At 28.7% G+C, this 121,896-nt stretch overlaps 1 long non-coding RNA gene across 1 annotated transcript; it reads left to right on the forward strand.

The window, feature by feature from the left end:
• Nucleotides 1-19,738: 19,738 nt before the first annotated feature.
• LOC114128683 (uncharacterized) lies at nt 19,739-121,575 on the forward strand. Its single transcript, XR_007604431.1, has 10 exons — nt 19,739-20,497; nt 50,837-50,896; nt 62,991-63,066; nt 69,980-70,048; nt 76,101-76,239; nt 94,325-94,508; nt 111,970-112,213; nt 114,513-115,377; nt 115,434-115,539; nt 120,088-121,575. It is a non-coding gene; the product is annotated as an uncharacterized LOC114128683 (long non-coding RNA).
• Nucleotides 121,576-121,896: the final 321 nt, after the last annotated feature.

The raw sequence follows: 121,896 nt of genomic DNA on the forward strand, positions 1-121,896 counted from the left end.
AATTTATAATAACGTTTAATTGATGACTAGAATTCTTTTTCTTTAAGTATGTGTGTAATTGTATTATCCATAATGATCTTACTGGCCGACTTAGTATTTGTTTATAGGTCTTGTAGTTTGTACCTTACAGAAGCGTTATTCTTTATTATTATTATTATTTCAATTAGGTGCTTATTAAAGCAACCTACTTTTATTTTTTTTATATTATTTTATACTAGTAGTTTTTTATCTAAAATATTGTTCAAATTATCAGGTTATACTCGTAAAATTACACATAAAACCTTATTCCGTTAAAAATAATACATACCGTATATTTAATAATATGTGTAGGAAGTTAATTTGATCCAGATGTAAATTATGAAAACGATTTATTACTGAAGTGTTAATTTTTATCTCCTCTCTTTGACTAAACCGTCCATTACACCGTTCCATTCAGCTCATAGAAATATAAAGAATATAAACATAAATTAGTAATATTTGCATTTAGCGGTCTTTTCCTTTTCATCTATAACTGTATAGTGTGTATAAATAATAAATATCTTTTATCGATATAAAAGCTTATATTTTTTTCGATATTTGCTCTTATCATTTTAATTCACTGTCTTTTTATATATTATTATAAAGACTACCTTTAAAGTATATTATTTAAACATTACAATTTACAAATTGATAATTTAAATATTACCAAACAATTTATGTTAATTTGTTAAATTGTACATATCGCAATACAATCGTTAATAGAATTATTTTTACAAGCTTTGAGTGCCCAATTTAGATTTTTATATAATAGTGTAAATATTTGAGTAAAATATATTTAAATTTATTTGTTGATAATTTTAGAAATATTCTAGTTTCAAATTCAAATGTTTGTTCACCGTCATGGTTTAAATTCATGTACCTACTAAAAAATTTACATTAGATTTTAGTCATATGTATTTTACCAACAAAAAAGCTGATATAAGTTCACAATGGTTGGACTATGTAAATAACTAAATTATGTACTCGTTAAAATGACTTCATTTTAACTTCTATGCAAATACGAGTTTACAAACATTTCTTAAGCATATTATTAGAATTTAATATGATTGAAATTATACACTAGGTATTTATATTACACGTTATTAAATACATTTGTATTTTTGTCGGATTTAATGATTTTTTTTTATTAATGAAACAATAAAATTATTATGTAACGTAATTATTATAAGCATTGTATATTAAGAGTATAATGACTAATTATCTGCAGTCAAGTAAAATATATTTATTGGTCTTATATGTAATATTTAATCTCTATTTTGATAGATCACGTGAATTTCGTATTCTGTCCAACATCTGATAATTTTGTTCACTCAATATTAATACACATATTTTACAAATTTATTTTAATACATTATACAGTTTGATCCTTTTATAAAATTTGAACACCCATTATTTTAAAATTTAAGAATTTTTAAATATTTTTCTTATTGTCATCGTTTTTTAAATTTGGAGTACGTTAATGTATAAAATAATGAATATTATTCTTTAAAAAAATCAGTTTATAATTAAATAATTGATTTTTATTCGCAATTTTGGTAAGTATTTCGAATAATTATTTGTTAAGATATTTTCCTTTTTGTTTTAATACATTTAAAATGTTCATTTAAATTTTATATCTATAGAGTTATTACTATTACTAATATTTTAGATAAATTAATTACACACGATTTGATTTTCAGTCCCTATTATAGGTACTATGAAAAAAATTAGAAATAATAATAATACCACTGCAGATGTTCCTTTATGTTTCAGCAAGCACTTAATAAGTTTAACATAGTAATAATATATGCTATTCATGTTATAATACTTATTTATTTATCAAATGGTACTTTTGCATAGTATACCTATTATGCGGGTTACATTGTTCAAAATTAAATAGATGATATATTTTATATTAAATATGCATTTTTCACTTCAATAAATTGTTACAAAAATATTTTCTATCATTGTCATACTGGGTTTAGATATAATTTTTTTATTACTAAATTTCAATTGCAAGTACGATAAGTATATATTAGCAATCTGAAGCTAATACAAAATTTTCTATTCATACTTTCGTTAATAGCAGGTATGTATATTAATATATAATTATGAATTTCATTCAATAATTATACTTTTTGAGCATCGAGTTTTTATTTGCCGAGAAAAGGTTTCGTATAGAGTCGATAAAAATTAGCAATTCTCATAAAATATATGATGATGATAATATTGATGGGCCCACCCATCACGAAATTCCGAGAAACCACCTCTGCAATAGAAACAAACTATTGTCTTAATAAAATCGAAATTATCATATTAACAATCAGCATGAAGTCTATATGGAGGTGGGATTGTAAACTTTTGAAAATAATCTAATGCGCGTGCGCTTAAATATTCGTATACATGAAGAAATCCGTAGGACTTAAATGTTTCATCGCTCAGTATAATTATTATTACATTATAATGTATAAACTGTCATATGGCTTATGAATATATCAAACTTAAATTTAAGTTGATCATAAATCGTAGAAAGCAAATGTCAGAGAAAATATATTGAAGGTGTGTTCAAACTTCATATATTTTATTCGTTCTAATTACGATATGATATTTAACTGAATCATAATTATTGTACTCAGTGAAAGATGCAGACATACGTCATATACATAATAATATATTAAAACTGCTGTACCAACCTATGTGGCATCTTATAATCGAAAATATTAAAATGTGGATTTTATATCGAGCACAGATTTATTTGTATAGGTATTAGGTATACATCATGATTAATTTGGACACTAATACTTTTTATGTTGATTCGTAAAATATATTTCGTAATCGATATGAAATTCATATTTATATAAATATAAGAATTTACGTGTTATAGGTTTCATATAATTTATATAGACAAATCTATTTATACAAATACGATCTGAGAAGTTTATATAGTTATGTTCGTTATAATTTATAAAGCATGCGGTGTGTATTTAATCCGTTGATGACCCGTTCTTTGAAAAGTTTAATAAAAATTCTAACCTTGGTCTCGTATAGTGTTTAATCAAACACTTTCATAGACCAGTTTTCGAGCTCAATTATGTTTTTTTTAAATTCAAAGAGACAAAAGTAATCTTGACCAGTTTAAAAATAAACAGGTAATTAAGTAGCCTAAAAAGATTTACGATTACTGTTGACGCCTCCCACTATATTTTTCACAATGCGCCAAGAAAATTTAAAATGTGACCCGTTCACAACATGTCCGTGCCTCGATGCCCACTCTATAAAATATACTCAAACTATTCATGGTTAATTAAAAATAACAAATTTCGTTTTGTGTGGTACCTACACAACATAATAAACTTCCATGATTTTTCGTTTTTTTATTATTAAAATAAAGCCCATAGTTGTCATCCACTATTATATAACTACTAGGTAGATTGAATTTTATTAACCTATACAGTAAATTATCATAACGACATAATGTCACGAAGTGAAAAAATAATAACTACAAATCACGTCGTTTGGATCGTTCAATTAAAATAATAATTAAGGCATAAAATATGTTCACGTTTTAAAAATTGTATGTGTATAATATATATATATATATACCACGCTTTTAGTGATTTTTATATTTTATGACAAAAATTTAATCAAATGGCTTTCTTTTTTTTTTGTATGATGTTATTGTAATTACTAATTAGCCTTGGTAGACAAATCCACACACTTCACCAGTTTTTTTTTTTTAAATAAGACGTTTTTAAATTTAGTAAAACGTAACTATGTTAAATTATTTATATGTATACGTACAATCGTTAAAATATTTAGTTGATTAATTTTTTATTCAAATCTAAATTGATTTATTATTATTTAATTAGAAGAGATTAAATATTGATAAAAATAATACAAGAAAAAAAATGAAATAAAGTGTTTCGTTTCATTTTATTGAACATTTTTTTTCAACAAAATATTGTACAATAATTAAAATGTATTGCTAAACGTGTATCGTAACATGTGTTGTCCGTTGTTGCCCACTTTAGTTTTGAGTTTTTGACCCGCACAACAAATCGTTCCCTAAAATACAAATAATACAAAGGATTGACTACGAACACTTAAATGTAGATAGATGTTATATTCGTTTTATTACATTTGTATAGGCTACAGATCATATCTCTAAAACTTATTTCATACGATTGCGTTAATCGTTTTATTCAGATTTAATGATAATATACTCAAGTACTCTATTAACATATTGTGTGTATAACATGTCTAATGTCGTAAAAATGCAATAAAAATCGAAATAGACAAATCCTTTAAAAGTCGATAAAAATGAATTTTACTTGAACTTCAAACTACAACATAAATAACTTACTAATATCCATAGATAAGCATTTCTCTTAACATACCTATTATAACAGTCCATTAATAAAAAATATTCAAACATAATATAACGGGATAATATTATAACAGGTACATTAAAAAAATTCATCCGGCTCATGGGACGTTTAAATTTTTTTTCTAAGATTTATTTCAAAATATAGTTAAACCGTGTCTACTGTAAAATCATACTTCCTGTTCATTTCTCATCTTCTGCTACACATTTTCTTGTGACGGTCACTGGCCGGCAATATTCTCTGATCTTTTTTCAACCAAATATTACGTTTTCTAATTATTCTTTTTTCCTTTATGTCCGTTATGAAATAATTGGTTTGTGCATACAAATAATAGTAATTATATATACCTAACATTATAGCTGTTAAGCCTTTGTGCCAAATATGTTTTAGCTAATAAATTGTATTTACTTACAAAATAATAAACGTTGTGGAGATTATGCCAGGGGCATCAACTAGTGGATAGTTTTACAAATTTGAAAAATGTTCTTAACTGGTCTACTAAAAATAACTCGGTGATCGTGCTGCTCTGGCATAATGATACTTATAGAAAAATGATGTTACATGGTTAGCGTGTATATAGATTGTTTAAATTAAATATAGGTTCTTTATTTTCAATTTTACGAATTTAATTGCATTTATTTTTTGTGCATAGACTATAAGAGGTTAATTTCGATTTTAAGTTTGTATACTTACATCAATATTTTGTAACCTTTGTTTACAATTTAAAAAAACTTATTTACAATTTAAAAATAATCCAACCTTTATTAGGTGAAAATTGTGAACAGTGGAAAATACATTTTCTGGAGCCTTATCAATTGCATCTTTAACAAAACCCATATAATTAATTATTATATGATTGTTTAAATGGTTTAAAGTAATCTGAAATTTTGATTTTCGCCATATCTATCTGTATACTAACATCAATGACGTAAGTTAAGGAGGTAACAATTTCCAGAAATTATGTATCTAGTAATATTTCTTAGTTAATAACGATTATTTTGTCATTTTCCAGCTATTAATGATAAAAAAGTTAATTGAATTTAATTATTGAATTAAAACAGGTTTTCGTTGTAAATTTACTTTATATCTTTAATTACTATCAATAACATATTTTCAGGTTCTATAATACTTGTATTTATCGTAAACAATGTATTAAGTAATATAGATTATAGTTTATGTATATAATATAGACCGCATGGACAACTTATATATTATTATAATATTTGTAGATACGCTCACACGAGTATTAACATATTGACATATTGCATATAATACAGCGTATTTAAGTACCTCTATATAGTCAACTTATTTTTTGTGACCGTGTACAGTGACATTTTAAATTTCTAACCTATTTTAAATATTTTGTTGAATAAAATATCAACATTGTTTTTCATACACCAGTACCTAGTAGACATTGAGGTAACTTCCTACACATAGTTATAAATGTATTATAAATTTATAATATATATATATATTGTTATCACGTCTGTTTGCAACAACGAGATTGAAATGTGTTTACGTACTATATATATAATGTATAGTAGATAATAATATATTATACATTATGTGGTGGTGTAAGTTTTAATTTTAAAAAGTTTCAATCGTTTTCACCTTAGCTGACAGTAGTGTCAATAACACTATCGTGCCGTCATGTACCTATACACATAATATACTTACCTACAGAAAGTTATACCATGTAGGTAGCGGGCATATTACATACTTAAAGTATGCTATTGCTCAGAATTAAACTAGGATAACGACAACACATGTAAGGATACATATATATATATATATATATATACTACTGAATGCGCTACATTTTGTCGGCGAACTTTGTACGTTTTAAAGACTACACGATAAACGATGGATATCTGATCAATGGTATTCGCCAACAAAAGAGAGCGCGTTTATAATATTGTTTGACGGCGTATTAGTGTATGCATCGCCACAAGTACTTATCTACAACATACACAATATATATACACGCAATATTATAACAGTGCAGTGTGCTAAGTGAACTCGACTTTATGGTGGAGGGGGGAGGTAGGTATTATCGGCGTTTACGATTTTTCGTCCGCAAAAAAGGTTCGAACTAACGATTTCTAAACAAAGTCTGTGCGAGCGTATACATACATATTATACTACGTATACACGCAGAGTACCTACACACGCGTCGCACACAATGTACCGTATCTGACTAAATTTACATTCATATTAAATTATACACGACCACCGATGCAATATTTGAACTTTGGTTGTCAACATATTATGAAAAAGATAAATATTATACCGCTGCTGATGCGACCGTCCAGCCATATAATAATAATAATAATTCAAGTAATTGGAACTGACATTCAGTGTATAGTATAGGTACATAGGGTTAGGTTAATATAATTAAAGGTATTTCTATATTATTATATTTAATGAGACGAATTGTCCGACGCGGTTTTCATTACAGTGATCCTGTGACGTTAAGAATAATTTTACTCCAGAAGGATTTTATAACAACTTTTACGATTTCGAATTAATAATTTTAATAATATTATAATATAATATTATATATTATAGTGCGGTACAGATGGTTTTATAATCTGATTGCGCAACAATAATCGTTTCCTTATAATATGTTAGTTCATTAAAAGTTATCGCAAATCAATTATCTCTCTCTCAATCGTTTTACGCGTGTCTCATCGACATCCTGCGATCGATCGCCACAGCCGCCGACGCCGCCGCCATCGTGGCGATAACAATTTCACGTTGTTCGACACCTAATTTCTATATTACGGAACGGGCAGGTGGCACCTGGGAATTGCAATTTATAGATGTGTATACCTACTCTGCTCGATAACCGTTCCTACTACAGCTTGTACATGCGGTGTTTTTGCAGGCAACACAAATCAATTAGGTATATACGTGTGCATTAATAATAATTTGGTCACACTATATAACAAAGTTGTCTTATCGGTCTAAGGTCTAATGACCCTGCAGTCGTTCTTTGTGTGATGAAAGTCGTTAAAATTATGTATGTAAATTATTATTGTTGTATATTATTTAAAACGAGAAAAGAAACTTATCTCTAGCGAGAGATAACGCCGCTGCGGACAAAGAGAGTTCGACAAAACACACCGTTAAGTTCGTTGAAATAACCATACTCGTGTGTATACACACCAGCATATCGTACCAATATAATATACAAGTTAAATATTATACAGGAATCGGATACATAATTATTTTATTTTTTTTTTTTTAGATACAATGCTTATTATTTTAAAAAACCAATTATTTTTTTTTTTCTATAAAATGCCGTTTATAATTTATAATTATCACGTTAGATGTTTTTTTTTTTTTTTTTTGAGAATTCTTTGGTGTTTGTTAATTAACATTTAGCTGCTCGTACTCGTATAGGATCGCAATAATATATAATTTAGAATTCGAGTATAATGCATTGCTACTACTGCAATCTACATGGGTACATGAGTAGGGTAAATTTTTTTCTTTAAAAATTCATTTTTGATTGCACAAATTGTTGGAAAATGATATCATTGCGAATATAAGCCAAAAAATAACGCATATTTGATTTTGTTACATATGAGCATTTATGTACAATATTGTAGGTAGGTACCTACATAATATATTAATACTATTTTACACAATCTACATGACATAAGTAATACGATTATTTCGTCCAATTATTTGGTCACACGAGTCAAAAAGGGTTTGTGCGAGTTCAAAAAGTTTATATCTTCGTAGTTATATAATAATAATATGGGTGCTACAATATACCTATACTATTATAATATTATTATTATTATAACGCTGTCATAGACACAAAACCTAATCTCTTCGTAAACGAAACTGTCGCTGCCAACGCATTACTCGCATAATAATAATTATTATAAAGTCATATTCACATTGCAGGTTTGGTGCGGGGGTGGATGCTTCAGTGGAAGGGTGGACGGATATTCATACAGTACGATGCACACAGCGGGGGCGTCAGGAAACAATTGTGATGACGAGGTTGACACTCGAACTTGAGTGGGCGTATACTGCGTGGCGCGCGTGTTACAATAGTATAATATTGTTATTATATTTATATATGCACAAAAATAATACCCAAACAATATTAGCTATATCATACGTGTTTTTAAATTTAGCAATACAATAAGAATAAGCACATCAAATTATACGATATTTGTTGGATTTAGTTAAATAATTTTCACCACACAATACAATTATTACTTAAATATGATTCACCAAGTATATTGTCAACTACATTATTTTCTTTTAATTATGGAGTTGTTTAAATTCTAATTTTCACATTTTTAAGTATTCTTATACTTATAATGATCATATTTTAGCTATATATTTAACACTTTGATTTGTATATAACTTAAGGAATATCTTGTAGTAATAATATAATTTCTTTTTTATAAATGAGATTTAACCATTTATTTTTGTACACAACTAAATAGTATATGATTTTTAAAAATTTGATATATCTAATTCAAAATTCGAATAATCAGTTTCTGAAAATATGATACTTGTACATTTTTATAAATTATAAATCGTTAATAAATTAATATTAATTAGTTACGAGTATTAATATAATTTAAAAAATATCATAGTCCTTATACTTTCCACAGCTATTATTGTGGTGTTATTATACTTAGTACATAAAATTAAATAAGTCAAAATAATAATCGTCCAAATTTCGATTAAGATCAAAGTATTTAGAAATAATATAGTCCTTATAAAAGTATATATTTTAAAAATTAAAAATCAAAACTTAAATAAACACATAATTAAAAAAATATATACAGATGAGTATGCTTGGTGATTCACCTTGCTATATATTGTCGAGGTTGCAAAAAACAGTTTTTTTCGTTTACATGGTTTAAATTATAACCAGCTTTTTTTTAATAATCTTTTTTCACTACAGGACAAGTATTATCAGCTTATAACAACTTCTTACTTTTTTCTTAGTTTAAATCTTACAAACTTACTTACAATTAGTTACAAGTTACTTAGAATAAAATACTTTGTTCTTCTTTTTGAATCCTAGATAAAACGTTTAAAACATTTTGCAACCCTAGTTATAATAATCATTCAATATTTTGTTTTTGTTTTTACATCCTATTTAGTAATATGTTTCTAACCAGATATTACTAAATAAATATGTAGGTATATCAATTGGAAACGACGCAGTGCGCCTGAAGATCGTATAATATACTCGTAATAAAGAATATACGTATATTTACAAAGGTAGCTGCTCTTAATAATTAAATAAAAATATCAAATAATTGGTTGCCTCACCAATAAATTGTAGGGAGATTTTCCTACACCACAAGACATAGGTGTACGGTGCACTAAATATAGTTCACCAAATAGTTTTAAGTTTTTATACATGTGGTATATTCATAATATACATATAAGTTCTCATATGAAACAAAAATATATTAAGATTTTCATAAAACAATCTACGAATAAAATCATTAAAAATAATAATATATATTATAGACTGCAGCGGCTGGTTAATCGATTGTTATTAGTCCTAATTGGTCCGATTCCAGTGGAGTAAGGAAATTTGTCTGTATAGTAATATTTAAATACTTTTTAATTTTTGTATCTTGGAATACTTACATAATTTACCCTTTTAATTCCGCGTTTAGAAACTTACATAATATTTGTTTAATAATATAGTACACAATAAATATTCTTTATTGTCTGTGGCAGATGACTATTAATTTGTGTATATTAATAAAATATATCATATTAGACGTGATGTTTTCTCGTTCATTATAATATGCATCGATAATCTCGAGTATATAGTTGAGTATTACATTAGCCTGTTATATATATGACCCGCGTCGGAGTACAAGCTGTATAGGTACGATGTGTATACAGATGGACGAACTCTCTTATGACTCGTATCCGTTTCGCGAATTTAACAGTTTAAGATGTAATATACGTCCGATAAACGTGACCTGAAGGCCAACGCTGTCGCCGTGTCACCCCGCGTGGAATGTATACACGTTTGCTTCAACAGGTCGCGCTAATATTGCGTTTCTCGCGCGCACATTAATGTATTTAATAATAATAATATATATGTATAGGTAGGTATATATTATAATGTAGAATATATTATTACACATACACAAACACTCAGACTGATGTATAAATATGCACCAATGCTGCTGCTGCTGCTGCTGTTGGCCATCGATCGCGTGCCAATACGATTCGTGTTGGATGTCGACGATAATCGCACGCAAACGTTCTAATGTTTTAATACATCATGGTTTAATGTGTGTGTAAGTGGAGGAGAGAGGAATCGAAATTGACGTATCTAAATTATAACAATATTATATTATGTGGTTAAGAGGGGAGGGCAATACTGGCACTCCCTCCTCTTCCTTGAGACTTTTTCAATTCCATTTAACATGTAGGTATTAAAAAATAATAATTTGTGACAATTATTTTTAGCAGTAAATATTATAAAAGTTTTAAAATATGTCGTGATAAAGTACATATAAGTATATAAGTACGTTTGTGCAGTCTTTAGTAAGATAACAAATACAGTTTTTCTTGAATATCATATTTTGTTTGTATTGTGTACTGAATTCGTCCTACCTATATCCTTCTTGATGTTTTGTCAAAACCGCTATTGGCGTTTCGTCTGTCTTAGTGTCTGACGATCGGATTTTCAGTAAAGTCATTTTGCGTGTATGGATATACGAAAAAATAAGGACAAAACCGATAACTTTGTGAAGGTGCTACCCATATATTCTCTGGCTATTATAATAATATGTACATTGTACACAAATACGTATAGGAATCAGGTCTCGTGGCACACGTGTATTTACTCGTATATTGGCGTGTATTATAATATGTACGTGCGCGTAAATATTAATTTTGTGTACATACAACATACACACACATATACACAAACGCAGACGCAACCTTATTATATTATTATATTATACGGTCGCCGAACGGATTGGACCCGAAGGCATAACGCGCCTTACGACCTCCACCGCAATACAGGTGTGTCTGTGGCACGTCCGAAGAGTCGATCATTCGTTTACGTTCACGGGGTAGGTATAATATTATAAAGCCGCGGTGTAAACGTACGACGTTTAAAGACGCGTAGAGTATTATATGTAATGCGCTGCCGCTGCTGTTGGCCATCCATCGCGTGCTAATATGGTTCGATTTGTGTACGCATCGCGTCCGCGCGTGTAATTACACGACAACCAGTAACGCGTATTATTATTATATTATGTTATTATATACCTACTCATAATATAATATAATACGCGACTGGTTTCCAATTACGTTCTGCCCCTTTTCTACTCTGCTCATTCGTGTCTGATTTTTTTTCCATCGCAATAATAGGTGTTTAACATCGTATAGTTTGTAAGGATGCTGTATAGCGATGAGTGCGTGTGCGCTCGCAGCAGATCAGCCGCCGTCTCGCTGCCGTGTATAGTTATAGGTACCGCGAACGCAACAGGAAGTTACCGAGAATTTCAGTCCCCGTGTAAGGTTTGCCGGACACATGCCGGACGGAATCACAAGCGTCGGTGACTATAATACTCCTTCTAAAACTTCCTCTCTCCTCTAACCTAGCCCCTCTTCCCCTTATCACCTATATCGTGACGAGTTCGTCTTTATTTCCGTCTTTCTTTTAACGACCTCCTGAGCTGTCATACCAAGTATATATATACATACATATACCATCGTGTGTGCTATATGCCATATACACCGCAACCGTGTGCCCGTGTAACTACTTGCAAAAATAAGACGCTATATACGTGTACACTGACCGACGAGTATATATGTATCACACATTATATTGACATATAACATATATATAACTTTTATTATACCGCGGCAGATGTTACTGCAACAGTAGCTATTATACTACCTATGTGCCTCTGCCAACGTTATTATATAGAATCGTCTTCATTCCCGAGAAAGAGATGTGCAGAGAGTGAGAGAGCGGAAACCTCATTTGATAAATCACGCGTACCTATATACCCGGCGAATCGGTCGAAAAATGTTCGTTATTATAAGTATTAAATATGTCAGATTTGAGAGTGTATGATACATATAGGCACAACGTTTTTATTTGTTGAGTTCTTAGAAAAATATTCTGTTTCGAATCAGAATATAAAAACCTTACAGTTATTCAAAAAAGGGAAAACTTTAAAAAAATTATAGCGATGAAAATAGTAAATAAACCGCAAATGTTTTGCGATCAAATATAATAATAATAATAACAATAATAATTGCGATTTCTACGCGTGTCTATAATACAATATAACGTCAACAATGTACGTACATATTTTATAACTCACGTCGTATACAATATAATACTGTGTATTTGTATTATGTTGGTATATCGCTGGTGTATATATATATATATATACTTGTATAATGACGCGTACTTACTACGCTCTTGTCGCCCCGAGGAAGTGTACTTAGAAATTAGATTATTTACTAGAACGTGGCTTGTTTCCACAACAAATTGCATCCAACTTGAAAGCTACATAATACAGAAACGTCAGCACCACCACAACGCCGCTCGGAGGCGAATTCTTACATCGGTACCCACGCGCCACCATCGTTCGTTCCGGTATCGTTTTAAGACTAGGTACGTTTATTATATATGATATAGAATTTACTCGATTTAGCGTTACACGTGGTTTGAGTGGATTTTATTGGAAGCTTGTTGCCCTTTCCTTATTGTCCGGTATATAGATATCATTCCAATATCGTTATATTAAAGTGATAACATTTATAAATATACGTTTAAAGGGAGTTCATTGCCATGGTGAAAAATTTTTTGGGGTATATTTAAATAGTAGGTACTTCATTTCTATAATAATATACCACTAAATAATTATAAACAAAATATCTAAAAATATATATACAAATCTTGTGTATTTTGTTTTTAAAAAATATTTTAATTAAACATTCATTTTAAAGATTAAAAATAAATACATTTTCATCGACAATTAATTTATTGAGTTTCCATTCTACGAGTAAATAAATTTCGACCATTATTTTACAGTACTGGATTCCAATTGTTGAAATAGCATTGAAACGTTTTGTTTCAATATCGTATTTATTTCGACCCTATATAGTGAGTAACATATGACACGGAATTTATATATTATATTATGTGAATACGACCCAAGCTCGGGGTGCGATAAATCAGCAGGTCCATAATATATAGTTTGTATATAAGTCATTATGTATATTACTATATGAGTATGTTGTATGTATTGTATTTCGGAAGTAAGCGAAATCAGGCTCTTCGAACTCAGTGTCGTACGTTTTTGAAAATTCGCCAAAATATAAAATAATAAAATCCGCTGCGCATTCAATATTTGTGTTTCTGCCTGATATTATGATGTTATTATTTATTTACGGACTTTGTTACTGTGATGCACGTCGCACATGTCATACTCTGCAATAGTCTCGTCACCATTCGTACGCGACAATGTTGTGCACACGGAGACTTTTCATGGTGCGGTTATTTTAAATTTTAGCGGCTATCGTGCGAATAACATGTCTACCTGTCCATGTAGATCAATTCTGCTAGTCGGTGATACCTGTTTTTCACAATATTTTATTCATTAAACTAACAAAACGATCACAATCGAATGATTTATAATACAGTGATACTGATGTATAATAAAATTCTATTGTTAAGGTATCAAATACTATCAATATAATTATATCCGTTATTTTATGATAAAATTATACAATGACCGTTAAGCGTTATTGAATCATAAAAGATGTTTTAATTCATAATTATAACACGTTTGATTTTGTGTAAAAATTATATTGTTGTAGCATAAATGTCTGAGTTTTTATGTTCTGAGAGGGGCATAAATGTTTTACTGGTTTTTAATGATATTTTTTTATTTTATCATCACTTTTTGGTGCAGTGAAAATGCTTTGATTTTCATATTTGGTTGTGGTTTATGGTGGAAAATTGTATCTAGTTTTACTAAATTTATCGCTTTTCAAAATAATTAAGTAAAACAAGAATTTTTACGTAAAACTGGTTTTTAAAAAGAATCGATTTTACTTTTAAATTCATAAACAACTGTATATAGTTCAAAACTTGAATTTTTCAACGTATATATTTTATACTAAAATTTTCTAAACTTGATATGTTTTTCAAAATATTTTGACTTGAAAATGTAATATTATATTATATTCCATATAAGTTAATCTTCACTCATAGATTTATATTAAGTTATCTACTTAATGATAAGGTACTCGTTATCTAGTAGATAGTTAGTAGAGTGTTCCATGGTTTATTTTTCATTCTAAACGAAGGGATGAATGTATTAATTTTACAATGATGTTTTTTTTGCGTGTAATCACTTTTCGGGGTTGTATAAAAATGCTTCAATTTTTATTTTTATTGTTGTTTTTTATTGTAAATTAAATTAGTTATTACTTTAAGGGTTATAAAGTAAATATTTTCCAGTACTTTTATTAATATTCGGAAGGAAAAAAAATAAGGAAAAACGTGCACTTTATGCTTAACCAGTTTTCGACATTATTCTTTTCTCTTTATTTTTTGTTATATAGTGGAACTTCAATAAGTCAAAATTCAAGGGAAATGCAATTTTTTCGATTTACCAAGGTTTTTGAAAAAAATCGACTTAAAAAGTTTTTAAAATATATTATATACGTGTTATAATTTTTAATTATTGTATAGAACATACATGACATTGTAATTACATTAAAATGTTTATTGCTATTGTTATCATATCACTAAAAAATATAATAAAAAATGTATATAATGTTGTAACTTAACTATAGATAATTTGTTATTTTACTTTTTTATAAAGTCTGATAGCATATGCTATTATCAATAATATTTTCTACTACAATTAAAGCATTGCACACTTTATCGTCCATATAACTTGATTGTACGATGAATGTTCTTAGTTTCGTCTGCATTGACTAGATCACAGGTTTAGGTAATCCTTCCAATAACTCAGTCAAATTTATTTTCCATTTATTTACAACGTTATCAATGATAGCTGCACTTTCATTACATACTTTTTCAAAAACAATATTGTGCCGTATTTTAAAATTGTCAAGTCACCCGTTACTGCAGTCTTTAAATTGTTCGTGGCCTAATGATTTTGTAAAAATTTTTTGTTGATTTTAAGTCTTCAGAATATTTTTTCTTTATATTTATTTAGATGTAACTGTAAGGTGCACCATTTTTCTGTAGTAAAGTTTCTCTGTTATGTTTGTTTGCTCTAAAATACTGTCTTTCTAGCATAGCATCGTGTTTTCAACAATGGTGTAGGTATACATGCAAATAACTTAAAGCCTAAAAGGCCTTTTTTTTCAAAATAAACATAAAAGATAAATGTAAGTTTATATATCTTATTAATAGTGTATTTTATAAGTCAGTTATAACAGTTAAATTTTACTTTACGAGCTTTTAAATTCACAAAGTTGTCAATAATCTGCGTGATGTCTATAAGTTCTGCTTTTCTTTTTATTATTTTTTTTTAATTTTAACACGAATAGGGCCCTAATTTACCCTCGTTCCCTGCATTCCCGTATTTATGCTACTGGTTTTCTAGGTTCTTATAATTCTTTTTCCATAATTTCTAATTTGTTGATACTTTTCCTCAATGTGTCTCTGTCACTTTTATTATACTTACTGTTAAACACCAGGTGATTGTATGTATCTACGCCCGTACTTACCACATCGATAATTACCCTAACTTAGGCACTTATTCCAACTATATTTTCTTTGGTCATTAGTTATCTATTTTGTAGGTACATTATACCTTATATTTGTCTAGTTGAGATTTTTTTAAATTATGCTTTGAAAACCTTCGTTTAGTGGAGTTTATACTTGGTACTGTGCACACATCTGGGTCATTTTAAACTTATAAATAGTATCATTATAGTATCCAAATGAATATTCAATTTAAAAATATTTTTTTTTATATATATTTAAGTAGGTGTATTAAAATTATAAGCAAATTTCACAAAATTATAATATTAGAGGTAGTTTTGTGGTTTAGATGTAAATGTAAAATTCATTTTTCTTTACAACACAAACAAAAGTAAGCTAACACCATACCTATGCTGATGGTTTATGAAGGATTTTGGATGATTAGTTATTGCATGAATCACGTCCGTCACCAACACCAACGTAGTGTAAACTTGTATTGAATACGGTGATATTGTGTTCTTCACCCATATCACCTGCACCGGTGAGTGATGATAATTGACTGTTGATGTACTTAGAATTTTTTTGTACTTCATTTATTAGTTTATTACATTAGAATAACAACTATCAAACCATTTATGTGATTCAATGTTTATCCGCGCAGTGGAGAAAATATAAAAAACTTTTTTATGAATCTGAAAAATAATATTTTGATATAATCTTTTACTACAAAAACATTATTTCATAAAATGTCTTAAAAATAAAAGACCATCTTTCATTGTATAAACATCCATGTAACGTATAACATATAAATCCTTAAAACGTACATGATAGAAACTGTGTCGAAGGATTTGACAAGATTTGATAGATTTTAAAATTGAAATAATTGAATCTATCGGGATACTTATCTTATACAATACTATGATTGATACCATTATGTTTCCTTACTGTTATACGATTAGCGTGAGTAAATGCGATATATACGTATACCTATTGCGTGCGTTGGCTTTTGACATTCGCCATAGGGTCATGCCCATATTATTATACATTTATTTAATTATTATATTTATCAAACTGCAGCTGAGTAGGTTACGACTTATGATAAAGGATTTCGGTGGCACTATGCAGTAAATTATATTTATTATTTTTTTTAATACATATTTTCGAAACACAGAATTTGTGGATCGCTACACTACTGAATATTGGACAATTGTGACAAGAGAAAAATATATAGAGATTGAAAAAAACAATGTTGCCTGCGATTACCAAGCCTTCAAGTTACCACCACTATAAAATATACTTTCTACGAGCACGCCCATTGCACCTATACATACATGTTTAGCGGAAGCATAGGAAATATTATTATAAACAAACACCGTTTCACTACACCACTTTTTGACACTCATCTCTATGGTCTTTAGTTTTAGTCATCAAATTTATATTTTTGATCATTTTTTCATTTCAACACGTAGTAAACAACGGTCACAATATTTTTAAAAAGCGGGGCAGTGGCACGTTATAATAAGTAGATAAAAAAAAAAACTATGATAATATTATGATAACTATTGATAAGTAATGTCCTAAAAATTAAAAAGGTATACCGTAAACACACATTACATGTAAGCATATTTTTTTTTTAAAAATGAAGGATTTTAATAATAAAAAAATAAAAATAATAAACGGTTTTGAATAGTTCAATAATGTCGCACAGTTAGGATCGTAGAAGTTGGGTGTATGTCGTAATATCATCACTAAGTAGGAACTGTACATTGAATTCAATGATAAATACATTTAACATTAATATTGAGAGAAGACAGTAAATTTTTTTTAGTAGGTAACCAAAGTTAAATTATTCATAATATAAATATAAAAAAGTTTAGTTTTAATAAATATATGTCATTTCTTTTGATTACTTTTAAAAATGGTTAGAATCTTCAATTCTATAATAAGTATATCTATATTTCTACAAAAAATCTTCATCAAAACTGAAAAAATAAAAAACATACATCATTGTAAAATCAGTACATTATTGCCCCTTTGAAATCTAAAAAATATTATAGTTTTTTTTTATTTCAGTAAATAATTTGTATGGTAACTAAAAAGGAAAACGAAAACGGAAGCTATTGAAATTGAAGCATTTGCATAATAAATATTTATATTTTATTAATAAAAACATTATAAAGAAAAAAATCTGAGGATATTGGTGAACAGAAGGTCAAACCTCATTTAGTTGATTCACAATAAAATATCAAGAATTTTATCTCACATAAATTTTTGGTATTTATAGAGGTGACATAAATTTTATGCCCGAAGGAGTGTACAAATTCCGAATCCAACCTTTTGAACATTATATTCTGTTCGGATATACATTATCGATTATTTAATATATTATTATATCTATTACCTACATGTGAAATACCATCACATTACACGCCTAAAAACAACGTAATTATTAATTATAATATCATAATATTTTTTCAATGTGCTTATAAATCTTTCGATAAAAAAAGTTGTAAAAAGTAATACTTATATAACACTATTATACTAATATAATGATTTATAATAGTGTATAATATTATTAATAATAAAAATTACGAAATTAATGTTTACTATTTCAGTAAAATACTAGTACACCCTAGAAAGTTAACTTAAAGTATTATTCATGGCGTGAACTAAAAATAATATCTAAAAAGGGGTGCAATATGATTGCGCCCCATGAAATATAAGTGTTGGTCCTTTTAACAATTATTGTTATTCCTAATTGTACAGGCTTAAGATTAACAACAAAAGTAAATTGCTGAATACGTTGAAATTTGTTTCATATTATGACATATATAGGTATTAGTATACGCAACACGCTATTTAAAAAAAATAATATATAGAAAACTATAATATATTCGTACGTTTATGTACGTACTTATATGAATTGTACAGTTTATATATTATTATAACTTATATGATATCGGTTTTTAAAATTGTATATTATTATCTTTATTTTAAACGTATTAGGAAAACATAAATGTATAGCTTTCCATGTATTAATATTTTTTAATAGTTCAATGGAAAAGTAATTAAAAGAACCTAAAAACCTATACTTCACGGGGCGCAATTTTTTTACGATTTTTTCATGTAAAAAGTGAAAATATACGTAATCGTGTTACAACCTATCAATCTAATGTACCATGATCGATCTACATTATATCCTATTAAAATTACCCGACGCCATGCCACCAGATTCGAGAGTATTGTTAAAAATTACAATTCCATAAAATATTATTATATTTTTATTTAAGTATGATAACTATAAATTACACTAAACGATCAATGGAGAATTTAGTATTTACATAATATTGAGTTATGAGAGTAAAATATAAAAAAAAACGTCAAAACGCCAAGTAAATAAATGTTCAAAGTAACATTATGTACATGCGCATATTAGGATTGGGTTACATGTTAATGGACAACTGCGATGATAGAGGTATTAAGTGATAATTTTATTATTTTTTTATTACATTACGGGACGAGCCCATCTCAATACAATATTATAAACATATACAATAGATAAAAAATATTTAAATAAATAGAGTTGATAATTCGTAAATACATGTGATTGGCATGGATACATGAAAGGGTGGGACTTATGGTTAATTTGTGTTGGTAATTTGGGATAGAGTTTAGTATATCATTAATAAGATGTCTAAGAAAAATTAGCTTCAAGTTTTCTAATGACTAGAGTATTGAAAACTAGTCGGTGTATAACTGATAGTCATGTTGGCTGAGTGATTAATATTTTTTTGATCTGAGAGTTCGTCGCCTAATCCCAGTGAAGTTCTAAACGCTGACCGCGGTATGAGCTCGGCCTACGCGATCGCGTCTGTTTATATTGTTTATTATCGCAACACAAGAGATGTTTTTCGTTGGTCAATGTTGGGAAGACTGCTCTTGCTGTCATTCATTTTCTTAGAATTTCATTCGATTAAAAATATTACGTGCTGCCGTCCGTGCTTAATTTTATAAACCATAATAAAATATAGTGTAGTGCGATGACAGTGAAAATAGATTTAACCGACCATTTTTGCGTCCGCTAACTATACCGTGTTTTCGTCGTTTCGTTTTCTAACTTTTCTTCGGTGAAATCTATAGTCTGACGTCAGTTTATGGCAATAATGGTTAGCACACAAAAGTATGCTCTGTGCAACTCTGTTTTTAGCCTGCGATCGCTGGTCGGTATATTTTTTGATAAAACAGTTGTTTTCTTCGCTGTTTGATCGAACCGTTTTCGAACAAATAACGTATATCATCATCACCTCCGGATTGAAAAAAAGCGCTGTCCGTTTTCAGAAGATTACATGCTGCCACACTAGTCAAGGTAAAACTCATAATATTACCACTTAAATTATTCATAGATTTCTTGTAGACATTTAGACACTCCTCTAGTCCTCTACGAGTATAGTTATTAAGACTATTTATTGTATTTACATTGGTACATTGTAATATGTACTGTATTTATTGTAGGTTTGTGAAATCCAAGTAAAACCTTGGTAAATTGTCGCATAACATAGGTAAACGTTGTTTTTTCGAATAACGTATAATTATAGAACATAATTATCTATTATTGTGCCTTATATTGTAATAGTCGTTTCGGTTTTTATATATACTCAGATGTATCTATAATACCTAAAGGTTTGTAAAATCCAAGTAATACTTGAAGTACCTTGGTAAAACAGTCTCGTCGTATATTTGTGTATATATGTATAAATGTTAAATCTATCAACCATACATTATTGTATTATAATCAATTTAATTATGATTTAGAGGGAGGGGGTGGAAAAAAGCGTTTTCGCTGCACTGGATACCAAATTGTTTAATAAATAATACAGTATAAAAATACCTGAGTTTAATATTTATATTAGATCAAATTGAATGCTAAAGGAGAGATAATACCAAATTCAATAATAATAAAATATTAAAAAAATGTATATAAGTTGTATAATAACATAGTCGATAGACCGAAAATACGAGTTTTTGGACGTATATTCATATTATATAATATATAATAAATGCGCGCTCTCAAATTTTTAATTACGTGGACTGTTATGAATTATAACATCACTCTTCTACAGTTCTATATATAATATGTGTGACGATAACAAAAAGAAAAAAAGCATGGTTTTATTATAATATTGATTTCACCCTTGGGAAACTTAATGAGCAAACAACGCCCAAAAACTAAAAAAAAATAATAATATGTTCGTGGTAATTTATTTGTACAGGGGTGTATAATGATGACATTTTAGTGGACCCATTATTTTGTTAGCACGAATATAATATAAAAATAACTATATTTCATAAGGTCGATTTACATAATAATAATATATGTATGTAATATATACATCACGAATACAAATTAATTTTTAAATATTATCTTATAATATTTCTAGTGCAGTATTTAGGTACTATTAATTTACGCTTGAAACATTTATTTTTATATGAATAATGACGATTTTAAATGACACCGTGCGTACAAATATTTGTATGCCTTTTTCATCAATTCACCTGAATAATTCTAAAGTAGTATAATATTTGCACATTGGATATTTGTGCCTATTTTTGTAGGTTATAAATTATAACCAATAAGGCTCTAGGTTTTGTAAATATCTATTATACCTAATAAGTAATAACTTATACACATTTAAATATTTTAATACTCATATGTACAATAAACTAGAAGGGTGAAATAAACAGTTTTTTTTTTTAAGATAATGGTATATAAGTTTAATGAATTGTCCGGTTTTGTGTAAAGTGGTAGACATATACCGTTCTGTTTAGAGTAAAATATTATAAAATCATATTATACAATGCATGTAGCTTCCTTGTACGATTGCTGTAAGCAATATATTACAACAATAGTGTCAAATTATTAAGACAAAAGTAAGTACGGTATACTGTATTAGTGTATTTGGTCTGTAGTAAAAAACAAACTTTTTACGATTGATGATCGGCCGCTGGTAATATTTCCGCTAATCGACATTAATTTTATATTTTGTATTATTATGTTATTACTTATTACTTACTAATGATTTTTCTATCATAAAGTATAAGTGCCAGTGAATTTTCATAACATCGACTTTTAACAAACCACTGGATTATTATTTATTGAAGTTGATATTTTATTACTAACGTGCGTATAGAAACGAATAATAATATAACATACAAATATTAATATATTATTATAGAGACTTATGTATAATATATAAATGATTTAGACGGAAGTAAGCGTTTTAACTATACCTAATACCTATACATTAAACATTTTCTATAAACCGTAACCTACGTCCTGACGAATTTAACTCGTTTCCACCAAAATTGTACTTTTTTTTCATCAATACCCATTTTCTTCAAAAGTTTGAAACCTTTCCTTTTTCACAAATACTCGTTTTAATCAATTGAGATTTTATACACATTTATACTATAACGACTTCTATACTATTAAAATATGTAATAGGTACAGTAAGTTTATATTTTAAAATACTATACAATATTTAAATATTGCGTAATATTATAATAAAATAATTTTTATTGTAATAAAGGTATGTATAACTATACGTCTGTACTCATATCAACATCGTAATTTAGTCTAATAAGTATCTATTAACTAATTTATACATGCAGGTATTATAAAATTAACACTGTGTAATTTATTATACTCGTAGTTATATTTTAATAAAATGTATTAAAAAATGCCTATATTATGCTAAAATAAAAAGATAAACTAATTAGAAAACTACATACATATGTTAATTTGCTAAAAATATTTAATGTTGCATTTATTAATGTTATGTTTAAAAAAAAAAACTATTTTTTATTCTAAATTTTTATCTTTTGTATTGTGTTGTATTTGACCAAGATACGACTTCGGGATCGTAAAAGATTCTTTATTATTGTTTAATTATTTTTATTTAAATGTATTATACCTACACTGCTTTGTAATACTATATACTTAATCGTATTTTCTGTAGACTTCTGTATAAATAGTTATTAATTCAAATAAAATAGGTATATTTAATCACATCATATATTTTATCAGCGATGAAGCATTAAATTTTTTATAAATATTTTATAATATAATATACTTATATATATATCTATCTTATAGGTTATGATACTATGAGTATATCATAACTTTATCCACAAAGAGAAAATATATTTTTTAATGTTACATTATGCAATTTAAGATTGCTTTTAATTTATTTATAAATGGGATCTAAAAAAATAAAAAAAATAAGTTACCGTGAATATTATGCTAAAACCACGTCAATAATAGATTAAATACGCAACGTAGGTAAATTATTTATTTGTTTTTATGTTTTTTAATTGCCCTTAAAATAAATAATAAAGTTTTTGATTTTTGAATAACATAATTTATAAATGAAATAATGAAATGATTTAATAGTTTTTAGTTGTAGATATGTTTTATAAGTTACTTGCGTTTTAATTATTGATACACTATCATTTTTAAAAATGTATAAAGCCTAATGTAATGATTTTCGTAATAATAAGAGCAATATTGTCCAAAATATTGAATATCGACTATAAAAAAAATATGAATAATATTTATAAATGTTAGTTCTCTATTCATGTAACTCATTGGCTGGATCGTATTTAATATTGAACGACTGTAACTGAATCCAAAGTTCATATATACGTAATTATTCGATTATAATAATTATTTTATACATTACATTCATCTTCGAAACGTTTTTGATTTTAAACACATCTCCGTTAAACGTATTATTATTACTATCATCATCGAAAAATGAGAGTAAACCTATATAATATATAATATAATATTGTAATATACATATTATAATATTAGATACGAAGAAGAACTCTATAATTAACAACGGAAAAGTGGTAATTATGCTTAATTAAAATCCACGTACGTTAATACTTAGTTCGTTTTCGTTTCTTCCGGATCCGTCGACGGCTTGACACGCAAGTCGAAACTTCCCTTCCATCTCTATATTATAGTCTAGATCACATCAGTCTCGCCCTACTACTGTTTGTTCATATTCTTCATTCGATGGTTATTTTCAAACGTAAATGATTTGTCTCTGTTAAACTATTATCAAGTTCATTGGGAAAATCGAAATAACATCTCAAAAATTATATATTAATATTATATATAAATTGTCATAAGCATTTACTAATTACAATTGGTATTAGTGTAGGTCTTAAAACACATCCAATCTTTGCATATTCATTTAATCAATCTCTCCCAATTTGTTTCTTAGTTTTTCACACCAGATTTGCTTACAATTTCAGCGATGATATTATATTTGAAAACCAAAATCAAAAATAAATAGCAAATGTTTAATTATTAAAATATTAACTTTATTGATCATCTAACATTCTAACATAATTTTATATATGTAATGCTATTAAACAACATATAACTTTATTACAATACATTTTATTTTTATTTTGATAATCAACTGCACTTACGCATATTTAAGTTAAAATGTCGTATGACAATAATTATTGCAATACAATACACTGTATAATGTGTTGCAATCCATAGGCGGAGATTGGGGGGTGCTTGGGGGGGCTTAGCCCCCCCAAAAATATCGAAAGCCCCCCCAAAATTATCAAACATTTTTCATAGTATATAATATTAAAAAAGGTACTTATTTTACAACGATTGACAAAATCTTGAAACTTTACAAAATAATATTTTTTTCCCGAAATGTTGTCAAAATAAATGTCAATATAATAATTATTATACCATAAAAATACTAAAATTTGAAGAAAGTCAACTTTTTATTGATCATTATCAAGTAAATCTTCAGTTTTTATTTATAGTATAGTATTATATTATAAATTAATAATTTTTAAAGTGCATAATATTATAGCCTATAGGTATAGTTAGTAATTCATATTTAGTAGTTTTGTAATTTAGTGATTTAGTAGTTGATGCGTACTGAAGAGTGAAGGTATGATAGATAATAGAGTGGGGGTGTGGGGCGAAGCCCCCACGTCTTACTTTGCAAAGCAACATTTAAGCCCCCCCTCAAATTTGATCAAATCTCCGCCTATGAAATTATTCAAAGTCAATGTTATGTGACGATACTGTGGCGATACAAATTTTTGTTTTTCAAAATGATAGCCCTACTTTTATATTGTTAATTATTTATTGGATATTCTTATTATTTTGAAAATTATTATGTACTTAATTCAATATGGAAACTAGTAGGTTCTTAGTTTTTTAAATTAGGGTGGATGGGCAATGTGCATGCTTGGTGTTTAAATCATCATGTAGGTATCTAGTATAAATATTGATTATTATAGTTAAATACGCGTTTTTGTTACAGTCCTTTGGCCGTTTGTCGGCAGATCACACATTGTACCGGTAAAGCATATATATTGTAAATTATTTACATTTTCAATTTTTTACATTCATTTCTCATTAAAATATAAAATATGTCCTATATTTTAGTATTATCTATTTTATTTTCAAATATATTAACTTTTAAAATTAAATTATATTTTCGCTTGGTTTTATAAATACATTTTGCAATTGCGGGTTGGATTTAATTTACTTCTTCACGAAAATAAATTTTATATAAAACGATGGTGAAAACATTTTTCAATGATTTTGACCAATCAAATACACCGGGAAATGTTGGTATATATAGCTACTAAATATATTAAACAAGGATTACACCGACCGACGATTGTCGGAGATTTATACTCGAACGATAATAATTACTATTATCGTCAGGCGGCGGCGGTCGATCCAGTTTTCATCAGCCCTCGAGCTAAATGACGATTCTTCTGCCGGCCGGTCGCAGACTCGCAGCACGCGCGTTTCGTCTTTTGCATTGAACTAAGTAATTTAAGTACGTATATGTGGGTTTGTTTATGTATATATATATATATGTATATGTGTGCACACGTATGCGTGAGCTAAGACGACCGCTGCCGTTTCGCGGCATTTTATTGCGTACGGTAAAACCGGTAATCGACGCCGTGCGGCCTTCTGCCGGCTAGCTCATACGTACGTCTTGAAAATTCGCTCGGCCCCCGCGGAGGAATGCTACGCCGTGTCGACTTATAATAATAATAATAATAGTACGACGATGATGACGATGATGACGAGGCCTACTTTCCCGTTGTATTTAAGACAACGTCAGTTTTCGATAATCGTGTATACTTATACTATTCTGACGTGCCAATAGCCGATGTTATTTTTTTTAACGAATAACGTATTTTATAATATATAGGTAGGTACTGTGTTAACGATCGTCGATAATACGTTTTCGTGTGTATAAATTAGACTTATATATCAACTGTTGGAAGTTAACATGAGGTTGAGGTATTATATTTCGTCACTATCTACTTAAGTACTCGCGACTAAAAATCTTAGGTTTGTTAGACACTATTATCGCACTTTGTTATTTTTAAAGCTAGTAATAAATATTGGATACACTAGGTATATGATGTCCTAAGTTTATTGAGATGTTGAATGACAACAATGATTATATCATAGCTAATAAAAAATAATAGCAATAAGTATAATAACTTGTTAATTAATATCATAAATAGTTAAATATCCTAGAGCGTTATTCATAATCAATTTGTGCTGCAGATGTTTGTTGACGTATTTCATTTATACCGTGAACATTGACGTAAAGATTTCATGTTAATATTAAATATATTTAAATGCAAACGATTATTTAGTATTTAGTATGTCTAATTGCGGTATGACGTTTAGTCATAAATCCGATCATCGCAATTAATGCATTTTTTGCATACACTGGACAGGACTATTACATTTTTCCATTTAATTATTCATTCCCCACTCTCTTTCAGTGAAACCTATATACTGCTCAGAAAATCTTAAAATGTATAATGATGTAATTTATCAAGAAGATTTGAATGGGACTGGTTTCAATTATATATTTGATACTTTTAGTTACACCAACCTACAACGATATAGCATAATATACTATAGTGGGAAAAATATTACTTTGCATTCTATTTAAAATGTTTATACGTAACCATAGTAACTATAATTACCGATAATGTAAACTTGGTGTCAGTTATAATAATTAAAACCATTTCCTAATTTCTAATAATAATATTAATCTTGAACTCAATTTTCTATGTATTCAGAGACGTACGTAGATATAAATTTCTAATGTGACAATATTTCAGTTTGATATTTATTATCCGTTTATTACCAGCATTTCATCAATTATTATAAAAATAATACAATTGGAAATGAGAAAATTAAAAGATTAGACTGATTCTAGATCAATTAAATCATTTTTATATAGATTATTATTCTAATTACACCGTGGTTTATTACTGGATGTATACTATTTAAAATAATAAGTAGGTAGTAAATTAGACAATAATACCCAGAAAATGCTCGATGTTTTAGAGGGGAAGAAGGGGGAGCGTGTTTAACGTCGAAAGGATTATTTTATTATATATTATGTATAGGTATTAATAATCTGTCTGCATAAAAAATACTAAATGGAATGGTTGTTTTTTAAATTATATTAATTATCAACAATTGATCAAGAATACTATAATAGTATAAACTGTTTATAATAATATAATCTTTGTATGTATTTATTTTACTATTATTTTTATTTTGCAACCTTAGTTGGAAAATTAAATTTTATAATAATTGATCATCCAAAATGAACTCTATCACTAACTAGATATTTCACATTTCTCGTCTTAAATGTTATATATAATTTTTGGAAGAAAAATTTATCCAAATACTCATAATTGAATTAAAAATTATTACAATACATCAAATTGGTATTTTCATTTTTTCCAATAAGCAAACCCCTTTTTAATCCATTCTATTGTGAATAATTTATTTTATAATGAATATTAAAATATTACTATTTAAATATCTTAAATTTAATGCTAATTAAAAAATAGAATAATATTATCACGCAAGACAGTAGGTACTCAATTAATATGTTTATAGTTAATTCAAAAAGATGTGTGAATGCAAACAAAATAATTGAAAAACATATATATATTTTAACGCACAAATTACTTTATTTGTATTTGTTTTACTAATTGAACCATTTACATTAACCCTAAAACTTTATTACTTAAATAGTATGATTAGGATACTTCTTCACGCGACTAAAGAAATTAAGAGAGTAATTTGTTATGATTTTAAATGAATGGATGATTTTTTATTTATTGAACTCATTTGTACGTATATACCAAAATTATAAAATGACTGTTATCTGTTTCTTTAGTATTTTTAAATTATTGCCAATAATGTGTTCTTATGATTAATAAGAAAATATTTTCTATATCACTGTCCTTTTTGTGTTTTAATAATTGGAAATTGGAATTTTGTGTTTATAAATCGAATGTCTAAATTTTTTTTAATCAAATACATTTTATGGAAATTCAATGAAATTATTTTGTCTAAAATTTAAATAAATTAATAAAAAATACCCAAAACAAAAATTGTGTTGACCTCTGAAAGACAGCATATATTACTATTTACTGGTTTAATTCAGTTTTTAATACTTAGACGTCTGCTCACTTTTTTATAGATAGTGATTATCATTTAATCTGCTATATTAAATGCCAATTTTACTGTACAATTGTATTGTAAATAATGTACTAAATACTAATATAAATAAATATATATATATATATATATATATATAATAGCAATTTATATAAGCTTTATATTTTTAACGTTTAAAAATATTTAATAAAATAATGCAAGAAGCCATCATTAATTATTATTGTTTTATTTATTAAGCGTCTAAGTACATTGAACATTTACTAACCGGTGGTCTTAGGAGAAAATTAAAAACCCATCTAAGATTTTATTTGCCAGATATGAGTAGTAGCCTCTAGCTATTCTGACAATGATTTTGTCTACTTTCAGACCGTTATACTATACAAAATGTTATTGTTTTATTTTGGGAAATTTATAAGCTATTGTACAGCCGGCGAAGGTAGTAGCAGCGGCTGTGGGACAGGTGACACAGTCTAGGGTAAACAGCGGGAGATCAGAAAAGAAAAATGACCGCTGTCTCGTGATCGTAATCAAACAAGCAGCGGTGCTTACATGATAATCGATGATCATTTTTCTGCCTCGGGTTATCCGAGCTACGTAAGGGATGCAACAATAATTTACATTTATTTGTAAAAATTATAATGCCGAACCATCTGACGATTATATTTTCTTATTGTTTTTAAACACTGAATATAGGGGATCAATAGATAATTTTTTAATACATGACAAGCGTGTTTGACTTGTACTTAATGAGTGTGTTTATTACTTAGAACGTTCTTCAACATTATAAATATAACTTATTTTTTTTAAACTTATTACATGCACATTTTCAATGGATTATTTTTAATATAAATTATTTTTCAAATATTTTTTATAAGTTATTATATGACTTAAAAAACTAAATTTTTTTCCTAAGTTAAGTGGCTAAAATGTCTATAACATTTCAATAGTATATTTATAATTACATGCCTAAGTCCATTATAAAACTAAAATAAGTGTTAAACTTAAAATAATAAAATACTATTTAGCTTATTACAATATTTATTTTTCATTTTTTTTAAGTAATCCTTCACCATAAAATGTCTATAATAATGATTACACGATATAAATATTACAAAGATAAATTATTCTCGTGTACAAATAGAATGCAAGAGTTAAACTATTTCATTTTAAATATTTTCTTTTACTGTAATTGTTTTAATAATTAGTATATTATATACTCGGAAGTTTAAATATTCAAGGGTAGTTTCATTTAGGGTAAGTGCACTTCCTCCGGCAGAATATGTCAAATTAATATTTTAATAATAATATACACAACCGGATTACTGATGGATGAGAGTATTTTGTATAGTAGAAAAATAACAATTATCTAATACAGTAGTTGAGAGAAATGTTAAACGTTAGATGATTAATTTTACATAGGTATAAGTTAAAGTAATGAATAAATTAAATAATCGTTTTACAAGAATTCATGAAATGTGTTGATAAACGTAAATATAAAAATCAGGTATTTTTTACTGGTTATAAATCATTAATATAACAAATTTTAGACTGTTTAAAGTTCCAATATTTTAAAGCCGCTTCTGGGACGGCTATCCGTTAAAAAGTTGTTGATCAAAGGGTGGCTTGTGTAAATGACGACGTTGTTGTCGGATCACACATGATTATGTAGCAGCAATGGTGTAAGAAAATAATCCCATGGACGTATGGAAATGCGTATAAGTGTCGAGTTTGGGAATTTGATTTTGCAACGTACGTTATGCTTTTTTTTAATAGTATTTATCTTCAACAAGCACATAATGCACGGGTTCAACATGGGGTTATACCGGTGCAACAGAGTCGTTAGGAACGGATATAACGACCTAAAGACACCGTGAGAATCATAAAAGGCTCGTCCCACCGAGGGAATCTTTTTGCCACCACATTGTCCGGTAACGGAATATTGAAAGGGAAATAAAATAATAGTAATAATAACGCGCAAAGGGGAGAGAACCCTTTTTTCTCGTATCGCTTCTCGGGCACACCGTTTTTCAAAAACCTATTTTATAATAACGTTTGGTTTTCACACAGTTAAATATTAAAATAATTTATAATAAGTATATTATATACTAGCATCTATTTCTATTAACTTGTATTACATAAATATTTGGTCAGTGCGCTGCCACGGTATCTGTGTATGCGTGGTGTACATTATGTGCGTGTGTGTATGTCTGCATGTACCAATGTATGTGTGTAGTAGATGTCGCTTTGCCAGGAAACATTCAAGATTGTAATCAAAATATATACTATATGCGTGTACCTACACACTCGGGCGCACGCGTGTAAACGAACATGAAATATATACGACGACGGCGGCGGTGGTGGACTTGCTCCAGATGATGAAACAAGAACTGCTCTGAAATATTATTATTACCTTAGAGATACTTTTCTGTGTATGTGTGTGTGATTAGACACCCGGAAGGCTGGGGACCGGGCGGGAAACCAGTTTTATTTGTGTGATGTTTGATTGCGAAATTTTCTCCGGACGTGCTCCACATTATATCGTGTATATACACACACACACATAATATACATACATATATATATATATATATGTATATACACGTGTATTACCAAGAGAAAGAAAGAGTGAGATAGATAACCCTGGAAAACGCCTATACCTATATGGATGCCCACGAAAAAATCCTTATACGCGCCGTTGATCATTATACGCATATTCAGTATTCTATGTACAATATACACACATACATGCATGCATACACACATAATATATTTATTCATACAATACTCATACTTATAAATATAATATGTATTATATTTGCATTATGCATGCGCGTAATCGTTGCTTATTTAATGACTGCGGTCTAAACTATAACATTATAACATACCTATACATTTTATACGTAAGAAAATACATAAAAATATAAATTAATATTATTGTTATAGGTATCATACTGTACACACTCGGCATACACTGTTTTTTGTACGTACACGTAGTGGGTGGAGATATTTGATTTCATTTTAAAATGTGACAAATGTAGTACTTGATGTAATTTCTTTGTATAGGTGTATACCAAATGAAAAAAAATAAAATTAAAAACTCGCCAAGGACCGTTTGTCCGATTTCTTAACGAGTAAATTATTACGACAGACTGCTAATGCCAGTCAACAGGAACATTGAAATGTTAAAACACTTGGCAAGTCGCGCAACGGGTTTTATGTTCGTTTTATTTATTTATCCCGATTTTTTTCACGTGTTTTTTTCTATTCGTGATTTTTGAAAATCTCCACTTGAAATGCTATTGTAATCGATTTTTGTCCCGTTAGCCCTTCGTTAAACAAGTTTTTGATTTCTTGTATTATTATTAGGTAGGTACTATTGTGTATAATATATATATAAAATGGCCACATACTTGCGTATAATGTATACACAATCGCAGATATTTGATTCTTAAAACAACACTATATATGTATGTATTATGTATCAATTGTAAAAAAATAAGAGTTTTATAAAACAAATTACGGTTTACTTATGGAGCGTGCACCTTTTTTTTTATACATAAATAAGACGTCACGAACATTTCAAAATTGTTTATAAACAAACACTTATAGTACAGTCCCAACCGTCTTGACATTTGAAAACGATCAAAACTTTTTTTTTCGTGAGGGGCCGATAAGTATAACAGCAGCAGAGAATGTAAGTAGGCACTCTCAGAATTAATGGTCTCTTTTAAATGTTTATACCTGCCTTTCCATTAGTCCATTGACAATTTGTAGTTAATAATAACAATTAATGATTAATGCCGTAAAGTAGGTTTTATCTTTCACTTAAAATTTCCATTTCCGCAATAATTATTGGCTACTAGAATCTTACAAAATAAAACCATTAACTCCGAAAAGTAGTCTATTTGAATTTGGAATTACCATAATTGTTGACATTTGTTAATCGCTTTCAAACTAAGAAATATAATAATAAAAAAATAATAATTATATTATCACATTATTAGTCTGGATAATAAAAACTACAATCATTAAATACCTACGCTCGACATATACAATTTCATTTAAAAGCCTATGTACTTTAAAATGCATCGAAAATTAATAAATTCTGTGGCACGGATAAACGAACAGTGACCGTGAAACTATGATTTTTTGTTAGTATTATTGAATATCTGAAACAACATTATAACATTTAGTTGTATAAATGTAAAATTATGTACATGCGCATGTTTGAGTACTTAACTCAACTGCATTTTATTTAAAGTATAACATGATTTAAATGCATATACAGAAGTTTATTAGATATTTGCATGTGCTAATAAGTGTTTGAACGGTTTATAGTGATTCAAATCATTAAAAATATTAGTAATTTCCATTTACCCATGTCACGTATATTTTATTGCACCAAATAAATATATTATAAAGTCTATGCAGAATGCCCTAACCTAAGGATTGCACTTCTTTAATAAATTAATGATCAAACCGTAAATAATCATAAAATAATTGTGTACAGCATATTAGATACTTAGATACTATAAATGTAGTAATTAATAATTATGTCTAATTGCTAAATGAACCCTTGAAGTAAAGTACCAACATATAGTAGGTACATGTTATAATAAAATATACATGTGTTTATTTCAGAATTTATATTACCTAACAATAAACATAAACAAGAGCTATAAAATATCAATATTTTAAACACGACAGGAGGTTTTTTGACATGACATAACTAAGAACCTAACTGTTAACAGCACTCATTAAAATTTTATAGTGAAAAAATTAGCATGGGAAATACTTAGTAAGCTTAAGACTACTCAAGTCTTTTCCCGGATTTTTAATTAATGAAGTATTATAAGTAATAAAATCAATCTATTTTTTCTGCCTTACTACATTAATATTAATTTTGGTTAATAATTTCAAAGTAAATATTTTCTGGAGTATTGTATACAGCTATGCAAGAATTATCTTATTTTTATGCTATTGTCCTGCAAAACTCATTAAACTGTAGCTTGCATATAGATAATTTATTTTTTTCTATAAATACATGGCCATTAACACAATTAAATTATTATTATTATTCACTATATTTCTAAAAAATACCCTTCTTTTTATTATTTTATACGCTTTGTTTTACCAAATATAATTCCTACTTCGTTTCATATAAAAGTTTATCTATAAAATATAAATGTTTAGGTGTGAAAATATATTATAATTAAAAAACAAAAATATTAAGCCACTCGTGTTGTCACGCATAAACTCATATTAGTATACACTATACGCACATAGACATGCCATGTCTCATAATGTTATATTATTCTCTTCTGACTTCTTCAATAATATTTGCTTTAAAATTAATTTGTTTTAGTTTATAATTTATAATTATTGTAATAGTTAAAAATAAGGGTTCAGTATATTATAAAATTAAATAGGAAACATCTGATGTCTGATTTTTATTATTATTATAAATTTCTAATATTATAATATTTATATTGTGTGAATCATGTTTTGTTTATTTTTAAATAAATTAAAAGTTATTATTTATTTAAAATACATTATTATTTGTTTTTTAACATAAAAAACAATAATAATAATGGTACATATTAATATTATGTCGTTTAATATAATAAATTGTATTGCTATGTATATATAATTTAATTGAAAACATTAATTAATTAAAAAAAATTACCTAGTAAATTAACCTATTAAATAATAGTATATAAATATATACTATTTTATACAAATATAACTATATAAAAATATCTATGTGAAAATATAGGTTTAAAATTAATAGAATAATATATAATATTATGTATGAATTTCAATTTTGACGTAATATTAAACATTGATAAATGTACAAATTAGAGTAGGTACGGAATTTTAAATATGGCTTGCATACATATACCTATAAAATACTAATTAGACTTACATTAGTCTGGTGTATACGATGAACACAACATATATCTTTATTAATTTGAACATTAGTGTCATAATGATTTTTTCTAGCATAATTCATAACAAATAATGATTTTTAAACTATTTCAATAGACTATAAAAAGGGTGGCGCAGCTAGTTGTATCCCGCGGTAAAAAAAATACACACGAATTGAGGCCCAAATTTTAATAATTAAACATTTTGATGTACGCAATTATGTAGATTAGGTTATTTTTCTCATTATACATGGTTTTCATTTCATTAGCTATTAGAAAAAAGTATAACACAATGAAAATTAGAATTGAAATCCTAATAAGTAATAATTTAGCCTTAGTATATTATTCTATTTATTTATTTTTGGATAGTATTTTAAAGTAATTTAAAATTTAAATATTATGAAATGTGAATAAAAAGATAATTATTGCAATAGGTATGCGATATTTAGAACTTTTGACTTACATTATTTGACTATTAATTTTTTAAACTACTTCAAATATAAATAGTTTTTTTTACAACAAAACATCAGTATAAACAGTTATTTATATTTTTATATGTTATCTTATTAATAGTCTTACAGAAAAAAACCACTATACTTTTGTTTTATTGTTGTCCCTATATCATACTTTTTATTCACAAATGTAAATGTATTATTTATTTTAAAAATAAAGAACTGCTATTGCAGGACCCAAAATGTGGCAAGATAGAATAAGAAATAGATTATTTTTTAAATTTTATTAATAAGGGTTCATGACGTAATTAAATTGATTAAGACAAATATTTTTACGTGAAATAATTAATTATATTTTAAATTGTAATGATAAGTTCAAAAATACTCAGGCGATATTATATTTATGGAGAGCTTTACAATCTAAAGTTGCATAAAATACATACATCAAATTCATCAATTATCATAGACATGTATTTAATCGGTTGTTATGTTTTATATACAAAATATACAATATTCTTTTTCAATCAATTTTCTGTCGATTTGCTTTGGTGTTAAAATCATAAAATTGTATCTCGTGAAATGTTGTCAATGATCGAGAATCGTGCGAAATTAATTAAATGCAAAACAGTGAGGCACAACCAAGCACGAATATTCGTGGTCAACGCTCGGGGTAGTGGATGTATATGTATATTTTAACAATAATACGTTTTGCGGTAATAAAAACTGGTTTACACCACACGGTGGCGGCGGTGGTAGAATTATGCCCGAAGATTTTTGAAATCAGTTTTTCTGAACTGACCGCAAGTGGGCGTAAGACATAGTTAGTTTTCTCATGAGTTTCATTCATAAAAATATGAAACAAAATCACGTACCACACGAAACCCCATTCACAGAATGGAAAAATATATGTATAATGTATAGTGTAATATATAGAGTAATTCCTTTAATATCTATGAACACGTACGTGGTATATACAACATATTATACATATTTTATAATGCACGCGACTATTACAAATGTGCGGAGATGGAAACGTGTTGTATAACGTTGTTTTGATACCACGATGATTATAATAATATTGTTATTATATACGCCTCCGACTTACCACTAGAACGTCGTTGGCGCATTTCAATATTTTCATTTCTATTTTTTTCTTCGACCAAATGGGTATTAAAGGTTTGAATCATTTCACAACGGTAAAAACGTTTCGTAACAACAATAATATATAGTTTAGAACGATGGATCAAAATAATTCTACATTTTTATTTTTCTCTTACCCATTATAATAATATATTACAATATTTTATATTACCAATGTAATTTATAAGTAGTATAGCAAACAACTAAATTCACTTGTGATTATTTCATATAATATACGTGACGGATTAATTATATATTTTATTTTTTTACTCGAACCTAGTTCTATATAATATACATACCTACGGATCTCGACAGATTAAAAAAAAAAGACATCATGATTCGTACGATGTTAGGACAGCTTTGTGTATATACTGTACACAATAATATATCAGACGTTAGTGCACTGTTACATTACACACAAACCTGAAGGGGCAACGTACACAACTGTTTTTACTCGATATCGTCTTGTTTATGTGTGTGTATGATACTATGATGGTTAAAAAAATTTGTAAAGCCGTCAGATTCGACTTTATGTATTATATTATATACTCTTGACAATCAGACAAACAATACGATCCGAATGATTTGAACATTTCGCGCTAGAAAACCGTTCTGCATCAAAGCCGAAATCGGTCTCGTGTGAACATACATACAATAATAATAATATAATATATCTATAGTGGGTGGCTGAATACGCGCGTGTGTATGTGTATATGTGTGTGAAAACGTCCCAGATATGTGTGTAATGCAATAACAATTTCGGTATGTTTTCCAATATACGTATATCATGTGAATCTTTTTCGGTATGTGAGGAAAATATTAAAAGAAAAAAATACCACAACACAACGCGAGAAGTAAATAATAAAAGGAGAAGAAAAAAATTACGTTCCAATATAGATACACATTATGGTCGAATGTGTGTGTGTGTGAACTGTATATATGACGTGAAGGTAAACGTATACCGAACAAAATTGTAAAAAAATCAACCGCATACAAATAACAATGCCGTAGTCTTGCTGTGTGTGAGTGTGTTTGTATATATACATTACAGCGGGGGAGCGAAAACACGCGATTATAATGTTGTTAAAAGTCCATATAATCTATACATATATGATATATATATATATACTGATAATATTATAATGTAATATACCTAATAATAATATCGTATAGTATTGTGTCGTGTGACGAACCCGCGTAACCTTGCATTCTTCTTATAGGTATCGGATCGACTAAATTCACGCTGAACAACGCGCGCGCGTTTCGCGGACTTATACAACTCAGGTGCAGCGCACTCGCTATATAGACTAGGTAGTAGATATACATATATTATAATAATATTAGTATTGTTGTAATCGTAGTTAGTAGGTAGTGATATAATACGTGTTGATCCCAGTAGTTTTATCCGGGGAATAACGACAATATTATTATCATTGTCTTTTGCCTTGTACTATAATAGTATAATATACTATATTTTATATTTATCAGTTATCACTGTATATATATACATAATACAGCATACACTTATTTAGGCGTATTTAATTATATAGGATTGTGTATGGGTAATATAACATATTTTGTGTAGACTAACTCGCGTCTTGGAAAAACAGTTCTTGTGGATGACTGACATAACGAAAACAAAATTATATTATTGCATTCTACACTGAATAAAAAAATCTCAATCCCGACAAAGAACGTACGACGTTTATATTATTATTTTATTACTAGCTATATTGTTATCATGATTCGCATACAACATAACTATCGTCTATCGGGGATTAAACCATAAATACTTGTATAAGATTTTCACGCTACGTGCTGAATACTTACGTTATTACTTATTATTATTATAATAATATTATTTCGCTCTATGTGTATACCTACAGTACAAATTGTTATATTCGATTGATGACATTCGAGGACTATTATTTTAATTTAATTTATGTTTCATAAGAAATAATTGGCAATATTAGTATGTTTAAAATATACGTGAATATATTATGGTTTTACAATAAAATTGTTAGAATGTAATACCTATTATGACTATTAGCCATTAGGTATGTTATAAATATATATATATATAGTATATTATATTATATGAACGTATTCATTGGTATCGTAGGACGATGTCCAAATAATAAAACTCAAAATATCTTTATGTTTAGTTAATACTATTATTGATCTATTGAGCAATGTTGTGTTTTTAAACTTACCTGGTCATATGGGTTTAAATACAATATTATTATACAATGGGATCGTAAGCTTCTCAATGGTATTTGTTAATTTAAATAATGATGAAAAATTAATATTAATATTATATCAAATTTGGTAAAGTCTTATATTGTTTTACTTATTTTTGCGTATAGACATATTATTTATAGTTGTGATTGTTTAAACCGTGTTCTTTAATTTGACTGCGATTGGTGTATAGTCGAGAATCGTATTATGAGAGTGCAGTGTTTTGGAATTAAATAATTTGAACGACATTGTTAAATGATTTGAATAATGTATGTGTAATTAAGCGTAGAAAATAACACCTTTATTCTACTGTATAACATTGTTTATACAAAAGATACGTAGCGATCAAAAACTGATAATTTAGTTAGGTATTAATATATTTTATAGTACATTACTAAGCTATAAAATGCGTTTATTATAACACGCATATACATGTATTTGATTATACGTGTAAACTGAATAATATTATACTTAATAAAATTCTATATAGTATTACTGTGTATTGAAAACAAATTATAACATTTGCTTTTTTTTTTAATTTTATCAAAAAGGAACGATTCGTTCTAATAATCCATTATAAAATAACATTTGTTTGTTTCATACATTTCACAATTATATCGCGTATATACCTATAATACTCATAATATAAAACAGAAATACATAACCGAGAATAGATAATAAAATAATTTAAATACTATTCAGAGTCAAGACCTTGTATTATTTTACTGAAATAGCATAACTATAAATTCAATATTTTTTATATTCATTAATTAAATAATTCAACTCAAATGCTTTATAGTTTGTTTAGTTATCTTATACAATTTATTTTTCTAATGAAACATTTATTTACAATAAAATCTTGTTGAAAAATACAAATTAAAAGTATAATACACTTTAATCTTACCATAAAAAACAAAGTAAACAAGTTGGTATTTATTTATCAGCTCATCGACTATTTTCATCTTACCACGGGTAACAAACTGCTAGACAATTGATCGGGCGTTTTGATATGTTTTATCACATTATTTACAATTTGACATAAAAAGTGTATATTTGGTCATTTTCTATGGGCGCATTATTCTCGTAGTTCTTTATTATTACAAACTATTCCTGTTATTAGGAAAACCTGTTTTTTTTATACAAACGTATTATATACAAAGTCCTAGATATAACCGACGAAGAAGACTTGTTTTTTTTTCAAATAGTAGTATAAATTAATTTATTTTATTTTTCCATTATAAATCATTTTGTTTTATCAACTCCTACTGAAGTGAACAAAAAATGGTACCACAAGTTGGCACCCTCGTAATCATTAATATTAACAGTGAGTTTACATAATTGGAATACTTATTAGGTATTTTGCCATAATTCTCGTTAACAGTGTATTTAATGGTATACAGCCGTATTAACATAAGAAATATTAAATTATGTGTGTATGTCTTACAATATGTTATTTTTTATTTTTTGTAACTAATCACTTTTTGATAAAAATGTGTTTACTGAACATTTCATATTTATTTTTATTGGTTTGATATATAATGTAAAGCAAACAGATCGATAATATAACATTTATTACAAATAATGTTTGAAATATTCTAATAGTTTCCAAAGAAATTGTACCCGATTTGAGTTGCTAAATGGAAAATTTTTATATGGGCACGTTTTATTTTGTGGTAAATTAAATATCAATATAATTTATTATTTACTTTTTTTGATCATTCATAAACTCAAAACAATTTGTAATGTTTTAAAATAGTAAAATAAATTGTTTACGTCTTCATAAACGTTGATATAATCATATAATATTATAATAATAATATAATATAATAAAATCATATATATATTATTATTCACATAACCAAAGGATTGATTCACTAATATTATACTAATTTTTATTAGTCATAAGTCATTACAAAACTTCTCTTATTAAGTATGTATATTTTTAATAATTTTCATGGAATTATCTTTTTCAGTATTTTTTTTTTAAATTTCATCAGTTAATATTCGTTAGTCAATTGTTTTTAATTCATAAGTAGCTTGTCATTTTTATTTCTATATATTTTTAACTCCGTTTTCATGTTATTTTTTGAGGTATTATTAAATAATGTATGTTTACAAAGTACATAGGTACCTACTACCTATACAATTTTATCTGTTATCATTATAATATGATGGTATACTGTATATATTTTAAATTGTTTTACACGTTGATAACATTCATCAATTTTAGATTATTTTTAAAATGTAACAAATTACGTTATTCTAGTTGTAGTCAAATGCCAAGATTTGAAATCTTAATACGTAGGCTATAAGTGCCTGCTACTTATGTCATATTTATTACATCTTTATATTTAATATATAATAAATCTGGTATATTATAATCTTTATAATTGTGATAAGTACTGGTTAAGTATACCTTTTATACGTATATTTTATTATTGTGAATATTTTAAAGAACATCTTAGATGTAACTATCCGTGTAAATACGATATTAAACTTCTTATAATCGTTTTACGAATGCTATGATTTATCACGGGTTTCAAATGTATGATAATAGATACTAAATATTATTATAATATACAATATACACTATAGGCTCACTCTGTAGAGGTGAGTGATTAGCGATATTCTGTCCATGATCTTTTTTTTTATTAGAGAATGATAATATGGAAGATTAATAATATCCCGGTATTATTATAAAAAAAAAAAAATAATAATAATAATATATTATATTTTCTGATTTTTTTTTTTTTTTGCTGTATAACAATTGTAAAGATTACTTAGGTAATATTAAATTTTAAATTGCCATCACTTGTTTCTGTTAATGTTTTTTATTTCACATTTCGACTAGTTAAATTATGTTTGAAACAATATTTATAATTAATAGCGTTTTGTATAGCAATAGTTTATATTATATATAATATATTTATGTACCTACTATCACTGTGCACATATGTGTGTTAACAGTTAACGCTCAGCGGGTATTTTTCCACAATTAATAAATCGTTCTATCGTTTTTTTTTTTAAATAAAAAACAACTTTAAATATGTATTTTATCATACTTGCTTGTTGTATACACTTTCTCATAATACAAATACTTGATATTACGGCGGCATTGAATTGTGCCAGTAGCCTGTATATACCTATATAATGCTTATACGACCCCGTGATCGTAATAAACATAAGTTTATCAGCTTAAATAACAGAAAATCATATCAAATTAATTGAAAATTACTAGATTACGGTCGATAGCATTGGGAGCGACGATTGAATTATGTCGTTTGCAATAACATATAATAGGTCAGTGTATTATATTTATGAGCGTTTTTAGATACACATTGCAAAATTTACGATCCCACGCCGGTGTACTTACACAGAGGTCTATACATACGTTTGCATATTACATAAATACATGTAACTATATGTACAATATAATATTAATATGAATACCTATAATATGCCTATGTTATGTATGTAAAATATACTTTTAGAGGTTCCTATTATATTATTATAATATACGTATGTAATGCGTTCTGGCATAATTCAGTAAGTCGCGTGGTGATATTATAGTCCGACCACATACAGACTTGTGCGTTGTAATTTAAATACGTAAAATGTGTACCGCTCCTGTAGTATATTATAATTGTTACTATATACACGCGTGTACCTATACTGTATAATATTAGGTAAGAACGCTGTATCTACCTGTACAAACGCGTCAGGTGTAATATATTTCAAGACTTCAAGTAGCCTCGATACGTCTCTGATATTTTTTTAATGCGGCTCTAAAAATAAAATACGAACCACGATGTAATGCAAATGATATTGTTTTTCTCTTAAATTGATACTGTTTTATTCAAATGATTCTCTTGTACACATAAACGCCTTTCGCGACCGCGATCTATTCAACTCGCGTGTGCCTGGAGGTGTACATTTATAATCTCGTACTTAAATGTTATTTACGACTTACGGCACCGATTTCAATAATTCCCCCCCCCCCCCCGCTGTAAAAACATTAATATTATAATATGATTATAATGAATATGATTATAGTGTTATAATATATTTTTCGCTGGTATGTATTTTCTAATTAGGACACACAGTGTTATGTGTACTTATAGCGTATTTGACTATTTCGTTTTAATTATATAAATAATGGAATAATTGGTTTTTGCATTCAACTCGGAAACCATTCTTTAAAGTGATTATGTACTTTAAATTATGTTATGATTAATACTTTATCGTATAATTTTTAAAATATATAATGTCTGTATAGCTATCTAAAAATACTCAATATAAATCGCGTAGGTATACTTATTTAATAATAAATTATATGAGATAACCACAGGTTTTAACTTTCATATTTTACTGGATTTATTTCAACAATATTAAATAATTAAGTTTTTTTTATATTTATATAAGATACTTCTATTTTAAGTAATTTTATTTGGAACCGTTTTTTAAAAAAAATTACTAAGTATATATTATTTGAAAATGAAGCTCATAAAGTCATAACCCAACATCATATACATTTAAATAATGAAAGTAACTACTTCATAAATTGTAATAAAATAAAATAATTTTTTTAACACATAAGATAATCAATGACTTATTATTTTAATTAAGTAGATACTTTATTTGTGATAACATTTAAAACGTATTCCTACTATCCATACGTAATCTACGCTCATCAACAACACAAAATTATATCGATAAATAAGTATTAATATTTTTGAGAAGATTTTCAGAAGAAAATTATTGTATACATTTGGTTGAAATTTTAAAATTAGTTTATTTTATTTGTATTTCATATCACTGATTGTAGTATGTTAAATTATAGGATCATTATAATAGATAGCAATTTTGTTATAGCTGTTAAAATTTTTTTTTTTTTAATTAAATATTTCACATCACGGAAGTTTGTCAAATATTTCATTGTAGTATTTTCTTACTTATGATTGGTTTTAATTATTTTCAAAATTATTTTTTTTAACTAGATAAAACGTATACGTCTTGACTGACTAAATTTGTTGTCAGTGAATAATACAGTTTTACATTTAATTCTGTTTAAGAATATAATATAGGTAGGTAATGGAAATTAATAATTCATGACATTTATTGTCTTTGTTCCAAATAAACAGTAAGTTTAAAGTGTGTTTAGTAAAACAATCGGGAAAAAACTTTTGATTTATTTTATGCATTAAAATACGTTTAAACATAATAGTCGATAAATACGGTCATTTGATATTTGCTAAAGTTTCCAAAAACGAGTTTTAAAAAAGTAATTTGTTAATTTGTAATGGGTGGTGTGTGGAGAGGTGAACGCGTTGAGACAACGTATTTAAAATAAAAAAAAAAAAGTAATATAATGACGTTGCTACCATTATTATACCAACGGAATACGCGTCTTACGAAAAAGTCGAGAATTTATACAAAAGTGCGCCGATGTTTCGACTTATGACTATAATAATAATGACGGGTGAACGTATAAATAAACATATTATTTTATATATATTATGTGTACCTACTTATATTATATTATACGGTTAACGTCGAAAACGGTGCGTGCGGATGAGACGACGGCACATAAACAGTACGGGCCTGAAGCTCTCTATATACACACGGTTTATAGCGCGAAACCAGTTTCCCGTAAATATCACGATTACCATCATGTCGAAGTCGTCGTCTTCTTTTTTAAATCTTACACACACACACACACACACACACACACATACACACACACACTAGCGCACGCGTTCTCAAAGCCGTCTCCGTGGTCATATCGTCACACGCATTATAGCTCTGAAGTCCAGTTCGGTCGACGGAGGCAGTGGCGTCCCCCACAATAACCCGATCGTGGACCTCATCGTATATGTGTGTGTGTGTGAGTGTGTGTCGTCTCCACCGCCGCGTGCGATTTCTCTCATCTTATTGACCTTTACCCCTCCTGCCACCGCCCTCGCAACACCCCCCAGTCGGCCACTATTACTACATTTCTACCGGTGCGTCCAATGACATACCGACGCAGTCGTCTTCGCAACATTCGTTCGTTTTATACACCCAAAAATATATTATACACATTACACATTATACGCACACACACTCACACACATCTTCAGGAGCATTACGAGAATCGAAATTTTTATTTTAAAACATATTTTATGCACACGTAACAGAAAAAAAACGGGAAGAAACCGGACTCGCGGGCATGTTCGATATTTTAATTGGGCTGGTTTAACTCTCCTGAGTTTACCGTTTTCCACGCGATAAACCTGCTGATTATGTCCTTCGTTCCGCGCCGCCCCCTCAGCGTGCAAAGCTGCTCTCCACCTCCACCCCATATTATTCAGACATTATATTACATTAATATGTACAATATACATCTACGTATATTATAAAGGCACGTGTTTATATGTATAATATGTACCGCGAGTCGCACTTTTCGTTTTCCTTTGGGTGGTCCCGCACGTATAGTTTATTACGTTTTTTTCTACGTCACATTTATCATATGCAGCTAGTTGATTCACGCAGATCTCGTGATGGGGGCAACAGCCGTCATGTAGGCTGCATCGAAACAGAGACGATGATGATAATAATAATATTAGATTATATTATTGTAGTGGTGGTCTACAGAATATACACATGTGCGAAACATCCTCGGCGTTGATGATGATTACTTATGGTTGTATAATAGAGTATATACTTGTATATATATATATTATACCATATAGCACAACGACGACGATTGAATTTTTTTAATTTATATTAAATTATACTTTGTATAGTGTACGCAAACATTACTATTCGAGAAATCATTATTCGCCGTATGCGAAAACAATTTAAAGTTGGTTTTCATATTTTTTTATATTCTGTTACTTTTGTTATTAACACCACGTGTATTGATACATATATAGTATAGCGCACTCGCGTTTCGTCTTTATAAAAAAAAAAATAAAAATAAAACATATAGCCCAATGATTGTAATCAACTGCGGGCGAACAGTTTCGTTGACGCGTCTTTGCATTATGAACATCAGTAAGTTTATAATATATAAATTTATACACACATATATATTATATATGTACGCCCGTCGCACGAGTGATTTATTATATTATGTATGATATATCATATTGTTTGGTCGGCGACCGCCGCCGGCGATCCGTTTTTCTCTCTTAGTGTCGCGACCTTTGTACTTTTAAAATATAATAATTTTCGACAAATTACTTTTTCATACCTGTGTATAATACCTACATGACTTACATACCTGACCAGTACTTGAGTACTCGTCGAGAACTATCACTATAAAACCTACTGCACTTCCTGCAAAGCGCAATACAATAATTTGGGGTGATTGTATTGTACATTCTGTGAATTAGATTTCTTTGCACAAGTTAAAACTAGTTTTTTCTTTATATTTTTGCTACTAAAAAACATTTGTATGTTAGTTTTAATAAGCAAATACTAATCTAAAATTTTGTTAAATTTATAAAACGAAAAAAAATTTTAAAATCTAATAACAATTTAGTAATATTAGTTTTTATAGTAATTACTTTAATCTATTCATTATTGTAAAAGCTGATGGGCGAGAACACAATTCATTTATATACGTGTACTTAAACGTGTATAATTCTATTGTGTTATTCAATTAAAAAATCGCCAAATAAACCCAGTGAAATGAGAAATATTTTATGGTGAAATAATACGCGTAGGTCGTGGTACCTACTTACCCATATAATAATATTTAATATACGTGTTATTCATTTTGTCTACGATGTGTCTTTCCGCGATACTGGATGAGGATGCGTGCAATGCACGTTCACGTAGTCTTAAAAAAATAACGACATCGATTTGGCCAATGGCAGATTTTCATCAATGATTTTTAGCCGCCACCGCATCGTGTAAAACATAAATAAACTAAGCTCTGAGTATATAAACACCATACGCAGTACGCACATATTATACAGGATGATTCACCACAGTTGCTCACTCCGATTTTTTACGTTAAATTTATTAAAATTCTGAGTTCTAAAATTTTTAAATATACTCAAAGATGTTTTTTTCAAATAATTGAGATTGTTCATACTATTTATGGAATGTTCTGTGGTTTTAAAAATTTTCGTTTTTTTCGTTTTGAGAACCCCTTTTTTTGCTGTAAATTATTTTGTTGATAATTCTTTTGAAAATCTTAATGTACTTAAATTTAAAATCCAAACAAGTGGTTTCTCAGTTAGTGAAATTTTTATAGTAATAGGACCTTAAAAAACGTTTTACATAATTATAAAATATGTGTAAATGTAATGATAAATGAAAAAAAATAATTAACAGATAAATATATATTTCTAACGTTTTTAGCCATAATATAGTCTCCTACCTTCCGAACCTTCCGATTCCATACTTTTTGTTACACATAATTGAATGACTCAAAAACTACTCGTTCAAATATGATTTTGATACGTCAATATTTTTAGAAAAAATATTTGCAAAATTATCTACAATATATTATTTGAAAAACAGAAGTTTATTGTATTTGCTCAAAGCACATCTTAAGTACTTTAAGAAAATGGTATGAAAAAATCTACTTATATTTAAAAATTCAATTCTAATAACCAGATTTTAAATAACTGTACTACATCGAAGAAAAAGGATTAGTATGCTTTGCGAATCACCCTGTATATATATATACATACATGCATGCATATATATAGGTACTCTGCAGAGGCGGAGGACCGTAGCCAAATCGGCTGCGATTTTTACACGCTAAACGATAGTTCGTGTGATGCGTTGTTTTTTTTTTTAAATTCCGCGACGGAAAAAAAATTCCGTGTGTCGCGCAACCGCCACCGCACTCCAGCGCCGCGCCGTCCCAACGAGATGGTCTGCCACAGCGTTATGTAGTCGTGCGCGATGCGTCTTATATAATTGCTATTTTTTTTTTCACTCGCTCTGATCTAAAAACGGCCCAACAGGCAACCATTTAAATTGGATCGCGTTCGGGTTCTATTCTTTTTTTTTCGTTCATCTCCGAACACCGATACATGTCGCGAAATAAAGAGAACGATCTAATTATTTAAAGACGATTTCCTCCCTTCCTCCAACCAGCTTTACCACTACCCCACGACAGCTCGTCGCCGACGCCACGCCGCGACGACCGAAAATAGATGCGTTATGTACGCGCGACCGGATTCGCCACCCGATGATCGAACGGTTCTAATTTCAATCGTTCGCGGCGGTGGCGACGCGCGCGCACACACGTACACCATACTGTGAAGTCAAATTCTCAATGCGAATAAATCGAATGCCATTATTTTTGACCCGATCGACGACGAACGTCTCGTGCACAATAATAAGGTGACTGTATACTTAATGTATACACTAATACTTGCATTGAGAGAGGTGAAGCGGGGGGGGGGAGTATCCCTTCATTTTTAAAAATATTTTAGCTTACCCTTTCTAATTATATTTTAATCAATGTATCAGTTATTTAAACCTTCGGATATACGCACAGATGACACTTTAACGGACTTCTCTATCTCTCTTCTACTTTTTTTTTAAATTTAAACTCTGCGTGTTTAATCATACAACGCATCAGCTATGCATAGCCATTAACCATGGTTTAACAAATTTATCAATGTGTAATAGTATACAATTCATACTATAGGTATATTCTCAAATGTTAAGACCGTATTTAGACCGCATATGAAAAAACATCAAAATACCTGAGTATATACTCATTCCTATAAATTATTGCAATGTTATAATTGTCCATACGGCCATAAGTCGATATATTTTCGACATGTGGTGATTGTTGTCATGTTGATGAATTTATCTTTATAAAGTAATATTGGTAATTTTCAAAATTGCGTGGTTTAGGTAGCACATATGCTTTTGGTGCATTTAGAAATTAATTTACAATATTAGAAAGAATTAATTTGTATAATTTTATACTTGTTTGTAAATATTTTGATTTTATTTATACCACGGATTTGCATACAATAATATTGATTCTTTTTACTTTAATATTTAAACAATAATTTATAAACTTCAACATCATGTTTTCTCAATAATCAAAAAATTATTAAACTGTACATTTTTGTATTCATTTATTTATTAAACAATAATTATTATTGAGTTAAAATCATAATTTAACAAAATGATTTACTAAGACAATTATTATTGTACATTGAAATAACACTTCAACTATAGGTATAACATTATTACATAGAATAAAACTATAAGATACATGGATTAACTTACATCATAATATAATCTTTAAAATGTCTTGTCAGACCAACATTATACATTTTTAAGAATCTCTCTATTTATTACTCTTCAAAATGTATTATTATTTTATTTTACATTATTTCAAATATTATGTTAGCTTAGTGTAAACTCTACATACTTGTCATTTGTTTCTACAAGATCTACAGGAGTAGAATTTAAATTTTAAATATATATTTTATTTCGAATTCATTCAAATATTATATTGAATGTACGGATATCGATTTCTTAAATGTTATAATATAACTTATGTTTGTTTGATTTTCATCATTTTCAAATGACAGTAGATACCTATAAATATTACATAGAAACAATTTTTAAGTTAAATACATCCATTGATACACGTCAATTTTTACTTACACACATTATACATTAAGTCTGTAATTTATTACCCATACGGGTTACAACACATTTATAGGAATATATTTAAAAATATAATATTCAAAATTTTGGTTTTATCAAAAGGTTAAAACGTTTTTTAAGAGTCTACATTAAATTATAGTTTATTATATTTTTTCCCCATTTTATGTAGTGATTTCTTAAGCAGTAACATAAATACTGATACTTATTTTTATGAATCATGTGTTCAATACAAAAAGTTTTTTATTGCTGTGATCTTATAAATTATGTTTTTAATAGGTATAATTCGATTTGTGTTCATACGAAATAATTCTTATATATATGCTCAAAAAGTAAAAAAAAAAAAAACTTACAGATTAATTATATTTTGCTATCAATTACAATACATTATACACCTTTATCGCTGCTCTGAGAAATTAAATAAATCTTTCATTCATCTATTCTACTAGTGTATGGATGATTAACATGAAGAGAGATATTTGCGAGATAATATACATTTTATTTTCTAATATACTGCGTTTGACTAGTTTATGCATAAAAAAATTCCCAAGAAAAACCATTACTTTTAAATAGTTTTAATGCTTATTTAATATTATATTTATTAGATACGTATAACAATATATAAAGCTTAATAAACACACGTTAAATTTAAAACAGCTAAATAAATTAAAATATAAATAGCGTCTCTGACAAAAAAAAAAATTCTTACAAATTGTACACTTACGTAATAATATTCATTGTGTTACATCATTGGACTGTCTAATAATAATAATAATAATAATATAGAAGATTGGTTTATTTTCATACGAAAGCTTTGCTATGTGTGTATAGTGTACACCCGACGCTTTGTAATATCGGTATACACTCGCGGTACAGGTACCTACAATATACGCATTCCTCTCGCACCGCGTGTCTGATGACTATCCGTTCACAAAGGAATGTCATCCAATGTCCGTGTTATATATACACATTATACACACATATTATATATTTAAACACGATGGCGCCTTTCGAAAATAAATCACCGAGTTAATGGGGTTTCAAGCTCCTCGTTTACCGCTTGCCCAAGCACCGCGCAAGATCACGGGTGCGATGTTCGCTATTGTTCGGAACGAAAAACTAATTCAATAAACATTTGAATTTTATTTTATAATAAATTATAAAACTATAGATTCTTTAATTGTTACTAAATCAAAGATTAGTATATACTTCTTGCACTCCTGATAACCTGTACTATCAATAATAGTGAATTACGTCCCAAAAAAAAAAGTGTCCTGGGGTCTTAGTTTTTGATATTATAAATAATATTCATACTATTGACTATTGCATTATATTACTTTGTCGCACGTTTAAATAAAGACAGATTGCTTTTGGATTTAATATAATTAATATAAGTCGATATTAATATATTATATTTCATAATTAGTTTTATAATTTTTACAATGAAATAAAATATTTATAACACTAAAATGTTAAATGAGGTAGTATCTACCTCATTTAACATTTTAGTAAAATTTGGACATTTATTATCCTGTAATTTTAGGTTTTATAGTATTGAATGGGTTCACGTTTTAAAGTAAAAAATTCAATAAATAGATACTACTACAATTAATGAATGAACTATTACAAACGTACGTTTTCCTGCCTCTCCCTATTTGCAAAATATTTCATTTTTTGTATGCGAATTATTTTTCGTGTGACTAATTGAACGATTTGCACGTTTTTAAATTTTGCAGAAAAACAAAAAATTAAAACGGAGGGAGAAACGTTTCCCCAACCCAGTCAAACATAAATATGTAAGTATCAAAATATATTCATGTGCTAATAATTAGGACTTCATTATTAAGAATTTGTACGACCAAGCCCGAAATTTGTACTCCCTAGTCCTACAAATTCGTTTTCCGTTTTTGCGCATTTTTCTCAGTCATTCACCAAAATGAAATAATGTGATTTTTAAGCTATTTCCTATAAAAATAACTAGTAAGTTATTAGTACGAATTTACTATTGTGAGAAGTTGAACTCTTACCACGACCAATTTATTTAAAAATTATATACTTATTTTGAAATTAATTTATAAATATATATTATTTTTTTATTGACTTTATAGTCGTTTTGTACGTGCCTACCTCTCCATATAGAAATACTGAAATCTATTATAGATTTTATTAATACTAGATATAAAACTCTAATTTTCTCAAGTCCCAAGATATTTATTAGATTTTTAAAAGCGTTCATCACTTTTCTCAGTTTACTGAGTCAACTTACTGTGATTGAATTAATAAGATCAATTTTATTATTTCATCGTTTTGATTTAAATATTTGTAAATCTTAAACATAGTTCGAAATATGAAATTGATAAAATTTGTTTAAATATCCTAACAACTATAACTAGGTTGCATAAACAATCACTAAACATTTAATGAATCAATGGTGTGCTAATGCTCTCAACACGATTTAGTGACTGATGATTAGTACATTAAATTTTCGTTATTTCCATTGTTTCAATTAATATAGGTAATAATTATATAAATTATCAACACATCGTTATAGTTGTATTATAACTTACAAACTCTCGAGGCTGTAGCAGTATGTGTATAATGTATATTGTAGCATCCCAAAGTTTACAATTAATAATTACACTATAAGATGATAGATTGATTAATTATACGTGTTAACATTATTTTTCTGATATTATAAAATTATCGCTGAGATGAGCAATTTACTTTCATGATGAAAAGATAATTTAAGTATTGAATATTAATAATTCCGATAGTTTCAGCTGTTGTATTAAATAATTTTGCACAAGTCGTTTTTTGAATATCTATAAATACATGGTTTTTGCGATAAACAGTATAAGTCTAAGGTTATATAATATGTTTAAACCGTTTAATTTGATTCACGTATGGTAGGTACCTATCTATGGGTTCACGGAGTTAATTTGAATTAAATATGATATAATTATTTTAACACATTGATGCAGGTCATATAGACTCATACATAATAATATCCATTCAATAAATTGTCTCTTGTTACAGACGACGCTTAAGATTTCGATCAGATAGAGAAACTAATATTAATATTAATATTATGATCTACTTTCTTGGGCGTTTATATTTTTTGGTATTGTTTAACCGTTTATTTTAATTTGTAATTTATGTATGAAAAATTTATAAGCTTATTTGAAAATCCCTAATGCCTCCATTATTGTAATTAAAATTTTTTTTAACAAATCTTGATCGTCGGCCGCAAGCATTTTCTTTTTTATTTATTGTTTGTCTATATAATATTTTTCTCAATTATCCACATCACGTTCGAAAATTCGTTTTTCGATTTTACTATACTACACACTTTGATTGTAATATAATAAATTGAGTAGTTTACTATTATATGTACAGGAATACGCATGCAATGTATCTCATAAGTCATAACTCATAATCGTATGTACTACATGTACGTATATAGATCAGACTCGCTAGAGAAATTTTCAGAGGGGCGTGATTTAGGATTTATAAATTATTTATTATGTCAACCGGTCGTAATAATGTAACAACAACGGGTTGCCGGCGATGACGAGATACCGCGGTGGTTGTAGTGCAGTCTCCTCTATTATAATACCGCATACTAGGTATACATAAAAGTATACGTGGTATTATATATTTTAAGCAAGCGCCAAAACTGGGCTGAACCGTTTTGTATATTATATATATATTATATTATACATAGTATAGTTGCGGTTGTTATAACGTTGAGCAATAAATTCTCAGTGTCGTAGGCGTCAATTTACGTTTTCTCTATCAATATGCTAAACAGTAATAAGTCAATTATGCAAATTAACGAGCTACCATGTAGAACGTGAAAAATAATGCCTAAGGCTTTGTATGTAATAAAATTAAAATCAAAAATACATACATGTATTATACATATATATACATATATATTTATATATTTTTTTTTATGTATCGGCGAGTTGATAGAAAATAACAACAAAACAGCACCAACGAAAACCGCGACGTAGAACACATATAACGATATAATAATAACAAAAGCTCTTACGAATAATATGATAAATAAATTATTAAAATATATTATAATACTAATTCTATATAAAGGAATATATTATTACATATATAGTATATTAAATTATAATAATATGCGTACTACGTCATATTATAGCGGGTGAAAATGGACCGAAGCGGTGACTTTAGATCATCGCAACTATATAAAATACGCTGTACTGCAGCCACCTACACGGACTGCTTTATTTAATCTGTAGCTAAATACGTTTGGTGTACGGCCAAACGACGGTGGCGGCAACCGTCCGATCGACTCGCCTCGGGTGCAGTCCACAGCATCCGTCCGGAATATTATAGGTATATACGCCCGCGCGCGTGCGTGTAAAGTTTTTCAGTTAATTAAAGACTCCGCGTACTTAGATTATATATATATGACGTGTATGTGTTTGTGTGTGTGTGTGTGCTGTGATGATGATAAAAGCGACTTGTTAGAACTCGACCACCGATAGTCGCAACCGCCTGTATATTATAATACACAATATCTCGTCTGCTGCCGGTCAGTATTCTTACTTTATATATTATATTAATAATATAGTATAGTATATGCGCACTTCTACATTATATAGCTGCCGATGTTGAGCTGCAGAGATTCCTCGGTGGCGGTTGCCCGCGTGTTCACACGCCCCCACTGACTTGGTCGACCGATTTTTTTTTTCACATATATCTTTGTTGGCCCACGTCCGTCAGCTCATTCCCGCCTCACCCGTCGCATATTATTTTGATTACATACTATTCCTTATTCTTATACACACACACACACACACACAAACATATATTATAATTATATACACTGAAATGAGTGCGCTATCGACGCGGATCACAAATTGGATTTTTATTTTTTTTAAACGCTCTTCGTGTATATTTATTTGGCCATCTAATTCATCCTGAAGCTCCTTCTGTTTTATTCTCATGTAATACTTAAAAATAATTATAATACAACTTACAGACGGCTTATGAATTTAACACCATATTATGTACTCATCGATGCCATTAAACAACGGACTTTAATATGTATTATATAATATGTCATACACAATAAGAGCTTCCTCTTAATGTTTAATATACACCTATTTAGCCAACCAATAAAATACAATGATTTTTTGATAATAATATAATACAATTATAATCCAGGTATTAACTATTAAGTAATAATACAATTATAATCTAGTTTTTAAAAATTAATTATATTTTAAAGAAATTATTATTAATTAAATTTGTTACTGACTGAAGAATAATTTTAAAATAAAAACTTAATTTTCTATGAAAAATATAATTATATAAGTATTATAGATAATAATAGTAAAAGAACATATCACTTTTAAACTAGAGTTGAAATACAAATGTAGTTTAAAAAATATAATTAAAAAATGTTTGATATTTCCTTAGAAAACAGTGTCTTAAAAAGTTAAAAATATGATACATCATACACGTTTGAAAATTTTTAATAAAACACAAAACAAGAAATCATAATATTTTTACAACTGAATAGTATTTTGAGGGGTGTGTATAAATTCCATCGGTTTTAAGGTAGTCGATTTGCAAAAATAATTTAAATATAAATTTTGGTGGTAGTAAATTATTATAAATTTCATTATTGGGTGTTTAAAAAAAAACAAATCCAAATTTGTATGCCGATATATTATATTATACATAATATAATATTCAAATATATATACATAAACTAGGGTGCCACCCTAGTATTTATAAGTGGTATACTTTTTTTTAAACTGCTACTCAAAATTTGTATTCTATATACCTTAAATATAAACCGTATACAACCTCAACCAATTTCAACAAGTTTAATACGTGCTGATTTGAACTTAAAGTTTTCATAAATAAACTGAATATTTTATTTTATTTTCATAAAATTTTAGTACATTGATTATTTCAAAATATTAGATATGTAAATTTAAATTAGACAACACTAGGTTGTCAGTTATATTTGTGGAATATTAATTTTTAAAACAGTAATTCTAGGAAACAATTTGTCAATGTTAAAAAATATTCGTTGATGTACGGTTATCTGTAATATTTATCTATATTTTTTGTTATCTAAAATAAAATTATTTTAAAATTTAAACAATTGAACATTTAATACTTGAAATCTATGATATATCATTTAGTATCAATTTATAATTTTATTGATGTAGGTTAGTTGGGTAATGAAAGTTAATAAACTTCTGTTACTACTCTGAAATAAATAATTTTTATTATTTTACAATTTTAAAATTTTATTACGCGAAAACATTTATTTATATATTATATACAATAAAAATAAATCAATTAACACTAAATGTACGTATAGTTGGGAAAATTTAATATTATGCTTTATATGCTTTTTCATAACAGAATGTTAACTTTAAAAACTTTAAATCAAAAAAATCAAACATTTAAGCAATAAAGAAGTAGACAAGTGGATATGATTCTGCTGTACCTACATTAGATGTCATTATGTCAAGTGGATCACTGTAATGGCCGATGGGTATGTTAAATTTGAATTAAATTATGTATTATTAAATACGAAAAACTATTTTAAGCAGAGATGATCTGGCAGCTTACATTATTAAATATATTTTATATTATTATGTTTTTTGTTAATATAAAAAAGCCATATTATAGATATTAAAGTCATTTATTTTATTGCTTATACTACAGTAGGTTGATTTAATTTTTACCAAAAACATTACATATTTGCATATATTATAATATATAATATTAGTAGTTTAATAACTCTACTAGTATATAAATATTGTACCAAATTATATTAAGTAGGTATTGTTAATAACTTTTAAATTTATAATTTATAATACTGTGAATACCGTAAAACAGTGTAAATTGGTTCAAACTATAAATAAATAATATCTTAAAATTTATCACATAAATTTGAAAATTTCATTGCGTAAATATAGTAAAATTTATAATATACAATATACCTACATGTATATGAATGTTTCTGAATTATTATAAATTATTTTATACCTATCGTTATTTATCGTTAAAATGCGTAATTTTGTTCAAATTTGATAAATAATATTTTAAACATTCTCAATAGGTTTTGATATTTTATTGTATTTAAAAAAAATAGCAGTACCTAGATACTTGAGATTTTTATCTCTTTTTGATCAATTATTTACAAACATAATGTAAAAATGTAAAAATTCATGAAAATTGAATTCAAGTTTCCTTATAAGTCGATCTTATATCTGTATAAAAATATTAAAAATATACGATTATTGTTCATATTCATTTTAAGTTAGAATTTATCGTAAAATAGACAAACTGTTTTGCAGTAAGAAACTTTTATAAACTTTTTATATCTAAGTAGTAAGTTGCATAAAGGCAACTGTTTTTTTATAAATATTTTAAGTTCAAATTATTTGGATAAAATCACTCATTTAAACGATAAATATTTACGATTTGTATGGACATGTTACCACCATCACTCCCATTTTGAGAAAAATTGTTAATGTTTAGACTATCTAAAATCGCATGACTTTAATCTTAGACGAACGTTCAATTAATTTGTCAAAAATCACTATCCGTTATTGTGAATAAGCCAATTAGCAATATATAAGCGCACTGTACGAAGTATGTGTCTAATTTGTACGCTATTTGAATTACTTTTATCATAATAATATAGTTTTACTATTAAAACATCTTTATATATAATTATATCATATAAAAGTTAATTCGTATATTATAATTTATTACCTAATTTATAATTGATGACGATATAATACAATTTCTATGCGCAAAAAATAGCATATATTCTAATTTCTAATACCGTTGTGCATAGAACTTCAATTGTTTAGATCTGAAGTATTATTATATTTTAGGGATCTCCAATTTGTTGACGATGTGCTATATAATAATAATAATAATAATTATTATTATTATTATGATATGCACGCGCCTCGGCTCGGCATACGATAACGTGTATATTATCGTATACAAATATAGCGTCCACCCACGCGACGGTCACGCTCTATGCATTCATAGATCAAAAGTTTTGGGTAGTGGTGGCGGCGGGAATATCACTCAACGTTTTGACTAACGACATTTGACCGGCGTCCAAGACGGTTATTCCACAATAATGCCTGGCGATAAATCGCCAAAGCGGCGGCGGCTCGCGCGAAAACTTATGCACGCAACCGGCGGAGGCGTGTTCATTACATAATACGTATATATTATAAACGTCGTCGCTAACTGCAGCTTGCATTTATTATAATAATATATACCTTTGGTGAAATACAGTTCAGAATTATTTGTCATTACTTGCGTCGCTCAAATGCACATACATATACAGTATACACACACACACACCCGTTCACAATGTGTTTTATTAAGTCTGAAAACTCTCAAAACGGCTATGAAACTTAAATAGTAATTAATAATAAGCGACAATCCTTTACCAAAATTAAACCGTGCAAAAATGTAGTAGAATAAGTAACTACCTTCCCATAATATAATGTACCATATTATACTTGTTGTCTGTTTTGTCCGGCAAATGAGTTTGACGAGAACAATTGACAACTCTTGTAATAGGTACTATCTTATAAAATACAATATTCCTGCATGTACATGGTTGTACATGTACACCAATATACATTATCAGTAAAACGTTCACCCAAATTTTCAATGCCCGACATTTAATAAACGTTCGATTTTTGAAATATTTTATCGTTTACTGTATCTTCTACAACACGGTAATAATAAACAATTATAATAATTTTGTATTAGTTTATCATTAAAGATGCGTTTTGAAATTAATTTCCTAAAAAACTTGAATTTTATTTTCAATATAATATGCATATGTATATCAGACCACGGTTGGCGCTTGTTGTTTAATATGTATTTACAAGTTTGTTGAAGTCTTTTTTATATGACACTATCCCGCATATTATTATATTATTATCGTGCACGGTTCTTGACAAATAAACTAAATATATTATATAATGTGTACAATATATTCGTATAATACTCTGAAAATATCCGAGAAAAAAAATGTACAAAAATATAAAATGTTGCGCTATATCGGTATATTTCGGTTTTAGTGTACCTCAGTTCATAGGTGAATCGTCATCGGTAAACCTCGCTTAGTGAACTAATTTCAACTGAAATGGGCAATCCGCCCGTAACGAATTGGATATAGTATTTTGTATATTTTGGAACGTAGTTTAAACGTATCTCCTGAAAATTATAAGAAATAATCTCTAAAACTTTTGTTAAAATCCGTCGAGTGGTTTTTGAGTCAATAAACTACAAAAGTATAAGGAAATTGGCTCTTGTTGTACATTTGAGTAATAAATTAAATATTATTTTATTTTATTTAATAATAATATCATAGACACTAGAAACGCATGGTAACAATTTAACTATAGTTATGACAATTTTTTTTTGTTTTTAAGGAATGGTGACCCTAACTATAACAAAAAAAAAAAACATATGATTTATTTTCGTTGCCCGAAAGAAAATTCATTCATATGTGAACCATCCTATAGCAACCTATAAATATCTTCCAATAGTTTCGTAGAATCTATTGGTATAATTTTTATTGAAATTAATTCAGTACATAATTTCTGAGATTAACACGTTCAAAAATACAAACTATTCATTATTCAAACCTTTATAATATTAGTATATTTTATATAAATTATAAATTATTCTGCCATATTGAGTAACTCTTCGTTAATTTATTATTACTTGGATAAGTTGTAACTTTTTAGGATAAGATTCACTGTTCTAGTATGTTTTAAGGTTTACAAGATCGACTTTAGTATAACTTTATTCTTGTATTGTTGGAAACCCACGTATTACGACTTGACTTTTAAATTCCATCTCATTATATTATTTTATTTTTTATTTCGTCTGAAATTCAAGAGAAGCAAATACAAATTATAAAAATGCTTTGATCCAGCTTGAAATATACTGTGTATTTGTATTATGGGTAATTTATTTAATTATAAATCATTTAATGATATTTATTCAAAATATGGAAATAAATCTAGCAAAATATTGTATAATTTACTATAAACTCCGATTATCAGTGTGAACATTTGGGAATATATTTAATATAATATTATTATTTAGCGCAGAAACGAGTTCTGTATGGTTTTAAAATATTTGAAATAGCCCTACGCATGTTTTATTTACATCATTAATTATTATTATTTATTTATTTTTCTTACGGAATTATAAAATATTGCAATGTTTAAAATGACCACTGTGTGTGTGAAGTGACTGTAAATGAATGAACAGACGAATGATCACAAAATTGTACAAGCGGACGCATAATTCCTATGGAGTTGATTGATTACTTATAACATTGTTGATTTTTACGATGAATATTTTCTATAAAAGTTACTAAATAACAAATTGACTTTTTTTATATAAACCTTTTATAAAACATAATATTTTTTTACTAAGTAATAAAAACGTTTTATTATTATTATCGAATAACCGGTTATTTGGAGCTCACTTTAATGAATGCTTCTAGATTTTTATGTTTTCTTCGTTTGATTTAATCAATTATTGTTTTATTTTTTTCTATTTTACTAACTGATATACGAAAATAAACTCAACACTTTCATAGTAACCTTAGTTTAAAGGGTTATATCTTATATAAACATAACTTGTGCGATCAAGACTGAAGGGGTTAAGTGACTGAATCGAATATTTGCAACCAAAAAGATGAGTTTTTATAGAAAAATCATATAACTAACGACATATCGATACTAATCTATAATACAACAATAATAATTCAACCATTAAATAATTACAAGTTCCTACGCCTTAAATAATAATTAATAATGTTTTCTCGACCAGATTTTTATTGATGCCACTACGCCACTAAATTAGTATATTATACATCCTATAATCTCCATAGGCATGTTTATATGTGTCTAGTAATTCTAGCTATGGCCAAACCTACGAATTTCATACATTCATAGTTTAATATCAATCACATTTTATATGTGATATTGCAATAAATAAATCCGTGTCATTCATAGTTAATAGTTACCATGGTGAATTTAAGATTATTTAATATTTTGCCTGCAGTTAGAGTCTGCAGAGTTAAGAGTTGGAGTTAGTGGGTCTGGTAATAGACCACTAGAAATTTGCCTCTCACATTGAACGTATTAAATTAATTTAAAACTAATTTTTAAATTATATTGTGCATGGGCAATTTTTATGTTTTAAAATAAATAACTACCTCTCTTCGAAAAATATATATTTATACTCTTAGTCGCAGATTTTCAAAATACCTACTTCTGAAAACATCTATGCTGCGTGAATATAATAATCAAAACATATTAAATAGGTATATAGCTATAATATAATAATATAAAATACTATAGCGCATACATAATTTAAAATGAAGATAATAATGTCATTATAATATATTATTATGTCACAAACTCAACCTCGGTGCGGGAGACTGCAGGGAGACTATAAAAATATCGTTAATAATTCGACCGTCACGGAAAACGTTATAACTTAATATATTATATTATAAAATAATATATGGTGTAAAGGCGATTTAATAAGACCGTCGTGTACGTAGTCTGGATGACGGTGGTCTTAATAAACGGCCGCTGTTGTATGCGCGATTCGGAGTGCCGTTCTATATATTTATTATGCTAGAATAAATGCAGTCGTACAACGTATAGTATATGAGTTGTATGTACATGATATATTTTTAACGTTTCGTGGACACGGCGTGGACTGCGTGACGCGTGTGCGGAAAAACAAAAAAACAAATAATAACCCGTTTAAAAAAGGTGCGTTCGTTCGCCTCCGCCGCCCGGACTATTATAGATAATGCAGCGTTCCTCGTCCAACGAAACATATTATTATTATTATCGTCGTCGTCGTCGTCACAGCACTATTATAATTATTATTATATTATGTGTATACGCGACGGCGATAATATAATTAATAACGTTTTACGGAGGTGGAGGCGACCGATTCGCGTCACCTGATGACACTCGCCATTTTGGACGCGGGCCACAGCGGTGGCGAACCCGCCATTATTCACTTGTTGATGCGCGCGAGACTTCGCACAAATACACTAGCATGTACAAGCCCATTTTAATAATAAAAAGAGTTCACTAAACCGTCACGGACAATAAACCGCCACTACCACTGTTTCCACGCTTCTTCCTCAGCATCATTCACGATTTTTCGATAAAAAAATTGAAAAAAAAAACATCGCGTGATTGTTTATATATACGTATTTTACCAACTAATAAAGGTTGTGATGCGAATTATAGTTTTCGCGTATCTGCAAAATTATGAATGATTATTAATGATTATTATAATATTACTTTGTATCAGATCTAAGAATATGTATAAGCACAGTGCGTATAATATAATTAAGGATTCCGTTGATTATAGAGAATTGTATTAATTTTTTAAACTTTACAAGATTATCATACTTTACTAAATATTTACACAATTCCAAACATTTGGCATTTAATTTATCATTTAGTGTCGCTATCGTGACTTTAATAAAGTACAAAATATAGTAAAATACATCTTTATAATTTAAATTCGCATACAGACGGGTTAGACGGATTTATTGTTTTCACCGTTTATACACGTATATACGTCGTGTTATATAAATAAATATATATATGCATGTATATATTCATTTGGCTTATAATTTATATTACGTTTCTATTCAAATAGCATATAAACATACGTAAAATATGTTGCGTGTGTGAAGTATAGACATAATATAATAATATATTAATAAATAGCTGAAAAAATATGCGCAAACATTTGAATGTTTGTATTTGCGTAAGTCTATACAAAGTGCATAATATGATTTGTTTTACTTTGTTTGGTTTCAAAGGGGAAACGCAAACCGTGCGTACACTATACAGCGTATATTATATGTATACCTACTGTTTATAGGACACGAGTATAGCATAACGTGTACATCGTATACGATATACGGACATACGCGTTTGTGCAGGCATTAGCATATGTCTATAGGGAAAGTATTTGATGCAAGCTTTACAGGCCGGATGTAATAAATACATCTCTCATAATAATTATATTTTAAAAAAGTTGAATGTATTTTAAATTTTTTGAGATTTTCACCCGCAGAATCACCTGGTGAAAAAATAACATACCTATTACTGTACTACCCGTACCCATCCAATTGATAAAATAAATATTATTCCGGTATTTTTCTAAGATCGCGCACATAGCTCATGTACATATATGTGGATTTTATAAGGGATGAATAGAGGGAAGTATTAACTGATCAGTAATTTTTTTAATTATTTATAATTAGTTAGTTGTGTATAATGTTCTTAGGACGCCACACATCCATCTTACAAAGTTACAAACGTACAACATAGCACATTTTTTCGTGTTCAACAGTTCCAATATTGTTTATGGTAATTTTTAATATAGAGTGTAATATTGATCTAATATTAAGCTTATAGAAGTATAAGGAATTATCTGTGTTTTCTGAGAGGTTTTTTAATTTTTAAGCTAGTTATTTTATAAATTTAATAATTTTTAAATTGTAATGTTTTATATATTTTTTATAATAAATGTATTAACTTTTACTCATAAAAATTAAAATACCGTAAATAGCTCACGAGAATTTAAATATTCCTGATCTTTAAATAATAGCTTAAATTGTTAATATTTGAGCTAACGACACAAAATAGGAACTGTTGAATGTACCTTTTTGGTATGTTATACCTACGATCTAGACAACTCGAATACATTAACTATTTAACTTATAATTTATTTATCGAATGAAAATTTGTAAACATTTTTGTCGTTTTTTTCTAGAATACACCATTAAACCTATACCTACACACTACGAATCATATAGAAAACCAAATACACGAAAAACTATTATGATCAAGTGAGTACCTATTCGTATATATATATTTAAGTTTAAGTTTGAGGGTCGCTTATACTAGAAGGTAACGTTGTAGATTGTCACCCCTCTGAAATTGACTTTATATGTTCTAACATCTAAGTGGATATAGTTAGGTAGCTATATAGTACAGGGATCTCCAAACTACGGCCCGCGGGCCGGATACGGCCCTCGAACAAATTTTAACCGGCCCGCGGCGCTCTAGGATAATAAATATACGAGATGATATATCTAACATTTAAAAATTAAAATTTGTATGTGTTAATGTGTTATAATATATGTGTATAAACTTTTGGCCCGCTAAGAGAGAATGATATTTTTTGTGGCCCTTGAATAAAAAAGTTTGGAGACCCCTGATATAGTACATAGTGATTTGTTTTATTATACATAAAATGAAGTGCGCTTCTATATTATGTGTTAAATGATTAAAAAAAAAACCTAAAAAACCCATTATTACTTATATATAGGCAAGTACACCTATATCCCGTATTGGTATCTTTAATATATATATTGAATACAGATTTTAGATATGACATAAAGATTTATTTTTCTAATTCTTTAGAATATTTTTTATATACTTAGCAAAAATCGTTACTACATTTATTTAATATCACTCGTACCTAACTAGGTTGTATGTAGTATGTATACGTATGTTGTGCGAATTAACGATTATTGTATAGGTACAATGGACATATGTATATATATTATATAATATATAAAAGAATACGCTTTACTAAATACTAATGACTAATTCTAAATTGGAAAACAAATATGATGTGATTTAAGCAAATATCATAATATTATTGTATCATATTATGATAACTAATATTCGTATAATGCGGGATAATACTGATCCCGTAGATAAGAGTTATAATAAATTGCATTGTATAATAAGATGTTAATTTGGTGGTGGAAGTTGGTGTAACGGCCCATCAACCCCTTCAAGTAAAATTAAAATTATTGTATTGTAAATATTTAGATTTTTATGTACTACTAAGTATTGAAAATTATCATGATACCTATTTTTTTTTTTTTTACTGAACAAATTAAATTATAAACAAATTATTTAATTTTATCAAAATTCAGCTTACATTTTAATACTTCTGATAGAATTTACTTGAAGTTAACAAGTTGTTTACATCGAAAAATTAATTTATTATAGTTAATTCTAAAAATAAGCAACGATTTAATTAGCTTAATTTTAATTTTTAACTCGTTAATTCCCAGCCTTAATATATTATTCTATATATATGTGCAGTAATACACCTACCAACTACTAAGTACTAGCACGTCATTATTATAACTATATCATTACTTATATACATATATATACACGACCACCTGGTTTTCAGCAGTATAATATTATGTACATTGTACACTCTAGCTTGTAGTCTTTTATTTATTAGATTTTCGTCAAGTTTTTATGGGTCTCCGTGGCGATATAGCGTATGTATAAAAAAAATACCATCCCATACATATTATATATGTGAACTACACGATTCGTATACGCCCCACGAAAACGACGATGACTACCTGTAGCCTATAATACATATCTATATATCTAACATGTACTTACGGAAAATCGTAAAACTAATCATAATTAACCTTAGGACCGTATTTTATGCGCGAGCGCCCGCGTTTACTCTCCTGCCATTCTGGTCTTAAGGATGAGCGATTAACCCCTGAGTGTCCGGTATAGTGAATACTTTAGTTCGTCGGTTGTCATCATCATGCGCACTCAAGACGTGTACCGTTACAACGCATTTGTTCTGTCTTAATCTCGTTACTGGGGTTATTATTATATTTCCATTTATAAAATGTATGTATTACCATTGTCCACAATGGTTTCGACCTAAAATTAACGAAGACCAACTACCCGCTCTATCCTTACATGTTTTTTTACGCACGTGTACATACATACATATATATATATATATATATATTTTTTTTTTTTGATAAATAAATAATTATAATTATTATTATTGTCCTTGGCGTCAATAATTATTCAATAAAGACATAACGACCAAATTTTAATAATTATATGTGACTGCGCAGTCATTTATTATAAATAATAAATTAATTTTCTTTAACGTGTACAATTTCTACAATAGCCTTTTGTCTGTCTACCTACTTTTTAATTAGATTTATATACAAATCATTTAGATTCTAGTACTTTTTTTTTTATCAAACAATTCCTATTTAAAATTGTCTCGGTAAAATTGTTTATGATTTATATGTTTTATCACGAGTTCTGATTATATTATTCGTGGTTTGAGAATAATTGCTGAGCTAAATAATACCATGTAATATTGTACTCGAACAGAAGACAGTCATTCATAAAATCGTCTCGAGTGTAAAAAATAAATAAAAAATGATTTAAATAAAAATAACATATCATTAAAAATGTTCATTTATAAATTTAGCACACTATAGTAACATATTAAAAGCGGTCAAGTTGTTAGTGAAAATAAGTGCGCATTGGATTTAGGAAAATAATAGTAAACCATAAGACTTATTATTCTATATTATATCTTTTACATATAAATACATGGTGTATTTAAAATAAACTTTTGCATATTGTTTTATTTATTACTAACAGTAAATAGATTTTGAATAGTAAAAATACTTTAATATAATAAATGTGATAATATTATAATACAATTTTGGAAATATATGGAAGTTATAGGAGATAAACTACATAATTACCAATTTAATCGTTATAGGTTTATTTTTAATCAACGGCACAATTATAATATTTATAAGTCATTCTAAGTACCTAACCCGATAACTATATTATAATATCTAAACACCTAGTGCCCATTCTCCGATAAAAAAAAATATACTCGAGTATAATAATTTACAAGTAACATTATTATATTTTATTATATTATTATTGTGGGTTTAAATGGTTTAATACACACATCTCGTCGTTATAACCTTCTTGACGTCGTTGGATCCGCCGACAGATGAAAATGTTCGTACATTTCAATTCTAATAACCGAGCAATAACAATAAAAACGTCCGCTGTAAAACAGCTACAATTTAATATTATTATATATTTATTTTTTTTTTTTACATTATTGTATAGTTGACTCGTGACGTCGCGCGTCGTTGTCTCAGCGCAAGCGCGTGACGTATCGCCCGTCTCGGGTACCGCCGCTGTTGATCATAATATCGTCTGGTCAGCGGTCCATACTTCATAGTACACACAGTTATATAGTATAGAAGTTATTGTTTTATTACATCGCCATCACCTGCTGCAACAGCAGCTGGATGCGACCTAGCTATAACGTCCATCAAACGCATCCCGCGCATACATTCTTATGATTGTTTATTTTTACTATTTATTATAAATTATAATAATATTGCAAAGTATTTATATGTAATTATTGTAAAAATCTAGTGAAATATACAGAGAATATGCACTTAAAAATTTTAAATTTGTCTCATATTAATATATTATGATAATATACACTATGTATTTGTACGTATTGCATTTTGTTTTAATCAAATATTAATGTAATTTAAGAACTGATAAAAAATATACATAAAAATTACAATTATAAGCTAAATTTAGTCAAATGTAATAAATCTAACTTTTTAAATTTTAAATAAAGTTGCATTAAATAAATACGTTACAGGTTTAGATTTTAACCATATGTATACATTTTTTATTATTCAAATTCATAATTTTTATTCATAAATATATTTTTATTTACTATAATATCAATAAAATATGGTAATACGAATATATGAAATAATAATATATAAAAGTTACAAGATATGTAGTTTTTTCAAATTGACTCCATGTGTAGATTGACCGAGTTTATAATGTTTATATACACCGTTACGGAAATTGCTATCCTCTCACATTTGGCACAACTGCCACAACTACCCCTTAATTGTATATAGATTAGACTACCTTCTATTGATGATATATTGTAAATTAGTTTCGTGGTTTTTTTTTTAGTATATTTAGCTACAAGGTCCAAAGTTTATAGTTTATAGTATACTCTATTTTAGATAAAAAAAAAGTGTTCTGGACAGATTTACTATAGCTGATATCGTCCGTAGTGTATTAAATGAATTAAGTTCATAAATCTATATACTTTTGAATGAATGGTTTTTAAGTGGATTTCATTAATATTCACGTGACCTAATCAACATCTGTTTGTTCCACATTATATATTTTCCACAGAGAATAAAGTTACATATATTTAGATTTTTAATTCATCCATTATGCATGATGAGGATATATAAAACTTGGTTTTCGCCGAAAAACGATCCCACACACCAGTTTTTTAAAAACAATCTACCGCAATTTAGTGTTTTACAAATGAACGGTTGACGTTTCGGCCTCTCTTTCTATAATATATGCATATAATTATTATTTTAAACTAAGGACGATACACTATATTATTTTTATATACTTTTTACTCGTAGAAAAAATATAGATGTATAACGCGAATCACAAGGCTATGAACCTACGAATAAAAGAATTGTAGTTAAATTTACAAAAACGTATGCCCATTTCATGGTAAATTGTTTGTTTAAAATGAATACAATGTATTTCTTTGTATATTATCATACATTCATACATTGGTATAGTCATATACGTATTTTCTTATATCCATATTAGAGTATACATACGAGTGGGTACGTTGCTCAACTGAAGTGCTATTATTAAAGTTTTTTGAGTTATGGGGTTTGGGGATGAGGCCGTCCTGTCAAAAACAAGTATCATCTATATTATAATATATATTATAACTGGTCCTCGTGGTAGACATTATAACATAATATATAATATTATCGCATAATAAGTGTTGGGATGTGCGGCGAGGGGAGATTTTTCGGTGGTCGAATATTCTCGTAACGGCAAAAACGGGTACAAAACAAAAAAAAAATCGAGTGCGGACATCACTCTGTATAATATATGATATTATATACACTGTACAGTCGCGCACGTACATGACAACGCAGTCGTCTTGCATTGTGTCGTAATATTGTTATAATGTAGTGACCGCGAGCTCGCGCGAAAACAACGCGACAATATACGTGGAAAACGCGTGGGCGGTCGCGCCCATCCATTGTTTATGACGCGTGGCCGACTTGTGAGTGTGTCGTATAGACGCCTACACACACACACAAACACACAAATACAGTCCGATGATTATAACGCCAGCCGCGTATATTAAATAATTTCATACCTACGTGTACATCGTAATCGTAAATATACGTAAATATACTTACAGGCGTCGTACGTGCGCCGTTTACGATATCGTCGTCGTAGGTATAATGATAAAAACAATATAATAATATTATGATAGGTATAAATTATTATGTAAATGTTGTTCATTCGGGACGGCTATAAGGGCAGGCATAGACCAGTTGCGCCAAAATGTATATTTTAACATCGGTTCACCAATTGCGCTCCTATTATATTTTACGGTCATGCTAATCTTTTAGCTTTAATTTTGGTTTTAAAAAATAATTCATTTTTTTCTCTCTAATTTCATCGACATTGAATTATCATAATTCATAAGTATACTAGTATATACAAACTATATTGTGCACTAAAATAATTGATAATTAATAAATGTTATTATATTGACATTTTTTTCCGAGAGAATATTTTTTGTTTCAGAAAAAAATAATCAAACACTTAAATGTTATAATAGCCGACTTGCAGCTATAATAAATAAAATCAAACTTTCATTATTCTTATCTATATTAAATTTATTTTTATTGTTAATTTATAACAACACAGTTCATTATTGTATATTTTAATTTTCTTCAAGTAAAGTTGGTAAAATAAGTAAATTTTTAATATTTTTTAGATTTAAACAATTAATGGATATCGGTTCATCAACCCAGATAATTACCTGATCATAACTAGACTATTGAAGTTAAATATTTTGAATGCAATTGATATGATATTATGAAGAGAACATTTTAAAGCACAATATTGGTAAATTCTCATATATTATAGGGTCTGGTGTACGACCGTTGACACGAGTGACGTACGCTCATCGCTCATGATGTACATCATTTACACATTACACAATATATTATTATTATACTGCTTCCTATGCTCACGCATATACAACACTAATAATAATAATCATATTTATAAACGTACTTACTCCCGCGCTTCTAAGCATGAGGCGCCAAAGCGGCGCCGTTGTCGTTGGTAATAATAATAATAATATTATATTATTATAAAAGTCGTCGACGACTGACGGCCGCGGGCCGTGGCGTGTCGTTTATATATTACGTGACGCGCAGTTAACGATAAATTTAAATGAATAAAAATCTTTTGCGATGGTCTTAATTCCTATTTTTCTTCTCTGTCCTAATATTTCGATTCGAAGATTTGTGTGGCGTTGTTGTTCAATAAATAACAATTAATAACACCATATATACGCATTAGGCATATTATTATATATCGAGAGCGTCTGTTTTTTTTTTTTTATAGGTATTGCGAATTAATGGATAAAAACATGAAAACTAAATACGTTGGGGGTATTATAATATTTTGGCCATTAGAAATTCGGAAGCATTTCGTTGTCAGTAATATGTTCACACACTTTTGTCAGAAATATGAATACGTTTTTATCTCTCCATTACAATTTGCAATAAAATTATGTCTATCTTTACAATCGACCATTGAATTTTATTGATTTGGAATATGTTTTTAAAATTTGACTGGTATAATATTAATAACAATTTAAAAGCTAAACAAACGTGACATTATATAACTGCAGAAAAAATATAATTTATTACATTATTAAAGTAGAATTCATAAAAGAATTTTCAACATAATTTTTTTCACAATATTCCATTTTTGAAATATTAAACAATGAACAAATTTATTTTAATACCTACTTTATATTTCTAGAAATCGTCTCTCCAATCTAATAACTGCAGTATAAGTTTATTCACGATGATCACCGCTGCAGTATTTTAGGTAAGTAACACGTATATACTTACGGATAATAAATAAAATAATTACCTAATTATACAATTAATAAATAATTTATGTAATTACTTTTGTTACTTACTTTTTTAATGTATGCTCATGCTGAATACCTATATATTTTGATACTTTCATATTTGTGCAGTGTTCGGTTTCTCTATACGCGTAATAGACAATATTATATATTTTAATACTTATGATGTACGTGCCTTTGAGGGAATATTTATTTTTTATTTTCGAACCACGTCTTCTTTTAGAAATAATTACAATATGTATGGACATGCAGTACATAAAATATTGTTCGCAAATGAAAAAAAAAAAATCCCCTACGTTAGAATATTATTTCACTGTACCACGGTCGTTGTTCGCAGCAACGATTTAATAATAGTCGAGACTGTAATTAATTATTATTACACTATATTAAATACTGTGTAGCATATATTTTGGTATGGACTAGACTGCTCCGAGTCCTGTATGTCTCAAGTTATCTTGTAAAATGTCATCGTGGTCGCCGCTACTGTTGTGTTTAGCCGTTAACATTTATCATTTATCATATTTATTTAAATTTTACACCACCTTCGAAAATTGCGAGGGATTCCCGGCAGATGCATTCGACATAAGTTCCTGTTTCTGTTGATGGAGAACCGGTAACCTAACCTAACCGGGGAAACGATACATGTAGATTTACTATATAATATTTTTATTGGCAATGGAGGTGTCGAAATCTAATATAATATAAATGTCCAATCTATAACAGTTAGCAAGATTGTAATGTCATATCTATTACTATATAGTACTATATAGCGGGTGGTATAAGATCTATTTATCGCATTATCACGTAATGAAGATAATATTTTATTATAATAATATAATGGTCCCAAAAAGGAGTTCACGAATGGGAGTGACACGATTGTTTACTTTTTACCTTTTTAACTTCAAGAAATACTGCGTGATTACTTTTTTTTTGCATTTTATACTTAAGAAAACAACATTATCGGGCACAATGAATATTTCATGTTGTCGATAATTTACAATTTTCCTATGATGTAGATAATAGTTAATAGTTAGTATATTTCATATTTTTTATTATACATGTATTGATTAAACTGTTTATAGTACTGTAAATTATAATATAGTATATAAATTATTTTATTTCCATAATTCCGACAATTATATAAACAATAAATAAGCATCGTTAAATATTCGAGCAAATATCTAATTAATATTGGTCCAAATAATAAGATTATATAAAAATTAAGGTAATCACACATTCAATTTTATACTCATATTAATAATAATAACATAATGTAGTCAAAAATATTGATAAAAAAAAAAAAAAAAACAATAACATAAATTATGTTCATAAATACCTAAATTTCTCAATATCATTTTTTTCTTTGTTACATAATAATAATGTCATATGTATAGTTGAAAAAATCGATTGCGCTTCAAACAAAAAAAATTATAACATCAATTTATTCCCGAATTACCCAACATCAGTAAATTATTTTAGTTACATAATAATAACGTAATATGTTTAGTCAAAAATAAATTATAATATAACACGAAAACACGAAAAAAAAATAAGAAAATATAACAATAATCAAGTTTTTATTTCTTTTAAACACAAAAACTTAATCTTTATAATATATATGTATCAAGAAAATAATAATAATTTTATTATTGACATAATTATTATTCAATAATACCTATCTCATAAAATATCATTTAGAAACCCGTAATCGTTGTATAGTATCTAATGACTGTAGTATAACTGTATATAATAAATAATAAATATTACTATAGGTGAATTTCATAAACTATTATAATTTAAGCCAACAATATAAATTACTTTATGTGCACGATCAAAATAATAATTTTTTTTTTTTTGCTAGAAAATAACCCAAAAGTGCGTACTTAACCTAACTAGTACCAATACTATTACTTATATATATCATATATATTATAAATATACGTTTTAGAACAGAAATCTGAATAAATCCTATATTTTTTTCTCATTTTGGAATAATATTATCTCCAACAATTCAATAATAAACAAGGTGATTATTTTAAAATCAAACATTTGTTATTTTGATATGTATAGCTAAATATTACCTAATAATGTTATTTTTTTAAATTGTCTCTTTTGAAAATGTAGTATTGACACAGATGGATTAGATTTATCATTTTACATCGACCTTATTATTTAAATGATCTTATTCTTTGATAAACATGTACGTTATACTATTTCCAATTTTGTATTATAATCATTTTTGTTTTATTAACTGAATACCTTCAGAATACTTTTTTAGTAATATTAATTTATAAATATCAGATATCAATAAAAGGTTTTTTTTTTTAATTTTTTACATAAATAATATAATGTTTGCTTGTTTTCCAGTGCAGAACAACTTTATGCTTGACTGCTTGAGCACCTCTAACATTTATAGACGATTATGACTCTATATTATAGGCTTTATAATATGCTTACTGTATAATTATAGTATACATGTTACATAATATTCATATTTAATATTCAATTACGATTCCAATGATTTTGTACGTATCGATTGCGTACGATGTATTATATGGAGCGTTGTTTTATCGACGATTCTTTATTCTTATTACGAGGTCTTTCACCTGATTCGCTGTAATTTGTACTTTTAAGATCGATCAGTGGCTAGTGCATCTGTGTACGCATTCCGTTGAAATATGTTTTACATATTATTTATTATTTTTATAATGAACTTGAAATCGATTATTTGTATTGGTACATAGACTATGCATTAAAACTGCATCGTATACTCAAGCAAGCGGTGAATAAATTCGTATTAGTGTCTTAAGTGTTTTATCACGATGATGAATGGTAGTACTTCAACGGATAATAATTAACATTAAATTCGTTATTAACTCCGAAACGATAAAAGTGAAAACCTATATAATCGTATACTATATAGATATATAGTACACTTTCGTGCTGTTTGAATTGTCGTGTGGTTCTGATCATTTATCTCATCGTGATTTCGTTATTACAACAGAAATATTACAATTTACAACACGCTGCAGTTTTTTTATCGTAATAATAATGATTACCTGCCGAATATAAACTCAATAAGTGATAACCTTCGGATTACGCAGTCACATTTTGATTTAATTCAGGTGTTTGGTACGATCTTTGTTATTGTATAGGATAACCGCGAGTATAAAACATATTATGACGTGCATATTAGAGGTGCACTGTATGTACAGGTGTACGCAAACCTGAATAATAGACGATGTAATTTGAAATTCAAAAATAGGAATGTAGATAGATGACCACCCCAGGGCCTATAGTGTGTTACGCCGTCGTGTACGGTGGCGATGGCGGTGGCGGTTGCTCAGAAATTATTTCCGGCCATTTAGAACAGCCCGCGGGAGCATCCACCTACGTTTCAGAAGGCAAAAAAAACGGATAAAATTCCGAGATTTTACTAACCAATTTGTGTTTAACTCGTTTTGGTATATGTATCCTTTACATATAAGTTGAACATACATTACATACATACCCTTAAGACATATTTTGTGATACGGCACAGCAGGACGATTGCGTTAAATGATGCTAAATTTTTATTGAAGAATAGTTGTGGGTAGCCGGTAGGTGGTAGGTAGGTACGAGTAGTAGGGTACGACCGGCGTATTTCTATTATATCCGAACAGCATTTTAAATTGAACATCCTTATTACACAAACACTTATCATATTACTGTATAGTACTATAGTATATACCACCGACGGACTCGAATAAAATATATACCTAATACATGAAAACGCTGTACGAGAATATTGTCTTAACTTTTAATTAGATGCTATTAAACGTTTGTACATAATATATTCTGTCATAGAACGGTATAATTCTAGTTCTCAAATCGTTTTTAATTTAAATCTACGAGAGCTAATCAAAAATTGTATAGTAAAAATACACTTTCACTGTAATAGGTAACCTATTCTATTATATAGCCTTATAGGCTTATAGAATACAATATGATTTTACTGTCAAAAAAAAAAAAAAAATTAACGATATTATTTTTATTTAATCTTAATTGCGAATTGAATATGATGGTATTGTGTAAGATTCTCGCATAATATACCTACCTACGTGTATATTTTAAATTATAATATTATACTTGCAACGTTCGACTACGGTTGTTACGCACACAAGCGGATAATATGAACTAATTAACAAACCTTTTTTTCGTATACTTTCAATCGAAACTTATACAACGAACCGCGTATAATACGTGCCACTCTGTAATCGAATGTTATCGAGATTAGGTTTTTTTCATCACAACATAAACGTCTAAACATAGCTAAACTGTTTGATTTATATTTTTTTTGAACAGCATTATATGAACACTATAATATAGCTATAATATATGTTGTTATACTACGCGCATATAATCAAATTAAATTATAACATATTAGTTAAACGTTGTCCGATATATAGGTAATAGGTAACTACCAAATAAATATTACTGGCAAAGTGGCCGTATTAGATTTTTAAAGTTATTCGATATCGAATTACGTTAGAACAAAAAAAAAAAAACCATAACGGTGTCGTCTTAGAAACCTGTCGGCGCGTTATATCTGTGCCGCGAGTAAAAACTAAATCATTATGATGCGCCAGGAAATGGCCCCGTTCATGCGTCCTTATATAGCTGGTTATTTAAACGCCGTGTATGCAGGACACTGTTATTGTATTATACTATTATACCATATTGAGTACGTATAATTTTTATTTTAACACTCCCGCATCCGCACAAATTAATATTCGTTTACGTCCAAAGCTATCCTATCAGGACTATAAGGCACCTATCAGTACAATAATATACATTATTTATTTTATAACAGAACGAGTCATGGCCCAAAATACAAATGATTATCTTTTACATAAAATATATCATTATATCAATATTATTAACACATAAATGACATAATGACGTAATTCAGCCCCTAATCTACTAAATTTTAAGGGGATCGACTTAAAAAAAAAATTAACCTCCTTTTAATATAAATAATTTTAGTTTCAATTAAAAAATAATTAATTTCTTTAAAGTTATTTGTTATTATAATTATTATTACCTATATTTTCGGACTCACGTCCGTTTATATAAATAAATAAATACATTTTTACAATTTGTATGTATACAATTGATAAGAATTGCAAATAATAATAAATAAATAAAAATTATTATTAAAAAAAGTAGTTAAAGGATATAGGTAAGGGAGTATAGAACATATTTGAATGTTTTATGTGTGTTTTTGAATAAACTAGAGGTTACCGTTAGTTCATACAGAATTTGAAATGTCCCACTCACAACTTATAAATGATTTAAACATTTTACCATTTGACTATATATAGTCCATTTAGCCCCAATAATATTTAAAATATCTAAGAGGACTCGGCAGTCGCTGCATAGCCGGGCTTGCCAGATTGACACTGGATATATTACTATATGTAATATTATTTTCTCTGCATAGTACCTATCATCACAATAATATAACGTGCACTTACATGGGTCATTGACCATTGTCTAGTACCGATAATATGTTAAAAGCGTAATACCTAATATGTATATTTTATACCATACGACCTTGCACAGTGGTCCATTATTCGACCAAAGCTGCGTGTCGTCGTTTCAATCTGTATATACTATACATATATATATATATGTATTTTACTATATACGAGATAGTATGTAAATATTTATATGATATCGCATCATTGTCCCGATTCACCGTTACTTAAACGGTGATCAAAACTTGGGGTAGTAGCTGTTAGCAATAATATATCACTGTCGCAGGATGTGGCTGTGTAGCAAGGCAATATATTGAGTAGAATACTAGCGTGCCTCAAATATACTATAATATTTTAATATTATCAAGTTCGGACCGAACGAATTTCATAGTTTTCAACGAGAACTCACTGTGGATCGTTTTCATGTATGGCATATTATATGAGTAGATATTATAATATAATATTATACTTAAGTTCTGAATGTTTACAGGTGTGTGTAATGACGAGTAACATAACATAACATTGGAATGGCGATGATTTCTCCATTTGAGATCATACAGATATTCGGCATGCTCAAATAGTTCGTCTCTCCGTATTCGCAATACAATAATAGTAAATGATATTGTTCGGTAAGTACCTATATAAATATTTTAATAGATGATCGACCTTAAGTGTAGACTGTTATTTATTATTATATTTTACTGCACCGACCGCTCATACTCGCGTACACGAATAAAGTACATCGTACATTATAATATTATTGTGAGGGCGAAGGCGTACATAGTAGTTACACGCACTGGCGGCATATATATATATATATATGTATTAAACGCTATATAGGTACGTATACGCAACAATAATTGGTGTAATAATAATTATCGTAATAAATGCGCGTATACGCTATATATATATATATATATACATAATATACACACTATGTGTAGACGGGCGTACACAGAGTGGCTGGGTGTACATACGTCGCATATAATATTACCCATACCTATATATAGAGATAGTCTAGTCGGTCAGCGCATACCTGTAATCTGTATAATATATAATATTATAATATAATACATGTATAGCTGCCACCGCGGATCGCGCGACTCCGTCGTCGCCGAGGCGCGGGTGTGCGTGTGTGTCGTAATTTTTTATTCAAATTAGTTTCGTCTGTAATAATAACAACGATAATATAATATTATTAATAATAATAGTAATATGCGTCGGTTGTCCGTATCTGGAGCAGAGTGCCCGGGGGTGAGCTGAATTCAAACCGGCCGCCGCCGATGATCTTATTATATATTATATTCTCTCTCTCCTCCCGCGTACCATTATATATAGGTACCTACTATATATATACATATATAATACCACCAATCAACCTACCTACAACAACTCTTCCCCGCCGTCTCCGCCACATTATATGCTCTGTGCACAGTCTGTCTCTCCAGTTTTTCCCCCGCAATTCATTTACTACTGAAACGCGCAAAACTAAACGAAAAGACGACTAGCGAGAAAACACACACACACAAGTATAATAATATACACACATATGATCGTTAAAAAATCCTATCGCGTAGCAATTTCACTCCTATGCACATTAAAATACGCGTCTATACTAATATTATGTGTATATAATATAATAATATAATATATATTATATGATAAACGCGAGCGCCGCGCGCTTATGATAGAAGAAATGTAGGGCGGCTTTGGCGTTCGATTACGGATCATATTAGATTGCAGCCGCGCAGTAGTAGGTAATGTTGCTGCGGGCATTAATTAACAAACGATATACATTAAAAAAAAAAAAAAAATCGTTTTGAAAGATATATATTATACGCGCGTTTAAAAGGCGATTGTGCGTATAGCTGCCGCAGTATAGAGGTACCTACCTATAAGTATGTGCTCGCATAGTATGCACACACACTCACTTGATATATAATATATTTATGTATATATAGTGCTTCGGCAAGTAGATACTTCCGTAACCGTCGTGGAGGTCATCCGAATATAATATATAATATATCTCTAAGACTAATTACTTTTCGATAACGGGCTAATGGGCTCCAAATGCTGCCACTACCGCCACCGCCGCAGCCTCCGCGTTCCATCACTATTTGTGCGGTGTAGGTACTTACGTACCTATGTATATATATTTTTATATATACGTACCACGGTGGTTTTATTTTCAATTTACTGCTCTGGCAAATGTATATCATCGCATAATTACACAATTGTATTAATCACGCGCCCGTGATGTATACGCTATAATATTTATATACTATAATGCCTATGCCTGTATAACACACGAATATATATATATATATAGGTTATATTTACGCACGTACAATGATTGCAGCAATGCGCACCCAATAAGAAGACGACGACCACTGAGGAATATAATATGTATTTTTATTTAACAACATCTCTTCTTACGATGTTATTTCGCATCAAATTATACATACGGTTTTCCTATGCATATCGTTCCTTTTTTTCCTTCGCTATAACGGTGAAATTGTGAAAATGACCTCGATATAGATATTATATATATATACCTATTGTTGCATTTTCGGAAGCTTACGAATGATATTGTTTTTATTTCCGAAGATTCTGAGTGGTTTTACAAATTTCAACGCGTGTTTTTTTTCACAGTTTCACGTACCTACCTATTACCATCTTTTTGGGTAGGATAATAAGGCGAGTGTTAAAAGGCTTATTGCATAACAACTTTTTGGGTATCAAATTTGTTATGGTCGAATATTATTTGAAGAGATGATTTTGCAATTTTCATATTGAGTAGTTCTCGGGAAACTTATAGTATAATAATAAATAAGATTCGTAAATTTCACGACAGTACGGCACCAATCATTTATTTATATAATCAATGTTTGTATGAATTATTATAATTAATAATTATTGAAAATCGTCAACATTTTTTTTTTAATTAAATATAAAATTTTAAATAATCTGTATAAATCTCTAAACATAAATCAATGTTAAGATGTATAAATTTATATTTCAAACTAGAAAATTGAATAAATGATCAATAATTATTATGCAACAAAGTATCTTAAATTTTTTTAATAAAATTGATAAATTGGATGATATAAGTTATTTTATGTTTGAAAATTAAAACGAAATATTTTCTACCATACATTATAATTTGTCCGTAAAATTGCCTAATTTTCTTTTTATAAAATCTATTTAAAATTTTCAATTTTTTAACTTACTATTTTGAATTGAATTTACTCGAGATATCAAGAATAAATATTTTAAAAATCAATATTATACCTACAATATTTCTATATTATGCAAATGTATACACATTATAAATGAGCAGTGTGACTTTTTGTATTTATTTATACGAGTGTGTTATTTATACATACTGAACACTATAAATATAAAAATGGCATACACATTTATAGATTAAAATAATAATAACATGTTAAATGTAGGTTAATGAACTAGTTATTGAAACCTTTATTCTCAGTAAATAATAATAATTACAAAAATTAAAAGCATATATATTTATAAAATAGTTTTCAACAATAAAAAAAGAATTGTTTGCATTGACAATAAACATTAAATGAGAGTTAGTTTCATTAGCAGATCACTAAGAAATGTCATACACTAACTCATACTTATGATCCATACACGGTCAGTCAAAGAGACTCAATCAAGATGATTTGCGAATTTGCGATACAAACACAATCATGAGGACACGATACGCTCAAATAAAAACTAGCAAACCTGTGCGTTAGAATGTCTCAAACTGATGAGAAACATAGGTAATTATAAAGATCCAAAATTATTGAGCATTGCAGGAAAATTTCTCTTAATATTACTTCATCTTTATGTTCAATACTGCCTGTACTACAACAGTAATAAAATATAATATAATAATAAAATGTATGTAGTATATGTGTATAATCGAATAATATAATATAAAGTGTTATTTTGTCGAGTATGGCCCGAGGTGATCGTTATATTATATTTTATTACAAAATTGCAAATGAGTATAATATTGTGATTATCTGACAGTTATACGCGTGGACTGCAGCGCGTTATATGACGGATGTATATATTATATACCTACATAATATAATATTACACATGTAACTGTTTAGTAGCTTGTTGCGCGATGTATATATTATAACAGTGAAACATTTGGAATTAAACTTTTCGTTTTTGATGTTTTCAAATTCGCTGTACCTACGTGATAGGTAGAATTCAAAATATAATATATTATGTTTGTGAGACTACTAGTTACCGTCATCACGATGTATGAACGAATTGCAGCGATAAACATTTACACGAATGATGAAATAGTCGAAGTACCAACGTTAATCGATTCTTAAATTAATTGACAAACGATTGCTTTATACAATGTGTAAAATAAAAACCTACCGAACGAGCTTGTGTAATATAACACTAATAACGTTGCGTGTATTTATGCTTAGATTTTTTCAAATTTTATTTTGAATTTGTTTTGTTTTTACTTTTTACCATACACACGTGTAGAAAAGTATATTATAAAACATTTTTAATAAAGGCATTTGAACACAAATGCGGTCTCTGATGTAGTTTATTTAACATTAATATAACATCAGTATGTACCTAATATATGAATAATATATAATAATATATATCCACTTACAAGTGGATTTTGTGAATGTGAAGGTTATTTCGAAAAACGTTTGTTGCACATTATTAGCCAAAACCGTTAGTTATAAACAATCTCATAAAATTAAACCTAGTAACAAAATGCACGCATGCATGCACAAATGCATTACAAAACTCGCAAAATATACATTTTAAACATAAATTGTATCTGTTATATTAAATAACAATATGCTCTTTTTTAATACTTTTAAATCTATAAAATTATAATATTATTTTATAAATTATTAAAACCAGTAATTAAAAATCAAATACTTAAATACGTGATTCGAATTATACAGTTACTTAATGTAATTTTGTGAAATGTTCGATTTATTTGTATATGATTATAGTATATTAACGACTAAAAATAATTATAACCAGTCAACGTACCTAATTATTATAAATAAATAATCATTTACAGATTAGGTAATAAATATATTATAATAATATCATTAGTATTTACTTTTAAATTTAAATTATAATTATTATAATGAATAATGATATAAATGATTCTAGCTATTGCTTATTTTACAGTTGTGAATGGTTTGATAATTTTTTTTCTTATTGCTATTAACACATAGGTAATCGGTTGAATATTAGTAATCAGAATAGTTGATTGAGAAAAAATAATTATCATGTCTTTTATAAAATATGTTTTTTTTTAGTTTTTACGCGATAACCTATTGTAAATTGAAAACGTTTGTATAAATGCACCTATTTCAAATTGATATACGTTAGTGCTAATACCTATACACCTAGGTAAATATTCTAGTTGTTATCGCATTCTATACTTTCTCAGTGGGTATACATACAAATATTATATAATTTAATAGCCGTTTATATAGTATAAATAATAATATGCATCTTTATAATATCCATATTATGTTTAATGAACTTTACTATAAAATATTTAGTGCGATTTCAATGTTATAACAAACTTTATCTGCGATCTGTGTCAATACAATTCAATATTATATATATTTTATTATAATAAAAAGGTTTATTAGTGAACTTACCCTAAACATAATTTTCTGTGGGGTAATTTATTGGTGAAACTGATTTTCGTATCTAAATTCTCTATTGATAAGAATTATATAATAATATTAATCGCACTGACATGACATATGTATTTTAAGAATCTCTGATAATAAACTCGTATTCAAGTCATATTTAAGACATAAAAGCCAACATGGACATTAAAAACATCGTTAAATATGATCAAGTGTAAATCTATTTTTATTTAATATATTATTATACAACTATGCCATAAATAACACGATTATTCTAATTTTGAATAATTTTATATTTTGTAAAATACAATAATAATCCCCGAAAAGTATACACAGCGTTATATTATCATTAGTTACTATTAATAAACCTGTATGCTAAATTTTATATCGATTTAACAATATATCATTTAAGATACGACGGTGTAGTATATTATGTATTTATGTAGTTGTGGGAAAAGTGGTGGTGCGTTCTTTAGATCGACGAATTGTAGGCCTATCTATCATGTACCTAATATGCAGTATTATGCGAATAATATGTTGAAATATAAGCTTTTCCCTTTTAATTAATGAATTATGTAAAAAAAATCACGTAAAAGTTAATTTGATTAACGTTATTGAATGAAATTAAATCAGTTAAAAAGTAAATATAGAGAAATATACGAGTTTAGCTATTTTGAAACTATCAGAAATAATTTATTGATTTTTTTTATATTGTTCATGAGAATGTATTATAATATAATAACAAACTGTGTTATATACTTAAATGTATTATAACAATTTCTATATATCTAGTAATTTTCTAGTTACAAACTTAATAAGTAATTTTCGTGTATAAGTTTGCATAGTTTGTGAAAACGTTAACTTAAAACTTACTGCATGTTACAATATCATCTTGTAATTTGAGATGAAAAGTTTTCATATATGCATTGTGTATTGATGTAGCAATCATGGTGTGAATATTTAATACATTAATATAGATAGTTTTGGCTAATTTACCCAGTTATATTATTTTGTCTACTAATTTCAAAACTTTAAAATTATATCGATTATAATATTATAATTTATTTATTTTATTTTCTTGCAGACACTAATATTTTTTTATATTTATTTAAAAAATGACAACTATTACAATCTGTACAATAAGGAAATTGAATGGGATATAAGAAATCAAAAGGTGTGAATGTAAAAGTGGAGCTAGTGGTGGAATCTCAGAAGAAACATTTAATATAAATGTATATTGTGTATGTCTCGTCATTCATATACTGTGGTAGCGCATTGTAATCCATTAAACGAGTTTAGGAAAGCATGTTAAGTATAAAACCATTTTAATAAGATCAATAATCATAATATAATTATTTGAATTACTTAATTAAAAAGCACTACACTATAAATAAGAAAAAAATTATTTACATAAAAATTATACAGCGATCGTGTTAGGTATTATATAATGTTGTCAAATCCTTTCCGAAAATATTTTTGTTCCATTTTTTCTTTTCCAACGGTATACCATAGTATAATAAGTATAATAATACAGGTAATATGATATTATGCTTTCGTTTGTGCAGCAGTATACTTGCAGACTGCAGTATAAAACAATTGATTAGACGGCTTGCAGCAGTATCATATAAACCCAGTACAGTAATTATCGTCATTTATATATACTTTTGCACATAAATCACAGGCGTGGGTATATATATGTGTGTGTTTAATATTTTTATATGTATCTTTTTATAGCCACTTTGCATGTGTAGGTACTTTTCAAAATAATATAATAAATGTATTTGTCGAGAAAATAAAAAACCGACAATTTTTCTGCGTAGATGCACGCAGTAATATATTATAGTCGACGAAAAAAAAAACACCAATTACCGTTTTTTCTCTCTTTATTTTTTCTGTCGCTCGTACCTACGAGTATATACCTCTTAATCTCAGTACGTAGTGTACCCGTTGTGTATAAAATATATATATATATAGTATATATAGTATGTACATTGGCGTCGTCGTCGCTGTCGGATAAAAACTTTGTTTTCTTTTCGTATTATACATATATATATATATATATATGTATATTGTATATGCTTATATACGATGTATCTATATTATACATGTATGTACGTATGTATCTTTCAAGTACGTCCGGCGACCGATGTGAGCTCGTGAGGTGCACTTAACCTTAATCGGCCCGAAAAATACTATGCGCGCGAGAAGAGAGAAGACGAAAAAAATGGTGCCGTGTCCCCGAACTACTGCTTGCCGCGGCAGAGGTTGTCACGAACCTAGAAATGCGATTTCACACACACTCATACGCACATACACACTGGCAGGTAAGATATATATATGAATAAAACTTGTTTTTATTATTATTTTTTTTCGTATTTATTCGTTTCGGGGCCCCCACAATTTACGACTTCTACCGGGCGAGTAAATAATAATAACGACGACGACGAATGATAATATATATAAAATAACGGCCGAATCTGGAAAGTATCGATGGAGGTTGCGCGGCGGCGTTAATAGTTCCACGCACCACGGCTAATGTACGTCCTGATTTATAGCCGCCGCGTTGTCTGCTCACGAAAAGGCGGAGATCAGGTTTGCTCGACGCGGCGACGCACGGTTCGGCGAAGACGACGACACGCCGCCGCTGCTGAATGATCACGAATATACGCGGCGGCGGTCGTCGATCGGATGACACCGAAAAATAATACGCGCGATGGTCGTGCTTCGTGCTTAACCTATAGGCACCTTTCTGTTTATTATAATGTGTTTATATAATATATATAATTGTTTATAATGTGTATTTTCTACTAATCAATATCACTTTTTTTTTTTGACGTGCCGGACACTTGTCATTTTCTTTGTCGTTTTTTTTTTTAAATACGGAGAGGTCATCACGATGGTTTCAAATAATTGTGTAAGATGAACAATTGTTGAGAATAATTTGACACTAGTACATTACACTACACGTCGTGTAGTACACGATTATTATTAAACCTATAGTATTACTTAGTTAAAGCAGTGCTTGTTTTTTGGTTAACATTTTGAAATATCTCCGTTATATTTTGAACGTTTTACAAATGGCAATAGATATGTATTTTATGATTCCATATACCGAAGCAATTTTTGTATTTCCTAGTTGAAAAATAAAAAAAAAATTAAGACGTGATTTGTATAACTGCACATTTCGTTCAATACGATCATCCCTCTGTTGGATTACGACGTACATATTATAATATAATGTAACGGGAATACCAATTCGTCACTCATCCCCACCCCCTTCGACCCATCTAACGAACGTATTTATTTGTTGAACTTGTTTAAAACGACTTAATTTATTAAACAACGCGTGCTGCACAGTATGTATACGTGCTGCACAGTATTATAATATATGTTTACGCGTTTATCATATTATTATTTTATTAAAACGTTTCTATGTATACACGAGAACTTAACCTCTTATATTGAGCAAGGTTCGCCCAGAGGGTGGTGTGACTGCAGCAATGTATATTTATAGTGACACGCAATCCATACCCAAAAGGATATTATGACCACCGTTAGGTCTCAGATGTGACGTATAAACCTATGTATCTTCGAGTATATTAAATACATATAAATACCACAATACCACCTGCATGTGACAAAATCATATTTAACTATTATATAGAACAGAAAACAGTCTGTGAGTAGCTGATTGTCAGTTTTCACAATCACGATTGTCAACAACCGATCGATCTACGAATGTGTCCATAAATCAAAACTGTGTATATAATATTATGTTTAATAATTGCATATTATGACCGTTGTATTGCTGGTTGCTGCTAATTTACGAATTAGGACTGTTGACTATTATTATATTTTTTTTACTCTATTCTAGAATCTAGAGTAGGTACCTGCAATATAATTTATAGTATATTTTATAAATGTAAAATATTAATCGATAATCATGTTGTAAATTTCGCGATGTACAAATTAAGTTCGAGTGTTTTGATTTTTCACCCTCCGCCATTCCAAGACAAAATCACAAATAATTATGCATTATATTAATATGTTATAACACGACACACGCGACATTATATAATTAATATGATAATTCATACCTATACAATAAAGATTTTCAGATTTACACGTGTGGGGAATGGGGATGAGACATTAGTTTCGCGTCATGTGTTGGATAAAATGTACAAGCGTTTTGACGTTTTGCAAGAAAATTATCATACTGCTATTATTCATCAGTCAGAATATGAGCGTACGTATGATAATATTTTATTATATTATTGTATGCATATATTATAATATTTTGTATAACACTCTAGTGCGGGGGACGATGACAATAGTGACGGCGAGGCCGGAACGCAACCAGTTTCGCGCGATTTCGTTTTCACAGCCGACTCGCGGGGATCACGAATAATAATAATAATAATTTTGAGTACAATAGAATCCCCGGGAGATGTGAGGGTGGACGTGCCGGTGCTCGCGCGTGCGCGTATTCGTATTTTTTATGCTCTATGGCTTGTTGTTATTATTATTACGTCGAGAGAGGCACGTGCCCTCCTTCGCCGCCCTCACGGCTTTCTTACGAGATTACGTTTTAACGGTATACGAAAAAAAAACTTGCGATAAATAAAGAGCGGGTGTATATGTGTGGTATATTTATATACATAATATTATATAGGGAAACGGTGAAAAGATTTTTTTGTTTTGAATTGAATTTTTTTCGGTTTTTTGTTTGTTCGCGTAACGGTCGCCGCAGCTGCATCTCTCCATACGGGCGTGTGTTCCGTCAGTCGGACGTGCTCTCATCACGCCTTGTTGGGCGCTCATACTACATCGGCTGGCGCGCGCCTTGAGCCTTCGTTTACGACAATTTATTGTACGTGATTTATCATTTTTTTTTTTTTAACATACGGATTATTTGATATATACTTCAATTATAATATCCACATATAATATGTAAAGGGCGGTTTTTTGGTAATGCAAGGAGCCATTGTTTTATATCGACAGTTGTTTTTTTATTAAACACACATTTTCTTAAATTTACTCATACCCTGGCTGGCTACGATATTGAAACTATTGTTATAATATATAGATACAAACTTAAGTTGTTGCAAAAGTGCATTTAAAAATTCCCTGGCAATATTATGATTATTATTTATTTAAATGATTATTATATATTTTAGGTTATAGTTAAAAAATTATTTTAATTATTTTAATTTTTATCTGTATATGCTATGACACATGTAATAATGCACAATTGCACAAAAATCAACATGAACTTTTCCAAAAATATTTTTATAGCGATTTTATTAAAGTAAATATAATTAATTTTATGAAATTATATAGAAATAAAAATACGAGTTATGATTTATATATTAGGTATTAGGGATTTATTAAATTATTATATTGAATAGTTATTAAAGCTTATACCGAGAACTAGGAGATCCCTAATTATAGGTTTAAAAAAGCATACTGGGATTCAAATTGCTTATGATCTTTTCTGAACCTTATTTATTCGGACGCAAGTAGTAAGTACCTACTTAGAAGTTAGAGTGTATGTATTATTTCCGTGACTAAACCCAAATCCAAAGCGAAAATATAGTGCTCAATTTCATATAACGGGAATAATAAGGCATTTCGAGTAGGTACATTATTGCAATAGATGTATAATATTTAATAAATACTCATCACAAATTTTTGTCATCGTACATATAGGTACCTATACTCGTACTGTACGCACATAACAGTATTATATTATGATGACTGTGTACACCGGATAAGGTGTATACTCGTATATATTATAATATTGTTGGACATCATATTATACACCTGTACAGTGTATCTATATAATAATATACTCGTACGCGCACGCGTCTTCGAGCTAATATATTGCAGTGTAATACATCGTCTATAGAAACGAAAAACCCATTATAATAATTATCGGAAAGAATATTATCACACGCGAGCGTATACTGTGTTAATATTTAAATCGGCATTATATGCACTGAGAGAATTTCTGTCTACACGGCTTCAATGTCTTAAGAGATGAGTACTGCAGTAGTGTATTGCGCGTGCACACGCACACACACACACATACACACACACACACACACACATTTTGTTTGCTTGATTTGTATTCTCTTGTCGGCACACTTATTGCCATCATCATATGCCTACACGCGCGTATACACGTGTACGTCTGTACATAGTAAAGCTGAAGGAGACGTTTGTGTTCACTCCGTATAGGTATACGCATACATGCATACACATTATAATGGTGGAATGCAGTTTTTACTCGTCCGTCTTTCGGCTGGGTTCGTTTTTTTTTTTCACAATTGTATTGTTTGGTGGTTTTTTTCTCCTCCGCGCAAAGCTGTTCGCATCATAAATTACAACACGGTCGATGGTCGACTGCCGGGGCCAAATTAATAGAGACGTTGTCTTCGAAAAACTGGGTTTTCTGAATAAGGACACATCGGGTGTGCGTATTTATTTCGGTGATAAGATCCACGAAAGGAATCTCGGTGAAACATTTTATGGGCTCGAAATCCAATTAAATAAGTTTATATACGCAAAGAGAAGAGAAAAAATGTGTTACTTCCTGCTGTTTATATATATATATATGTGTATGTGTGTGTGTATATATCTATGTATATATGTCTGTCTGTCTGTATGTATGTATGTATGTATGTATGTATGTATACCCGTTATATACGCCGTCGCAATATTGACTTTATACGCTGCAGCTCAGTATATTATGCAGCATGCACCTACAGCACGCTAGATAACTATATAGGTTGTAAGTACACGTGACTTCGATACTTGAGATTTATTGATCGATCCGACGGACGTAATACATGTACGATGAAAGCTTCGATAAATATTAATGTGTGTACGGGTAGTTCGTATAACGAAAAATTAATATTTATTAACTTACAGTTTTTTATATGTATATATATATATATATATACATTACACACGTGAAACACATAACGTAATATATTATATTGAAGTATAATGTACGTTTATACATCCCGTAGTCCTTCGAAACTCGAAAGTCAGCAGAATGCACAGTTGCACCGTACTATATTATGGATCATTAAGTACAAACATTAAGACAAATATGACAACGAGAATACGACAATTATAGGTATGCACATGCACTTATACAATTTTAAAATTATATTTATTTACATGACATTATATTATAAAATATATACTGCATAATACATATTTCAACTCGATTACATTGCACTTTTATCCCTGTGTATCACATGTGTATTGACTATACTTTATAAGATAAGCCAAATTTTATTATTACAATAATAATTTGAATTAATATAATAATTCATTTTAAAAACGATTATAAAGCACCAATTCTTAAAATATACATGCGTAAATAATAGATGTACAAAATCCAATTTTACGGAACCATGTTCCTTTTTGCGTACCCATTTTTTGAATATTATTAAAATTTTAAAAATTTTAACATGAAATTATTTTCATAGAGTGGCAATTTTATTATTAAATTTTCAATAATTAATAAACATTTAAACATCACTCAATTTATTCAGTACCTATCATCGTTTTACGAATATTATTAAATATTTAATAATATATTAACTTGTATAGCGAATTGCGATTTATCAACACATTTTTATAGTTTTATTTAATTCGCTGATAGTTTTATAATTCGTCTTATCTTTTTTCATCAATTAAATAAAAACAATAGAAAAATATATTATGTCTAATATAAAATTAATTAGATAGGTACATATATATATATTATACATGCGAGTACCTATATTTGCAATATTAGTAAAGGAGGTCTAGTATTATGAATCATGGCTTAACAATAGGTTCTTTTTCAGTCAATTGACTTTTTGATTCAAGAACTTTAGTTACGAATATCTAGTTACCTTTAATTCTTCTAGGTATTTATTAATTACAAATCACATATGTAAATATAAATTGTTTATCGATTTTGATTTGTGTGCATAAACTATGAGTGAAACAATGGTTGTAACTTGTAATTGATATTCAGAATTTATTAAAGCACTTCTAATATGTCTATACTTTAAATGTTGTATACAAAATTAAACCAACGTATTTAAATTTGAAAGAATAACGATTTTATCCGATTTTTGTATGAAATGTATAAATAAATAAATTTAAGAATAATTTAAATACTTTTATTGGTTGTTACAGATCTACTATCAGTATATGTACTAACGATGATGAAATGTATATTTTAGTTATGGTATAATATTGTAATGGTAAAAAAAAATTTAAGATAAATATAAAATTAATTTTGGCTGACAAAACGTCAATATTATGACCAATGTCTATGTTAGGATTTTTAAGAATAGTGTGATGTGAAAGATAAAATGTTTAGTGATCATGATCTAGTAAAGTGAAGGACAAAAAGTGTAACTTTTTATAAACTGATTTAATATTTAAATGTTAAAGTCTTTATGAAGTTTATTATTTTTTAAATACCAAGAAGTGGAGAATTCTTGAATACATTTTCTAAACCTTTTATTTTAATTCTTCACAATTTCGATTTGTAACCATTTATGAAAAGTTTGAAACTCCGAGTTCAGTATAATTTAAATGATAACGGGTGAATGGTTATATTCATTTTTTTAATTGAAACTTATTATTGAAAATTAATAGAAAAGTAAATAGAAAACCATACAAAAGGCTGTTTTTCAAAAACCAGTTTTAAATTTAATTTAACTATGTAGGTTATTATGATATAAAGTATGGTAAAGCAATAAATATATTTGGGTCTTAATATGACTAATTTTTCATATTATTTTCAAGTCAGGGAAATTAAAAAATAATATTATTATAGTAGAAACACTAATATTACAAGACTTTATTCGCTTGTTATTTTATGTTTATTTAAATATTCAAAAAATGTATTCGCAATGTCTATGAATAATAATTAAAACGATATCATTATTTGTCATAATTAACTAATGATTAGTCTTAATTAATAATTCCTAGTAATTCTAATCCGTCCACATTCTTGTACGGTATAAAATTCATAGGTAATTACTAATTTATATAATACTTATAACGCGTACGATATTTAAATGGTAATACGAAATCTAGTTTTTATAGAAATAATGAAATTAAATTAAAAATTGTCATAATCGCACTTGTTAGCCACTCACAAATTATTACACCATTTGTGTCGTCGACGAGCGACAGTTAAATATATGAATGTTTTGTCGAGTTGATATGTTTATCAATCCCAATAATCTAGAACATTATGCGCACCTATAAAGTATAATTTATTTAGTGATGCAAATTAGTAGATCATGATTTTTTTTAATACGATTTCGTATGCGTTCATGAAGTCACGCGTGCTTAGTATGATACTTATACTGTGTGATGTATACAATAATCATTACATTCATGTAGGATATTAAAAAAAAGTAATACATTCAATCGTTTGAATCAAAACTCTATAGATTAACTTTGTTCTTGATAACCTTCTTCACACATTAGGTAATCATCGTGTCAATAATATTCCTCATAAAAATGGAATAATTTGTTTCAAGTACGCATAATATAATATTATACACTATACACAAACGAATTTATCGTTTAAATCGATTAATAATTATTATACAATAAATAATTTGTCTTATTAAACATCATACACATAACACAATGATTAAAATAATAGAGAAAAGTTGACGTAACCCACCCAGTGTTATTCGTCATAATTCATATTGATTGCGGATGACATTATTGGAACCTGACTCGGGCAGTCTATACTCTATATTGTATATGGCTAGTGCAATTACCGTTCAAAGAAAAAAAAACGCTAGTGTAGAGTTTTAAAGTTAAAGATTATTCAAGTGTCATAATTGCCAAAATTCAAGATATATACTATCACTTTTGTACCAATGGGTATCTATAGAGTTGTAATCCAAAAATATATTCTTTATAGTCGACATTTTTCTCGTTGTAATTTAATTAGTTCATGGATTTATATATGTACTCTATACTATAAAAATTTATTTTGAAAATCGTTAAAATATACAACACGCTTATTATTTATTGTATAGGTATTTAAAATACTTATAATTCGTATATATAATAATTTATATATTATTATATTATATTTTAAAGAAATTGTTAAATTAACATTTTGTTCAAAATTCTATTTAATAAATAAATATGTAAACGAATCAGTTAATTTATTTCATATTAAAATAATACTTGTTTTAAAATACGTTAAATTGCATTATGCATATATATTTTCACAATCGGAAAACATGCGAAATAATAACTTGATATTGTGTATTTTGTAAAAACATGAAAATCAAAGTGATATTTTGTTGTTAATAGAAATAATATAAAAATAATTCTTAGAAATTCGTTTGTTTTACTCGATGTATAACTTAGAGTATTTTTACGGCTTTAGTACCATAATAAACTGATAAAATATAATATTAGGTATACCTATATTACATTTTTTTAAATCAAATTTTAGTTTGTTTTTATTTTATTATTAAAAATCAATACGCTTAATATATACATAATAATATGCTTGACTAATGACTATTGTGTATAATATGTATTTTAGTAAAAATTTATCAAATTATTATTTTGATGCGTACGAATGTTTCATTTTACACAATGATTAAATTTATATGGTCCTAATATTATACACTTCGCAACTACATTAGAGTTAGTGTAATACAATTATAATTATCTTTTAATACACAGAATTGGTGAAATATTAAAATAACATTGGTATAATATACTGTATTCATAGTATTATTATGTTCAACAATTTAATAATTTTTTAGTGCATTTTTTGGAGTTTTTTATTTTTAAAGAAATCCTGGCGATGATAATAAAAAATCAAAATATATATCATCGTCTCAAACACGGCGTGACGTATACTATAATATAATATATAGTTGCTTTTATTTTTCAGATCGACACGGTGCAGTGCCGAGATAAGTCAGTATATAATATTATGGTGTATGCAACGAGGGCCGCCGTCTCGCCGAAAGAAAGAGAACGGTAGATCCGTGTTAATTGCGAGTATAGGTATATAATAAATGTATGAGAAAAAATAAAAAACGAGTTTGGCCCCCCCGAAAATGTACGGTACGCGAGAGTTCGGTGGCTACGGCGGCGGCAGCGGCGGTGGCGGTGTCGGTGGCGATCCGATAGGGAAATGAGATATTATAATGACGCGCCTGCACGGATTTATATATACGTTACATTATTAATATACGGACTGACAATAATGTATCGATATTATTCCCGAGGCCACCCAAACTGGCTACTATTACGCCGATTTCCGAACGGACGGCGACGACGACGGGGGCGTCCGAATCGAATAGTAATAATAATGATAATAAAAACCATATATATATATATTATATACATATACAGTATACACTCACACAAGTACCGTCCGACAACAATAATAATAATAACAACAAGTCCGTCGATTGGTATCTACTGGGCATTAAACACTTGTTCGTAACCTTGTCCGAATGCGCGCCGCTCATTAAAACCGCTTCGTGTATATACCTAATATACAGTATAGGTATAAAGCACCAACTATATTATATACTCACGTGCGAAGAGCTTACCAGATACCGGGTGCTTCGCCGCCGCCTTCCCGTGGCTTCTGTTTTTGTGGCCCACTTGTATACTCACACTCACTCACAACATCGTATCGTATACATATATATATATATATATATAAATGAAATTATAATATTATATAGTGTACGAGTGTACGACTCGCCACGCACATACCTTCAGCAAGCAGCACTATATACGCGATGACTATCGACCATCACACGGCGTGAACGACCGCGTCTTATAATTTATAATAATATAAATAAGGTCGACCGATAGTAATTAACGTTCTTTTTATAATAAAACGATGTATATAATATTGTAGTCTCTCCCTTAGGTGTCTCTCTCTCGGTAGGACGGCAAGATTCGGTACACGAGTGTTCGTATATAATATTTTATTAATGTTAACCGAGAAATCTCAGTGCAGACAATTATTGTTTTCTTTTTTTTTTCGTAGACGTCTACCTTACACGCCACACAGTCTCTCTAATAGATAATATTTATTAAATACGATGTAGCTAGGTGGTACCTATACAAATAATATATTATATATTTATTATATACCTATGGGCGTTCATACATAAAGCATATAAAACGTATTTGCACATTATACACTCCGCAAGTAAGAGCACGCACGAATTTCGATTTATTTAACCACCCATAATGATTTCCTAATTGGTTGTTTTATGATTTTTGAAAAAAAAAAATACAATTTTTCGACGTTCGGTTATAAAATAAATGATAATAAAATGTCTTTATACAAATGTGAAAAAAACATATAATAACACTTTTTATAAATATACTCGTAGATAAGATTTAATTGATTAATTGAGATGATTCGTATAAATGCATCATAGTGGTGACTAGTGAATGGTAATAATTATTATAATGAACACTTATAAAATTATAAAATAAAATATATTATCCAAAAACACTGACACGTAAAAACAGTTTAGTCAGTTGGACGGCTATGAAACGACTCTGATAATGTTCGTACAAGTGTATAAATGAGAATTTAATGTCCATATACTTTTATTGTATACTGTATAGTGTATACATAATTTGCATATTTCTGGACTGCTATAAAACCCACTTTACGATTTATCAACTATCCATAAAGACATCGCATTTAAATGCATCGATTATTATTTTTGATAATATCGTGAGTTTCGATTTCACGATCATTTTAAACGTGATTTTTTTTTTTAATATTATTAATAACACACCCGTTGATTGACCATATTATATTATATTACTACTACAATTACCGCGTTTAATTAATTATCATAATAATGACAATGATAAATATTACCTAATTGAATACGCTTTACCTGCTAAATATCTCGATACTAAAGACTTCAATTTAGAGCACTGATATGATTTACATTAATTGGCAATCACAACTTAATGGTTTTTTTTTTAGAACTCATGTAATGATAACACTGGTCACTGGTCATTCGTTAAAATTTGTGAAAAATCGGAAGTTGGTATCGTTTTGCAGTAGCTACTTTCATCTTCTTAAAGAGGTTTACACAGACGATATGCCATTCAATCAAATCACTCGCAATAATCATGACGCATCAAGGATCGCTGTTCGCCAATGGAAGGTACGTACATTTTTATATAACAAAAAAAATTATAATCCAAGATGATTACACAATCGTTGACATAGCTAGGTAGTCTTAAGAATTAGATCGTTATTATGATTATGATTGTAAATGTTATCGCTAACAGCTAATATTTATTTATGATCGCCACGTGTATATATTATGAGATTTGATATGTTTAAGTATTTATAAATTTTACGATCTACAACATTTAAGCTTTGTAATCCTGTTGCGATATAATTTTTTTTTTTAACGAGTATCTTTTTTTACGAATTTTAGGGAGACGATTTTGTCATATAAATCTCACTGTTGTAATAATTTTAAAATTATCAACTCTCACCAGGACGTCCTCGATGTATATTATAAAAAAAACTTGTGTTAGTTTCATACGATATGAGCAAATATATTTTGGTCTGCATTATTTTTTTTTTTATTTTGTCGTAATTTTAAAATTATTAATTATAGCATGCTCGTTACTTAGGAAGACTACTATACCTACTTTAGACTTTTAGAAATAGCAATGTATTCCGTTACCGATGTTTTTTATTTATCCACACCCGTATGCGTAATATTATTTTAAATTATAATACAATAACGATAATAATAATAATAATGAAGGTATATAGTGAAAGTGATAGCAGTAGCTCATTTTCGTCTATACGATATTAATTACACTCATTTTGATAGGTAGGTAACCAGTTCAGACCGAATCTGCGATTTTACACACATAATAAATTAGTCTACGGTACGAGTATTAAAATACGCGGGTGTACCGTATTATTTATGCATGCGATAAATCTGTATGTCTAGCTCACGGTTTTCTAAAGATAATATTATTATTATATATTGACCAGTGTTTTGGGTATGGGTAAATCATCGAGACAGCATTGCAGTGTAGAAAAAAAAACAATAAACAAAATTTGACTCGCCTGACCAGAGTATGTATATTATTATACTAGACACAGTTATTCCGTGTATCGTTTTAATATTAATTTTCGGCTATCGCTGACGGGCCGAGTTAATGAATGAAATACCACGTGAAAATAATCGTGTACAGAGCGATTTAAACGAACGTTTAAATCGCATGTGATTTTTTTTAATCATGCTCACCTACTCTACCATATGTAGAGGTACATAATAAATTTAAACCGCGCAGTAGTAGACATATAATATTATACCTACTTATAAATATAATACATACATTATACATTATTTTTGTATGTAAAACTTCACGGGTATATTCATATTTTTCGAATCACAAAAATAATATTATTATAAAATTTCATCAGACCATAATGTATAATACATTATTTACTAATAAAAAATTTAAATAACTATCGGCTTGCCAACTTAAGTGTTGGGCATGCAGGGCCTTAATATTTATTAAGAAGGTTAGGTTAAGGTTACTTGGGAATTCTCCAAATAATATAGATCTGTGACATGAGACGTATCAGAGTTTGTTATTTGTTTGTCACAATGTATAAAATACGTACAGACATTAATAGAAAACCACATATAACACGACATAGACCTTTTAGTAAAAAGTTTACGACTATTTATAAGTTTACAACCACGGAAAAAGACATGAATCATACTAATCATACACTATCTAATTTAATAACGAATTGGACGAACGTAGCAGACGTATAAATTAAGCGGAAAATGTAATACAAAACATAGAGATGCGTACACGTATACATATATATCTGTGTGTGTAGTATATATGATGGTAATAAAGTGCTTGGACCGAATGTAATAATTATTCTTTCGTTGTTTAATTTTAATATCATACCTTCGCGTACGATTCTCATCTGTAACGAATAACATAATTTTCGTAGAGTCCGTCGCATTTGCAACCAAACTCTTTCTTTGTTTTTATAACATTGCAATTATGCGTATGCTTATAATATTATAATATATAGTTGATTATTTTATACTTGGTGATTACTATAATGTTCCGTCAGACATTTCATTCGCTATTGTAAATTGGTAGAAATAAAACTCGAATTTCCATTGCATAATCATCTTGTTCTTAATATGAGCAATATATTACATATACGTATATATAAGTATTAATAGTATATTATATTCTAAACTTCTAAAGGCATTACTCCATCACTATTAAGTACAATAATTGTTGTATTGTTACCTGTGGATAAATTAATTTTTACTCAGTTAAACCAAAATATATTTATCATGAATTTGCTTCAACACAAAATATTAAAATTATTTAACGCGATTAATTTACATTATCGAAAAAATTGTTTTAAATACTGCATACAATACTAAACGCACTGTTTGCATGTTAGAACATCTAAGCAGTTAAAATTCATCGAAAATCAACATACTAATGCGTTTGTTAAATGTGACCGTTAAAATAATAAAGCAATTAGGTGATTTGTTATATTCGCTTGCCACCTAAAATTTAAACATAAAATTTGGCTACGGTCCAACTATAATAATTCTTTAATACCCGAGATATAGGTACCTCCTATATAATATATTTTTAATAAGATTAAATTAAATAAGCGAACACTGCAGCGTATCTTTTTATGTTCTCAATAATATTAAAAACATAAATTAAGACAAATTATGTCTACACACTCTGCATAATATAGAGGCACATTAAGATATAAAGTTAGATTCGTCGTAAAAAAATAAATTGTATAATTTAAAAATTTTACCGAATGAGCTCAGCTTACTAAACTAATGATATACACGTATGCGTACAAACGCATGCTGCAAAAATATTATATACCTGTCGATTGTTTCATCAGCAGTATTATATTACTATAAAAATATTGTGTGCCTATATACTATAGCTATCTATGCATAATGCATATACTATAATAAACATATACATATAGGTATAAACTTTTGAAGTGCAAGAATATGTACTTATACATTTATATAAAATACTCGTGATTTTTTATAAACAGTAAAACATTCCTTAACGGATACCTCTAAATAGTGGACACATCCAAATAGCAAAAATTTTTTTGGGACCGGGAATATTTTCACTATCTATAGAAAACTTTCTAAGTACGACATGCTTTAAATAACAGGCACTTATGACAACTATAAGATTTTGAAATTTTTACGAGAATAACAATTGTACCTATAATATAAAAAATTATAATGTTTTAAATAAAAATATTGAAAAATTATTTTTTTAATAAGATAGATAAATTACAGTTTTTTTAATTATTCTAATGTATCAATGATTAAATTGAATCGAAATTACACTAATAATAAGATATATATTTAGATACTTTATTTTATCTCAAATATACATAGAGTCGTGATTTATCAAGTATACTTTGAGTAAACAGCAATAATCCACATATCCTGCTTATCTACAGCTTGCTGTAGCATAATGAACTGTTCGCATAAACGCATACTTATAAATCACTCCGACTAGCTTCCTAGAATGATTCCCCAAGAGAGCTTACCTCCTTTTTCTTCATCAATAATGCAGTCATTTAAAATCTGATTTTTGAAAATTTATAAATATACTTAATACTAAAAGACCGTATTTTCAAATTCTTTAATTTTTACTCCTTTAGGAGTATTCTGTAGAGAAGCTAACTTCTGTTTTTCATAAAATAGAAAAAATCTCATTTTCTATTGTTAATTATTTAGTGGATAATTTTTCTGAAAATTTAAACGTATCAAAATCTAACTTCGACAAGTATTTGAATTACTTAGTTTTGTATAATTGGGATTATAGATCCATAATAACGAAAATAACGTTTTGCGAATTATATTGTAGGTATATTTACTAATAAATGTAAAATAATGTATGCACTAATTCTGTATATTATTTTATAAACTATCCGTGACTAATGACGAATATTATACACACATGTACAATGCACTGTAGTGCATACCTACGGGCTACGGTTAAAAAAATGCATCACACGTTGGGATGCTTTAATTGCTGGGTTAAAGGTTTTATACATATTTACATAGATTTCAATGCAGTTATTAGTAAAACATAAATGTCGGTTCTGATTTTTTAAAACTATTAACAATTTTTGATTTTATATTTCACTAATTTAAATTTATAATTTATACACGATTAACAACACAACTAATAATATTAACATTTATAAAACATACAATAAAAGCCTGTTTAACATGGAAAAATATCTTTAGTACACTCAAAATTTCGGTATTGGTTTTTTAAGACTTACATATTATGTAAATAAGGATTCTGGTGAGGGGGAGATTCCAATATTTTCCAAGGGTCTCAGAACCGGTTTTTTTTTAGTATATAGTTTCAATCCATCCCCTCTATACGTGAAAATTGCTCACAATCGTCGAAGATAGTAGGTACACAAAATATGATTATAATATCGTATTCACTATGATGTCACTATACATACGCAACTACGTAATTAATACACACATGCATACACACACATGCGTGAATGTGTTATGGCCGAAATGACTAATTTTAAACTTATTACTTTTTTTTTATCTCAGACCTTATTCCTACATAATATGTACCTATATATATATTATTATCTGTCGCGAACTTATTTTCAGCCATCTAAACGTATACTTAAAACACTGAAATAAATCCATGGTCGGTAAGTTTTTAGCGGGTTAGAAGGGAGAGGGGGGCTTAATCACTTAAAATAATTCCCAAGTTCCGCTACAGTTTTTAACATATTATTATATTACATTAGAACTATTTGTAACTATTTTAAAAGTAGATGCGACGACCATAAGAAAGAGGTTACGTTTCGCAATAAATAAAAAATCGTATATACAATTTTTTTTAGGTGAAGTAGTTTAGTATAAGATGTACTTTGTGAGTTATTTACTTAAAATAATTCAACGAGATTTTTTTTTACGAACAGATTTTACAGATGAGACGTTTATAAAATCCCAATCTCTAATACTTCCAATGAAAATTTTGTTACTATATATATATATTATATACACATATTATGCCATTTATATATTATAATTTATAATACAAATTGTATTTAAAATATATTTTCACATTTACTCATTCAGTGTTTATTACTTAAATTATTGAATTTCCAATTTCACTCTGTATATTTGGTACGTGAATATTTTTTATCGACCAAAATCTCGATAAGTATTTTCTAGTTAAATCGTGCCCACAAGATTAATGTGCGTTTTGAAATTGTGACATTTAAATCGTTTCGAATTAATCGTTCTAGAATTTAATTACAATATTATTCTACGAAATGTAAATACGTGTATTTAACAATATTATAATGTTGTTTATATCAAGCATAATAAAATAAAATATATATTATTCCATATAATTTATACATAGGTGTATAAAATTTTTTTATAAATCTAATTAATATTAATTGGTTACTATGCACGGATGAAGAAACATATATTTTATTTTTATTCAAATTAAATCGAAAAACATGATTATCGTTCGCATAGAAAACGTCATTTTATTATTTATAAATTATAATTAACAGTATTGAAATCAGTCTGGAATTAATAATTACTAATTATTAATGTACATATTCACTTTTTTTCTAAATTTTCCTTCTATTAAATTAATATTATAAAACTATGATATTCTCTGTAGAATCGTTAGGTATGAAACGGAGTAAAATAAAATAAAATTGTCATCGTGACATAGTATATATTCCAAAACAACGTTTATTACTAAAAATACACATAATTTTTATCAAATAAGTAAAATATAAATTAAAATAAATAGGTAATAGTAATAGATAGGTATGAATAATGTATAACCATTATTCATTAGTCATTTCTCATTACACATGCCACATGCATTGAATTTTAAAAAAATTATGACATTATATATTATATTATATCATTTTAACAATAATCCTAGATTAAAATAACCATTATAATTTAAAAATTGACTTTAAGAGCTATAATAAGTACAATAGAAGTAAAAAAAACTTGTCTTAATATTATATAACATTGAAAATTGAGATAAAGATATATCAAAAATATTGACTGCGGTTTTATAAAAATATAATCATACTAAAATTATAATTTTAAAATTAATATACATATTATTGTGCGCCGAAAAAAAAATGTTTAAAACATAAAAATAAATCTGGCTTGCCTAAATTAAAATTTAAAACTTGTTATTTACTCACGATTTGTCTAATATAATAATGTATTTTTCACTCAGAAACGTATACAAATCTTTGTTTAAACGTAAAAAAAAAGTAGTAATCATAAAACAATATTATTAAAACATTCTGTGTTTAGATTTTTTGACAGAAATCGAAAAAAAGATTACATGTAAAATAGTGTATTTATTTAATTTTTACTCGTTGCACCTCTTTCACATTTCTACTCAACTTAATAAGCCCTTTATGGTGTATTCTGGAATAATAATGGCTTATGACTAGAAGAACAAATCAAAAAAATTAATAAAATAAAATAACTAGATATTTCTGTGAACCAAAATTGAGTGCTTTTTCTAAATCTTATCAGTAGCCATGCTCGTTCAACTTCATTATAATATTATTATACGACTTCAGCAGTATTCTCTGCCACGTATAATGTATACGAGAAGAGGTCGTCGTCATATGTCTGCATTATTAGACACACACATAATTTGTATATGTACATACCTATATTATACATTTTTAATAATATGTACGAGATTAGTATAGTAGTTGCATTGCCTACCTGCGATTACATTTAATTTGTAACGTTTCGTAACACGTCTCTTATACACACACAAATATATATAACATTATAGATGCGATCACCTCGTCGAATAATACATATACCTATATACACATATCATGTGTATGATACGATATTGTAATACATCGACATTTTTTAAGGTTACACGCGAATGACCTCATTATGTAGGCGGTTCGTTGCGTTGAACAGACGTAATGAGCTTAATAATTTACGTAAAGACACCCGCCGCCGGGGAGTGCCACTCGAATACTCGATGCCGTAGCTGACTATAGCGAAATCAATGAAACTACTGCGTAAAACAATAATTATTATTATTTATTAATATTTTAATAATAGTATTAAATTATTTTCTTACGAGTTTATCACAATTTTTACTTATTCAATACTCAATATCATTATAGATATATTATTTTCAACGATAAAACGCGTTTCTCTCTGGACTCTGGATGTGTAACAAATAACAATAGCTATAACTTTTCTCCTATACAAGGCAAACGCCCGTGGTTATATTGTAGGTTATTTAAAAGTTGCAACGATAAATTATGTAAAATTTACATACCGCAATCTAATGTAAATATTATGCGATTTCAAATAGAAACATTCATTGATGTATAATATAAACTGCGTGCCAGAATCATCTTTCTTGTTTGTTGAAATGTCACTATAAAGTCGTGTTCAAAAACGGTATTTCAGTTTGATTGCAGGGAAAAATCTTCGATATTCATATGTATTTAGCCATGTATATACGTTTACGGATGTTTTTTTTTTCAACACAAGTTATATCTATTTTCTTCAACAACTCGTGTTTAGGAAAAATATACGTTTTACGCCTATAATAAACAATAAAGGGCATACATAAACATTAAAAATAATATTATATAGTTCGCACGCTGAGTAAAACTAAATTTTACTATTTCAATGACTTTTTTCTTAAGTTTTATAAGTAGTATTTTCTTGTTAGACTTTAATCACTTTTTTTTATGTGGATCTATATTATGGTATACAATAATGTCGATATCATGAGTTTATATAGGTATTATATCAATATTAAGTTTAGGTGTAGACGTATTATATTTTGTACTGCAGTGTAATATAAATATAAAGTGATCATGAAGACATGAACTGGTGTGTACAATAGTACATGTTAGGAGTTTATATAACAGTAATAATATTTAGTGTACAGTTGTGCACACAAGCGTGATGATACATTATCATACCAAATAACAATACTTATTGTTTATTTTATATTTTTATTTGCTCGTTCACAATAAAACACTATGATGTGTTTAAGTCAATTTTCGGTAACATTGAATTGGTGCTTCGAAATCTCGATTTTATTTTTTTAAATACTATAATATTGTATTAGAACTCCTAAATGTATAAATAGTCGTTCCCGTGACCCGTAGAACTGGTTGAAAATAAAACACTGGTTGCTGAAACACAACACAATCAATATACATTTCATACACCCATCCGATTTTTCAAATTAGACACCGTCCTTTTAATTTATTCAAAAAACATAAACCGAGCTCAGTTAAAAGTCGACTACACTAAGATGATTACACTATCTATACTTACCACAGTTTACCAATACACCCGACCACCCCAAAAAATGTCCACCGCGGTCCATTGCACGCCTAGGCGTCATCGAAACCCTTTGATCATACCCCTGTATCCGGATATACCAATATACATGACGTCGTGACGTATCTAATAGTATTACCATCGTTCAGACGCATCTTTACGATGCGTGTATAGTACTTATAAACGCTTATGTATTGATTCGCGAAAACGGACTTCCGGACTGATGCATAATAAGTTCACAGGGGCGAGATGAATCATTGGCGTCGCGGACCGTGCGATAGTGAAAGAGACCGCGCGCGGATTCTGGCGTCGTAGGTACCTAAGTATGTGTATACACGATACTTATATATTATACAATACTACAATAACATTTATTATAATATACACACGCACGCAGGTCCTACCCCGTTCACAATGGACCGCGGCGACCGACGTATCGAAACGTATTATAGTTATAAACGCGTGCATAATATTTATACTAGTCGCGAGTATTTGCTGTGACGCGGCCTCGGCGGCAGTAGTATCGTTGTCGTCTAACTGACACTTGAATGGGTTAAAACTCAGAAGTGTGTGTGTGTATTCGTGAATTTGAGTCAATGCGTTTATGTGTGCGCGTGTTCGTAGGCGTTTTGCGTTCTATCGCCGACCACCGATACAATCGATTGCGCCTTATTTATCCGAAGCGCAAACCTGTACATTCGCCGCCGACGCCGCCGCCGATCAGTCTCTGGCGCACGTCACTTCTTTTAAACGCTACATCAAGACGCCACTGTGATCACCACAATATTTTACTGGATCTCGAGACGGATGGATGCGACGTGGATACGAATGATACGATGCAAATATGACTGGGTCATAATATACAGTATGTATAATCACGGGAACACGATCATCCAAGTTTTTTCCTTTTTTTTAACGCCATTTATAATTAATACAAAATAATAGTATCTAAAGTAGTCGTTTTCAGGTATAATAAAATATTTTTAAAATCATTCAGTATTTTACCTAATATTATAATGACTATACTGTACATGAAATACATGCAATAAAAATGCATAAATATTACAGACAACTTTTTTTTTTAATGTTATCTAACCTAACCTAACTGTAGGACGGAGTCGTGCGCAGTCAACGTAGTTTTTAAATGTCGAATACCGTCATTTTTTTTTTAAATAAATATAAATCTGGCCATCGAATTAGTAATTCGATATCAATCATTTCAAAAAATGGAATTTCATTTATAGTGTACCTTTATTATTTTTGATCGTCATCGGCTACACTATATTATAATTTATTATAATAATACATAACACTTCTGATTTAAATTCGATCACGGAATAAAATTGTACTTAGTGGTGACCTTCCTCATATTTTATAATTTTACAATATTTTAAATTTTCACATAATAAACACGCACTTTACATAGTTACAATTTGTAAAGCTAAAAAAACGACGAATTGTTAAAGAATTGAAATGGTAATGATATGCTACAGTGCTCCGGACAAGAACACGTTTTTTTGTTTGTTTTCTTTTACGAATACAAATCTGTCTTTATAACTCTTATCAAAACAAAATCATGCCGTATTATCCGATAACAGTGACAGATATCACGTTTTGACGAAAAAATAATAAAAACTGTATTATAACTTCTAGCCAAATTTTTATAGATTTATTACAAATAAGATTCAATTTCGTGTGTATATAGATAACCGATTAACCAGTTTCAGTAGACTCATACTTTTCGGGTCGCTTATGTATAATTTTCTTTTTACAATATTGCGAAATATTTTGAATTACACTGAATACTTTTTGACGTGATTTTCCGTGAAGTTTTTTTTTCCTATGATCAGTTAGACGTGTGAGTCATTATAATGATAACACATCATCGGTCTAATTATAATTGTAATTTAAGGATATACCTTTATTCTACCAATTTTGAGTTAATTATAAATACTTAATTAGCAAGTATATACCACCCGGATCAGAATTATGATTATTAGATCAAATGCGTTTCGGAGCATTACTAATTTGTTTTAGCGCCGTAACACGCAGCTGGTTAGACGATAAAAATGTTTAAAATTTTAAAATATAAACGCCAAACTCGTAAAACGCGATTCCTCTTAACGTATATGATAATATAACTATGTACTGGAGTTCGCGTTGTAAGACGTAAATAATATTATAGTCTTGGTCACAAGGTATACGTTTTTCTTAATTAGTAATTTGTTAAGTCATATTATTAAAACGTCGCGTAGTCATCATTATAGAAAACTATTGTAATTACATAGGTAGTTAATTGATATTATATTTACTTCGATCGATATTTGTCAAGTCAGTAAAATTGCTATTTTTAGAGTAAATGATTTAGTTTTGTTGCGTACTACATTACATTATGGTACATTAATAATGTTGAGCCACCCTTTACTTTGTTACACTCCCACAACCCCTTACTAATATCAAAAACAACAAAATATACACTATATACCATACCTATTACATAATTGTATATCAAATTTGACTCATTGTTCTTTTATATTATCTAACTCTAGCCTATACACCTACATAATTCACAGAACTATAAACAAGTTGTGTATAATAATTAAATATGCAGATAATTATTTACAATATTGATTATACTATTTATATTTTATACTAATAAAAATAGCGTAAAATAATATTTAAAAGATAGTTATAGCAATAAATATTACTCAGTTCTTCATCATTATCATCTAACAATACTAATTTCCCATATTAAGGTAAAAGAATTATACGGTCAATGTATATTAATACATTTTAAAACAATTTAAAAGACAATTTTATATAATCTCTGATTACAAATAAATCATTATTTCCATTGCATATTTTTTATAAAATATAAAACTACACCATTTATTCAAATTTCAGACTCGGCTCCAATACATATACTCGCCATTCATGCATATAATTAATTTCCCATGCCAACCTACCTAAATAATATAATGTGAGTACCCAACTTATCAAATTATATTTTAAGACAACTGTTTTATAAACCCTATTCGTAACGAATAGAAAACATAATGTTATCGAATCCTACACTATTATTTTAGGCTTATAAAATAGTATTTAAAAAACGTATTTATGCAATGGTAACAATTTTTAGTTGTTGCACACGTGGACGTCGTTTGTAGACTAAAAATGAATACTTCTACTACACGAATCACTAGTGTGAATACTGAGACATTTTAATAGGACAGTTAGGAGTTGTTTGGAGTCTTTTTTTGTAGTTTTAGACAAACTGTAAAGTCTAAAAATATGAAATGAAAACGACATTGATATTTTCGTGAGGCTTTTGGAGATTCGTAAAATATATTATATGTAGTACTTATATACGTGTATTATTATATTATACCAACGTTTTTAATGCCGTTTTTTTCATCGAAGACTATTTTGGCAAACACAATTAGGACCACCCCGATTCACAGTGAATTTATTGAAATCATAAAACTACTAACTTGTAGTACCGAAATTTAATTGCTTTACTCTAGAAAGTGTCTTCGACATTGTATACATTTATATTTTTTTAATCCTTGTAAATTACGAGGGCATCTTTACACTTAAACAATATATATACATATGATAAAATTAAATGTGTTGCGATGCTAATTGTGTTAGTCACGAATTATTGTGGACGGTCGGTACGATAACGCAGCCACACAAGACGATGATATATTCTTAGATCATATTATAAGTAATAGACCGTTAAGTGTGAATCACAATATTTGGTGCAGAAATATTATTATTATTGTTATTTTATTTTCTAAAATGCATTCCGCGGTTGCACTCGTTGAAATGAAACGTTTGTAAATTATTCCCATACAGTAAATTACTTATGGCTTAAAAACTGATAGGAGATTTTTAACGTTAATTTACAATAATACTCTAAAAACTTAGCCGATGACTCGTTTTAAATTGGATATAGTGTTATTTTTAGATGCGTGCAAAAAAAGCGTACAATTCGTGACATACACGTGCGCTTTATTTATTATAGATTAATTGTATTGTAACATTTATTTAATTAAATTATATTTATTATGGCGCTAGTGGTAAACGAAACGATAAAAATTGTTTATTTATGTTTTCTGTTTAGCAAAAGGAGCAGCTTTTTAAATCCGGTAAAATGAAGATCTAGACATCAAGTGAAATATATTACACGTAATAAATCGTTCTGTATTAACTAGAAGGATATAATAATGTATAGATATTATTGTTATGATAATATGTTGTGACCGAGAGTATTATACGTATCAGTTACTGTATATTATACAGTAAATAATATAGTACTTAGTACTTACTTATCTTCATATAAGACAGTCCTTATGATTTGGTATTATGTATTATACATCGTTTAAAATAGTATAATAATATCATTTACTTGTTCTACTTATATCCCGTACATTTTAAACATATTTCTACTTAAACTTTTCGATGACAACTATAAAATATATAACAATATGATTCATATGGGGAAGGGGGTAGGTGGCACGCGCGTCACAGATAATAAACAGTAATAAATAGAAAATAATACACATTAATTATTGGGTATTAGATATGCTATTTTTTAACGTTTAGCTGAGATTTTAGTGTTTTACTCTCGATCATCGTAAATGTATGTCGTTTCAAGATGGTTAAAACGTAAAAATACTCACAGACCACAGTGACCGGCTATGTGAGTCTTTTTAGAAATTTAAAAATGTCATCTGACTCTATATTTGTGAAATATGATAATATACACGTTTTCTTCGCGATACAGATTAAGAGATTGGTCATAATCATTGTCAGAAGCGTATAGAAAGATATGAGGATGGCAGATAGGTACGTCTTTAAAAAAATATATATATATAAATACATTTTTTAGAAACAAATTTATGATTCAATAATAATTAACTATCATATAATTGTTGAAATGTAATTATTTTTAATATAAAATACATGTTTTGCATATTTGTATTTATTATGATATTATGTACATCGTATTGATACGTATCGATAATTGGTATAATAAATACACATTATAATACTATAGTTGTGTAGTATGAATATAAAATGATAATAAATAGTGATTGTTAATAATCGTGATCGCTAAAATCAAGAAAGTTTAAAGTAATTAAAGATAGCGCTCTAACTATATAAACTTAACACTTTCTTAATAACCGTTTATATAACTGCATAAATTTGGATTTATATATTTTTATACAAAAATATTTTTTTTTTTAATTTTTTAGAGTATTGTAACATTAAACACTTTCAAACGTCTATTTTTAGAATTTATTTTAATAAAAGTTTTTTTTCCACTGATTATGGGAAATTAGTTTATAAAACGTATGTGTACTTATGCCATTGACCATTGTAGAAATGTCATTATACCTTTGTTACGTGTAATAAATATAATGCGATATATAAAGACAATAGAGTATATATAATAGTAATATAGGTAGTTTAAGCACACTGTATACTTATGGCACCAGATTGAAAACAACTTCACTCGGAAAGTTGGAACAACGTTGATTTTTTTTTTTAATTTCATCGACTCCTTTTCCCCGGACATTTTTCTTTACACTTATCGTCATTTCGATTTTTCCAACAGAAACGGCAGTTATGAAAATACTATGACTACCGAAAACTCGCTGAATGAGAAGCAGTCATAAAGTCGTTTGCTTGGACGGTACGTCATCATGTACTCAAATATACCTACAGAGTATCGACACGCGTGAAGACGACGGGGGCAGAGGACACAAGTATTATAATAATACCAATAGAAATAATGATAATAATTGCAACGCGTACTCTTATACCGAATAACACACACAAGCACGAGCATATTATTTATTATATTACATATTAACGCTTCGTCACAGTCTTTTCATGTTAATATCGAAATACGAGTGTATTTACAACAATAGACGTGATGCACGCATATGGGTAGCACACGGCGGCGGCATCACTACGACATGATAATATAATAGTATAATATCATGATATTAATAAAAGCGTTATAAAAGACCGATTTTAAAAGACTATATCGGCTGCAGCGGCAAAAAATTTTTCCGCAGACTCGTTCTCCCGTAGTATATATATATATAATATGATATGTACGTGTATATATAATTAGCTATAGGAATACTGCACGCGCAACGAATAGTGAATATATCTATACATAGTAATATTATACTCGCCGTTTTATTATTATCTATATCATGTATTTACGGGGTGAACATATTAACTGGCTACACTATAATTTTCAGAGTTAACTTTTGTTTTTTTTAAATAAAACAATGTTTAAGACTTTTAAAGTATACCTATTCGCATAATATTTACTCTGATTTTATAATCAACATTAGTTTTTTTTATCTAAATAAGTTCATTGATGTTTTAACTCTTAACTTTTTTTAAATGGCAACCTGTAATACAGGTCCTATATATGTTTTAAACTTTTTTGTGGTCTTGCATTAATTTTTGTTATTAAATAAATTATGATTTTATTTATAAGCATATCAATTATAGACGAGCGAAACTGCACTATACGACCATATAATAAAATCTCTGCTTGGTGATTGCCATTTTATTCCACTCATATGAACTTTAAATAAGTATTCGTTATTAACAGTGAAACCGTATTTATTCAATGTGTAATATTCATAGATACGTCAATATTTTTAGAAAAAAATTATAATGTATAGGTACTTCTAAAATCTAAAATATTGGTTATTATAAATACTTGTAATAGACAAAAAATGATCTTTCTTTCTCGAAAAAGAAAACACTAATAATGATTACTAAAAAAAATGGTGTATTATAAAGTACCTAAACATAAAACAAGATGAAAACCTTATTTTTTTAAAAAACACAAAAACCTACTTATAACCGTTGAAATGGAGCACCCTGTACAAATAGGTGCGTATATTAAGTAACTCGGATGTGCAGTAGGTAATACATGGCGAGGTCCCGTCTCGCAGACTGCAGGCTCCCGCGGGGCAATCCGACATCATTGTGTTCCTATCCGGTCTAGTGTCTATGCGTATACGTGATATTATGTACACGCGACGTGTAATATACGCTCAGCGGTAGCCCTCTACTCGCTACCGCCGCCACAGAGAGTGGAACGTCAAAGTCTCCCGCGAGGAAGTCGTCGTCGGCGAGATAGATACGACCGATAATATTTATATAGCTACGCGACGATGAGAAAAACCACTCATTGATCGGTGTCGAAACCCAGAGAATATACGCAAACGGATTTCTGGCCACCTAATTAAATCGGACTGACCGTATTCAGTAATATTATTATTATTATTATTACACAGTGCACAATATATAATACATAAATTCTGAATAACCAGTAGGAGTAAACGGTGGATGAGGGGGTATTGAGAAGAAAAAGGAGAACGATTCTGAAACGACGACGACGCAGATAAAAATGAAAAAATACAAATTATATGGCTATCGGCTTCTGACGCGTGCAGCGCGCCCTATATAATATATCATAAATAATATTGCTATATTTAGATAACACGCCATAATATTTTAATATACTCGTCATATGCGTGTTCTATAAAGTATACATATATATTCTTATAATATATTTATATATATTCATAGATGTTTGGTTCTTTTTACCAAAAACGTTTTTTTTTTAGACTTTTACAATTTTAGAGTTGTTTTTATTCGTCTTATGTGCACCGGTCGGGACTATGCTCTATATGCCATATTACTATATAATAATAAATTTAATGAGAAAGATTCTTGGCTCATTATATTGATGATTCGTATAAATTCAATGAATGTGTATATTTATTATTTATTCGTATTTATGAATTTAAAATATTGTAAATAATTTGTAATCCTTATATTATTTAAATTAATCGTCGTTTATGGTCGTAGAATTTTATTTCCTTAACACCAATAATACACTGTATACTATACCTTATATGTTAAAGAAATATCTTATTGAGATGTTGACGATTTAATAATGTTGACAAGGTGAAATACTTTTTTTAATTTTCACTATTTTACAATTAAAAATACACACGATTTTATACGACTTTGCTAGATTCACTAAATGTTGTAATCCAATTAAAAATATTAACCATACTAAATTCAACTGTCCACACTTCAAGTATTTAAAATACTGTATTCAAAACGCATATCAGTCTCAGTCATACATATTTTGATGTCTTAATCTCAATTCTTAATACTAATAATCCAGTAATAATTTTTGAGATAATTGCTTATCCAGCAAATCCTTCGTTCTATAATCTGTTTATTTGTAACGTCTATTAAAAAATCTCTTGTTAGTATTCTTTTAAATTATTTTATTTTCTAAAAAAATGTTACCTATTTAAAATGTCCATAAATTATTTTTTTAAATTAAAATAGAATTATAAAAATATTCAGTATCAATATTATTTTTGTTTATTCCAATAATATTATAATGATTGTGTTAGTTCTATATTTTCCATTAATTATATGCAAACATAATATTTCATATAGGAAATAATATTTTTGTGAGTTAATTTCGTTAGTTACATACACTAATGTTCATTAACTACTCACACAATGACATAGTTCAAAAATGAATGTAATAATAACTGCCTAAATATTACTCCTTAAAACATGCTATGCTCCAACCCCCTTAATAATAGTATATCGCAACTAACCACTTACTATTAGTCTAAATATTAAATATTTATATCAATAAAAAAAGCACTCATTCAATATTTCACATTTATACCTAGGTACATCATTACATGGCTACACTAACAGTTTTAGAAAAGTTCTCTGCTATACCCTGCGTTCATTGTGAAATCAGAAATATCTGATATATACCTGATCGACCAATAATATTTATATACATGCGCTTATGCGTCGCACGTTCTACACAATGTAAACAGTGAATTACCGAATTCGACCATATTATCATGAACAGTGATAATGTTATTTATAGTAATAGTATATATTATATATTCGTTGTCGTCCTCGTTGCCGTGTCGTGTCGCGTTCAAAGATGAAATCTTTTTTTCTATTACTTTTTGATTAAAAAAAACACAGGTATTCCGCTTTTTTAATTTCTAAGTCGATTTATCATACGTCAAGAAATAATTTTTAAATTCACCTATTCACGAGAAACACGTTTTTTTTTTCTTTTCAGGAATGCCGGCCCGTATACACCACAGAAGAGGCGAATAACGAATCACACACATACACAAACATAATATGTGTATACATTTATACAACGCACTATCAAAAACGATACCGTATCCGAAATTAATATATATTTTCTTCTCTCCTGTTTTTGGGACGAATAGTTTATGTGACAGAAAATACATTATGCGCGGCGGCGACGGTTCACCGGACGATTGCGTGCGTACCTATATATGTGTATACCACGTTAGGTTAGTGTGTGTGTGTGTGTGTGGTGTGTGTGTGTGTGTGTGTGTAGTTATAATATACGCGTATTCTACAAATATATCGTATCTTTCGTACATATTATATAGGTATATATAAATGTAGGAAGGCGTATAGTATAATATCGCTGCTTATATTGGTACTTTGCCGGGATACGGCGGTGAGCCTTGGATTTCTGCCAAAAATCAGCGGTCTACCTGCGAAACCCATCGCACCTGTAATCGATCCTGTTATAAACATTTTTTTTTCTTTTCTTTCCTATTAGATTTACTACTAGGTACGTAATATAACTTTATACGACGACGACGACGACGACGCACCGCTGTGGTGTAATGCGTTCGGCAGTGGTAAAGTAATAATATACAATATTATAATGATATATATGCTTAGTATATAGGTATCAGGTATGCCTATAATAATAATATTTGTATATACAGCAATAGTGTTATATTAATATACCACAGTGTATAGCGGTGTACAGTAACGAAACCGGAACATTGGTATATCGTATTTATAATGTACGTATATTATAACATGATATCGTACACATAGGAGGACGTACGGTTTGTACAATATAATAATATGCAATGTGACAGAGTGTGCCTGTATAATAGGTACTACTGTCGTATAATAGCATTATTATCATCCGAGGCAGGTCGTCGTATTAAATGGCATAAAAATTGAAATTGAGTTACATAACGAGTTACTTATACTTCGTGTTATTTAACGTAACTCAATAAGTGGTTTTAACTAAAATGATTACTTTACGTATTCATTATATTTTTCAATTGTATGTTTTACAGATAGCGATCCGTAATGTATTAATACTTTGTTCGATGAGTAAACAATTATCATTTTACGCATTAAGCACAAATTATGAATAATTATGTATTATTAAGTGTTCAGAAATTTTCAGTAGGTAAAGAAACTATCAATTGATGTAACTGTAAGATAGCGTTGCATAGTAGTCAATTTTAATCACTTAAAATGTCACGACACCATTTCTGTTTTAAACTTCTTCTATTTTCAAGTAATTTACAATACTACGCGAACGGAATAGGTCAGATATTCGAGGGTGTGGGATCGGATAAATCGTAGTGAAAGTATGTAAAAGGTTTTTGCGACGTTCTGAACTGATGGATTTAAGAGGTAACTATGTGGAATATAATAACATTTTATTATAATACTGTAATATTTGAAATATAGAAATATGTATCTTAAATAAATATAGTATATAAAGTATACTTTCATTAGTCATTTTACAGAAACATAAGGACTAGTCTGGTTAGTTTGGATTCTGCTTAGAAGTTTGAGAGTTTGGCTGATTCCCGACAAAATTGAACGCCATAAGCTTTTGTAATCCTTTAAAGATATGTTTCTATGGAATAAGATTGGTAACATTATTCCCTCCTTATATTCATCTTAAAGGTTAAGAAGGTTAAACGCAATAATAATGTCTAAACATTCAATACAGTAATCAAACAATTTTATTTACTCAAAAAAGCATCATGATCGTTTATGATTTATGTTATAAAAATAGCTTTAAATTTGAATTGTCAATTCTACTAAATAATGGTTTAACGGCTTACAACACGAATGACAAAAGACCGCCACGATAATATGTTGAATGACGATACTGCGGATGTATAGACGTCCACCGTCATTTGGCTTACTGACATAATATACTAATATGTATGTGAGCGCAGCGTGCGACCCTCTTTTGGCGAAAACGAGCTAGGTCACACGTCTGCCCGTAAATATTCCATATTATACGTTTTTCATTGCGAATAATATTGTTTTACTGGTCGTCGGGGAAAAAAATTAAAAAATCTCTCTCTCTCTCTCTCCCGGAACAATATAATAATATCAATACTCTCCCACTGAAACAACATAATAACGCGACACAATATAATTCTATACCTACTCGCGAGAGTTCCGAGCCACAACAATATAATAATAATAATAGTTTCTGAGGGCCATTTCGCGAGCTCGAGGGTATTAAGCAGCAGCGGCGGCGTATAGTCGTCGTCGTCGTAGTAGTAGTAGTCGTTGAGTGTTTTTTGCATTATATTATTATATAGGTAGATGCATGTTGGTACGCTGAGCTATCGGTGTGCGCACACAAAAGACTCGCATATGTGATATAATATAACAACGTGTGTAGGTTACCTATATGCCGTATAAGTATAAAAAATAATAATACAGCTTCATTAATGCTGTATTTTTCTTCGCGAGCACACCCGCGCTCATATAGCATGATGATGATGATAATATATTATATTATAGGTATGTAATGCAAGCGTCTATTATATTCAGGAAGCCACAGTGGCTGCAACAGCGACTTGATATCAATCAAAAGGACGAATAATAGATATAATAGTATATTATATTTTTATGCATATGGCGCGGAGAAGGAGGAGGAAAAGAAGAAGAAGATAAATAAGAAAAAGAGAAAAACTCCCGCAACGCGTTATAATAATAATAATGTATAATACCGTCGTATATACGCGCACGTGGTGTGACCTACGTCTGAGTGGCGTCGGCAGCAACGTACGAATGAATGGATTTCGCCAAGAGAAAACAGCAGTGCCACGTCGTATTAATTATACACAAAATGTGCATCGAGACATACTAACTCGTATAATTTACCTGTGCATAACGATAATATATAGGGCAAAACACGTTTCCGTTTGCTCTATTCCACCAATTATATCCGTTTTCAGCAAATAAGCTGATGTTGATCGATTCCAGCATGCTTCCACCAAAATGATTTCTATACCTAATAAGACTAATATAATATTAATATAAAAATTTTTATTATAATTTTTTTTTACGACTTTTACAATAATGCTGATGTTAAATGCTGAGAAAAAAATTCGCAAACTACAATAATGTTGACAAATTTATTATAGTTATCTTTATTTTTTTTGTTGATTTAATTACACTATGTATTCGACTAGATACCGGATACTCTAACTCTTTCGATACTTTTACAGCAGAGTTCTTAATTATTCCAACGATATATTATAACTGTTGATTGCTGCACCAAAAAGTTTTACGATGATGTGTGTTTTGAAGAAAAGAAAAATTGATTAAGTCTTGAACATTAAGAGTGATTTCTCAATTTATTATATCAAAGTTGAATATGCAGGTGATATTTAGAGGCGTTAAAAATAGAATATTTTCAGTAATTTTCTTAATTTGCAGGAAATACTAATAAGAAACAGAGAAAAAACGGAAATAAACACAACCACCATTTTCGAAAAACATCAATTTTGTTTTTTGTTGAATTTCAGAAGGAAATAACGATACTGTAAGTTCGCCAAATATTTTATATATTTTTATAAATTATCATATTTTATTTTCTATCTATACATAATACAATTTTTGAAATTATTAGACTTATTTTAAGCTATCTATTTTACGAACCTATTCACATAATGCTACAGTGCGTCGAAATTGATTTATAAGTTATAATATACGCTACTTTTTTGATAAAAATCAGTTAAACCGAATTAAAAAAAAAAAAAATAATCAATTTATAAAAAAAACTGTTTTTAAGAATAAATGCTGTTCACCAGTTTCTTTCGCCCAGAATCATGTTTTTCGTGTACAGAGATTTATAAATGAATTAAAATTTTATCATATCTACTGCAGTCTATATAGTGACCTACTCGAAACATGTACTACATATTATCAGAATGAATCCCCAGATTTATTTTTTTTTATTGTTGTACACCACTAGGGAAAACTACTTTACATGCAGATCTACAGAGTATTCATAATATAGTTTGTTGATTATTTTTATTTTACCCAAATCCAATTCGAGATATATATTGTTCTGTACGTAACATCACCATTCGTTTAAATAAAATAACGTTTTGAAACGTCCGACAATCTGACATTAACACGCACACACACACACACACTCTGAACGTCAAGTTAATATACTATAATATGATAATATGCGTGTATAGGTATATACTGCTATTATAATAACGAAGATGTAGTCTCACGACTCGGTTGCGCGCGGTGATCTTTCGGGTGACCTCTACGACTACTTGTTCGATCTATCAATTATTATACGAACGTAAATTGACAAATTGCTTCCATCAATCGTCGACTTGCAGGTGTTTTTTTATTTTATTATTTTTAAACGTCAATTGAAACGTTGTTGCTGTGCTTTATTATCTTGCGCGCGCGATAGAGCTACTCGGTATCACGTGGGCGGAATTTATAATTACGAAGACTTGCCATACGCGCGGGGTCTTTACGATATATATATATATATATTTATTGTAATAGACTGAGAATTAGGATTACGCATGTATAGCGTGTATAATACATACTCGGGCATGTTCGCGGTGGTGGGAAGATAGTAGGAGCGGTTTATTCTTTCGATTTTTTTTTTTATTATTATTATTTAATCCGTCATTATAATAATATTATAACCGTTCCGATAGTATGAAATATACTGTACTGTGATGTATATATATACGTATTATAGGTAAACACGCCGACTGTAGAGGTCATGTGCGTCCGATACATTGTAGTAATTAGTAATTATTTAGGTGTAAAGGTACTTTAGATATTATATTTATAGATATACCGCGATAATGCAATGTAACAAAGTATCATTACTTTTACACGAACGTCTATCATGATGTACCTGCGACGACGACCATAATCCGCGGTAATTAATTATGCGTCCGAGGTAACTGCACCCCGCACCCCGCGTATTATGTTAATACGCTTAACTGCAGTAAACACCCAAGTGGCCAAGTTTATTATGCACGCAATACGCGTTTGCCGTTCGCTGTACGACTCGTACGTGGACTTCTTTGTACGGTCGTCATCGTAAAATAGTAAAACCACCGACCTGTGTACTGGAAGACGCGATCGCATATTTTTATTACACGTGGTTCGTCCTACTCTTCACCCGCCGAAAAGCATATTCGTTATTCGTGTTTCCGGTGTTGTTTGATAGTCTATACTTACTCGTCATTCAGTGTGGTAGAGCATTAGGTTCTTGAAGTATGTCTAACTACACACTGTCGACGAACTGCAGCAGTTATCCGCATCCCCTACTCGTTTGCAGCTTACTGGCAGCACCACACACCATTAATATAGGTAAACGTGTACATACAAATCATTTCGATTTGCTTCCTATATGAAAATTCATTGACCAAGAGTACTCACCCCCTTTTTCTTATAATGCTGTTATTCAAAATCTGATTTTTAAAAATTTTAAATATACCATTAAGATTAGAAAATTTCAAGAATTTTCAAGTATATTTAAAAATTTCATAAATCAGAATTCGAATAAATTCATTATTAAAAGGAAAATGGAAATGAGCAATCAATCCTTAATGATTAATGAATCAGTATGTACACATAGTGGTAGAAATTAAATATTAAATCATAATATATTTATGTTGTGACAGACTATAGATGAACTAAAATTATGAAATTATTGGAAAAAAGTCAGGGATGAGTGGGTGATTTGAACGCAGTCATCACGTCGGATTTTTTTTTTTTTTTTTTTTGTAGCGTAGGATTTGCGCATTTGTACATGACAAGTCTAAAATCTTAGTTGTATTTTACGTTTAAAAACAATTGGGAAATAACATAAATGAAGAGCTAAAACTATTGGTGCAAATAGGTGAATATTATGGGTTATTATCGCCCCATATTTATGAATTAACCGCACTCATATTAACCAAGTTATTTTATAAATACTTAATTAATGCTATCTATATCTACAATTCATTTGGCATCTCATGAGTAAGTTGTAACAAGTTGTAACATTTCGTTTTTGGTCATGCACTGAGTTATTCATCTTAAAGGACCTCAATGATATAATATTCTCAAGACCGTTGTACTAATCGCTAAATTCTACAAAATATTGAGAGTTATATTGTTCAAAGTCAGCTTAATTTAAATGAACTTGTAATACTAGATCAATATGCAAATATGCAAAACTGACATTTGGAATTAATATTAAGGGTTCCTACCATGACTTAACGCTATATGTAAATTTCTCAAGTCAATTTTATCTAGATATTTTACTGCTCCAAACACGCGCTAACCCCTCTAAATTCTAGAAATAAGGTTTGGTAAAGCGCGTAGAAGAACTATAAAACGTGCATGAAAATATAACGTTTTTCAGTATTTGTCACCATCATTATTATAGTTGATATCGGATTTTAAGTAGAGGTAGTAATGTATTATTATGTTTATTATTTTTTTTTTTTGTGGTATTTATCGTCGTCATCGTCGCTTGTAAATAATATCATTGAGTATAATACGCATATATATTATATATATACTCAATGTTAATATATAATTCGTTTGTGGGACAGCCGTCGCCGCCACATACATATTACTTAATATTATTAAATACACGGAATGTGGACACACGATACGCCCGCCTAAACGTTAGAAGAGTTGACTGCGGTGAGGGTGGGGGGGATAAAAAGTCGTACAAAATATTATATTATAACGAAACCGTATACGAGATTCGCCCAAGCCTACATCGGTAGTGTCGTGTACATGGATGCTGCAGTTACGGTGGGTTTAAAAACAAACGGTGACGGGTGGTTATTATTTGTGATGTCAGCGTATGTATAATCGGACGACGGGTATGCGTGGGAGAGACCGTTGCGGTCGTCGAGACGACACAAATAAAAAAAGTTATTTTTTTCTTCTTAAAAAAAAAAAAAACAAAACAAAACTCCGATGAGCTAGCTATCGGGACCGATCGCCCGCCCGTTCATCAGTCCGCCGCGACCTCCGAGGACCCGGTCGGGTTTTTTTTTTATATTTCTAAAAACACGGCGCGATGCATATATTATAAAATAATATATTACGTGTGTGTGTGTGCGAGGCTCAAGAATTCGGAGATACGACCCCGGCCCACTCTTGTACATACTGGCAAAGACGATCGAGCGCGCCCGAAATAAATCGTTACACATTTCGTCGCCTGCAAGACGAAACCGACGGGGAATAATAGGTACACCTAGGCACCAGTTACATGATATATGCATGGCATAATACGATATCTAACTATCTAAGGTGTACGATCTCCCCGACACCAATTAGTAAATACCACGCTCGCGCGCCTCCGCCGCCTCGGTCGTACCTATATCGATCGCGCTGCGTTCTATTATTTTGTATAATAGTATATAATAATAAGTATTATTATTATTATTATTATTATTATGGTGCGTACATAGAGCGCGTTGATCCCATTATCATATTCATAATAATATATTGTTACATAATATCATCGTTTATCTCGAGCACCGAATTTTAACGACATTTATCGCTTGGCCAAAACCCCTACGCGTATTATACCTACGTGTATAATATATTTCTGCGGAGCAACAAATATTCGGTCGTCATTCGACAATTTCTGAGTATTCCTCTGACATCATTTTTCTCGTAAAATATAAATAATATGACCGATTCCCGCTCACCTGGAAAAACAAATTCGTTAAATTCTTGTTTCGAGATTGTCAGACGATTATCAAATATGTGTTCAGTTAATCAAATGCATACTCTCAAGCTTAGTTGACTAGAAGTTGAAGGGACCAGCAAAATAATTCGAGTTAGGTAATCAAGAAAAGTAAAAATAAAAATATACGTAAACTACCAAGCTAATTATAAAATTATAACTAATTATTGACCTATTATTGTGGTTATAAATAATATGCATATCAATACCTGATTAAATTATTTCAAATTAAATAACAATTTATACTATTTTAACTAACGTGATTAAAATTTTAATATTTAAACAAGAAATCACATAAAATATTAACATTTGATAAGAGTTCAACCAGGGTATCGTCTTGGTTAGGTTAGTATTTCTGCACATCATCACCGCAACTCCTTAGTCGGCAATGCTAGATATTGCATCGAATGCGCATCTTACCACGGTTACACTCCAGGTTCTCCATGAGCTTCCATTTGAACATGATACGAAATGGTAAATATATATTTTTTTATAATAATTAATACTAATAATGTGATAAGTGCAATATTTCCGGAAAAAAATATATCCTGCTATAGCTGATAATATAAAACTAAAATAAATCACTTTTAATGCCATGTATATCAAAAAAGCATACGATGAAATTTAATTTGTGATATAGACTGATAGGCCAAAAATCGTTTTTTGTGTATAATAATATTATACCCTTGAATTAAAATTTAACAAATCTATAACAGTGATCCACTCAACACCCTTTTCCACAGCAGAGCGGTATCCATTCGCCCGCCTTTTATTTGATCTTGAGTAAATCAATAATTTTCAAAGATCCGAAACTTATAATACATCAGTTATCAACTAAACGACAAACGCCATTAAACTTTTACAAAAATTATTTTCGCACGAAGCCACCTCGCAGTTATAACATATATACTGTGTATCATCCATTAAACTATATACGATCATATATAGGAACTAACCTGGGAAACTATAAAATCGCCGGCTATAATATTATTATAATCGTGGTATGTCTAAGAAGTTTATACATATATAGTTATTAGTTATTACAAATATATATGTATCAGATATGGTGCATATATTATAATATGCAACTACCTATATTATATACCACGCGTAGGAACGGGCGCATTCGCCGCTGCTGGATTTGTGCAGGCGTTATAATTTTTTTTCTCACAAATAAAACAGTAATAAAAAAATATTATATATTAGATATACATAAAAAAAAATCTTATGAAGAAAATAAAAAATAGACGGTGATATTTCACCTATTGCTCGGGGCGCCGCCCGAGTGTCTAGATCCGACCCGAGATACATTCATTATTCTTTCGACTACCTGTGCGCGCACATAATACGACGACGTCCTGTGCACAAACAGTGTAATTGTATATTAACTCATACACGCGTGCGAGTATACACATAATAACATAACCTGTGCTGCTACACATGAGCTATATTGCAATTTGCAATTTGAAATCGCAAACGCGCGGCATACAATATAATATACATGAATAACCTATAGAACACACCGAGCTCATATTTATGTATACATGTGTGATGTGTGTGTGTGCATATTATATATATATATTATTATGACGTTTTATCTACTTATAATAATATCGTAATATATTATATTATTATGTACCGCGCAGCAAAATCATATACGCCACTCGTATTTCCTGTATTTTCGTACCTACGTGTTATAGGTATAATAATGCGCGTAAAATAATAATATTATTTTTTTAATACGCACTCGGCGCGTGATATATTATTATAATATTATCGGTCGGCGCTATAAACTTAACTCGCTAAAATAACAGTTTTTTTTTTTAATGTTCGCACATGCGTCGCTGCAGAAGTCATCATTATAAATTAGTAAAATTTGCTAATCGCTAAGCAAAAACCAAAAATGTTTGGTTTAAATTTGACAAAATATTAAATTTGATTAAAAAAAAAACAAATTTAAGAAAAAAAGTTAAAGAAATAAGTTTCAACAAACCTGCTGTTGTTTTTTTAAATTAAATTTCATTACCTATTTATAGCAACTAATAACCATAATAATTTTAACTGTTGTTTTAAAATAACAATTATTAATACCATAGATAACTGGTATATAATATTTTTCATTGAAATCATTATATTCTTCAACAAATCGTATAA

This window comes from Aphis gossypii, chromosome 2 (genome assembly GCF_020184175.1).
Source record: "Aphis gossypii isolate Hap1 chromosome 2, ASM2018417v2, whole genome shotgun sequence".
Classification (NCBI taxonomy): domain Eukaryota; kingdom Metazoa; phylum Arthropoda; class Insecta; order Hemiptera; family Aphididae; genus Aphis; species Aphis gossypii.